The following is a 144,179-nucleotide window of genomic DNA, read 5'->3' as shown; positions in this document are numbered from 1 at the left end:
AAGAAGTGCAGGGAAGCTAAGACGAATTGGCTGCATGTAAAATTTGAAGAACTCGAAAAAAAAAAAAGAATTCTCGGAAGGACTGAATCTGCATACAGCAAAGTCAAAACAACATTTGCTGAAGTTAAAAGCAAGAGTGGTAGCGTTAAGAGTGCAATGGGAATTCGACAATTAGATGATGAGAGGGAGCAGACAGGTGGAAAGAGTACAATGAAGCCTTTTACGGAGGGAAAGATTTGTCTGATGTGATAGAAAAACAAACAGGAATCGATTTAGAAGAGAGCAGGATCCAATATTAGAATCATACTACAACAAAGCTTTGGAGTAAGGGATAGATAACATTCCACCAGAATTTCTTCAGTGATAGGGGGTAGTGGAAATAAAACGACTATTCAAGTTCGTGTGTAGAACCCATGAGCCTGGCGACATATCATCTGACTTTTTTGACTATCAGTTTCGCTTTAGGGAAGGTAAAGGCATAAGAGCGGCAATTCTGACGTTGTGGTTGATAATGGAAGCAAGACTAAAGAAAAATGAACACACGTTCAAATGATTTGTCGACCTGGAAAAAGCGTTCGATAATGTAAAATGGTGAGAAAAACAGGGGTAGGCTATAGGGAGAGACGGGTAATCTACAGCATGTACAAGAACCAAGAGGGCGTAATAAGAGTGGACAATCAAGGACGAGGTGGTCGGATTAAGAAGGGTGTAAGGCAGGGATGTAGTCTTTCGCCTCCTACTGTTCAACCTGTACATCTAAGAAGCAATGATGGAAATACAAGGAAGGTCGAGAAGTGCAATTCAAAGGCGAAAAGATATCGACATTGCTACTGTGAGTGAAGGTGAAGAAGAATTACATGTCCTGCTGAATGGAATGAACAGTATAGTGAGTACAGAATACGGATTGAGAGTAAATCGAAGGTAGACGAAAGTAATGAGAAATAGAAATGAGAACAATGAGGAACTGATCAACACTGATAATGACGAAGTAGATGAAGTTAAGGGATCCTGTTTCCTAGGCAGCAAGTAGGACATCAAAAGCAGACTAGCACTGGCAAAAAGGGCATTCCTGGCCACCAGAAGTCTACCAGTATCAAACAAAGGCCTTGATTTGAGGAAGAAATTTCTGAGGATGTACGTCTGGAGCACAGCGCTGTATGATAGTGAGACATGGACTGCAGGAAAACCGGAACAAGAGATGATCGAAGCATTTGAGAAGTGGTGCTGCAGAAGGGTGTCGAAAATTAGGTGGACTGATAAGGTAAGCAATGAGGGGGTTCTCGCAGAATCGGAGAGGAAAGGAATATGTAGAACCTTAAAACGTCGACATCTGTTGAAAACTCGATTTTCGAAAATCGCGCTAAAATCGGTAACTTGCCTACATTTTAAAAAACTGAGTGCTATTCAAAAGTGTCATTTAACATCGGTGAGCTTTGTTGCTTGGTAGAGCGACGAGTTAAAAAATAATGACAAAGTGTAGGAGTAAAAGCATAAATTAAACGTATGTTTCACAAAGTATTCTCAGATTGATACATGTAATGTTTTCTGTGTGCCCTGCAAACTCTAGTCACATTTGCAAATTACGTTAACACAGTACTGCAAAATTACTGATTCTTCGCTACATGAAACATTACGAGCTTTCCACAAATAACTTTCTGTAACAGAGAACCAGTGTTTCTGAAGATTTGCATTTCTAAAATCGGTAGCACTTGTTACAGTGAGTAACGGCAAGTTGTTCATTGCGCGAACTGTTTTGTAAACCGTCGACTTTTACATGCGACGTGTTCAGTATTAACTGTTCTCCTGGTCTTCTGACTGACTTTATCTCTCATGGCATTAACCGTGTTTTGACTTCTGGTTCCGTTCTCGCCTGATTGCAGTCCGATGATTGGTCCGTAGCTGCAGTCCAGAAACAACTGGCCGAGCGAACGCCGCTTCGATCGCGTAGACTGTATGGTCTGCAGAAACTTTTTTCTATTCTTAGTTAATCAAATTTTTATGTTGTTCACAAACCGAAACAGCATCTCCATCTTTTCACGCCAACTACGGCCATGTAAGGGTGGTCTTTTCTGAATGTAATTTTGACGAAAGAGCTATTCTGGAAGCTGTCTTTTGCGTTGTGGAGGTATTACCATAGCGACTTTCATCGCCTAGTAAATAATTCTTTACCTCTAACCGAGGAGCAAAATACCAATTTTCATAAATTTACCCTTAGAGCTTTTTTAATGTAACGATATATTTTCTTACAATCGTTCATCCCCTATTAGTCTCCCTTAGGGGCTGAATTTCCAGAAACTTTGAAACACTTATTTTTTTTTATTTTCTGACAGAAACCAGATTTCAGTTTTCACAGTTCTATCTTCAAAATTGCCTTAAAAGCGACATTTTTTAAAACATCCTTCATCCCCGTTTCACTCCCTTAGGGTTAAAATTTCGGGCAATCGCTTATTACACGACGGGTACAGTGTAAGATCCATACCTCCTAAAGATTTCAAGTTTGTACCCTTATCGGCTTGGGCTGCGCGATGGTGGGTCTCTCAGGACATTGCCTTTTAGACAGAGATTAATAATTATTAATGATACAGCAGTTTTGCTCCAAAATTGCGCTGCCGACCGTTCGTAAGTTATTTTCAGTCTAAAATTATAGTGGATTCAGTTTATTTACTCCATATTTCACTGACTATTTCTTATTTTTACCTTTAGTTCGAACGTTACCGTATAAAAGTAATCGCACAAGAACGAATCGGTTATAACTGCATCTGGACTTTTTCGTATTTTCATCAATCTTCGGAACATATGTCTTCCCCAAGTAACAGGTGTCCTTTAAAAACCGTAGCTAAACGAAGTGCATGTCCGTTATAACTTCCTTACTCAGGAAATTCATTAAACTGTCTGCTAAACAGCAAAAGCCACGCCTAAATACATATTCAGTCATTCCGCGAGTATTTTGAGTGACCTAACACAGTCCTACGGCCAGAGTAAAGAACCGAACGCGAAGCACGTGAGGCATGTGGAGCAGATGAGGTATCTTTGAAGCATTTGCAAGGAGAAGGTTGAGGAAGAAGCGGCAGAGAGAAAGGAAGGGCGGCAGCGCCGGTCAGCCGGCTCACCGCGTCAGGCGGGGCGCGCTCTCTCCCCCCCCCCCCCCCCCCCCTCCCGCCCTAATCCTTCCCCCACCACCACCGCAGCTTACGAACTGGATTTATTTCAGTCAGAGACGACACGACCAGAATTTTTATGGACATGGAAACACTTTCGGTAACCTCAATTTTGGGAAGAAAATTCGACGTTGGATGCATAGGATTTATTTCTTATTTTATCATTTGCTGTTATGCACAAACGGTTCCGGACCAGATACGCATATTCAGTGACAGAATATGCGTTATGGTTTTAGGTGTCTACGTTACTTGATGCTCTGTATTGTACAACGACTTCACTCGCCCCCCCCCCCCCCCCCCACACACACACACAAAATGCGACATTGCTATAGCGGCAATGAACGTAAGAAATTCGAAACCATGACTACGTGTAGCAGAGAAGAGACGAGGGGAAACCCACACAGCACGCGACAAAGCGTGTCCTACAGTGACTCGTGTTCACGGTCTGTGCAGCGGTGTCCGCAGTCCGTCGTTAGCGTCCCAGATTCGATTCCCGGCCGAGTCGCTAATTTGCTTCTCTAGGGTTCTGTGTGTTTGTGCCGCCCCCATCACTTCAGCTCATCTCCACAGCTGCGCAAATCGCCGAATCTGCGGGAAACAGGACGGCTTTCTGCTACCGGCAGAGCAACCTCGAACGCGATCTGCTGGCCAAAACGCCACGCCACCTCTTCAGTTCGTTTTCAGGGTTCCGCAGCTCAGTCAGTGAACAGGGAATCCTTGTAGGACCACTCTGTGTGTGTGTGCGTGTGTGTGTGTGTGCGCCCGACTGTTACAGCGCCCTTTCCTCAGGCATGGGTAGGCGGCAGAGGGGACTCCTATGGGAGTGCCGTGACAGTGACGAGAGAAAGGCACTAAGGAGGCGTGGAACAGGAAGGGGAAGGCTAACCGCCAATCGACAAACAACTTTTACCAAATCTATACCGGAACAAGAAAATCATGCAATTTGTATTGTCAAACTATGCCAACATCTAAACTACTTTATCATTTATAGCCTACTTGCAGAAGGAAATATTCTTCTACCTGAAAACGGTATGTGGCGTACACATTTTTTAAGCCCCAGTGTTTTCCGTATCAGCGAGAAACATATGAAGCATACAAAATGCACCGTTATGAATGCCCTCCTCATCTGCATAATCGTAATTCGTTATACTGCTCTTTTCCTACAACTTCTCATGTACCAGTAACATCTAAACATAAAACGTCACAATATTAATATCGTCATGTGGCATGTAGCAAAATTAAGTAACCACCTACAACTCCAAACCTCAGACGACTTTGCGGAATGTGGAGGAAGGTAAAGTCTTAGACATAAAAACTGACCGCCGGACGGCCGCCACAGAGACTAAGTCCGAGTCGGGAACTTAAGGTGCCCAATAAAACCGACCGCCCCTGACAACGCCAAGTCCGGCCATCTGCACAATCTGGCATCACTGTAAGATGCGAAAGTGTCAGGAGGAAGTGTTCTCTATTTCCGAGAGGTTGTTGTGTTGCGTGAGCCCATGGCATGGAGGTAATCGTTGTGCATTCGAAACTTACAGTCGCATGTTCGCTTCCAACTTCTTTTTTTCCGACATTTCGGCCCTAGTCTAAAGTTATCAGTGTGACTGAACATCGAAGATAATTCGCTTCACACTCTACCCACCAGTAAGAACAAATACTTCCAGAAACAATTCCGCAGGACATCTCGTGGCTGCGTCGCGATCACAACAGCTACTGGCTGGCCACCGGCCAGACGCCATCCGCCGCCTCAAATTGGGCGCCGCCCAGGTGAACGGGGCGCGACGCTGTCAGTGTATGTATCAACTGTCAAAAATCATGAACTACGGTTAACCGTCGTAAAATTGGGGCCCCCGTCGAAAAAATTGTAACGTCTGCAACACAGTGTTTACTTTTGGTATAACAGAGGGGTGAATGCAGAGGAGGCAGCTCGAAAGAATTGAACTGTGTGTGGAGCGAGTGCTTTTGGGAAAAATACGCCAGAAAAAGATATTCTTGTTTCAACAAAGATCGATCTCGCATAAATGATTTTGCACATTAAGTAAGTCTCGACTACCGATATAAGTGATGCATTACCATTTAACCATCATGCTACATTTGCATTCTACAGGCAAGGTTCAGAAATCTGGTGTAGGAGTTCTGCATGCTCTAATTCGAAACAACAAAAATAAGCGGAGTGACTATTATTGCAGTTTTGCGTGAACATCAGCTCGCTCATTGAGCATTCCTATGCAGTACTGTTAATGGCAACGAGTTATGATGCTTTTATCGTTAACTTCCTAAAAGGAAATGAAAGGCCGAGCCCTACCAAAACATTTAAATTCGAGGAAAGAGTACTGTGAACATAATATTTTCCATCTGATAGATTCAAAATTGTGTTTTGCACTACGAATTGTTCCACAAGGGTTTGTCCATCACAGCTGGATTTTGTTGCCAACAACTGAGACACCCTTCGGTCGCAGTGTATCTGCGTAATTTATTGGCGCATGTGTTGTTCAACAGACACTCTCACTGGAATCAATGACACTGTGTGTGTGTTTGTGTGTGTGTGTGTGTGTGTGTGTGTGTGTGTGTGTGTGTGTGTGTGTGTGTGTGTGTGTGTTTACGTGTTCACGGACAATCTAAATCAATACTATTAACATTAGAGTGACAAGCAACAATAAATATTGCCTCAAATATAATTGTAAAGTATTTTAATGTGATGGAAAGTTAGTTACAAACTGAATTTTTACCCAAACCATGTCCGGCATATTAAATGGTTCAAATGGCTCTGAGCACTATGGGACTTAACATCTTAGGTCATCAGTCCCCTAGAACTTAGAACTACTGAAACCTAACCTAAGGACTTCACAGACAACCGTGCCCGAGGTACTGCATATTACGTTAAGTAATACATGTATTAACTCCATAATATCGTCAGCAGAGACAGTGCGCTCTTGTTCTCGCTGCCCTAGAAAAGTGCAGCGGTTCGCAATGCCCAGTGCCGCCGCGATTTGTTTATGTTGGCTGAGCGTGGACACTGCAGCAGACGCTTCGCCATAAACAGAAAGAAATCACCTTGGCTCTGACTGCAGTGAGCGGACATCACTGCCTGCGTGTTCTCATAGTAACCAACGTGAGACCCTACTCACAGGTGGCATGCAGCAATTGCGACGGGTATCATGTCATTAGTCATCAGAATATTAACCAGTGATGAAATGTCCCCTCTGCTTGAATACCAAGAAAATAGAAACCTTCTCACAAAGTAATGTGACGTGATATCAAAATAAATCCAACACACAAAAATTAACTGCAGAGCTTTCTGCACGCAGTAGTAGCACGCAAGGAAATATTGTGTTTTGGAAGCGTTTTAGTATGAAGTGAGAAAATAAACACAAAAAACTAAAGTTTCTTAGTAGCATATATGTCATTTCCTCTTCTCATTTCATAGCTTTTGTTTTAGTATGAAGTGAAAAAAATAAACAATTTATAGTTCTGAAGCGTAGTACGACACCAGATTCCTATCGCAGGTCCTATAGGAAACGCAAAAAGCAGGGAGCTCCCCATCCTTTTGTCCAACTGTGTGTTTCCTTTCATGCGCTACTACAACTCGGAGATTCTTTTTTAAGAACTTGCGGGCGTCAAGTTCTTCAGCAGAATGAGCGTTATGTTGTTCTAATTAGGGTATGGAAAAAGAGCAGTGAAGATATTTGCACCTTTCTGTATTCAGCAATCCCTGCCAGCTGCCACGACACTTTACAGAATTCAAGCGGCTGGCAACACAATTGTGAGTGCATTTCAGACTTCATTTAGTCAGTCGTCAGGACACAGACGGAAACGTCAAATTAACGTCGCTTTTCGAGTCATATTCAATCCAAAATGAGGTTTTATTAAGGTACTTGAGTGTTCTAGCAATTACACTTTGATAATTCCCACATGAGTATTCTACAGCCAAAAGAACCCGTTAGAGTTAAACCATCGGGAACTTCATTAATATCAAACTGCAAGAACTCTAGACAATAGGTGGATTCTTCTCTTCGCTGGGTAACATCGTACTGTTATTTAAGATTCTCTCTGTCCTAGGCCTAATGCAAATGGAACTGCGCATTCACGAGGTGCTTTCTGCTATTCTTGACAAACATCAGCAACTTGTAGTCATTGCGAGTAACATCTGTGGGATGTTAATGGTACAGGTTGTGAGTGGGTGTGGTGGTGTCGTTGTCAAACTGCTTACAGTAACGTTGATGGTGGCGCACATAGTCTAGCGCTGACTATCTAAGTAGACATAGTGGGGTGGCGTCGTCGCTTCTCTTTATTTGGCATTAGCCTGAGTAATCTGATTTAACGAACATAGTACTCCATTCACGAGCTGCTAATGATACAGTACGACTATAGAGATCATCGTGCGGGTGTTACATTAATTCTGCATTGAATTGCTTGACAAATATTACCGTCAGCTATGCAGCTGAAATGACTCACTACACCTGGTTAAGTGATGAGCTCACTGCAATCCTGCTTCTACTGTTCGTAAATACTTGTATGCTGACCATTCGTTATTTGACTAAATATGCGCCACAATGTGATTCGCATGTATATGACATGGATTATCGCCATCACAAAGCAATGACTAAGGAATGGATGCTGTTGAAGTCCCATTACACTGATGGCAACACAAATGTTCGTAAAACACCTGTGTTGCCTCAAAAAACAATTGCATCTTAAATATGGAAGGACGGACGTCCACACTGTCACAGGCGTTGAAATGCAGCAATGGTGACAGATGAAAATTTGTGTGCGCTCGGTTTTCGAACCTGGATCTCCTGCTTACTAGGCAGACGCGTTGACCACCGCACCAGTGGGACACAGCGGACAAGGTGCCTCCAGGACCTATCCACACACGCTCCTCGCCATACGCAAATTCCCATCTTTCAAGCATAAACCCCGCCCGGTCATTGTTCCACTCCCTCGCACTGCGTGGGTTCGTAACACAACGTACGTCTAGCACTGAAAACTTTCGATGGTCCATCGAGACCTGAATAATTATGCAGGATGTTTCAGGAGGAATAGTAAGTATTGTAGGAGGTGGCAGTATAGACTAATTGAAAAAAAAATGACATTCTTGATACCTCACTGAAAGTGCTAATGCAACTGTAGCACAAGATTCAAATCCCGCTGGAAAAGTATATTTCAAGTCAGATGGCTTTGCTCCTCCTCTACTGAGAACGATCATAACGAAATAAAGTGTGGGAATCCTATGAACCCCTTGAGTTCATACTGCGGTGCTGTGGGAATGAAAAAAATAGTTTTTCACAATCATCAAACGACAGACGGAGTTCGCCAGATTCCACTAACTATGACTCAACTGTTAATTGTTGGATCACACGCGCTTTTCTGCCGCTCATTGTAACTATTTTTTGTATGTGACAGCTGGAATAATACAATCATCAGATTTTCGCCATATGCAATGTTCGAATTCATCTTAAGTCTTCCCGTTTCGATCAACGGCAGAATATCCGTCAGAAAAGCTGACAACATGAAGCCAGGTCATGCCCGTCTTCTGACGGGTGTGCCAACGACACTGATCTCAACAATATTCAAATGGCTCTGAGCAGTATGGTACTTAACTGCTAAGGTCTTAGAACTACTTAAACCTAACTAACCTAAGGACATCACATACATCCATGCCTGAGGCAGGATTCGAACCTGCGACCGTAGCAGTCGCGCGGTTCCAGATTGTAGCGCCTAGAACCGCTCGGTCACCGTGGCCAGCCTCAATAATATTATTGTATAGGAGAGATTACGTTACAAACTCAACCACTGGAGAAGCTCCAAAATTGTGAATCGCATATGGGGAATACGCTTTCAAGGTTTCGGTCCGATTAAACCAGAAATACACAAATAATTGTCGCAATTATTAATTTATGACGTTTCGTTTACACTCAGTGCATCGATGTATTACAAGTAATTACACTCTAGCCCCTAAACCTAGTTACAGAAAAGCGAATAAGACTCATTATCGTGTAATGAGGATATTCCCGCCCTTGCGATCCTCAGTTTTCAGACTAAGCTGTACTCACTTCCGAGGTACGCTCACAGAACACATCCTTCCTGGTAGTATAACTGAAACTTAGCCACAACGCAGAATATGTTTGGAAAAACTGTGACCGACGAGTTACTTCCTTGATGGCACAGAACTATCCTGCTAAATTCACTTGATATTATCGTGTCATTTCAACTGAATAATGTGTGTGATTTTCTCGTGAGATGTGATATAAGGATATCAGTTAATGCTTTTGAGTCCACGAAAGGCGTTCCACACGGGAAATACACTTACTCCAGTCTCTTACGTTGCGATTCATCTGTCATAGCGTCTACTGGGCCAATAAGTAAGACACAGATGCCGCACCTCTTCCCTAGCTCCGAGGTAACGTGCTTTCCTACCAAGTACGTGTCGTACAGTTGGTGCAGAGGACAGAGTTTTCACCTGCTGAGGGTTTCAATTAGATATCATTTATGCCGGCACGGTAACTCAGCGCCTTCGGTCAGAGGGCCGGTTGGCCTCTGTAATTAAAAAAAGTGAGTGGAGGGATCAACAAACGAACTTGAACGGATGTCATTCTGGCATCCGCAACGACCAACACCACATCAATCAAAAAAAAAAAAAAAAGTACATGCTGCTTTCGTTCGCCTTTCGAGACACTCTGAGAGGCATATTTTTAATTGTTTTGTAGCAGAGCTACAAGAAGGCAGATAAAAAACTCAATAAGGGAATCGTAAGACAACGCTTGAGCAAAATTCGTCTTGCTACTTTCAGTACCCCTTAGTGCCAGAGCTAAAAACCTAATGGTACTGCAAAATTCATAATGCGACTTTTGTTTTCTGCCGATATATTTTTTGTTGTTGTGAATGCATTATTTTATCTATGAACTGCCACATTTTCATAATATTTGAGTATGATACAGAACATGAACTAAATAGAGATCTTTTCGAAGTCAAAAGTCGATAATATCCTACTAATTCATGTTGAAATAAGCACAATCGTCTTACAGACACTTCATGCTTTATTAAGATAGACCACCTTCGTGATGTTTCTGTAGTGAGTTGAATTTAATTTATATTAGTAGAGTCAATATTGTTATTGCGTTTTCAATTAGTTTATTGAAGACAACAGTAATCAAAGAGAAATTAATTAGCAGCAAGATATTCTTTCATAATATCAAAACAATCTGTCAATGCTAAAGTGGTTTACAAATTCTACGGCTTCAGAAATCTACTGGTTCTATCAATGTTATTAAACCAGTGTAGTTTGAAGAGCATTTTCGTCTAGAAATGAATTGCCTTGACAGTTGAGCGGTCAAGGGCGGGAAAGGTAAAAGTTAACGAGTATATGATCAGAGGGACAAGTGCCTGAGAGATGACTTCCCTATCAATAGAAGTACATGGGAGCTGACTTCTCTATCAATCTCCTGGATAGTTTTTTTTCTCAAATCAGCAGAGGGCGTTATCATGCAGTAGCACACGCCATGTTGTCGTGCCGGTCGATTTTCTTACACTGCGACCGAAAGGCGTCTCAATTGTTGGCAACAAATTCCAGCTGTGATGGACACACCCTTGTGGAAGAATCCGTAGTGCAAAACACACTTTTGGATCTATCAGATGGAAAATATTATGTTCACACTGCTCTTTGCTCGACTTTTTAGGAAGTTAACGATAAAAGCGTCATAACTCGTCGCCAGTAACAGTACTGCCTAGGAATTCTCAATGAGCGAGCTGATGTTCACGCAAAACTGCAATAATAGTCACTCCGCTTACTATTGTTGTTTCGAATTAGAGCATGCAGTACTCCTACATCAGACTTCTGAACCTTGCCTGTAGAATGCAAATGTAGCATGATGGTTAAATGGTAATGCATCACTTATATCAGTAGTCGAGACTCACTTAATGTGCAAAATCATTCATGTCTGATCGATCTTTGTTGAAACATGCATATCTTGTTCTGGCGTATTTTTCCCAAAAGCACTCGCTCCACACACAGTTCAAATCTTTCGAGCTGCCTCCTCTGCATTCACCCCTCTACTATACCAAAAGTAAAGACTGTGTTGCAGACGTTACACGTTGTTGCACTTGCCACCCAATTTTACAACCCTTGCAGCCCGTTGTGGCCGAGCGGTTCTACGCGCTCCGGAACCACGCTGCTGCTACAGTCGTAGGTTCGAATCCTGCCTCGAGCATGCATGTGTGTCATGTTGTTAGGTTAGTTAGCTTTAATTAGTTCTAAGTCTAGGGGACAGACGACCTCAGATTTTAAGTCCCATAATGCTCAGAGCCATTTGAACCATTTTTTACAACGCTTAACTGTAGATCATGCTTTTCAAGTATGCAAAGTCCAGTGCTTAACTGCAAGGTACAACTAGAACTTCAAGTCAAAAAAATGACAGTTCATACATACACTGACAGCGTAGCGCCGCGTTCACCTTGGCAGCACCCAATTTCAGGCGGTGTGTGGCGTCTGGCCGGTGGCCGTAAGCCGCTGCAGCGCGAGGAAGCGCTCGCGCGTAAGCTGTTGTGATCGCGACGCCGCTACGAGCTGTCCTCCTACAGTCAGTTTTTATATCTGAGACTGTATTGACCAAAGCCATTGTACGCTGCAGTCACGTCAGCCTCGCTGCTGCTGCCAACCCCCTTCCCCCCGTCTCTCCACACCGGACTACCAGCAGCCAGTTTGACCCAGCGTCGTCTTGTGACGTCACGAGCTGACCCTGGACTGACGACACGCAGTTATCTGCACTGCGCGGACGCCCGCTTCCTGCCCACACAACAGCTGTTTCGCAGTGCCAACGCGTCTCCTCGAAGCTTTCACGCTTGCAGCGAAATGACCACGATGAGAAAGATCGAGAAACTACAACCAATAAAGAGGCATTACGGACGATCACCATACCCACGCGCCATTCGTGAGCGGAACAGGCGTAGACAGATAATATGAAGAGAACAGTATTTTAGTTGGTATTCGTGCCCACTGTGGTATTATCCGAAACGGACAGGATCCCTACTCCGTCGGTAATTATTGTAGTATCACATCGGTTGCATTCCAGGCGTGGATGCACCAGAAATACGAGGGAAATATATTCAGTCAACACGTACTCCCAAGTATCCTACCTGTTCCCCCAGGAACACTTTCTGTCATAATAACAGAAAGGAGGCGAGGTACTGGCAGAAGTACAGCTGTGAGGACGGGTTGTCAATCGTGCATCGGTAGCTTACATGGTAGAGCACGTGATCGCGAAAGGCGAAGGTCCCGAGTTCGGGTCTCGGTCCGACGCACGGTTTTAATCCGCCAGGAAGTTTCACTTTGTAGTAGTTTCACTTTTTAACATAAGATAACATCTGTTTCGTATGTAAGCATATCTGAGGGAACCCGTAACTTGCATTCATTCCTATTCTGCCACTAAATAGCAAACTGAATCGAATCTACCTACATGACCCGAATAAAAGCGTGAACTGCATGTTTTGATATCACTAGAACAGTGAAAAAACTCGTTTGTTGCGAGATTAAACTGAGCATATACTGACAGTTGAATAGACGCTCAGAACAAGCTAGTATCCCTCATTTTTACAAAAGCAGGCTTTTACACAGAGAAAGGTGAACAGTACTTGGCTAAGGTAGCGATACCGAAACTACTCTACACAATCCTTTGTAGGCGACAGATTGACAACAAGTTTGCGTTGAGCACAACAAGGTTGAATCGGTAAGTAAGATGGCGGACACATCAAGTATACCTTTTACAGTCAGTGCTCAAAAACCAGTGATCTCTATAGGACCTGGACGTAGAAGTCTGGTCTCTGAGTATGGAACTGTAGCGTGCTGCCGATTGATGTGCTTTGCATCGTTCGCCATGTTGTATTTTGGCAAAGATATTTCCACCGGTCCTGCTTGACAAAGAACTGCACACCGATTTTTTGTTTTTAACTTTATGTCAACATGTGATGTAATAGGCTGATGTGGGAGCGGACTCGGGCAGTATTTTCTTTCCATGTTCTAGTGAAATTTCCTAGCAGCCATGTTGTAGTTTGACAAGAAACGAAATATAAGCATCTATGGCTGGCACGACCAGGCAGCTGAAGTTCAACTTCCAGGTAGTACAGAGATCGCCGTCAGAGACACACCAAAAAGTGTGTCAGTGGGCTGTTTAGGTTTTTATGTTGGTAACGACACGTAGCGCTCTGTATGAAAATCACTGACTGTGCTGTGTGCAGTCTGAGGCTGGTCGGCATTGTTGCAATTTGCTATTTTAGTGTTGGGCAGTTGGCTGTGAACAGCGCGTAGTGTTGCGCAGTTGGAGGTGAGCCGCCAGCAGTGGTGGATGTGGGGAGAGAAATGGCGGAGTTTTGAGAGCGGATGATCTGGACGTATGTCCATCAGAGACAGTAAATTTGTAAGACTGGATGTCACGAACTGATATATATATATATATATATATATATATATATATATATATATATATATAATTAGTGTTTCGCCCTTAAAGAGCGCATTTGGACTAAACTACATGGCTAGTTCCTTTTGCTGCCTTCCTTGCTGCCCAAACTTCCCTCATTCGCTCGCTGTGTTTCTGTTTACGGTCCTCTGTCCATGCTTTTTGTCGGCTTTGTGTCTTCGGCTTCATCTTGATTGCCTTTTTGGTTGTCCATATTTCTTTCATCTTCTGGCTGTGATCTTGCTTGCGTTCTTCGGTCGATTTTATGCCTGTTCATGTCACATTGTATCTCATGTAGTTTACCTTTCTTAATGATGTTTCTGAATTTTATTCTGTCGTTTATTGTGTCTGCTGTTATGTTGAGTTGGTTCAGGTCGTTTTCTACCTCTGCCACCCATTTGTTATTTCTAGTGGTTACCCAGTCAAAGATCTGTTTGGTCAGCCTGTGTGATGGCATTCTGTATAGGTGTCCATAGAATTGTAGTCTGCGTTTTCTAATCTTTTCTGTGATTGTCTCCGTATGTTTGTACAGTTCCTCTGTACGTTTCTTGATCCATATTCCATTGTTGTTAGCTGCGCCAAATATTTTCCTAATTATTTTCCGTTCTACTTTTTCTAATTGTCTGATACGTGTATGCCCTAGGATTAGTGTGGTCTCTGTTGCATGTAGTGCCTCGGGGAGCACCACCGTGTCGTAATGGCGTAATTTGGCTTTTTGTGAGATAGACTTCTTGTAATAATTCCACACTACTTTGTATGCCTTGTCCAGTTTAGTCTTTCTTTCTTCGTTTGAGTCTCTGTTATGTCCACTCATTTTTAGTGTTTCACCGAGGTATTTGAAGTTTGCCGTTTTGTAAATCGTGCCATACTTTGTGTTCAGAGATGAGAGTTTCTTTGCGGTCATAAACTGTGTCTTTTCGTAAGAGATCTGTAGTCCAGTCTTGGAAGCGATATCGTGCAGTTTTTCTGTAGCGTCTTTTGTTTCCTTTATACCTTTCGTGACAATCGCCAAATCGTCTGCAAAAGCCAGGCATTTAATCTGTAGGTTTCCTGAGGTTTTCCCCTGTTGTGATGTTTCCCATTCTTTTATGACCTTACCTAACACCAGATTGAAAAGGAGAGGTGAGAGGCCATCGTCTTGTCGGACACCTGTGCGAATTTCAAAGGGCTCTGATAGTTCCCCACAGAACTTTACTTTGGAGGTCGTGTTGGTTAAAGTTTGCTCTATGATAGCCCGTGTTCTGTTGTCTACTTTGTATTCTGCTAGAATTTTGAAGAGAGTTTTCCGGTCGATAGAGTCGTACGCCTTTTTGAAGTCAACAAATGATCAGGTTCTGTTTGTGTTGTAAAATCATTTTCAGGTTCCCAATTTGTTCCGCACAAGACCGCCCTTTACGGAAGCCTGCTTGGTATTCCCCAATCAAGTGGTCGGTCTGGCATTCTAGTCTGTTCAGTAAAGCTTTAGAGAGGATCATGTATGTGCCCGGTAGTAGGGATATTCCTCTGTAGTTGTTCGGGTCAGTCTTGTCACCTTTTTTGTGTAGTGGGTGTATCAGGGCAGTTTTCCAGTCGTCAGGAATTTTCATGGTCTTCCAGATGTCTTCCAAGATCCTGTGGATGTCTTTGGTGAGTTCTGGGTCTTGTAACTTCCAGATTTCCGCGATGATGCCATCTTCTCCTGGTGCTCTACGATTCTTGAGTGACTTGATTATTTCTTTAACTTCTTCTAGAGTTGGAGGTTCACTATCTGCATTGTATGTGCTCGTTTCTGTCATCATTTGTTCCATAGGGGGGTCCGTGTTGAGCAGTTTTTCAAAGAACTTTGCCACAATGTCACTATTGTTTTTGGTATTGGTTTCTAGGGTTCCATCCGGTCTTCTGAAGCACAAGTTGGGTGGTTGATATCCAGTCATATTTTCTCTGAACGTTCTGTAGAAGTTTCTTGTCTTGTTCTTCATGAAGTCCGATTCGATCTCTGTCAGTCGCCGATTGTCATACTGTCGTTTTTCATTGCAAATGATTTTGCTTTATTGCTTCTGTGTTTTCAAGAAGTTCATCCAATTCTCTTGGGATTTATGGCTACTAAATTTTTTCCATGCACTGATTCGTTGGTCAATAGCTTGGTCACATGTGTGGTTCCACCAACGGTGTTTCCGTGTGCGTGGTGCTTGTGCTAGTTTCATGGCCTCTCGGATTCTTCGTGAAAGTTGTGTCCAGTCTGTCGTTTTCTCCATTTTAATTTTGTGTAATATTTGTGTCTGGTTTAAAGTAACGTATTCTGGATCTGGTCTAACAATTTTGTTCTTCTGGAGCTTTTTCTTGGGCAAAATACGAATCCTGATCTGTAGTAGGTGGTGGTCTGAGTCGAAGTAGCCTTTACGGGTGTCTACGTTCAAAATTTCTTTTTGTCAGTCTTTCTGGACTATTACGTCGTCGATTTGTAGTTCTTGCTTTCCGCTGGGGAATTTCCATGTGGTAAGTTTTCGTGTTGGTTTCTTGAATCTTGTTGACATAATGGTGAGGTCGTGGCTTTTGCAAAATTGTATCAGATGTTTTCCGTTTTTGTTGGTGTCCTTGTGTGGAGTATGTTTTCCTGTGATATGTCTGTATATCTTTTCTTTTCCGAGTTTAGCGTTGAAGTCTCCCAGTATTATTTTGACTCTACGTGCAGGAATTTTTCTGGTAGTTTCTTCCATTGTCGTCCAGAAGTCATCAATTTCGTGCGGGTTTTTCCTGTTGTAGTCATTAGTCGGTGCATGTACGTTGATTATTGTGTAGGATTTATTGGCTGATTTCACTGTGGTGGTGCTGATTCTTTCGTTTGGTGACGAAAAGTCGATTATGCTGTCCGTGATGGACCTGTGTACTGCAAATCCTGTGCCAAAAAGCCTTAGGTTTTTCAGTTGTCTCGATGGTTTTCCTTTGTATATTCTGAAATTCTCCGTGTTGAAATGGTCTTCGTCTGTGAATCGTGTTTCTTGCAGTGCACATATATTGATTTGAAATTTTTCGAGAGTGTCTGTCGGTTGTTTCATCTTTCCTGTCTTCATCAGTGTGTTCGCGTTGAGTGTGCCGATGTAGTGTTTGCGTTTCGTCTTGAGGGAGTTTGAGAAGCTCCGATTCTTCTCATGATGTCCGTGAGCCCCCGGAATCCGATGCTCACGACGATCCCAGTCTATTGACTGGGGCCAGGGGTAATGAGATTTTTCTCGTTGTACCATCATGATGTTTAGTAGTTGGATGTATGGCATGCTGCCGACTGCAACCTGACTTTCCAGATCAGGAGGTTGGTTGAGGCCGCCACTGACATGTGGAGCAGACGCCTTTTGTAGCCGCCCACTGTGGGAACAGTTAACTGTACATATAACATTTTGTTCTGTATGTAAGCTGCTATACTGTGCAACACAGTGAAGATTATCGGAAAGGCGATGCAGAAGTAGTTGCGCTGATGACGAGTTGCTCATTCGTATTTGAGGGATATTTGGAGTTTTAGGCATTGGGGATGTGCCACTGTGATTGCGCCAAGGGAGCGCTTTATACGTAATAGGACGCGGGCAGCGAAAATAAGGAACGTGGATTTATGCTGTGATGAAAGTGAGGAGCCTGGAAGCTGAGAGATACTTATTTGAAAGCAAGGTATAGCTTACGGAGGGAGATGAATTAAAAGGATACAGTTCTTGAGGGAAGTAAGACGATAGTGAAGACCAAAGCTATGATCGCGACCAGGGAGTGTGAAGTGGTAGTGTTACATAAATGCAATGAATTGTACGCTAAAGGTATTCCTGAGCCTTAAATGTGCAGCAGGTTCTGTGACGCAGTAGATTTTGTGTGTAGTTTCTTTTTTTTTTAACTTACATGTGTGCGAATTTCTATGTTGGCAGGTTACTATATGAATATGTACGTGATGTGTGTTGCGACCAAAGATGTCCTTATGGAGAACTGAGGGCTAATTATTCAGATTAGATTCGGAGAGGAATTGTGAGTGTGGGTGCAGACTGCCTACTACAAACAGGTAGTGGTAAAGCAGCGATGGGTAACAAGATGAGGATAGGTCAGGCTGGTGAAAGGGTTTTTCTTGTGTAAACGACTGACGCAAAATTACTTTTGCAACTGTAATGTTTCAGTGTGCCAAAGCCTAATGTAACGCCACTTCATTTCGATCTCCAGATGGTGTGCAATTATCACAGAATTGGTGGGAATTTTTTTTAAAGAAATGCAACTGCCTGCGACTTTCGTTCATATATAATCTTAGGCTCTGAGCACTATGGGACTTAACATCGGAGGTCATCAGTCCCCTAGAACATAGAACTACTTAAACCTAACTAACCTAAGTACATTACACACATCCATGCTCGAGGCAGAATTCGAATCTGCGAGCGTAGTGGTCCCACGGTTCCAGAATGAAGCGCCTAGAACCGCTCGGCCACAGCGGCCGGCTACAATCTTAGGAAGGACAGTGTAATGAAGGGCTAGTAAGTAACAAAACCTCAGATTCCTTATCTTCCTTATACAAAGAAAAATTCAGTCTTTTACTCGCATCGTTTTAGACTAAATCATTAATAGCTGTAATTTTATGGTGAATAGGCCAATTTCATTGGTCAGAGTTGTATTAGGACGTTTCCTTGATTTTTGCTGCCTATTTATTATCATCAGTGTAGACTAGGATTTTAGAGATCGTCCACAATTTTTTGAAAGACTGCTGGAGGACAACAACTAGCGTGAGGGTACTCTGTATAATAGATCTAATTAATTGTAAGAAGAGGCTGTGCCGAGTGGGAGGAAAGCGGCAAGAGGTATGTTTGTTAATGCCAAATACTTGCACTGATTCTCTCGTGCGCTGTGTCGAGAGACAACGCGGGCCAGCGGAGGCGACACTGGGGAGCCGATCAGCAGCCGCCCCACTGTGGAGGCGAGCGCTTCAAGGTGGTGGGCAGCCGGGACCTCGTGGAGGGCGGCACCCCCAGCAGAGCCAGCTGGGGGCAGAACTCCCCGCTGTCAGCGGCGCCACGCCCACTCAGCCACGCCGCCACCTGGACGTCACGACACGAGGGCCCGATGGCGGCGACTGCAGCACTGCACGACAACGCACGCTCACGCCGCACGGCATAACTCAGTCGCAGGAAGAAATTCAGCTGACGTCTATTCCGAGGGACTCAATGTGGCCGCGTGCTTTACAATGACAGACGACATTAGATGGATGCTTTCACCTTCATTGTCCGAGCATCTACCGTGATGACAGACTAATTCTGTTTGGAACATTACTCAGGACAACAAACATGGTACAGACACTCTTGTAAACATTTGTTTCTTATTAGGCGAGGATCATGGCGCCTGGTGCTAGAATTTTCATGTGGTGGAGGGCTTGTTGGGCTCTGTGTAGTATGATCCGTACCAAGATACTGGGGGTTCATTGGTGATGATCAACTCATTTATATATTGGATCCAACGCCAGCGACATTTGAGACTCCCGTAGTGAGGATAATCGGTCACGATTAATTCATTAGCGCACTTGACCCATGACAGCTAACTTACGACACCTAGTCATGCTGGACATCTGTGTATTTTGAAACATGACAATGATTTATTCCTTCGGCTCATGTTAAACTCAGCCATCGTGTAAAATGTTGTGGTGAAGAGATGTGCTAGGCTGTATGACCTCACTTATTTGAATGATGACCCATGACTGTATATAATGATTTTGACGTGCCCCTTGCACACTGGATCAGTAACTGTGTTACACTATCGCGACTGTGATTTTTGTACGAGCAGACCTTTTTGTAACAGACAATTGTGCTGCCGTGGACAGTAATATGCACCCTCTGAGTGCCTGTCAAACGATAGTTATTCTATACCCGAGGTAGTACTGCTGATGAAAGAGTAAATGACTTTGGAAACTTATCGTGAGCCACGACATCAAGAATGGTTGCGTGTGACTTGGTTGGAAGCAGGAATAAATGAATTAGTGGGGTATCTCTCTCGTGTGATACTATTGTGTGCCAGTTTTTGTAATAGAACGACCTTATTGAGGATGGTGTTCCCGAGAAAATTTTATTTGTTCTTTCATTGTTCTGTTTTTAGAGTGGTCACATTTATCCTGAAATGTCATGTGAACTGTCCTGTGTCTCCTCTAATATATCTTTTTCATATCTTGTTGATGTGTCTGTATTAGCTCTAATTATCTGTAGGGAGAGTGTAGACTGAAAATCTGAACCTAGCCCAGAGCATAACAAGTCGGTTGCACTTTCTGTGCACCAGTAAATGAGGTGTATTGGTGCGCGTTGTTATCCTGTGATTCTCAGCTTGTCCATTTTCTTATTCTAGGAAGAGACGGCCATTATCCTGTGGAGACTAAATGCCTCATTGCTTGCTAATTTCCTTTATAAATCTCATTACTTTTACATTTCTTGCTGGAGAGGGTTGATAGTTGAGATCAGTGCACTGAGTTACTCTATATTATTTCACTACATTTTGTGCCCTCTACCCTTAAGGATACAGGGTACTTTTCTGGCTCATTGTTATGTAAAAATCAACACCAATTTCCGGCACACTTTCTAAACAAATTAGAAGTATTTTGAATATTTCTGAAACAGCTTCTTAGGGCTATTAAAAAAATTAAAAGGAAATTATGCAATTTTTTTGCCAAATTGCTTCCTCATTTTGAGGTGCCATTTAATGCCATAATGTTATACATTTGAAGGAGACCAACTTTTTACCAGCTATGCATGACATGATGGCTGAGGTACTAGACCTATTTAATTTCACCTATTATGTATATTACTAGGATAAAAAAATATTACATCATAGATTTTAATCTTTTATAATTTTTTCCCTAGTAAAAATGTTATTTTTTCAATAATTTAGTTTATTCTGCAATAAAACTTAGGTCTCCTACATAAGTATGGACTATTGCAAGTTACAGAAAAAAATTAGAAGAATGCTTTATAAGTTGTAGGAAATATTTGTACCTAAATTCTGAAAAATATTACTTGCTAAAATGCGAATTGGAAGGGTCTACGGGTTTGCAAGCAGCCGTACGGTACGTAACACGCACTCGACAGCTGACCTATCTAGGAATGCTGACAATTTGCTCGGTCAGTAGACGTGCGTCCTGCTGCAGTGCGTCACAGCAGAGTAAGCCAATGGCCGTCGGCAGCGTGCGGTGCAACTAGCGCGGCCTCGCGGGTGAATACGTCTCTTTTCTTAGCTCACCATGGAGCCTTTCGATACGACCGTAATTATTGTTGTGAATATTTAGTATTGAAGCCATTGCACGAGTGCACAAGGAAACTAAACCTTTTATTCCACAGGTCACCACGAGAAACTCATTCATCTTATGTTCACTGTTAACTGTGGTATTTAGAGCTAATTAAGCATGTTCATTTTTATTCTAATGTCTGCTATGATAGCATACTCTACTACTGCTGTAGCAGTAGTACCACAGAGTACGAGTGTTTTGTTTGAACCACTATCAGACATGGTAGTTTCAACAAGTAATGCAAAACTTGTACTCAAGTACAGTATGAGTGAAATCCAGCAACAGTTCACTTCTGTAAAGAAGCAAATTGATCTAATTCGTTCTGTTAAGGGTAATGATACAACTTTGGAAATGGGTACATCTTGGTACAACTACTGGATCACAATCAAAATGCAGGTAGAGTCTGCATTTGCTAATTATGAACAAGAGACATGCTGGTTTTTAAATCTTTTGCCACATAAAACTTTAATTGGGTGTGAACATACCTGGTTTGAATTTGGAGGGAGTATCCTTCGTACTGTATTAGGTACTTTTAACTAGTTGAGATCTACTGGAAGACAAAGGCAAAATATTAGCCCTCGAACGACAGTCCAGTACAGATTCAACTAACCTCTCTAATGAAATTATCGTATTAAATAATATGCAAAGAACCATTACTAACCTCACAGTTTTAATTGAAAAGATTGTAAACCAATTTATCTCACATTTCCACATAATTCGTAATGAAATAAACGCAAATATCCAAGAACTATTCCAATGATTAAATACTGTAAATGCACACTTAGATTTAAACATTATTTTGTTAAGGATTACTGATAGTTTATCAAATTCTAGAACTGATGCCCTTAACTTAAGAACAGCCTTAGAAAGCAGTTCAAATGATTGTTTGAGTAGTGTACTGCTACATCCAGAGCAATTTTCACAGTTCCTACTATCAACTGAGCGAAGGCTAGATGCAGCGTATACTATGCCTTACCCTGTTAATTTGTACAATTTATACGCTTACTGTAAGTTAATCAATACACACTCTTTAATGACTGAAGGTGAATTAACTGTTATTGTTTCTATACCCATTTCTAGATCAAAGCGTAATTTATAAATGTATAAGATTTATACTTACCCTGTGAAATGGAGACAGGCAGGTAGTTATGTAAAGTACGTACTAAATGATTATCTACTGATCAGCAAGGATCGAAAATATTTTGTGTCCCTAAATGAAAACGATTTGCATACGTGTAAATGTAGTCACAAGTTAATTTTACTGTGAATCGGTAGTATTCTTAGATAGTAGGGTGTTCAGCTGTGAGAAAGAAGTGTTTATGAATCATCCCCCAAGAGATGATTGCTCTAGAATTTTAATGCATCTTTATCATCCATTTCTTATACGATGCTGAAGGTATAATTTTCTCATTTAACTCTACCCTTGATGTCACATTTACATGTAAAAATTATGATACACCTGAGTCAGGCAGCAGTAGCCGACCGAGACAGACGCAGCAACAGGGATGTAACCGCTTTTGTGTCATTTACGAGTTCCTTACCATGAGCGAATTTATTGCATCATCTGTGTGCTTTAATAGTTCTGATTCTTGAGTTTCTGTGTGTAAATTTAATCTCTAATAGCCACAGTTGACACGTTTTCATTTGCGTTGGAAAGTAAACCAATTTTGTGACACATTACAAGTTCCTAATCAAGTGCTTCGGTAGTTAGGTTTTCGAATATCTGCGTATTACTAGACACAGTTCACGGATTTCCATCACGGTCTAGAGTAGAGTTGCGCAGCATGTGCCAATAGTCCGTTTATCTGCATAGTTTAGGTTTCCTTGGTCTTTAGTATGAACAGGGAATGCGATTGTTGTGGGCAGATGCGAGCCGAGTTGGTGACACTTCGTCTCAGCTTCACGCTGTGATGACTTCGGTTACACAGCTTGAGGCTGCAGTGGATGGGCACCGATTGGTCCTCACCAGTGGCCAACCCAGTTACTGCTCGCACTGAGGCTGACTCTTCACCTGTGGTCGAGTGGGAGGTCGCCCCGGGGCGAAGCAGGCGGCGAAAGACTTCCCAGGCTGCCGCACCTAAGACCCCCCCCCCCCCCCCCAGTTTGTCTGACAAACAGGTTCCAGGTGCTGTCTATGGCTGACACTGTCGCTGAGCCAGATGCTGTCGCTTGTCCTGTTCCAGAGGAAACGGCTCACCCTGCAAGATACGGGCAATCGCAAAGGGTGGGATTATTGGTAGTTGGGAGCTCCAACGTTAGGTGCGTTATGGGGCCCCTTAGGACTTGGCTGACAAGAAGGGTAAGAAAACCAATGTGCACTCCGTGTGCATACCGGGTGGCGTCATTCCAGATGTGGAAAGGGTCCTCGTGGACGCCATGAAGAGCACAGGGTGTAGCCAACTGCAGGTGGTTGCTCATGTCGGTACCAATGATGTGTGTCACTATGGATCAGAAGAGATTCTTTCTGGGTGCAAGCGGCTAACAGAAGTGGTAAAAGCTGTCACTACTGCTTGCAAGAGGAAAGCAGAGCTGACCATTTGCAGCATAGTCGACAGGACCGATTGCGGACCTCTGGTACAGAACCAAATGGATGGTCTGAATCAGAGGCTCAGACGATTCTGCGACCGTGCTAGCTGCAGATTCCTCGACTTGCGCCAAAGGGTGGTTGGGTTTCGGGTTCTGCTGAATAGGTCAGGTGTCAACTATACGCAAGAGGCGGCTACACGGGTAGCAGGGGCTGTGGACTGGGCGGCTTTTTGGTTAGAGGGTCTCGCGAAAACAGAAGTAGGGCTTCAGCCAAAATGGGTGCAGGCTCAACACAGGAAGAACATAGGTACAGGAATCATTGGTATAACAGTTGTATATTGTCGTAGCTGTGTTGGGAAAGTACCAGAGCTCCAAGCGCTAACAGAAAGCACTGATTCTCAAAGCGTTATAGGCACTGAAAGTTGGCTAAAGCCGAATATAAGCTCAGCCGAAATTTTTGCGAAGAACCTAACAGTGTTCCGAAAGGACAGGCTAAACAATGTTGGCGGTGGCGAGTTTGTTGCTGTCAGAAGTAGTTTAACTTGTCTCGAACTTGAAGTAGATACTTCCTGTGAGTTAGTATGGGCAGGGGCCATTGTTGGCAATCGGAATAAAACAATAATTGGATCCTTTTACCGACCTCCCAGTTCAGATGATACAGTTGCTGAAAGGTTCAAAGAAAGCTTCAGTTTGATTTCAAACACGTACCCGACTCATACGATAACAGGTGGTGGTGACTAATTTACCCTCCATACATTGGCGAAAAAAAAAGTTTAATTCCTGAGGTAAGCATAAAATATCATCCGAAATTGTGCTAAATGCATTCTCTGAAAATTATTTCGAGTAGTTAGTTCATGAGCCCACGCGAATAGTAAATGGTTGTGAAAACGCACTTGACACCTTGCGAGGTGCCGGGGCTAGCAGTATATTTAACACTCAATTCTTCTAGAATCTACATATGTACATGATGCTCTAAGCCCCCCCTATTCTAACTCCAACTTTTGCTGTTGCACAAGGATAAAAAAAAATACGCGAACTGACTCTAATCAACCCTGCCAGTGGAGTAGAAGAGAGTTTGGCACCTGCAATAATATAATTTGATAAATAAGTTAATTAAGCGAAGGTTTCATTAACATAGTGAGGAATGATGTGGTTGCTCTACCTATTAACAGAATGAAAGTTCTGTCCAAAATAACAATATGATTTATTAAGACTAAACACAAAATAATAAACAACAACACATGAAACATTAACATCAAATTGGCTCTAATTGGATACTTAAACAAACGCTGTGAAAGTGAAGTTGTCCCTAAACTAGATTGTGAGTATTATGACGAAGTGATATGTGCAGCCAATTCCTAAAAACTCAATTCTTAGAGAAAACACATAGCCAACCCAACATTAATTGCTGCTACCCAAGACAGAACAAAGTTAGAAAAAGACGAACAGGCGCGCTCTGCTGAGCTCTGATTGTCACCTAGGAAAATCCCTATCTGCCGGTGCTGCGGACATACATTACCAAACCGACTTCTTGACTCCCAGGACACGATCTGCCGTACCGGAGCCGTTGGCTGGTTGCTTCGACGTCCTCGACCGAAAGGCGAGAGCCAACTACTCACCAGAGCACCCGTATAAAACCGAACACAGAACATTCCCACCCCCACGACAGTGGCCGTGGTTAAACGTTCCAATCAGCAACTCGAAAACCGGCGGAAAATTCCACTCCATTGCCGGAACGCTACCATTCCACCAATGGAGATTCTTGGCGCCAATTTCTGCACCGATCTTGCTACGTCACAGAGCTATGCCCTGAGCAAGCCAATCACAGTTACAATTTTGCAGAAAGCGCGGGAATTTTCTCGCCACAGCTGCCTGGGTACACAAGTCATTCCCACGCCTCGCTGGTAGCCCGCCAGAAAGTGTTTTCGCTAAGTTTCTGCGAAGTAACGGAACCTCTAGCCCAGCCGCTACTTCTGGCCCTGTGGGTGTGCCTCTTGACAATGTCGGCGTCTGGAAAGCATTCACTCGACCCCCTCACACCTGTCGGCTTATCCTTTCAAAGTCAGACCGAGCCCGCCTGTCACCGGACCACCCGGGTGACGAGAGACGCTGCGTGGGAAGTCCGCGTGTGAAGGAATAGCAACTTTCCACCGCATGCAATTAGAGAGGAGAATCGTAAGATAGAAATATGAGAGGGGGCTCATGCCACCTCTCATAGCCCCTACGCCATTATAGATTGTAATTGGTGAGCGGTTGGCTCACTTAGGAGCAAGGTAGTGAGTCAATTGCCCAAGAACAATCTCGCAAACTGGCTGCACATACCGCACTCTATAAAGAAAATCACTGCAACTGAAAAATGCAGCTCATAGAGGGAGGATTGTTTATGATGGAGCCAACATCACCTTCTTAATATGGAACACTAACACTCACATCACACATCTATACCCAGGGAGCCCCTTCCAAACACCGATTCACACAGACATTCACTCTCTAAATATGGCCCGGACATGTGAGCCAAATATGGAGCAATTTATTCTTTACAATCAGAGTTGGAGTGCTCCGCAATTAAATGCCCAAGATGTTACAACAATTTTAATCATTAAACTAACCTGAACTCACTCACACATGATATTATTTAAGTTAACAATCTCTTTGTGAGCTTTCAGAATCTAATTACAACCTCCGATTCATTCTGTCTCCCTGCAGCAAGAATAACCTTTACAAAATGTTCCCAGAACTGATGGTCCATTCACAATGACAGTGGTGGTATCTGCTTCAGTTTATGGGGACTTCAGGCACACTGTTTGCATACACACAACCATAAATACAAGATACAAAAAAAACATGGTGTGGAGAACAATACAGTAATTTGTAATAAGAATCACAGTGTGAAACAAACACATACAAGGTATCACATACATTACAAAAAACAACACTTGAGAAAGAAATTTAAGAAAAAAAACAAGGTTCATGGGACATTAAGTTGTGCGTGCACATTGCACACTGTTCACGAATGTGCTGAGAATGAGGCACTAAATCACATTGTTAGAAATGTTCGAAGCACTTCACAAATTCATTAGTTTCTCTGAGGTATGTTGAGTCATATGCATTGATGCACGTGGTTCCATGTCTTGAGCATTGGAGGGGGACTTTTGGGATGGGGCCACAGTACTGACATCACATAGGGCTAAACGTCGGGTGTTGTTGCTACGTTGTTGCAACAGCAATAGGGAGTGCTGGAGCGTCTGCAGTACGCTGTTGAGATTGTAGTCAGACCCACGCATATGATCACGGCAGTACGGTAGGAAGACACAGTGATAGGCCCTCCTCACGTCGATTAATTGTCTCTGAGGTCTACTTGTTGGGATACATCACTAGTCTAGGTCTCTTCTCTCGCTGGACAGTACTTTACGTTTCCCCATATTGCAGTTCGACGAGGGATGATGGCACGTGGAGTGACTCCACAAGTGTGTGAGGTCATCCATACAGGATCGAACTAGAAGCGACGATTGCCAAAACTGCTCTCTAATAGAGAGGAGAAGTTAGAAATGAGACCATACATTTGTTAGTGTGGCACGATACTGCTTTGTGTATGCAAATCGGCCAATGCTAGTGAGTTGTAAGAACCCAAACAGGTGAGTATATAGCGTCCCTTTCTGTCCTGAGGCACATGAGACGCCGGTTATGACACCATATGTGATCTTCTTCGTGTACTCACGACAACGTGGTCTGCCGCAGGGAATCCCTCCAAACGGCTGCCGCGTCCAGAGAGCTAGTTGGCTGTCGCGTGTGGGTCGCGTGTCAGTATCAACGACCAGCCTCACTTTCACTTGTGGCCCGGCGAGGGCTGTCTGCCGCCAAATCCCTCAGGTATAGAGCCCGGTGACTGTCAGCTTGTAGGACCGGATGCTCTCGCGCCCTTCACGTCAGGTGGCGCGCTGACGCTCTCTTCTGCAGGTAGCCGATGACCTCTTGTTTTTGCTCCGGCTGGCCTCTGCATTGCCACGATCCCCGTCATCTGCACAATTCTTACAAAAATCTTATGCCTCACTTTTCCCCATGACCTTCTATGTTATAATAAATTTACATAACGATACATTGTAGGTTATAAACAAAAAGGGTATACACAAAACATCTTTTCCTCACTATTTGAAGAGCAAATTCATAAATAGTATCTTCAGAACTCAACTTTGGAACCACGCCGTGTTCTATTGACAACATGGCCGAAATGCTGCTTCGGAAATAATTCTTGACGAGCTCTGAACGTGGAAAGTTTGTTTCAGCGGAGGCGACAGTTCCTGGCACGGCTGGCAAAATACTGTGGGCGATGTAAATCCCGTTCAACGGGTTTGCAGCGTCATTCGAGTATTTCAGTATTAACGTAGGAGTTTTCACGTCATAGGGCGCCATTTCTCTGAGCACATTAATTTCTGTCAAGAGAGCTGAAGCAACAATGTCTTTCGAACATTCACAATTTATGTTTACACTTAGCTCTTTCTCAAGGTTTGTAGACAGCATTTTCAATTCTTCGCCCTGTATGTATTTTAAACTGTCTAGAGAAAACAAAAAGTCGAGTACTCCGGAATACTTAGCCATTTGGCGAAACCTCTCTTCCAAACTTTTTAACACTGTGTCAACGACAGGTTAGAGAAAGTCGATTATATATCTCTCCTCTGAAGGTTGAGCTCTGCAAACCAAATCGTCACCTTCATAATCAAATTGCTTCGCCTTCTTGCCAGTTCTCCTTTCTCCAAATTTTGGTCAAGTCTGCGAAGTTTTAGTTATCTCTTTCGCTGTTAACTGCACATTAAGGAAAACTCCTTCGCGGAAATTCCCAATAAACGCAATTAGACTTTCGAGAGATTTAGTTGCTACTTTCACGTCAACGTCTGCTGCTTGAACTGCCTTAATTGTTGCGCTAATGGCAAAGAGAAGACCGTACTATACGACAACGCCTACAATAAACTCGAAGCTTTTCAAATCGTCCACAGCAAGCGAGTGAGCTCCGCTCTTTGTTTTCGATTCAACAGCGGCGTCGCTCACCTCAGGAAGGGCGTCTCTGACTTCTCTCGTCTGGCACTTTAACAGCTTTGACACTCTACACCCTACTTTGACATCGACTATCTGAAAGATTCTTCACTGTTAAAGTTGGCGCCCTGCGCAATAAGATTTCCCATCTCTGAGTGGATGCACTGAAAATAATGTATATTCTTTAAATTACACCAGAAAATGTGACTGCTTTTGCAGTAGATTTCGCCGGATCTGATAACACAAGACTGTGGCTGTCACATGGCGTATAAAATGCTCTTGGTTTGCACCTTAATATTCTGGCTTGAACACCACTTCGATAACCTTTTATAATCGATAACGTTGGCTGCTGCAATCATGAATAGAGTCCTAGTTTATCTAGTTCCGACAAAACGGTTCCAGTCAAACTTTCTCCTGTTGTTGAAGTGACGTTCAGGAAGTCGAGGAAGTGTTCTTCTACAGTCGCTGCGTCTTCTGATAAACTTACAGACCTAACAGTCAGTGTCATTTGTTCCTTGTGGCATGTATCAGGAGTACAATCAAGCATGTCAGAAAAATATTTACTTTCGATTACAGATTTAACAATACTGTTTATTACTTTGTTGGCAAGCAAATTTATGAGTTCATTTTGAACGTTTTTTTCCAAGAAAATGGTCATGACTTACTTGAGCCTTTACCCACCTCTAATGCTCCTGCAAACCCTGCTGTCATTTCGATGAAACCAAGAAAACTACCATTATTTCCTTGATAGAGCTTGTCGCTGCCTCCCTTTAAGGCAATATTGCTTTGAACTAGGTACCTGATGGTGAGTATAATTCATATTAGAACCTGACGCTAATGTTCTTTCTCTTTTTCCAGTAGTTCAAGGTCAGTATGATCAACACCACTTTGTTGTTTCAAATTACCTCGCATTCTATCCACTTTCTTGTACTGTTTATGTTGTTAAATTATTGTTCATGCTCTTGAATCCGATTTCCTAAATGAACCCAGCCACAGAGTCCTTCGCCTGATAGCTTGTCTGAAGGAGATCGAATATGTTTACAATAAAAACAAAGAACTTAGTCGGTAGGTTTCGAATACATAAGCCATTTACGATCATTGTTTTTCTCAATTTGGTAAACTTCTTATATTAAAAATGAGTTGAAAATTTTCTTTCATTCTCGTTTAAAGGATACTCAAAACTTACAATGTTATTAGGGCCTTTATGTAAAATTTCATTTATCATTGAGGATGTTAACCTATTAGGCCAAGTGCCTGGGTCCAAACTCGTGGCTGCTTCACAACTGCTAGCAGTAGGCCTACCCGAATGTGGGACAGCGGGAGGTCCGTGTTCCAGTGCTTGTGTTCACTTGCATCTGAAGCACCACACGATGAGAGGCTGCTGTTAACGACATGGCCTTTTAAGCACGCTTAAGTCTCACTGTCTGACGTTGTTGGTCGGAGAAATTTTTTGGAAGGCTTCTTGTGAGTTCAAAAACTGTTCAGTTGTAGCTTTTTCTTGATCTTTTGAATACATGAACCATATTTTTTTTAAATCTGTCCCTTTCAGGAAAGGTTTCCCTTTTGGCTCTTTGAACTCCACAGGACCGGGAAAAACACTGTATCTTGACACACAGTGCACACACAACACGTGAAGTGGCGAAGTAGTGCAGGCATATGTTTAAACTGACGACAATAAAAAGATCATTCTGTGGGAAACAACCTGCTGACGGCTGGAGTGGAATTGTTATCCACAGCAGTGACTAGAAATGGTGCGGAGAGGCAGCGAGCAGCAATGAATCGAATCGACGCATGGGCAGCGGCCGTGTGTTGACAACAGATACTGCTGCGGCGCTTCCGTCTCACAGCCGCTGGTTCCCTCGACTCCGGTGCGGGCATAATTTTCTGAGAGGTACTCAAGTGGCCACAGCAGTGTCACAGTGAGCGTAGAATTGGATTACATAGCTCTAAAAGTACTTTCACAAACATGTTACTTTATTTTTTTCAGCTTGTCCGCAATAACAAAATTAGGACGACAGTCTTCGTATTACATTCGCATGTTCTGCGCGGGGCCTCTGGAAGCGCTGCCCCCTGTGAGCCCCCGTAGCAGACTGCAGTTGGTACCTGCCGGCCTCGCAGCCGTTGGCAGCACTGACTGCGTGCCACAGCCCTGCCGCTTCAGGCGTCTGTCGCATTTGTAGAGAGTCGTGTCCAGTGAGACGTTCTGCGTTGGGATTTCGTGCTGCTGTTTCTGCGCCGAGAATTTCTTCTGCTACAGCCACACCCGTAATAAGGTAAGGACGACTGTTTTCATGCGTTCCCACAGTATTGAATTATTTTCTTTGTTTTCTTTTGGTTTGTTTTTGCCGAGTCACGGTAGCTGTAAGGTTTCATTTACGTTCACTATGGAGACTATCACTTATAAAGCAAACCGCGTTCGGTTATTACGGTTTCAAAATACTAAAGAATTTCGTATTACAAATCTTATTTTAAAGTCCTACCGACGTTCCTATTAATTCTGCTGTTCTACGGACTTTAGGCATGAGTGAAAAGCATAGGCTCGGACGAGATTTGTACTCGTATTCGCGCCATTTTGTTGAATTTTTTTTCCCGAGATACAGGTTCGTATTTGTACACATGTGATCCATAAAAGAATTATTGTGCGTGTTAGGAATAACAGAACAGAATGACGGAACACTGCTTCTGCAAGTAGATAAGATGCTATGGCAACTTCGACTATTGAGGAACTAAACAATTACTTTACGTCAGGATAGTGCGTAGACCTAGGGACAGTCTGACCCTATTGCTAATGGTTTGAAATCAAACCAAGCTAGACGCATTTTGACAGTTCGATAGTGGAGCATTGAATCCGGTATTTCCCGAAGCAGTCAGCTCCACGAAAACTGCCGAATTTAGTACAACTGATCTGTTAGCTTCTTTCTCCCAGTCCTGCATTAGCAATCGCCAGCACGTTAAGTCACGCAAATGTGTTTTAATACAGAACACTGTTCCATTGAATTTCGGTATCTTCACTTTTCTAGAGTAATGTTTTTGGTGACAAGGTAGTCTGTTGGGTAGTCAGTAAGACTATATGTGTTAGTGCAGAAATTAATGAATTATTACGTTGACCTAAAATTGATCCTCTTGCTAGAAATGTTGTCGAAATTCCCGGCGTTACGGGCTTAGTCTTCACTTCTGTTAATAATCGTGCATCTCCAGGCAGTGACTGTTCCGTACACTTACCAAAAAAGTAGTCGGTTTTCTGCTAAGGGGGTATCTGGATGCGTGAAGCAGTGCCCCACGTAAAGGACCAGTACTGAAACACTTCGGCAGTAATACCAGCCATCCTCAGAATCTTTTCTGACAAGTGTTTGTCAGTGCTCAGAACGACATCAAAATACAGAGTATCAGTTACAAATCTCACTGCAGAACTCAACTATTATATATATTCTTGATGGAACAGTCCATAGCTGTACGTTAGGTTCATAGCGTGCACGCTGGACACTACGAACAGGCAGTTCACCTGTGGACTGTTCCATCAAAAAATAAGCTGGGAGAAACTGAAGATTCACATACATGTTCCTGTCAAACCAAACGGGTGCTCCTGAGTAATACTTTATTAGGACAAATAAAGAATTATTCAACTGTTGCGGCTTTAAGAAGAACGCATTGTTACATCTGTAGTTGCCTACAGTATAAAGTGTGTTGCTGTTGCGTAGAGGAAGGAATACACAGTTTATATAACAGCAAGCGGATCTCTTGTCATTAATACGTTGGGAGTAATTTCATCGTCTTTTGTGTAAGGAAATGAAAAATAGCAATGCAGGTGGTTGTAGACAAACTTCCACAAAGAAGGGCTGATAAGATAGCCACCTCCCTGAAATATGGGTTGTGTTGATAAATTGGTCCTCATCCATAGATACATACATACATTGATCCTTGTTGCACAGAGCATAAATACATTTCGTAATGATGTGGAATGTTTCACTTGAACATAAGTTTTCTTTACACAAAATAGTAAATGTTTTTATAGTTAATACTTAATGTCTAAAGATTCATATGTTCAGTAAGGTCAAGGGAACTGTCCGATTCCAGATGATATTGTGTGTGGTTTTGTATGGGGGTGGGCGTCTAAATTTGTTTATATTTAGTTTGCCCCCCACCCAAAACACCCCATTTCCCGCGCTTGTCCCGTTAGTGTCATTACGCTTCTTATGCAAAGTGTGTGTGTGTGTGTGTTTTTCGATGTATTTTCGTCCTCACAATGTGTACATAGCGACTTTATATGCGCCATATTGGAATCGTGGTTTATGGTCGTTTCCGCCGTATTTGTGGCGTCATGGGTCAAAGCAGACGGGCGGGATTGGACGCTTCCGTATTTCCATAATTTTCTTTTCTTTTAAATGTTGGTTAGATATCTGCCGGATTTTTAATGCTATTTGGCAAATGACCAAATATTTTTGTGGCAACATAGTTGACAGCTTTTTGTGACAAAGTGAGATTTAATCCAGAGTAGTGAAGATAATGGTTTCTTCTAGTGTTGTAGCTATGCACTTTGCTGTTATTTTTGAACTGGGGTGGGTCATTAATGACAAATTTCATAAATGAAGATATGTACATCGAAGGTACTGTGAATATCTCAAGTTCATTAAATAAATGTCCACAAGGTGTTCTTCGGTGGGCTTCAGCTGTTAGCCTGATCACACCCTTCTGTGCCATGAATACTTTTCCTCTTAGTGACGAATTGCCCCCAAATACGATACCATGTGTAAGCAGTGAATGAAAATAGGCATAGTAGGCTAATTTAATGATGTTCATCACAAATATTTTGCAATAACCGCAGTAGCCTAAATAGCTCAACCTAACTATTTCAGCAGATCATCGATGTTTCTTCAAACTCAATTTCTCATCAGTGTACACATCCAGAAATTTTGAATACCCTGCCTTAGCAACAGACTTGCGTTCATTCATATTTATCAGTGTTATGCCATTTACTGCACAGAATTATATTCACTGTTTTTTCTCAAAATTTAATAAGTGTCCACTTGCAGAGAACCACTTAGTAATTTTGTGAAAGACATTATTTACAATTTGCTTGAGTGTGATTACTGTACTTGTATCATTAGCAAAAAGAAATAGCTTTGCATCTTCATGAATATAGGGTGGCGAGACATTAATGTATATTAAGACCAATAAGGAAACCGACGGAAATCTGTGGGAAACCGTTCTTGATACCTCATCAGTTAAAGGACTCTGCTGGTTTTCGCAGACTATTTGTACTGTTAATTTCAGCCTTCTGCTTTCTTCCAGTTAAATATGAGTTAAACCATTTGTTCACTGTCCCACTCAATCCACAATACTGAAGCTTGTCTAGAAGAAATTAATGATTCACACCATCAAAAGCCTTTGAGAGGTCACAAAATATTCCAATGGATGAAGTTCGGTTATTCAGTGCATTTAATATTTGATCAGTGAAAGCACATATATAGCATTTTCTGTTGAAAAGTCTTTCTGAAAACCAAATTGACATTTAATTAGTACGCCATTTTTACAGATAAGAGATTCTGCCCCTGAATGCATGACTTTTTCAAGAATTTTGGATAAAGATATCAGAAATAAGACTGGGTGGTAGTTGTTAGCATCAGACCTATCCCCTTTTTTATGCCGTTGTTGAACAACAGGGTATTTCAGTTTATCTGGAAAAATTCATATGTGGCTGAGAATCCTACTTATTTGTTGGGAACAAGCTTTCAGTACTCCGCAGCACAGCAAGAGGTGTAGGTTGGTGTGGAATAAGAAGATACGGTTGAGAGACGGATAAGAGAATAAACGTGAATGCGAAATAAAGGGTGGGGCTACGGGGTTCGTATGTAGCATGTACTTCATCATAAGAGCAAACCAGATGTAAACAAACGCAAGCGCACTGGCTGGTCAGCAGCCGTAGCTCTCTCAAACTGGTGGTGCTCCGTTCTCGGAAGTAGGTCCATCTTAAGTGTTCGGCAGCTTATTACTATGTCAGTGTGGAAGAACCTTTCAGACATTCTGACGTATTAACAGCCATCAACGTCTATCTTAATCGTACTTTACCTACGTAACTTTTATCTTAAAAATCGTGTACAGTCACAGTCTCTGTAACCAGTACTTGTGCTCTGATTGTCTCGCTGTTCATACGTACCGCGAAAATGGACGACACTGCTTCCTGCTTCGTAGTGAAACACGCGCGTGGAACACCGCTAATGGCGAGAAACAAGTAGTTAATGTTCTTCACAAGATTACAGGGAAAAATCAGCTTTTGACTTTTTTTCGAGTAGGACTATGTATCAGAAATAAGGGAAGTGTTAACTGTATGCGTGGCGTGATAGACAGGGTCGTAGACTGACCATCGTGTGTGCCGGCGGGCGGTGGTTCTACGCTCCACGTGGTGCGAAATTTTCTTTGTTCGGTTTGAATACCTAAAGCATTTAAATATGAAACTCATCACATGTACATATACATCTATATGGTTACTCTGCAATTCACACTTAAGTGCCTGGCAGAGGGTTTATCGAACCATTTTCATACTACTTCTCTACCATTCCACTCTCGAATGGCGCGTGCGAAAAAGGAACACTATACCTTTCCGTTCGAGCTCTGCTTTTTCTTATTTTAATATCATGATCATTTCTTCCTACGTAGTTGGGTGTCGACAAAATATTTACACATTCGGGAGAGAAAGTTGGAGATTGAAATTTCGTAAATAGATCTCTCCTCAATCAAGACTGCCTTTGATTCAGTGGCTCTCAGCCCAACTCGCGTATCATATCAGTTACACTCTCAGCCCTGTTTCGCGATAACGCGAAATGGGCTGCCCTTCCTTGAACTTTTTCGATGTCCTCCGTCAATCCTACCTGGTAAGGATCCCATACCGCGCAGCAATATTCCAGCAGAGGATGGACAAGTGTGATGTAGGCTGTCTCCTTAGTGTTCTGCCAACAAAGCGCAGTCTTTGTTTCGCCTTCCCCACAATATTATCTATGTGGTCATTCCAATTTAAGTTGCTTGTAATTTTAATTCCTATGTATTTAGTCGAATTGACAGCCCTAAGATTTGTGCGATTTATCGTATACCCAAAATTACTCGGATTTCTTTTAGTACCCATGTGGATGACCTCGCACTTTTCTTTGCTTAGTGCCAATTGCCACTTTTCTTACCATACAGAAATTCTTTCTAGGTCATTTTGTAGTTGGAACTGATCGTCTGATGACTTTACTAGACTGTAAATTACAGCGTCATCTGCAAACAATCTAAGGGGGCTGCTCAGATATCTCCTAGATAAAGTATGTAAATCAGGAACAGCAGAGGCCCTATGACACTACCTTGCGGATCGCCTGATATCACTTCTGTTCTACTCGATGATTTACCGTCTATCGCCACGAACTGTGACCTCTCTCGGAGAGGAAATGACGAATCCAATCACACAACTGAGACGATACTCCATATGCACGCAATTTGATTAATACTCGCTTGTGAGGAACGGTATCAAAAGCCTTCTGGAAATCTAGGAATATGGAATCGATATGAGATCCCTTGTCGACAGCACTCATTACTTCATGGGAATGAAGAAACATATTTTCTGAATCCGTGTTGGTTATGTATCAAAAAGTCATTTTCTTAAAGGTGATTTATAATGTTAAAGTACAGTATGTGCTCCAGAATCCTCCTGCAAATTGAGGTAAGTGATATGGGTCTGTAATTAAATGGATTACTCCTATTTCCTTTCCTGAGTATTGGTGTGACCTGTGCAACTTTCCAGTCTTCAGGAACAGACCTTTCGTCAAGTGAGCAGTTGTATGTGATTGCCAAGAAAGGCGGTATTGTATCTGCATACTCTGAAAGGAACGTGATTGGTATACCATCTGGACCGGAAGAATTGCCTTTCTTAAGTGATTAGAGTTGTGTCGCAACACCTAAGCTACCTACTTTTATGTCACGCATGGTAACAGCTGCTGTGGTTTTTCAGTGGCGCCACCATCGGTAACTTCTCCATCGCTATCGCGCAGTGACGGTGTTGACTGTTTTTTGCCACTGGTGTACTTTACATATGACCAGAATCTCTTTGGGTTTTCTACCATATTTTGAGACAATGTTTCATTGTGGAAACTATTAAAAGCATCCCGCATAGACGTCCGCACTAAATTTCGAGCTTCCGTGAAACTTAGCCAGTCTTGGAGATTTTGCTTTCGTCTGAATTTGGCATGCTTTTTTCGTTGCTTCTGCAACAGTGTTCTGATGTGCTTTGTGTACCATGATGGATCAGTCCCGTCTCTTATTAACTTAGACGGTATGAATCTGTTGCTGTCGATACTGTATCTTTGAATTTGAGCCATATCTGATCTACACTTACATAATTAGCTTGGGAGGAATGGAGGCACTCTTAGGAAGGCATCAAGCGAATTTTTATCTGCTGTTTTAAATAGATATATTTTGCATATATTTTTAGTGGTTTTGGTTGATATGGTTTTGAGCCATATATGGCAATTAACTTGTGCATCACCAATTTTAAGAAAAATGCACATCTTGTAGTTTACAATTACATATCACACGAAAATTTCTGGTTTTCATTCCAAGTATACATTCTTAATTAGAGAGATATTATGAAAGATTGCAGAAGATGGTTGAAGATAAAACATTACGCGATTAAATTTTATGGAGAAAAATTAAAAAGTACTCTGTTCGAATATGCCAATTGTTTTGTAGGACAGATGTGGTCTCACATGAGCCAGAGTGATAAATGTCTCAGAAAGATGGAAGGCAATTTTGATGGCGTCGAGCACGCTGTACAAATGAAACATTTTTAGAGTTATGGTCGTAACACTGCAGTCTGAACGCCACAGAATTGATATGGAGCCAAGTTAAGGGATGTGTCGCGAGAAATAACAAGACATTACGCTGTCAAACGTACTGCAACTAATGCGCGAAGCTTTGTGACACGTCGCTGCCTAACGATGGCGAACTGCAGAACAGCACGTCACGAAAGAGTAGGAGGAGGAAATGTGGACACTTTTCTGGCTTGGGGTTCTGTCTCTGATAGACTCGTTATCAACCTAGCTGTACTGAAGTGTGTTCAGCGGTGTCCGATGTGGAAGGAGTTCAGAGATGACCAGACAACTGACTCCGATACCTTCAGTGGCTTACGTATTTTACTACATTGCGCTACTAAACTGCGCTTTTACGCCACACGCAGCTCATGTGGAAAAATTACCCTCGTTAGTCACGAATTTTCATCACTCCTGCTTTTAATTAAAATACTATGTTCGCTAATAACGATGGCATGTTATATTTTCCGTCCGGTCACCTAAGGAGAAAATCACCCGAGTTTTACAATATATTATTTCCTTCTGTTTAAAAATTCACATCCAAAGCTGTATTGTCCTCTGCTCGTCTCTGTTTACGTCTGAACCGCCACTGCTCACACCAGTGCACGTTAGCTGGACCACTTGCCCGGCCAGCGCTGTCAGAGCTAAACGCGCCGGTAAAGCTGTTGTCCCGTATTACAGCACAAGTCGACAGGCACAGCATAAAACGAACCCTCATCATCGTACTTGATTGCACTTGTGACCGCTTGGCTTCCGCTCCACCTGAAACTAAATCCAAAGAGGTTCCAGCAAACGCGGAAGAGTACATAGTGTAATGTTTACATGAAGTTTAATGTGATGAACGGAGTATATTCCGATGTCCAGACTTGCAATACATTCAACGCACTTCGCCGTATATATCATGCCTTCCAAATTAAAATCTTAAAACTGCTAGGGCACAACCACGTACCGTAAAACAAGACTCCCCACCGAGTGACCCAGCGACGCCACACACTGTCTTTGACCTGTGCCATAGTTTCACGGGCTCTCTCTCTACTCTCAGTACAGAGGCAGAACACAACACTGACCTTTGTTTCCCTCCCACATTGTTGCTTGGAAGGCGGGGTGTGCTGACACTTCTCTGCAGCTGAGACTGAAAGGGCAGTTTGTGATTTGGTGAAGTGTATGAATGTGCTGTGATGGAAACAAACTAAATAGTCCTTGTTACTACACGTATTTTACGCATACTGCGTTTTGGTTAGTGGTTTATCCGGCACCTTCGTCGTCGGTCAAAGATGGGCAGCGGTAGCAACAGATGAGGTATTTTCTTATTCCTAGTGTGGACACATCTCGTACAGTACTGGTCCGTATTTCCTTTCACGAAATTCGTGCAGCAAGATTAGTCATGTGGTGTTAAATGTGCATTCAGTCTGCGTCGGAAAACAATATCTTTACTATTCACTCTTTAGGTGTTTCTGATCACGTGATCTTCTGATGCAAACCTGTAAAGTGTTATACGGAACTCAGAATTCAAATGATGGTTCACTCGTCAGTATGCAAATGAAGACAGTAATAAATTTCTCATCGGGATGGAAATTTCATTTTTAGCTACGTAATGCATACGAAGTTGTACGGAGAATTTTCCCGTCATTTAGAAGTCAGTAACTTTTCTCATGACTTCAGTTGTGTCGTTTTGTGTTTGGTGGGAAACAGCAGTCGTAGTAGACGCCAGGTTATATTCAGTTTCCGCGAAGCGTAAGTGGTGCATTTCGGAGTCATTATTTATTAAGTTGCACACCACGAAACTCTGTGATACATTTTAGGGTACATAGGTATTGGAAAAGTGAAACGCCCTTCGCAAGTGTGCAGTCCAGGCATGCAGTACGAGCATTGGACAGCGTCTCCAGTACTTGGAGCTGGAACAACGGTTCTGCTCGATTGGTCGGCTGTGTTCCTGTGAAGACAAAAAAAGGAAATGGCGGAAGACCAGACTTCATGTGGGCCGTCAAGAATGGTTAAAAAAAGAAACTTACCACACTGTTACCCCGTGAGTTGACATTTGCACGTGACCGTTATAATTATTTATGCATCAAAAAATGTAATCATTTGCCATGGCTCCTACTGGATATGAGGTCCTAAATTCCGTATTATGAAACAGCACCGTTTCAAGGCAACTGTACATAGATTTTTTAAAACACGACACTTCCTTTCTGATGTGTTACAATCAGACGTCATACAAGGACGTATCGGCTGCTAAAGCCTTCATTACATTCAGTTTACGGTGCGGGGGCTGATCTTCCAGCGGTTGTAAGCATTGAGTTACAGAGCAGAGGGTGGCTACGGAGGTGACTCGCGTCCTACCATCTCACCTTCACGTTTGCAAAGGTTCTGAGACTTCTTTATTAAGTTAATTGCAGTTAGTTCTTAAATATTCGATATTCTGTACATATAGTAGTTCCCTTTCTCTGCCGGCCGTAGTGGCCGTGCGGTTCTAGGCGCTTCAGTCTGGAACCGCGTGACCGCTGTGGTCGCAGGTTCGAATCCTGCCTCGGGCATGGGTGTCTGTGATGTCCTTAGGTTAGTTAGGTTTAAGTAGTTCTAAGTTCTAGGGAACTGATGACCTCAGAAGTTAAGTCCCGTAGTGCTCAGAGCCATTTGAATCATTCCCCTCTCTCTCCGGACGTGTGCGTATCATGTCTGCGTTGTCATTGTCAATGATTTACAAATCTACATATTAAGTGTGAAACTCGCAAATCCGAACAAATATTCACACGTTGATCATCTGGCAAAGCTAATTACCATTTAAAATAAAAAGCATAGAACTGACTGACACATTTGCAACAGAATAAAAAGGTGGCGTAGTCTCAGCTATACAAAAAATTTAGCCATATGTGAAGTGTACAAAATACAATTTACCGGCTAGTTTTTCTAGGCCACTTCTTTCTCAGACAAAAATCTCCCATTAAAGTAACTCTTCAACCACTTACATTACGCTTTTCTTGATTTTATTACATCAAATGCTACAGATAGTGACGTGTTTCGAGAGGTGCTAGCTATATTGTTTCGAAACGGCTTTACTTACTGGACACAAGGCAAGTGAGCTGATGGTTTACCTCACTTGTTAGAATGGCTGCCCCCCTTTTTTTTCTGACTGCGGACCAACTCCACACATCAGTTTTCAGATGATTTAAAAATTTTATTTTCTTGAAAAACTTGAATGAGCAGAATATTGGAATCTGTGCAGGCTGGCTTAAGATTCTTTTTGCTTGTAAATCCGTTATTGGTCTCACTGTTGGTGTTGATGTAGGCGTATTAGCAAAAGCAGTTGGCACAACTTTTTCAGTAAGTTTCGGAGCTAATTCTTGCCAACATTATAATGTCTCCCTTATCCACAGCCCGGTCGACATGAATGCAAAACTTATGGCGTCAAAATAACGTCACGTTTGCAGAAACTCCTGTGAACTGTAGGTTGCCCTTAACACAGCTGCAAGATCACACTCTACGGAAGACGAAATACACTACTGGCCATTAAAATTGCTACACCAAGAAGAAATGCAGATGATAAACGGTTATTCATTGGACAAATGTATTATACTAGAACTGCTATGTGCTTATATTTTCACGCAATTTGGGTGCATAGATTCTGAGAAATCAGTACCCAGAACGACCACCTTTGGCCGTAATAACGGCCTTGATACGCCTGGGCATTGCATCAAATAGAGCTTGGATGGCGTGTACAGGTACAGCTGCCCGTGCAGCTTCAATACGATACCACAGTTCATCAAGAGTAGTGACTGGCGTATTGTGACGAGCCAGTTCCTCGGCCACCATTGACCAGACGTTTTCAATTGGTGAGAGATCTAGAGAATGTGCTGGCCAGGGCAGCAGTCGAACATTTTCTGTATGGGCCCGTACAGGACCTGCAACATGCGGTCGTGCAGTATCATGCTGAAATGTAGGGTTTCACAGGGATCGAATGAAGGGTAGAGCCACGGGTCATAACACATCTGAAATGTAACGTCCACTGTTCAAAGTGCCGTCAATGCGAACACGGGGTGACAGACGTGTAACCGATCACACCCCATACCATCTCGCCGGATGATACGACAGTACGGCGATGACGAATACATGCTTTCAATGTGCGTTCACCGCTATGTCGCCAAACACGGATTTGTAAACACAACCTGGATTCATCCGAAAAAAATGTTTTGCCATTTGTGCATCCAGGTTCGTCGTTGAGTACACCATCGCAGGCGCTCCTGTCTGTGATGCAGCATCAAGGGTAACCGCAGCCATTGCCTTCGAGCTGATAGTCCATGTTGCTGCAAACGTCGTCGAACTGTTCGTGCAGATGGTTGTTGTCTTGCAAACGTCCCCATCTGTTGACACAGGGATCGAGACGTGGCTGCACGATCCGTTGCAGCTATGCAGATAAGATGCTTGTCATCTCGACTGCTAGTGACACGAGGCCGTTGGGATCCAGCATGGCGTTCCGTGTTAGCCTCCTGAACCCATCGATTCCATTTTCTGCTAACAGTCATTGGATCTCGACCAACGTGAGCAGCAATGTCGCGATACGATAAACCGCAATCGCGACAGGCTACAATCCGACCTTTATCAAAGTCGGAAACGTGATGGTACGCATTTCTCCTCCTTAAACGAGGCATCATAATGTTTCACCAGGCAACGCCGGTCAGCTACTGTTTGTGTATGAGAAATCGGTTGGAAACTTTCCTCATGTCAGCACGTTGTAGGTGTCGCCACCGGCGCCAACCTCGTGTGAATGCTCTGAAAAGCTAATTGTTTGCATATCTCAGCATCTTCTTCCTGTCGGCTAAATTTCGCATCTGTAGCACGTCATCTTCGTGGTGTAGCAATTTTAATGGCCAGTAGTGTATTAATAATAATAGTAACCTCAGAGTTTTTCAGATGATCCAGTTATCTGTGATGTATTGTGTGCAAGAAGCTGCATAAATATTCAGTCAGATCTTGATCAGAATTCAAAGCGGTGGAAAAACGGCAACTTGATTTAAATGTTCATAAATGTAAGACTGTGCCTCCACAAAACGAAAAAAATGGTATTCTATGACTATAATATCAACGAGTCACTGTTGGAATCGGCCAACACATAAAAACTACCTGGTATGAAATGGAATGACGACATACGCTTAGTTGTGGGTATAGCTGGTGACTGACTTCCGTTCACTGGAAGAATACTGGCGGAGATCAGTCAGCCTACAAAGGACTTTGCTCACAAACCACTCGTACCACCGGTTCTAGAATGTTGCTAAAGTATGTGGGACCCGCACCAAATAAGACTAACAAGGGATACTGAACGTATGCAGAGAAGGGCAGCACGAATTGTCATGGATTTGTTTGAGCCGTGGGAGTGTAACCGAAGTACGCAAGGAACTGAACTTCCAGACTCTTCAAAGACACACCCAAACTATCCCGAGGAAGTCTATTAACAGAGTTCCAAGAAGCGCCTTTAGATGGTAATGCTAGGAATATACTTACAACCCTCTACGTACCGCTCAGATAGGGATAGTGAGGATAAGATTACAATAAGTACTAAGCGTTCAGAGGCATTCAGTCATTCTTCCCGCGCTCCATACGTGAATGTAACAGGAACAAACCCTGACAACTGGTACTGTGGGACGCACTCTCTGCCACGGTCGTTTGTAGAGCATGTAGATGTATATGTAGATGCAAATGTAGATGCTGTTTAGCATCGTATTATCACAGCGTCTTCCGTAGTTTCGGGCAATTCTCGTTTTCATTTTCTTTTCTTTTTTCATCGCAGTGCATCTTAGTTTTCGTTACATCACAGACGCAGGGTTTCTGCTGCAGATTTCTTCTGCACTTTCTCGAGCCGGCCTATTCATCCACAGTTGTTCCTACTTGTACTTCGGTCGATTCCAAGTTGAGCTCCGATTTTCTCTTTCAAAGTTACCTAATGCTGTTTCTAATTTCAGCTCGCAAGTACTGTGGATTCCTATAAAATTTTAATGATTCCAGTTTAAGTGGATTGGCTGTAGCTATTTGTTATGATTTGCCTAAGGCTTCTGTGCATGTACTGTATTTGCAACATCGAGCGTTTCCTTAACTGTACTTTCCAGTTCCAGAACTCCTGCTGTTTATTCGCTCCCAAGTGTCTCGATAATGTCCGTACTTGGCTTACATACAGGATGGCGCACGAAATGTGTTACCATTTTGTTTTTGAATATAAACTTTGTCAATACAATCTGAAAGGAACATACACTACAATGACGAGCCGTCCATGGAGATTTGTTCTAACTGAGCACATGCTCAATATGTCCGCCATTGGGGAGCCAATTTTGTCCGTCATTGAAGCGACCTGGAAGCCTGAGTGAAATGATCTCCACGTCGAAATGCTCATGTAAAAACTCACAGTCCAGACCTCAATCCATGTGACTTTCTTCTTTGGGGGTACCTAAAGGAAAAAATTTCCCCGAAACGTCCACTTGATTTAATGGAGCTCAGAAAACTTATTTTTCAAGCTTGCACTGAAATTGCGGAAGACATGTGCCGTAGGTAATCACTGACTTCAGTATTCGTTTGAAGGAAGGTCGGAAACGAAATGGTGGACGTATTGAATATGCGCTGAGTTAGAACAAATCTCCATGGGCGGCTCTTCATTGTAGTATATGTTCCTGTCAGATTGTATTGACAGTAAAGTTCATATTCAAAAACAGAATGGTAACACATTTCGTGCGCCACCCTGTATGTTGCCAGTGAACATGGGCATTCGTTTTAGTAGATTAAAGAATTCCCTATGATCACCATCAGTCACATTCCCCATGCTCCTGTTCTAGCCACCTGGCAACCAGCCTTTCCCGCTCACTCTTTTCTGTTCTCCTTCTATCCCACTTAACCTGTTTCCTGCCTCTCCAAGTGCCGCGAGGTTTGAGGCGCCGTGTCACGGATTGCGCGGCCCCTCCCGCCGGAGGTTCGAATCCTCCCACGGGCATGTGTGTGTGTTGTTCTTAGCATAAGTTAGTTTACATTAGTTTAAGTAGTGTGTAAGTCTAGAGACCGATGGCCTTAGCTTCTTCAAATTGCGCAGTGTCGCCCTTGATTTTAAGTTCTGAACGTTTCTTCCATATCATCATCAATTTCTGAGCTCAGTGATTCTACTGTAGTCGTTAGGGTGCCATATTCGGCAACTAAATCTCAGTTCAGCTCCTCCTTTGACGCCAGCAAGTCTGCAGTCTGCCTTTAACTCTTCGCTGTGTGCTTATTTTTATCAGCGTGGCCAAATTGGCCAATCATGTTCTGCTCAGAGCTACATGCTCTGCTGCCCTCTGTTCACTTATCGTTGCTTCAGCCTCGCCCGCACTCACACTTAGTAAATTGTGCACTCGACCCGAAACACTGCTAGCTGTGAGTGGAACAGGCTGTGCACATCCTAAATCTAAACATCTCCGCTGCACCACTGAAGTCTGGCTCACTTATTTGCCTCGCATCGGAGGAACCTGCTGTTTCATTTTGCACATTTTCGTCGCTAAAAGTGGGGAGAATATGTCCCTACACTTCTCTGTACCTTCGAAGTCTCTTTTCTAGGCATTTCGTCTACTCACCACCTTTTTTTCTTTTCTCCTCGTACTGCTTTTGGAGCGACTACACGTAATTATTTTTGAATAACGCAAATGAAAATCTTATACTGAAAAAACAATATCTGAAACAGATTCACTTAAATAACAAGCTAAATTTTTACTAAGTTCATCACACTGGCTAAACAGGAGCATTCGTCACACGCAACCTAATAGAATGAAAATGAGCTTCACACGCAATTCCCAGCGCAAAATTATCGTCACACGAGCATTAATTACATTTAAAAAACTCCACAATGAAAAGGATTACGACGAAAAGCTCCCGGAGTACCATAGACACACTTCACACAAAATTCAAAACAAACAAAGACGACACTTTCATAAAGCAAGCAACAACGCTGATCAACCACAATGAAGTATTTGTGTGAGATCTGTAGAAAATAAAATTTACGTGTTAGTGCACCCTAACAATGTCACAGCATCAACGTAAGATCCCTGGGGTGACCGAAATCCTGTGCAAAAGGGTCTCGCCATTATGAAGGCTACCTGTTCTCCGCAAAATTTAGATTTAATGGCAAAGTCGGTGTTCCGAATGAAACCTGTTCCTGACTTCAAATACCAACAACCACCAGGCAAACAGAGGTTATTTTCGTTTTCGTTTCATTGAGCACGCACCAGACACACAAACTTAGATTGTGGCTGAAATTCGTTCAAGTACTGGAAAAATAGCCGAGAAAACCACCACCTGTCAGGCTGTTGTATGAGCTAAGGAATGAAATATCCTCGTACTGGATACACAAGACAACATATTACAATTTTATTGATTGATTGCTATTAAGGGAAGATAAGAACTGAATGATTTGAGGGAGCTTGACTAGGAAGCAGAGTGGCTCTATGAGGTGGTATGTAAAGAGCCACTCGACGTTTATGTCTGAATTAAAACACACGAAAATATTAAATGGTGCTTAAACTTCGACATATGGTACGTGTCTCTCGAATGCGGAACCCAATCTGCCAAATATGGGGTAGGATTTACTTGATGCAGACACTGACCATCCATACATTATATAGTTTTGAAGAATGCTTGCTTGTTCTGCTTTTAAGTACACTGGGACAGAGAGCAACTACTTTCGGCAGTCAACTTCTGAGGACAAAGGCCCATTGCAAGAATTCACTATAAATCCAATAATTAGACAGTACAATTACTGAATAAGAGCACCTCTACTCTGTACTTGACAAAGAATTTTATGTTCGTTTTTGGCCTCTAATATGAGACACACAACTCGTGTGGGGAATGAAGTGGTTCTAGCACTACACATTCCACCCTCCAAAGGGACTTCACAGTTGAAAATATTCTTTCCACAACAATATTTGTGTATAGTACAGCAGGAGCAAAATTCACAAGCGTGTCTATATTTTTACATGAAGTACCTGTACTTTTAAGTGTGTGGAATATATCACACAGTCTCTTAACTGTTTCCAAATTAGCTTTTTCCAATTCCTCAAATTTCTGGGATACAATGTTCACGCATCGTATCTCGTCTGAAATGTTGCACATTAGTCTACTGCCTTAAGAATTATCAGAAAATTTAAAAGTTCAGCCCAAGAAACAGTATTTTTTTTTTTTTGTGTTATCCAATGAGATGATTTCAGAGGTTGAGGTGGAGAACTCTACTTTTCCGAACAAGTCACAAAAGTGTCTTAGAATTGGTAAAAGGCTCGTATTTTGACTGAGTGAAAGTACCTTCTTTTCCAAGTTAATTAAAATGGTATTATTTCTTGAAGCAAGCTGAAACTGTGGTTATTTCCAACTTTTGGATTGAATTTAAAAAAACATTTTCAATGGGCATTGTGTGAAATGAAGCAAAAGAAGTGACTGTCGGTTCTCGAAAATTTGTTTCAGCAACGTGGGACATGTATTCTGAGATAGAAAACAAGATTTCAAAGGTTCATACATGTCAATAACTTTTGTAACTCCTGGTAACAATGACAACCATCTAGTTTTAATACTACCAAGAACTTTCCCGTGTCCAGTATCAACGAAATCACAGAAAGATTTCAGTTGGTCCACACGTTGAGGGTAAATGTGTGTCGTGCTCAGTGTAACTTGAAGTTAAAGTAGTACGTGAGCCCAGGCACCGATGACCTCAGCATTGATATCCCTGTAACGTTCTTTAACGACAACTTGTCACACTCGTCCGTCATTTTTGGAGTAGGAAATGATCGATACGAATCGCGAAGCTCGCGCGTAAGTCACTGGCACTCAGCACGATGACGGAAGATGTTGTGTTCACACCTCTCCTCATCCCGTGACCAAAATGCAGCGTCTTTGTTCCATCTTTGCGTTCACCAAAAGCGGTACTGGGAAATCGGTTTACGAAATCCGGTTTTTGGGGCGCCAGGCGAAGGGGGTGTGTGTTGCCAGCTGTATAGCGCGGTTCGAGATAACTGACTGCGGCGTGGGTGGGACGCAGGCGGTCCGGCAGTGCCGACACAGACGTAGACGCCCTGCTGCAGCCGTTCCCTCGCCTGCCGCGCGAGCTGGCAACGCCGCCCCGTGACGTCAGCGCTGGGTGGGGCAGCGGGCTGTCTGTGCGGTCCAGTTGTGACGCAGCAGCCTGGAGGAAAGCAGCGTGCGACGTTGTCCTGGGGGCCCAGACATAGTTTGTGTATCTTGTGTCTCCACGGGAATACCTCAGAAAGGTAAGGCAGGAATTTATGGGAGCGGCGGATGTTCTGCACGCTTTTGTGTGGTTTTTATCGCGTAACTCACTTACTGCTCTTGTCTAATACTTTGTCTTAATTTGAAAAATTACGACCGCTACGAACAAAGGGGGTGGCTAACAGTGTGTTAAATTACCGTTTTGAGTGTTCAGTACTTTATAGGTCGTTACTTGTGGTATTGCTCCAGTCTATGAAAACTTGAGCGAGAATAACGTGGAACGAATGGAAAATAACGCCACATTCAGTCGGCTAGTGTTTCGGTGTGCCAGTGTAGATTTTCACGGAATTCACGTACAACAGGCATTTAAAATGAAAGCCTCGCGTTCTTGATTATGTTCGTAGGACGCAAGTTTACGAAAACCATCAAACGCAGAACTTTGCAGTAAGCGAGTTTTAGTGCGACAAGGCGTGTAGCGCCTTGCAGGCGTGGCAGAAATTTATTTTTTAATGTTTCGCGTAATGTGGCCGAATTCAGACATGTAAAATGTTGTCAAGATGTACTCATTCAGAGGTATAATCGCAAATTGCAGTTGTCACACAGTAAGAGAAGTACCGAAGTTGGAAACATTGCGCGTCGCGAGGTAACGTGACTAAGGGCGCTGAAATACGCGGACGTTAGTCAGGCAGTATTTCAGAATGAGGGCAGTTATCGACTTCCAAGAAACTGCACGCAAGACTACGAGAACTGGAGAGATTTTTCCGCTACCCCCCTACTCCGGCCACGTTGTCGCTGTTCATGGAGTCAACTTAGACATCAGACGTATCGTTGTAGTTTGTCAGTACCTAGCTATTCGCGACGCAGTTTGCAGACAGTATCCCCACACCCTGTAGGGTATCTGCAAAAATTACATCGTCGTACGGCCCACACTACAGTAGACATGACGTGTCAAAAATTTAGACGCGCGATAAAAGGGCTTTTCTTTAAAAAGGAGCGCAAATTAGCCAGATTGTATTCACCCAGTATTTCAGAATGAGCACTTGCTTTCGAACACACATTCAGAACAATTTCAAACCGTTTGTAAACTTTATCTCGCTTACATGCTTAACGTCACATGTTACACACGTAAACTCGTCTGCAAAGTAATCAGACGTAGGAAGCTGTTTCGTGCGTGGGCGTTGCGGATCCTGAAATCCATTCGCGAATCACAACTCGTGGCGTGACGCCGACACGCTTGTGGCGATGAGACGCAGCACTCGCGTTCATTTCCGTATTTTCACAATTTTCTGGAATTAAGGTTATGGTCAACGAGCAATCTGTAGCTTTCCCCAACACCCTCATTACAAATAGGCGACCATCTGCGTAGTAGTTGGCGAATTCTTGAGAATTTATCGTAATGTTTGTGCTTCACGAAATAAACATTTCGTATTTTTTATCGCTCTGTCACGTCTCCTCGTTTGTGATTTGCTGATGAAATTTTTTAGCACTCTACAACGCTGCATCGCTTTGTTGGGCTGTTCTCGTGTTACTATTTGTCTGATGAGAGAGCCCGGTGTGTCGACAAAGCAACGCGTCAGCCATCTGTGAGGCGCGCCGTGTTGTGTGCGGCCTGCGCTTCAGTCGTGTATTATGTGAGGGAGGAATGAATGTCGGTGATTCTGACGCCGTCACTTACCAGCTTCTTTATTTGAAGTTCAAATTACACGATTAAAGTGCAGTGTAAATTTGTTCTTAGTTTCCGTCAGAGGGCTGAATCACGTCAAAATTATTTGTGGGGGCATTTGCTAATTATGTTTGACAGAAACCTACAGTAAACATTATTTCGTTTAGCCAGATACTCTTACAGAAGCCTTACCCGTTATTGATGGTAAGTCCCAGTTTCGGAATCGTGGGTGGCCACTGAATTCGCATTTACAGACACTTCGGCATGACAAAGTACTGAACACGACCCGTCTTGAAGAGTTCAAAAATGCCACGTGTCAGTTAGACTGCACATCGTCATAAAACGCAAATTTGAATACCAAAACCATAAAATTGACAATTTTATCTTCGGAAACAGGTAGATCAACACGACGACTGTTCAGTGTGCTCCCCTCATCCACTGCCAGCAAAGAACGCGTGACGTCACGGAAAAGTGACTGTCGTCACACGTGAGGGACTTCCTGGCACTTGCCCGCGAAAGGCAAAGGTCCCGAGTTCGAGTCTCGGTCGCGCACACAGTTTTAATCTGCCAGGAAGTTTCATATCAGCGCACACTCCGCTGCAGAGTGAAAATCTCATTCTGGAAACATCCCCCAGGCTGTGGCTAAGCCATGTCTCCGCAATATCCTTTCTTTCAGGAGTGCTAGTTCTGCAAGTTTCGCAGGAGAGCTTCTGTAAAGTTTGGAAGGTAGGAGACGAGGTACTGGCAGAAGTAAAGCTGTGAGTACCGGCCGTGAGTAGTGCTTCGGTAGCTCAGTTGGTAGAGCACTTGCCCGCGAAAGGCAAAGGTCCCGAGTTCGAGTCTCGGTCGGGCACACAGTTTTAATCTGCCAGGAAGTTCCATACGGAAGGTAGTTTGAAGTCACTGCCAACTATAACTGTATGAGTAGCGTACCTATTTGTGATGACTCAAGTTTTCTTTCAACTGTTCAGCAACTGTTTCGTCTGATACCGGGGGTCGGCAAAAGGAGCCAGTTATTAATTTATTTAGGTTGTCGAATATAACCTCTGCCCACACTTAGTCACAGGAACTATCTGCTTCAATGTAACTTGTGAGTTGGAACAGGCATTACATTATTTTTCCCTACGTGGTGCTTCTTGTTTCTGTTGCAGTGCAGATCATTATAATTTCGGCTTTTCCCTCCAAAACCTAGGATGTTTTCTCTGTGACTCTGTAAATACCAGAGCTAAACAATGTAGAACAGCGTACGTTACAAGCATAGCATTCTGTATTACTACAGTTCGTTATTTCTAACATTTTTAAAAATGTACGTAGACTTTAGATGACATGTCAATTATAGTTCTTATCTCTATTTAGTAGCGTATTTTCAGTCATGTTTTGAACATTGTCCCGCTACACTTGATTAACTAATGTTTCGCCGCAAGAGATAAGTAGGCACATTGCAGTGACCAAAAAGAAATGATTAGCGTACATTCGCACTCTCTTTTACATCTTTCCGTTCTTGTTGTTCCCATACCAATAGACTGTTTCCATCTCAATAAGTAAGCGTGAAAGGAAGCTACCGTACAGAGGGATCTGCATTTATACTTGGCACAACTAATCACATACTGACTTAGTCGTCGGTATTCCTTTCGTTTCCCAAATGTTATAAATGTTTCGATTTCGGAGAAGCAGCTCTGTATTTCCCCGAGATGTCGATGGAGGTCCCTTACGTACTGGTTGCATCGAGTAAGACGTGAAGACGGCGGTTCGAAAGCGGACAGAGGTAGTACGAGGAAGGGCGTCCCTTACCTGAGGGATCGCTAGTCAAGCTACCTGGCGAAGGGGCAAGTGTGGCAAATGTCCGGCGTGGCAAATGTCCGTCATTCGCTGTACCACTGGCTGCTTGTAGTCTCAAGTTGAGCCACTCGCAGAGGTCCATCGTGGGCTGTGACTGCTGTATGGCGGCGAAACTTGGTATGCTAATGCGCCCTTGCGGAACCGATTTACACCGCAAAGAAATGTTCGCATATCTAATGCATTGGGAACGGAATGTGGACAGCAAGGGACAAACAAGTGAGAAAGGCAGAATGTCGATATTATTAACCGCCACTTGCAGAACTTGTTCAGTATGATCACCGGAGACTTCCGCGAGGTGACAGATTCGGACCTGGTATTGGAATTGATTTCCTCCGGCGCCAACTGGTTTCGCGTTAACGCTTTAGCATGTCTACAGTATTTCGCTGCCTTACCATACTCAGACCACAGTGGACTTGGGTCAGTAGCTGCATTTTACTTACAAGCACCCGGTACTTGAATGTCTCAGACGGAGAAAAAAAAGGTTCGTGAAAATTTCGCTGTCGCCTTGGTGCCCATGTGGTCATAAACCATTTAGTAGTTAATCAGTTTAAAAATCTGCAGTTTTCTCAGACTTCCGTCGTGTGTTTCACTTTTCTCAAAGCATCAAGGCTCTGCAAGTACCCGTATTTCCAGTACAGGCGGCTGCCTGAACTGGAGCAGCTCGCAGCTGCTGATAGCGGCCGTCGACATTGACCCGTGGCGTAATGGTGTGCTGCGTGACGTCACACGGATACAACAGAACGCGTGGCTGCTATATTATTTGTAAAGTGTGTTGTGGAGAAGTGATCCGTTGCTTAGCCAGAGTTCTGGTACAGGTTGTCAGGTTACAGTATGGTTGTCACTCAGCGGAGCCAAAGAAATGAAATGTTACAGTAACAATTTTTGTGTGGCACGTATTTCACGCATGTTAGCTTTCGAAGAGTGTTCTATGTCCGTTTTGGTGATGCACAGTTGGAATCGGCAGGTTCAGTGCTGGGCACCGCTTGTCCCTAGTGTGGAGGCAGGTTTACACCTGTGCAACTTTGCGTGTGCGAGAGACGCACGCAGCCTGTGCAGTCTGTGCAGCCGGCCAGCCGCGCACGCCCCCGACACGTGAGCACGGCAGCCAGCGGCAGACCCCACTCTCCGGACGAGTACAGACCGCGCTCTCCCGTGCACGGTGTTTTTTGTCTGTTTTTTGTACTGCGTCTCACTGTTAACGTTCCTGTGTTTCGCGCCCTTTCAAATTTTCGCAAGCTCATTGGCCGAGTGGTCTAAAAAGAAACAAAATGGCTCTGAAGATCATCGTGCATACATACCTGTGTGCCCTTACAATTAATCACTCCTGCGCCTAATACTTGATTCACAGAATCTGGTACTTTTTGAACGCGCTTGGTTACACTTCACGTGCTGACTTTAATCCCAGTACATACACTGTGTACCTTACTGTTGGGAATCTTTCCGTAAGCAATGAAAGATAATGTACGTAAATGATGAGTATATGCCTACTTCTACTGAACCCATATTACTCCTCTGTGGTACACAAGTTAATTATGTACGTACATGTAACCGATGCAGTTCCGCGTGTTACTGACGTATACAAAGACGCAGTATCGTTAATACGTCGAGTGTAAGTGTTTGAGTTCTAAAATTGGATGTAGAAGTTCGTTATGTGGAGAGCCAAGTACGGAAAACCACTGCACCAATGGCTTTATTCTTCTTCCAAAATAATGCTGAGAACTTTATACACAAGTGCTTTCTAACGCGTAAATACCTAGTGTATGGTGAGCTGTCAGTGTTGCTGTTCATTAACTTGTAATTCACGCCCTACCTACCCTTAGTTCACTTACAGTGTCACTGAAGCGTCGTTCCTTTCCGTACGTAAAACTGCGATTACAAGTTACGAAATGCCACAGTAGGTGAAGTAACGTCCTCTATAAAGCACTGCAGGACCTTTGCTTGTCTCTGAGTTACACAGCTGATACAATGAATTTTCGTTACCACTCACGAATAATTCCGTCTCTCGTTTATTTACGATTAAAATGCTTAATACTTGGGCAAATCTGCTGATAGCAAATATCGTTCTCCTTACTGTTCATCAAAATATGTCCCCGAGCTTCATGTCTTCTTTCTTTTGTCGTGTAAATTTTGCCAACTCCAAGGAAACAAGACGACTGGCAAATCAGGGATTTCAGTCCCCTTATCTGTCAGTTTCAAACAGCTGTTTCTCTTTCTTTTTCTCTTACAGCAATTAGTATTCCATATTTCTTTATACTTACCGCGTGTACAAATTATTTCCTCTTTTTTACTTATTTACATAAAAATATGCGAATAATCGTTACCACCTAGATGGACGTAAAACATGAAAATTATATCTATGGACGGTTAGTCTCTAAATTGGCTAAAAGAGAATTACTACCATCTTTGTAGCCTCTTTTTTATGTAGATGCTTTAAAAATATATTCATTACATGATGAACGGTGCAGTTTCTTATAAACTCACGCAAAGATTAACGTGACTTTTCTCGACCGAAATATTTCAGACAGGACTAAAGAAAACGATGGCGTCAACTCTTGACAGTTTTTGTGTAGTGATCCACAGTGCGGACCTTACTGTAGTTAGTTTCTTACTGTAGTTAGTTTCTCACTGTGCTTAGTTTGAAGCGTCAGAAATTAAACTTGGTATATGAACCTAAAGTAAGTACAGCTTGCGGGGATGACGTCATACAGCGATATTCTGCGCGGTTATACTGTAAGAATTCGTACCTGTAACGACATTTCGAGGGATTTTTTTCCTTGCTCTTGGTTCAATACAAAGCCACTAAATGTGGCACCAGTGCTCCGGTAGTATAAAACCGAATACGGCGACCGGTCAGTCTCTTCTGCATCAACGAATCAGAGCGCAGACAACAGCCACTTACTGGGAACTGTTGAAAGTGACCAGCGCAAATATATAAGGGTTACTGCAAAAAACAGCCGCCACAGAATAAGTTCCGGCCAGCGTACTCGGCGCAGCACAAGGGAACAGACGGGGAAAATTTAGGTTCCTCTTCCGCCCACGAATGGCGCGTGGGTAGCGTGATCCTCGGTAAGGCGTCTTTATTGGCCGCAGTTTCTCGATTTTTCTCGTCGACGTCATTTCGCTGCAAGCCTGGAAGCTTCGAGGAGACGCGCTGGCACGGCGGAACAGCGGTTTGTGGGCAGGAAGCGGGCGTCCGCCCAGTGCAGACAACTGCGGGTCGCCAGTCCAGGGTCAGCGGGTGACGTCACGCGGCGAGGCTGGTGGAAACCGGCTGCTGCGAGCACGCGGTTGGGTGGCGGGGGTGGTGGGGGAGGTGGGCGACGGCGGCAGCAGCAACACTGACGTCACGGCGCAGCGAAGAGCGGCTTCGGTGAACAAAGTACCCACCACCACATTCCGCAGAGTCGTCTCAGGTTTGGATCTGTAGGTGGTTACTTAGTTTTACTGCATGCCCCATCACGATATTAATTTTGTGGTGCTTTAGGTTTAGATTTGATTGATACACGAGAAGTGTGTTGGAAAGGAGCACTATAACGTATTACGGTTATGTACATGAGGGTATACAGTTACATTCATGACGGTGCATTTTGTGCGCTTCATATCGTTTGAAAGCGATGTTTCACGCTGAGCCGGGAAACATTGGTGCGTAAAAAATGTGTACGCCTAAAAAATGTGACGCCACAGGAAGTTTTCAGGCAGAAGAACGTTTCCTTCAACTTGGCCGGTCTGCTCGTCGGTGGAGATGACCCGAAGTTACGGGGGCGGCGCAAACACCGAGAGAAGGTAATTAGCGACTCGGCCGGGAATCGAACCTGGGACGCTAACCACGGACTGCGGACACTGCTGCACCGACCGTGAACACGAGTCGGTCTGGGATACGCTGTGTGGCTGTGTGGGGCTCACCACCTCTCTTCCCTGTTACAAGTAGCCAGTGTTTAGAAATTCTTCCGTTCATTACCGCCTTGACAACGTCGCGTTTTGTCTCTACGGAGCTGGGGGGGGGGGGGGGCGCCAAGGGGGGGATGTGAAGATATTGTACAAAACAAAAATGTACTCGCATTTTGACCTAGAACATAGGAATTTCTTCTCAGATGGGTCTCTGATGAGAGCCGTGCTGTCCGTTCAACGGAAACAAAGATTGTTTTTTGCGGCATGGTATATCCGCTGACAAACTTGGGGGTCACGTTATTCCGTTTACACTTGTTAATAAATGAAATGGCCATTCTAGTACTCGAAATTATGTAGGAAAATATTACAAATCGCCTACTTTCAAAAAGAAATTCATAGCTCATATCCTCAACAACAGAATTGTGGTTGTGGAATTGCATACAAAGAAAGATTAATTAAACGAGAAAGCTTATTTGTTGTATCTTGAAATATTGACGCACTATTCGAAGTCTTCCAATTATCAAATAGATGATTTTTGGGCACAGGCCACTGATGTCATTGCCAAACAGAAAGAAGAAATCGCTGCAAGGCATGCGAAAAAACTGTCAAATTTGTCCAAGGGTGTTATCAGAGGTAACCAACAAGGATGTTCCAATAATACAGGTTTCACACACACGTTCTGTGAACGTGTTATTAATAAAACTTCTATGATGTTTTCAACAGCTAAGACGCAGTTACTGTCCAAAGCGCAGAAATTCAATATCGCACCTGCGATTAAAGAACCACACGTGGTAGACAATTTCATAGTAGGCCTTAAATTAGGTTTGGAGTGTACCAAAACGCCAAAGAAAGTTCAAACGCGGTTTGGCTAATAATCCTGTAAAATCTTAGAAAATGATCTGTCGCTCAATCAAAGCATTACGTTATAGACCGGTGAAAAGTATTAATCGTAAACTGGAGAATAATGGCGCTCTAATTACGAAAGCCGATAACGGGAACTCGTTAATTATAGCTTCCAAAGCGGAATACGTAGAAAAAACAGGCATTTTCGATCAAAATGGCATTACTCCCATCGAATCAGATCCTACTCAAGCGTTACAGAAAGAGAAAAAGAACAGGTTTGCAGAACACTAATAAATTAATAGGAGTGTTTCTAAAGAAATGACTCTTGAATATGAACCCGAAGCCTCCCAGACTAACGAGACAATTCAACGTTCACAAAAACTTCCATGCGATACGTCCGATCGTGGACAGTACAAATAGTACGTACCACAAGCTGGCTATCTGTTTACATTACAAAATTAGCGACAACTTCGCTTTCCGGAAAAATTACTTTCAGAAACTCTGTCGAATGGCAAATGAACTGAATAACGTAATCTGCCATGCCACATCGAGCTGGCCCCCTTTGAGGTTTCCAGCCTCCGCACCAACGTACCTGTAGATCGGACTTACACTTCCATAAGAAATTGTCAGATATTGAAATTGATGTGCTCATGAATCTCCTGCGCATTGTTTTGAAATACAATTACTTTTCTTTTAAAGACAAAATACACTCACAACCGTACTGGTTAGCACTGGGTAGCCCTCTAGCAGGGATTCTTTCCGATATATTCATGGATACGATAGAATCTCAATTTTTTGTTAATAATATAGAGATGGCGGAGAAAATAAAGTTGTATGCCGAGATACGTGGTTGATATTCTCTTGGTGATTGACTAATCCCAAGAAGACCTAGATCAGATACTTGTACTGTTTAACGATCTCCACGAGAAAATTATTTTTAGTCTTGAAAACGAGTCACCCAGTAGGACGTTGAACTACTTATATCTTACGTTATCTATAGTAGATGATCACATTGAATACATCATCTGCAGGAAGCATAGGTTGAAAACTGGCATATCTGCCGATTCTGCACACCCGCTGGCGCATAAAATGGCACTTTTTCATTCTAGTATACATAGAGCGATATCCATTCGCCCATCCGCAGAAGCCTTGGAACACGAACTGGCAACCCTGGAAACAACAGCCCGAAATAATGGTTACGAGCTTGAAATGAAGAGACGGCTCTGACAGGAAAGTAAATAGTAATAAAAGTAAAAGTTCCACGTTAGGTTATCGTGCTGGAAGTCAGTCCCTTCATAGGTAAAGTTTCATATTAAATAGGGCGTCTTCTAAAGAACCAGGGGTTCAAGACAATTTTGCCTACTAATAGTAGGCTGCAGAAGAACCTGATTCACACTTTGAAAAAGCCTATATTGTCATTATCCGGAGTTTACAAGGTTGCATGTGGCAATTGTCCGAAATTTTACATCGGCCAAACAGGAAGAGCCTTACTAAAGAGATACAAGGAGCCTATCCCTACTTAAGTTGCAGATGACAAGCGTGGGTCGACATTCGCTTGAACACGTGGTGCAAACGGCTCACGCACCCAACCCTCCGAATAATACTAAGCTCTTGCATTGCGAAGTTCACGTACTACATGACAAAAAATAACCTTCTTAACGACCAGCTGCAGCTGCGAAGCAAAAACTTTTTTGAAGGTGTTCAACCGTTATTCCATCCGCCATAATCGTAGGGAGTAATCAACATGTTTTAGCACTCCCGTTTTGCCGAATAGCTGGGATTATCCGGTATTTCAAACCCGTAGTTATCACCATGCGGTCAAGTTCGATGTTTAGCTCAAATATGCTAGGTTGGCTTAAAATAGTAAACGCATTGGTCCCTTCACTTTTGACGTCCAACAAATTATTACAAATGTTCAGACAGTCGCTTTGTCTGTGCTCCTTACTGGACAACGTGTACGTCAATTTCGTTAGCCGCACCTGGTTGTTCATAAAATTTTAAGTTCGGGAGTACACGTTGGTACGAGTGTCAACACAGTGTCGCGCATGCGCTCTCGAGGCTGTGGACAGTACCAGTACAACGTCCGTTGCTGCCGTACTGCGGTCGCGGAGTGGGGCCGTGGCTGTTTCCCGGGTAAGTTATTACAATGTGGCGACGTATTTCTCTATTATAGTTTTTAGTTTCTGACGTTGACCAGTATGGACAAATCGTTGTTCCTTTTATTCTGAAGATAGTTGGGTTGTCCCAGCTGAAACCTAGGTAAATCTAGGTAAACATTGCAACTGAGGCTGTTGTTAATTTCAAATTAATATTTATACAGCTGCTGACAGGGCCGCGAAATGTTGAAAATGTTATAATCTCATCTCCTCTTCATTACTGCTCATACATAAGCAGCTTATTTTCTGGAGTTGGGCTTTAAGAGCGTCGTTGGTGGCTGCTCCACACGCCGTGCAGGGCGGCGTGAGGCGCACACAGATTGTCGCTACAGCTGAAAGCAGCGTCGTGCCGTATTCGCGGTGCGCACTAAATGCTGCCGACACAGACTGCCGCATATCGGCGGCCATATTTGCCTGTACGAGATGCAGCCCGTCTTGTTCTCTAGAGTGCGTTAGCTTTATTCACAAAAACGTGATACCTGGTTTTGGTAGATACATGCAGACATCAGTTTGAAGAGGTACGGGCACAGACAAATTTCGAAATTGCCGATACCGGCTGTGTTTTACACATAAGGACGACGTCGTTTTGAGATCTCGTGATAACAGAAGACAGGAATGTGCTGCAGGAAACTCTCGTGCCGACGTCACTCGCTATTGCAGTTCGCTGATGAGCTCGGAATAGAAATGAAAGAAAACTACAGGTTCCCTTAGAAACGTCCTTCCGTGCAAGAAATACAACTGCGTCTTTGCAAAACAAAACGAAAGCTAATCCTACCGCTGATAAAGAAGAGAGCATACTTTTAAACTGGGCCAAGCCATAGATCCAGTCTCATGTGTACGCTGTGACAACAGTATTGTGGGAAATCGTAACCGATTAGTCTCCGTCAATGTACGATAATTCCAATTGTATATTCCCGTGTACCCAACGAGATTCTAAATCGAAATACAGTGATACGTAGTTCTGAAATAAATTCAACTCCATGTTTGCAATGTATGTGTTAATTCCATCTCCGGATCACACTTCAGTGCCCTTGAGAGATGCAGACACACTCTTCTCACGATTACAGCTGTGGTAAACATTACCAAATGGTTTCGCATTCTACGAACCCGGATTGACGTGAGCTGTGGAAGTTTGTGCGGCATTCGGGTTAGAGTTCAGATCCGGCCCAAATTTTCGTGTTTCGCAAACAGCGGCGGTCAGTCCGGAATCGCGAAATTCTAATACAGCACCCAATAAATGTAAAACTGTTTCCCATCCACACGAACCTACCGTTATATATAGGCATATGTTTGTCAAGCCCTAACAACTTGTATATCGGAAAAAAATCAGAATAAATGGCGATTTCGTAAGTTTTTCATTACTGTGTCAGATGTTACGCTTGCACATGTTCTGTATAAAGGAGATAACCTAAAGTGAATCGTTGCCACTGCCGGGTTGCTTATAGTATTGTAAAACTTGCTGACACTTTAGTTTTGTAAAGCACGATGGATGAAGCTTGCGTGTCTAGACATGTTGAAATTTCTGCCGTAAGGCGTGGGCGGATACCTTAGCTGGCAAGAGTGAAGCTTCCACGTTAGCATCCTCATGTGGGGCGTAAACGTCTGGACAGCCTGAATACGCGGGTGTGGTTGACGCTTTGCTGATAGGCGCAGAAGCAAATACTCCGGCTGCGAGGCTGAAACACTGAGGAGACACACAGCCACTGAGAGAGAGAGAGAGCGAGCGAGAGCGAGCGAGCGAGCGAGCGAGCGAGCGAGCGGTCTGCCACCGGGGAGCGGCCGCCCGCCGCGGCCAACCCCGGCTCCACAGAGGCTGGGACTTCCCCGGGCAGCTGGCGCAATGCGGCCACACCCGCGGAAAAAAAGTACCTGTTGCTGTGGGGGAGAGGAGTGTGGGGCAGCAAGGTTGACGCGGCGACGGAGCGCAGAATGGCCTTCGTGCCCCGAGTACCCTCCGCCACACACCGTAAAGTGGCCGGAAGTAGCTGTTCTTTTTATTTTTGGATCGCTCTCCAGCTCAGGACTCATTTTGTACTGCTAGATGAAGAATGTCGTGTCAGAATCAAAGTTTATCGACGAAGCGTGTTCGTCATAAACGATAGTGAAATTCAAATATAGCTGTGTCATTGCTTAAAAGAGCTATTTTTGTTTCAATTAAATCTTGCGGTCGCTTTAGTAGCTTGCTAACTGTTGACTTTGCTTTAGTGACTTCACATTTTTTCAGTAATTACAAAAATGGTTCAAATGGCTCTGAGCACTATGGGACTTAACTTCTGAGGTCATCAGTCCCCTAGAACTTAGAACTACTTAAACCTAACTAACTTAAGGACATCACACACATCCATGCCCGGGGCAGGATTCGAACTTGCGACCGTAGCGGTCGCGCGGTTCCAGACTGTAGCGCCTAGAGCCCCTCGGCCACTCCGGCCGGCTTCAGTAATTAGTTTTTACGTAATTACAGTAATTACGTAACCCAAAACCTGAAAGACGGTAGACATTGTGCTGCACATTACTTTCTATCCATCTGGTCATTTTACACTTTGCCCATAATTCCTTCACGTCCATCATATCGAAAATAAATGACGCACCTTCATTGTCTTAAGATACTAACACCTGCTTAGCTACTCTTTGCATCGTAAATATTCTCCTAGACTTGGTGAAGGATGTGTTGGCTTCAGTAACCATCGCCCCTACGTTGAAATCGTCATCATTAATCCCTGTGTCTATAGTCTAATCAGTTGCCATTCTGTGTGGGTTCTCGAATTAGCGGTTCGAGACAGTTGTCGGAAAATGCGCAGTGGCGTTCTCTCCTGTCTGATTCCAGTTGCTTTTCTATCACATGGTCGCACCTTTCGATATCCGCCATTCTGATATTCTTCCGATGGTTAAAGCGGAACTAGGACTAACACCGTCAGTAAAACAGTTTTCTGAGAAGACGTTGGGGCCTCTCTGTGTAATAGCCGTTTTTATACCATTGTGCTAAAATGTAATAACTCAGATTCCAAACAAAGTAGGTGCTGACAGGTGTGAATATTACCAAAATAGTATCAGTTTAATAAGTCATGGTGGCAAAATGCTGATACGTAATATCTGCAGAAGCTTGGAAAAACTGGAAGTCGTTGACCTCGGAAAAGATGAGTTTGTGCTGCAGACAATTGTAGGGACGTGACAGTAGTGACCCTATGACTCCTCGTAGAAGATAAAATTAAGCAAGGACAAACCTGTTTTTATAACGTTTTTAGACTTAAGAACACTTGGCAATGGTGACTGGAATATTCTTCGAGATTGTGAAGGCAGCAGGAGTAAAGAACAGGGAACGAATGGTTCTACGCCACTTGACCAGAACCCAGACAGCAGTTACAAGACTTGGAAGGGAAGGACATGAAAGGGACGCAGTGTTTGAGAAGCCACTGAGACAAGATTATAGCTTATCCCCGATGTTATTCGGTCTTTGCACTGGACACTCAGTAAAAGAAACCAAAGAAAAATGTGGCGAAGGAATTAAAGTTCGTGGAGCAAAATGAATGTTTTGAGGACAAAACGGAATGGACAGTGTCGTGGAAGGAAGATATCATCAAGCGATGCAGTGTAGCCGAATTAAATTAGGCAATGCTGTGGAAATTAATTAGGAAACGACACTAAAAGTAGAAGGGTTTTGCTATTGATTCATAACTGATGAGGAACAAGGTAGAGAGGACATAAAATGCAACCTGGTGTGGCCAAGAAAAGTATCTCTGAAGAAGAGAGAGGTTTCAAATTCCAATATAAATTCAAGTTTTTGCAGGTCTTTTCTTGAAGGTATTTGTCTGGCACGCAGCTTTGTGTGGAAGTGAAATGTGCACGATAGCGCGTTAGACAGTAAGGGAATAGTAGGTTTCGGATTGCAGTGCTGCAGAGGAATGCTGAAGAGTTGATGGGTAGATGACGTAGCTAGTAAAATACTGCAGAAAATTTGCGAGAAAAGAATTCGAGGCACAACCTGACTAGAAGAATGCATCGGCTGATACGGCACAGAGGGATCGCCAATTTGGTAATGGAGGGAGGTATACAAGGGGGGGGGGGGCAGCTGGGCAGATCGTTTCGACCTATTTGTTGACTTAAAACGGTCGACAGAATTCGACTTGTAAATTCGTTGAATGCTGCACATAAGGCTCACCGTACGCTAATTTAATTCTGCTGTGGGGCTTTGGCCGCGTGTAGTTTTGCAGTTGAGTTGTGTTGCTTTCTAACGCTGATGTGGAACCGCGGCCGGTCTTCGCCCTCCCCCACTACTCTGAACGTCACACACACGCACACGCGCGCACACGCGCACGCGCGCACACGCACACGCGCGCACACGCGCACGCGCGCACGCGCGCACACGCGCACACGCGCACGCGCGCACACGCGCACACGCGCACACGCGCACACGCGCACACGCGCACACGCGCACACGCGCACACGCGCACACGCGCACACGCGCACACGCGCACACGCGCACACGCGCACACGCGCACACGCGCACACGCGCACACGCGCACACGCGCACACGCGCACACGCGCGCACGCGCGCACGCGCGCACGCGCGCACGCGCGCACGCGCGCACGCGCGCACGCGCGCACGCGCGCACGCGCGCACGCGCGCACGCGCGCACGCGCGCACGCGCGCACGCGCGCACGCGCGCACGCGCACACGCGCACACGCGCGCACACGCACACGCACACGCACACGCACACGCACACGCACACGCACACGCACACGCACACGCACACGCACCTGAAGCGTGTCGCACAGGACTCCAGAACTTTCTTCACTGGTGTTCAACACAGCCACCTGTGGTGATATTTTCATGCTGACCCCTCAGATAATCTGCCTTTCTTTGTATGCGCATTTACAGCCGTACTCAGTGACGCTGTAAGGTACAGTTACCAGTTTGATGGCTCGCTTCAGAAATTGTTGTGGAACATAAGTGCAGTGGTACTTCAAAGGTGATTAATCCGTCACTTATTCAGTATTCTATTTTGGCAAAGTAAATGTTGAGTATCAAGGCACGTCCCTTGGACCTCATACAACCGCTCTCTCGACGAAAGATCCGTAGCTAAAGGCTGGAAAGTCGCACAGGTCACACCAGTATTCAAGAAAGGAAATGGAAGTAATGCCATGAACTACAGACCCATATCACTGGAATTGATTTGCAGTAGAATTTTGGAAATTACACCTTGTTCGACCATGAGTTACCTCAAGGAAAAGATATATTGACACACACATATAACACGGATTGAGAAAAATTTTCTTGTAAAGCACAACTAGCTCTTTATTCACAAGAAGCAACGAGCACTGTTGATAGAGGATCTCAAATTGATCCCATATTTATAAATTTCGAGAAGGCTCTTGACGGTGGCCAAGCGATTGGTAATCAAACTGTGCACCCAGGGAGCACCTTCTCGGTTGTGCGACTGGATTCGTGGTTTCCTCTCAGAAAGGTGGCAGTTCGTAGTAATTGAAGGAAAGTCGTGGAGTAAAACAGAAGGTGCATCTTTCGTGCTCCGAGCAAGTGTTCAAGGCGCTCTGTTGTTACTGATCTACGTAAATGCTTTAGGAGACAATGCGAGTAACCATTTTAGATTGTATACAAATGATGCTGTCATTTACCTTCTGGTAAGGTCAGCAGAACATTGAAACCAAATGCAGAATGATTTGGAGACGATAACTTGTTGGTGAAAAGTGGCAACTGCTCCTAGGTAAGGAGAAGTGTGAGGCGAAATAGAGAACCGACTGTAATTACCATTACGAACAACTTAAATTGGGAAGAACACACAGAAAATGTTGTGGGGAAGCCGAACCGAAAACTGTGTTTTATTCGCAGAACAGTTAGGTGCAACAGGTCTACTAAAGGGACTGCCTGCGCTACGCTTCTCCCCTGCCTCGCTGGGAGTGTTTGCTGTGCGGTGATGGATGCTGACCAGGTGCGACTGACTGAGGACATCGAGAGCGTCCAAAGAAGGGCAGCTCGTTTGGTTTTATTGCCGAATGTGGGAGAAAGTGTGACGGATATGATACGCGAGTTGGGCTGGCAATAAGTAAAAGGCCATTTCGTTGCGGTGTCATCTCTTCACGAAATTTCAGTCACGAGGTTTGTCTCGCGAATGCGAGAATATTCTGCCGATCCTCACCTGCACGGAGAGAAATGATAAGGGTAGCGAGACAAGTTGTCGTGGGTCGTTTTGAAGTGTCCGCCGTTCTCGCGCGCTGTTGGGAAGTGGAACGGGAAAGAGAGTTAGTCGGAGGGTAATTCGATGAACCCTCTGCCAGGCTCTTACGAGCGAATTGCGTGATACTCATGTAGATGGAGACAATGTGGTGTGGCTTAAACTAGATGAATACTTCAGCTGGATAACTTAGTTTTATATTGGATAATGAAATACACGTAAGTTTTTGCTACGAAACATCTTTCTTGGTGCCACAGCGCACACAAACTGATTCCGCCATAAGACGAGAAGCTCATATATACGCCACAGTAGGTGATGCAACGTGCTTTTAAGCGCAGTTGGACCTCTATTATATCGCAGAGTTGTACCGATAATATAATTTTTCGTTACCACTCACGAATGATACCGGCTCTCGTTTATTTACGCTTAAAATTCTGAATACGTATGCAAATCTAATGATAGCAAATATTGTTGTACTTACAGTTTATCAAAAAATGGCTTCGATCTTCACGTCGTCTTTCTTTTGTCGTGTAAATTTTGCGAACTGCAAGCCGACGAGTTAACTGGCAAGTCAGCCGCATAATTTGTCTCCTTATTTAAGTTTCAAAAAGCTATTTCTCTTTATCTTTTCCTATTTTGAAAATTTGTATTGAATATTTCTTTCCATCTACCGCCTGTACAAGTGATTTCCTCTTTTTACTTCTTTGCGTAAAAATATCCAAATGATCATTACCGCCTAGCTAGACGTGAATCATGCAAATTGTGTCTGTGGACGGTTACTCTCTAATGAGGCCAAAAGAGAATTACTATCATCTTTTTTCTGTGTGGCTCAAGATTAATAATGGAGGAATCCTATTTACTTAAATGAGAATGAGTCAGCTTACTTATTAATCACATCCTTATTTGGTGTTTATTACGGTCACAGCAGTTTATCGTCGCCTATTAACGAGTATCAGGAAAGCTGAATACTCGGACCAACAGCGATGGTGAATAATCACGAAAAGTGCGAGGAGAAACCCGGCGCAGTGCAGTCAGGACTCAGCAGCCGACACGGCGGTCACGTACTGTCCCAAAACGTGTGCAGGCGTCACCCAGAAGCTCTCGAAAGAAGAATGTGTGTGGCAGTGTCTGTTCTCACAGTATGAGAGATGCAATAGCCAGCCTTTACGTGACGAATGGCGCTGTTTTCATAAGTACATGCAAAACTTTACGATCGTATCCCGTCTACAAGTAATTCCTGTATTGTCCGGAAAAGAGGTGGACGGTGCAAAGCACAGTTTGCAGTTAAACTGCAAAGCAGGGCTTCCGGTTTTAAAACAGGCGCTTACGATCTCAGTCGTGTCGTTACTGAACAGGGCTGAGCGGAGGTAGGCGCAAGCAGAGGACGGAGTTGTTTATTCGGAACGCGGCGTTCTGTCGCGGGAAGCGTTGCGTGTGCTCGCTACGTGGAACAAAATAAGACTACACGAAGCGCGAAGGTCACGGCTTGCAGTGTTCGTTGCTGGTGGTAGGGTCAGGGTGAGGGGGGTCACGTGACGTCAGAGCGGCTGCCCCGCCCCGCCACTCGCTCTCCTACGACAGGGCGCGTTGGGGGGGGGGGGGGGGGGGAGCAGCAGGCGGGAGGGAGCCTCCCTCTGTCCTGGAGACGGGAGGCTGGACTGGACTGGACTGGACTGGAGTGGGACAAAGGAGCACGTTTTCGTAAGGCGCTTCCCCAAAATCGAAAAGTTTGCAGTGAAAAATAGGGCTCGCTATGATTTTATGTTTGGTGCGTATGAAATGTTCCTCGGTATGAAATTTAGATGGAAGTGAAACATGTGCGATAACTAGTTTGGACAAGAGAATAGAAGCTTTCGAAATGTGGTGTTACAGAAAAATGCTGAAGATAGATGGGTAGATCATATAACTGGTGAGATATTGAATAGGATTGGGGAGAAGTTTGTGGCCCAACTTGACTAGAAGAAGGGATCGGTTGGTGGGACATGTTCTGAGGCATCCAGGGATCACAAATTTAGTATTGGAGGGCAGTGTGGAGGGTAAAAATCGTAGAGGGAGACCAAGAGATGAATACACTAAGCAGATTCAGAAGGATGTAGGTTGCAGTGGATACTGGAAGATGAAGAAGCTTGCACAGGATAGAGTAGCATGGAGAGCTGCATCAAACCAGTCTTAGGACTGAAGACAACAACAACAACAACAACAATGAAATTTAGTTAACAATTTGAATCTTTGTTTAGACTTGTTAGGCGGTCTCGATCTCGAGAAAATGGATCCTGCGTAGCGCGTTCGTTCCCTATCTCTCGCCTGCAGGAATGAAATATTTAGAACGTGCCTCATATCTCATAAACCGCTACAGACATGGAAACGAAGTATTGGCGAATGATCGCACACAAGGAGATTACTTTACCTTTACCGTTTCGTAAACACATCGAACTTTATCTGTGGCGATTCATCTGAAGTTGTGCTTTCTATTTTAGTTAATAGATTCCAACGACTGTAAATCTATGAGTTATCGCAGCTAGCAAAACAAGACATTCCTAGTATGAAAATAAACAGGAAATTTCTTCTCTTATGCTAAAGTGCGTGTCATTTACGATGACGGCCGAGTTTAGGTTCGTTCTGCGCTTCTGACGTCACAAAACAAGTCAGCCAATGAACAGAGAACGACGCTGCCAGAATTAGACTGCAGTGCAGAGCACGGACGAGTGTCTTCAGTTTTAGAAACGTTCAGTCATTAATAAAGTAATTGAACAGAAGCAATGTCTTGATAGCAGACTTTCTATAAAATAAAGTTTCGAAAAAGCGTTCTTTATACCAATTGCTCCATATTCTATTAATTAATTACACCAAACAAGCAATAAGCCTCCTAATTCAGGCAATAGCAAGGAAATTCTCACGAACCGCTTTTTCACAATAAAGAACAGCAGTAATTATTTCCTATTGTTCAAAATGGTTCAAATGGCTCTGAGCACTATGGGTCTTAACTTCTGAGGTCATCAGTCCCCTAGAACTTAGAACTACTTAAACCTAACTAACCTAGGGACATCACACACATCCATGCCTGAGGCAAGATTCGAACCTGCGACCGTAGCGGTCACGCGGTTCCAGGCTGTAGTACCTATAACTGCTCGGCCACCACGGCCGGCTATTTCCTATTGTACTTCCACGAAACGTGAATAATTCATAGTCATACCAACAGTGTTTGACGGTGTTTTGCGTGATACTTTAAAGTCCTCCAGGAATTATGTTGAATGACGAGCTGCGTTAGTGTAATGGTGAAGGTGCTTGGCTGCTAAGGAAAAGGTTCTGAGTTCAAACATTGTGCGGTGTTTAATATTTCCTTTATTTAAAAACAATATCGAAGTGTCTTCATGAATTTCATTCGTTTGAATGTAATTATTTGAAATTTCTAGTGGCAACTAAAATCGACTATACGGAAAGTATACGCTGTGGACTTTTACCTCTGCAAACACGTCAAAATTTCGTGCAATGGTTTACTACACTTAATCTGCGCAATAACTGCGTTGAACATCGAAACAAAATCGTCAGTTATGGGGGGAAGTTATCAGTGAAGATGATGTGTCAAAATCAAATTTTTGGGCCAGATAGATTATGTGAAATAGAATAAGTGTGTCAAAGCAGTGCGAACACCATGTGTCTGCACAGGCGAGCAGTGCAGTGATGACAAAATCGCGCACAGCGCGGAATGCGGGGAGCACGTCTCTGTAGCAGCGAAAGGGTTAATGCGGCTGTGGCGGCTTTACTTCATAAACTGCGCGCTCCCCCCTAAACGTAAGTTTGCGAACTATACTATACTATGGCGCTGCTTCTCTTGGCGCGTGCAACTGGCAACGCAGCAATCTCCCGCGTCTGGGCGGGCATGCGCGAGCCGCCGAGATAAAAGAATTGAACTATACCACAAGTAGACACAATGAGGTTCTTCGTAAGCTATCGAGTTCTCTGGTCGCCAAATACTTGTTTAATGAGACACTTTCAGAATTCTTTCACAGTAGCTGTTCCAAAAATGAATGTTAAAATTATAGTGTGTTTTGGCAAGAAGTACAATTAAACCGGTCAACAAGACGAATGTGACCGTTACTCACAAAATAGTGATGCTTCTTCGAATTAGGAAAGGTTAGCAATTGACACAAAAATAAACCGCCAATGCTGTTGGAATTGATTGAATCCCATAACCCATCGTATTTTTAACACTGAGCGACTGGAATGGAAACTTTACAAACTATTTTATTCCTTTTCTTCATCTGACGAGTATTAAAACTAATGACGAGCGTAGCCGTCGGGCAATACGAGACGCACATGCTATATACTGGTTACTGACTTAACGGCTTGCAAACTGACAATGCGATTCGCGAATAAAACGGTTGTTGCTGAGAAAAGTAAACAGTTGATAAGGTGACAACACATTGCTCAGTGAGCTGAGAATAATGCGCGCGACAGGAATATGGCAGCTGGCCGTTTGTGCTTTGTGAGAGGAAGAGATCACGTCGTTCGAAAGACATCGCCATGTAATTCGATCTGCCTTCATTGGCAATACAGTTCAACAAGTTAAATACATCAAATCACCACAGACTTTCACGATACTCGTACTTTCGAAATAATACCGACCACTACTTCATTTGTGTAGACTGTTGTATAATTACTTTATTAATGCTGTGTGTGTGTGTGTGTGTGTGTGTGTGTGTGTGAGAGAGAGAGATAGCAGAAGCATAAATGGTCATGAGTAAGCTATCGTTAAAAGAAATATGTCGTATGTCATAGTCCCGCTTTCCTGTTTGACGATGACAATTACCTTTTATTTGTTTTTCCTAGTTCTTACGCTTGGAATTGTCGTAATGCATGCGATCTAATGCGTAGGATTTGGGTCTAAGAATGTAGTCGCTGTCATGTTGACGCCAGGTACACTCAGCTGTGTAATGTCCCTGAGCTGTGGAAGTCATTTCTAAAGCTGAAGACAGCGTCGTGTTTTATTTCGAGGCTCGTCTAAATGCGCTAGGACCTGCAGCCACAGAACATCGCGTATCCAGTGACATACGCACTTTTCTATTAAGTAAGTAAGCTTTACTTTGCAGTTGTTGCCGGTAGTAATACCTTGAATTCAGTATAAAGAGCGGCAAAGTAGAGACTACTATTACAATTAAATAGCCGCCCAGAACAAGGTTGTAACAGACAAAACTAATTTCCTTTTTCAGGAAGAAGGAAACATTCTGTTGCACACAGGTTTATACCGCGAATGACAAAGTTACAATGAAACAAGTGTACTGACCTCGTTATTTGACTAACAAGCACTTGTAAGGGTCACATGTAGATTAAAAAACAAGTACTTGAAAAATAATCTTGCTCTACATACCTCATCTGGTGATTTTGCGACTATTAACACCCCTTCTTTGATACCTCTGTACACTACTGGCCATTAAAATTGCTACACCACGAAGATGACGTGCTACAGACGCGAAATTTAACAGACAGGAAGAAGATGCTGTAATATGCAAATTATAAGCTTTCCAGAGCATTCACACAAGGTTGGTGCCGATGGCGACACCTACAACGTGCTGACATGAGGGAAGTTTCCAACCGATTTCTCATACACAAACAGCAGTTGACCGGCGTTGCCTGGTGAAACGTTGTTGTGATGCCTCGTGTAAGGAGGAGAAATGCGTACCATCACGTTTCCGACTTTGATAAAGGTCGGATTGTAGCCTGTCACGATTGCGGTTTATCGTATCGCGACATTGCTGCTCGCGTTCGTCGAGATCCAATGACTTTTATCAGAATATGGAATCGGTGGGTTCAGGAGGGTAATACGGAACGCCGTGCTGGGTCTCAACGGCCTCGTATCACTAGCAGTCGAGATGACAGGCATCTTGTCCGCATGGCTGTAACGGATCGTGCAGCCACGTCTCGATCCCTGAGGCAACAGATGGGGACGTTTGCAAGACAACAACCATCTGCACGAACAGTTGGACGACGTTTGCAGCAGCACGGATTATCAGCTCGGAGACCGTGGCTGCGGTTACCCTTGACGCTGCATCCGCAGACAGGAGCGCCTGCGATGGTGTACTCAACGACGAACCTGGGTGCACGAATGGCAAAACGTCATTTTTCGGATGAATCCAGGTTCTGTTTCGGCATAACGATGGTCGCATCCATGTTTGGCGACATCGCGGTGAACGCACATTGGAAGCGTGTATTGGTCATCGCCGTACTGTCGTATCACCCGGCGCGATGGTATGGGGTGGCATTTGTTACACGTCTCTGTCACCTCTTGTTCGCATTGACGGCACTTTGAACAGTGGACGTCACGTTTCAGATATGTTACGACCCGTGGCTCTTCCCTTCATTCGATCCATGTGAAACCCTACATTTCAGCAAGATACTGCACGACCCCATGTTCCAGGTCCTGTACAGGCCTTTCTGCATCCAGAAAATGTTCACTGCTGCCCTGGCCAGCACATTCTCCAGATCTGTCACCGATTTAAAATGTCTGGTCAATGGTGTCCGAGCAACTGGCCTGTTACAGTACGCCAGTCACTACTCTTGATGAACTGTGGTATCGTGTTGAAGCTGCATGGGCAGCTGTACCTGTACACTCCATCCAGGCTCTGTTTGACTCAATGCCCAAGCGTATCAAGGCCCTTATAACGGCCACAGGCGGTTGTTCTGGGTACTGATTCCTCAGGATCTATGTACTCAAATTGCGTGAAAACATAATCACATGTCAGTTCTAGTATAATATATTTGTCCAATGAATACCCGTTTATCATCTGCGTTTCTTCTTTGTGTAGCAATTTTAATGGCCAGTAGTGTATTGTTTTCCAGCAGCCGTGAGTCGTTTACGCTTCACGTAACGCCACCGACTCACACGTTGTTTACACTGTTTGCCTCTGTTCGTGTGTTCCTGACAGTCATCTCTGTACTTCCTCCATGTTGAACTTTAGCTGTCAGGTCGTGACAGCCGTAGGTGCTCGTATTTCGTTTCTTGCCAAACTGCAACATGGCTGCTAGGAAATGTCACTAGAACACGAAAAGAAAATACTTCCGGAGTTCGCTCCCACATCAGGCTATTATATCACATGTTGACATCAAGTTCAAAACAAGAAATGGGTCTGCAATTCTTTATCACGTACGGACCGATGGAAATACGTTTGCCGAACTACAACATGGCGGACGATGCAAAGCACATAATTCCGCAGATGCGCTACAGTTCTATACTCAGAGACCAGACTTCTTCAATCATGTCGTGTAGAGGTGACCGGTTTTTGAGCACTGGCTGTAAGAAGTGTACTGGTTGTGTCCGCCATCTTACGTACGGATATACCATCGTTCTGCCCAACGCAAACTTGGCAATCTGACGCCAACACAAGAATTAGTAGACAGTTCCGGTATCCCTACCTTGCGCCAATTACTGTTAACAACCTTTTTCCATGTAAAACCCAACTTCTGTAAAAATGAGGGTTGCAAACTTGTTCTGGGCGACTATTCTATGTGCTCAGTTTAATCTCAGAACGAACGAGTTTTCTCGTTGTTTTGGTGATACCTGAAGGCAGCGACATGCAGTTTTGACCTTTATACAGGTCATGATGTAGGTAGGATAGATTCAGCTTGCTATTAAGTGGCAGAGCAGAAACGAGACAGAATGATGGCTTCCCTCAGAAATGCTTTTTTACGAAACAGATGTTATTGTATGTTAAGAAGTCGAACTATGACAGTGTTGACGATGAAATAGGTAACACAGTTTGGAGTACGTGCTGACTGAGTAAAATACCCTCGTATTTCTGGTCCTGCCCCAGAATGCAGCCGATGTAATACTGCAATAATTACCAACGGAGGGGGGACCTTGTCGGTTTCGGATAGTATCACAGCGGGCATTAGTGCCAACTAAAATACTGATCTCGACAAGATTTCTCTTGATATTGTCTTTTCACTCCTGTTACGCTAGCGAATGGCGCGTGGGTAGGGTGATCCTCGGTAAGGCGTCTGTATTGGCCGCAGTTTCTCGATTTTTCTCGTCGTCGTCATTTCGCTGCAAGCCTGGAAGCTTCGAGGAGACGCGCTGGCGCTGCGGAACAGCGGTTTGTGGGCAGGAAGAGGGCGTCCGCGCAGTGCAGACAACTGCGGGTCGCCAGTCCAGGGTCAGCGAGGCCAACGAGAAAGACAGGCCCCGGTGCGTGAACGTGACGTCACACTCGGCGTCTTGATTTGCTAGTGGAAGCAACGTGTGTGAAAGAGCATTGCTATTTGCCTCGTTGTTTTTCGTACTACAAAAGTGGTGTTTAACTAAGTGCATCGACAGAATACGTGTGTATATGTGCATGTGTGATGGTGATGCATCCTCAATTTGTTATGTTTGCGGTGTTGTGTGCGAAACATTGATAATTGTAAGCAAGGTATGTTAACCTCAAATGCATCTTCGTTTACTACTTTAGAAGATTCTAACCGTCTGTGTGTGTTTATCCTGACGTGATTTTGAGATCTTACACCTGACTGTAACTTCGAGGTAACGTATTGAAATACGGTTTCATTTTATTTCTAGATCTGGAACTCTTGAAATGCCACGTCGATGTAGTGTGTTCGGCTGTCGGTCGAATTATGATTCTGAAACAGAGAGAACGACTACATTTTCTTTGCCATCTGACGAGAGTCGACGTGCACTGCGGCTTCGAAATATCCCAACAGACTTAACCAAACTAAAACGGCCAAATATTTGTGTAAAACACTTCGATGACTCATGTGTAATTCGAGTGGACGTAATTATGGACAAAGGACAACTGAAAGAATTTCCCAGAATAATCCCAAAACTCACCGAAAATGCTGTGCCAACTATTTTTCCCAACACTCCCTCATACTGTTCTAAGTCAACTACAAAAGTGAGACGTCTTGCTGATGTGGAAGACGATAATCTTAGAAAAGCTATTCAAGACAGTATTGAGTCAAACAACTTACACCTCCAACAAAATTCACTTTCGTGTCTCAATGATATTTCTGTATTTCTAGAAGGCCAGAAAATTTGCAGCAACAAGTGGTCTGTGATTAGAGATGATGAAAAATTGCATATCTGTCTTTTGGGATTAGACAGGGGAATACCTTGTGTTACTGCATTCATCACTGTTAATAGTGATTTGAGCTTTAGAGTAAATGTTAGTGAAGGAATTCATTTTGCAATTAATGCATCCATCAATGATGTGAAGAAATTAACTTCCATAAACGTTTTAGAAAATGTAATGTCAATGGTTGAGAAAGGGGAAGTTTTGCCTAGTGTTACAGATAAAATAAACTGTGCTGTCAATTGCTTGCAGACTATCCCAAATTATGATGAAAATGCACAACTGAAATTTATTGTAGAACAACTCCATGTATCACAAATCTCAAAAAACAACAGACACTATGGCAACAACACCATGATAGTGGCATGCTGCTTATATGTACATTCTGTCAGTGCATACAATGCCTTGAGGAAAAGTGATTTAATGTTTTTACCCCACCCACGAACCCTGCAGAAAATAATTTGTAATTACCAGCTAGTCACTTCATCAGTTCAAACGAGTCCTTATTTAGAAAACAGGGTGAAATATTTAGAAAAACATGAGTTATTAGTGTCTCTGTTGTTAGATGAGATTTATGTGCAACCACAACTTTCATTTAAATCTGGCTCAATACATGGGAGTAGCTTTTTTCATCCTGAGACGTGTGCCAAAACAGCACAGGTTTTTATGGTCTCTTCCCTTTTGTCTAAATATGTTGATGTTGTAGCAATTATACCAGTAGCTAATATGACAAGTGAAGAGCTGAAATCTTTGATCAGTAATGTTCTGTGCATGGTGGAAAGAGTGGGCTTCAAAGTTGTTAGTCTGATAGCAGATAACAACAGTGTAAACAGGAAGGCATATGAACTGTTTACCCCCAGTAGAATTCTCCAACCCAGTATTGAACACCCTCTAGATCCTTCCAGGAAACTTTTTTTTATGTTTGACACTGTACACATTCTGAAATGTATCAGGAACAATTGGCAGACAAAGAGAAGTGTTAATAAAGTGTTACAGTTTCCTGACATGACTGATCATTCAGTAATATTGACAGCACAGTACAAGCATTTGGAGCTGGTATATGAGAAAGAAAGAAACTCTTTAGTCAAATATGGCCACACACTATCAGCTAGAGTACTGTATCCATCGTCTATTCAAAAACAAAATGTTAAATTAGCTTTGAAAATTTTCAATGATAATAACATAGTAGCTTTGAAACATGCAACAAAGGATATGCCTAATGTTACTGAGCACATAAATCAGACAGTGACTTTCCTTCAGGTGATTGTGAACTGGTGGAAGATTGTGAATGTTAGAAGTGTATTTGAAGGACAAAGATTCAATGATCCTTACAGAGAAGCCATCAGGAAGACAACAGACAATCAGGTGACATTTCTAAATAATCTGTGTCATTGGCTAAAAGTTTGGAGAGTATCTGTACCAATAAGTGATGCTTTAACATCACAGACATTCCAGTCTTTAATATTAACAACTGAATCTTTTCTGCAGATAATTCCATACTTATTTGAGAAATATGACATTGACTACATATTGCTAGGAAAATTTCAAAGTGATGATTTAGAGGGCCGCTTTGGGTGCTACCGACAGTTGAGTGGAGCAAATTACTACATTAGTTACATCCAAGTTTTAGAAAATGAAAGAAAATTAAGATTCAAAAATGATGTACTATTTGCAGCTCAAAATGATAATGTGCACTTGAAACACATAATTCCTGCCCAACAACAGCTAGACCGTAATATTGACATGAGCATTTTTTCTGATATTATGGACATCACATTCGGTATGGATGATGTTCCACCTAACATGTTACCTATTTTGACATACATAGGAGGTTATGCAGCTAGGAAAGCCCTTCAGAAATCTAAGTGTGACAAATGTACTGAATGGTTGCAGCTGAACAAAGAAGTTGAGGTAGATTCTTCTTACAACTTTGTGAAGGAACTGGACAGGGGTAAACTGACTTTGCCTACAGAGACAGTAGTGATCACAGTTGGAATAGTGTGGCATACAGTCTCTCTACTTGTGAATGACTTTCTTCAGCAATTTATGTCGTGTGGTAAACAGCTTTCCATTTCTCAGAGGATATGCATGTCAAAAGTTGTGAAAGCAGTGGATAATGCTGAATGTATGTGTGTGCTTCACAACACATTGTTAAGCAAACTGGAATATGTATCTCTCTGTGCCAACAGGATACTCATTAACAATTTTGAGAAAATGCATAATGATAAGGCAAGTAAGTCCAAAATAGATTCAAGGAAAGTGAAGAAGCTTAGGACTGACACATAAGTTTGAAGCCCTCTACACAGATACCATTTCTTTTTTTGTACTTCCTCATGTTATCAAGTTTTACAGATATCTCACTGTTCTTATTGTACAATTTTATTTCATTATGTAACACACTATTTTTGATTTTTACTTTGTTTTTCCTGTGGAAGTGTAAATAGTGACCAGATGTGGTTCCATGTTTGTGAAAGCAACTGTTGGTTGGGTACTGGTCAATATTTTTCTCTATGTATCTCACTGTTTGAAAATCGTATTCACATGGAACTGTCAGGATACCCACGTTTTTAAACAGCACTCTCCAGTGAGCTCTCTAGTTACTGTTTAATATAATATGTATAACCCTTTGTTTTAGTTGCAAGTGTTTCTATATTCTGCCCATTTACCTCCCAGAAGGTTCAGTTTTGTGATGAAAATTTCCATATCACTGCTAGGAGAACGACGTATATATAATATGTTTAGGCTTTGGAACATATTTGTGTCCCATATGTTTATGGCTGATATTTCTATATGTTTTTCTCCACTTAATGAAATAATATCATTTTGGACTTCATACATAATGCCTTCCTTAACATACATGCATGGCCCACCATACCGCATAAAGGTTATGCTATACTGAAATGCTAGATTATAAGAGTTTAAACCATTAAGACTTATGTAAGGTGTGCTACATCAATCTTCTGTGATGCAAACGAGTGAGTTGTCTATAGTCTGCAGTTCCACTTGTAGTTGCTGGACTTTATTTCTCATGGACAGAATATTTTGGTGGAGGATTAAGAAACCTTACCTTGAAGGTTTCTCTCTCTTTTTGTCCTTGACTAAAAATCCTTTGGATGAAGAGCAGGCATGATTTTCTGTTTCCACACAGTACTACAGAATGTTGCTTGTACTGACTTCTCATCCCTCAAAAGTGCTGTTGATGTTGTTACTGCTGCTAATGGTGATTCTGCAGCTTCTGATGTTGGTGAGGATGATGTTTTCAGTAACTTACAGATAATGCCATGGAAACACCATGGATTGTCAGGAATTTGTTTATTTCCTCTGTGAAGTATGTTTATTTTTTTTCTTTTGTCATACTTGCATCTCCACCCTCCCATTCAGTTTATTTCACATAGTAGGAAATAGAATGTAACAGATTCAATTCCTCCTGTTAGATTTCTTGTGTCTATTCATGCTTTCCTGATAATGAAAAGTGCAACAGGGCACACTAGTAGCCCACTTGATTGCTTGAGTTTTCATTTCTTTATTTTTGTCCAGTCTGCAAACATTACACATATAATCTACAATTACATAATGCTTATACATATGTTGTTTCTGTGGCTGGTTTGTTTACATTAAAATTACATTGAACACAGATGTGGAGCAGAAAATAAATCTTGGTACAAATGCTTCAGTGTCTCCACACTTGGCATCTATACCTCAGATTTGCATATATATATATATATATATATATATATATATATATATATATATATATATATACAGCATGAGAAAGCAAATTCAACTGCAAATATTGTTTGATAAAGTAGTGATACTGCAAATATGGTTGTAAAGCATTTTCAGAGAACTTTGTGTCTAATTTCTTTTATATAGTCAGGCATTTAGTCTGATTGAAGCATATGTTTTTGTTTTTCTTGGTGTCACATCCATGGCAGCAACAGATTTTGTGATTATTTGGCTAATTCTATCATATTTTCTACAATGCCTGTAAAGAATTTATTAGAAGTGTAAACTGCCTCTAAATTTTTGAGAATAGTACCATTAAATGAATAATAAATTGACCTAAGGCAGTATCGTATTGCCATGAAATGTATAGCACCAATAGGTTGAAACATCTTGTTTCATTAAAACCTTCAAAGGGGCATATAGAGTCACTTCTATTGGAAACTTGAAAGCTCACAGTAAGATGTAAAATTATATTTACAAATTTATCACACTACTGTAGTGAGTTTAAAAGATGCCACAAATTTACCTCCCTAATGTTTATGAACTAATCTATTATCTTACCTCAATTAATATCAACTGTTATGAGTAATGAAAATGTGTGTTTTTAAATGCATTACAAATTTGTTAAAATAAATTATGTATGTGAAATGCTTGTTCCTGTTCATTATTGTCTGATACCTGGTTCTTGCTATACTACACTTCAGTTAGGAATGAAGTGAAAAGTGAAAAAAATCTACTGATGTTTATTCTTGGTATATTCAAGTCTCTCTCTCTCTCTCTCTCTCTCTCTCTCTCTCTCTCTCTCTCTCTGTGTGTGTGTGTGTGTGTGTGTGTGTGTGTGTGTGTGTGTGTGTGTGTGTTTGTTTGTTTTGGAGGGGGGGGGTATTAGGACAGAGAGACCTTGGTATAAATTCGTGTTGTACAGAAAGCATAAAGCTAAAGAAATTTGAATGTTTATCAAGTAGTGCTTGTTGCTGATTTGTGGAAAGTTACATGTAGTATACTGTTTGATGATAGTTTATCTCAGGTGTTGCAGATGTAAGCCAACAAACACATGTGGGTATATTCAAAAAAGTTTTAGATACTACTGTCCTGGATACAGGGCCCCTTATAAATTGAAATTGTCCTTTCAATTTGGAAATTCATTTACTTTTATTTGGTTCCTTCTCCATCAGCTCCTTCTATTTGTATATGTGGGTGCTGCTTGACAGTTAGGGGGCCAGTAGAGAATTAAACTGGTAATCCAAGATGGTAAATGTTCAATTTTATATTGGAACTACTTAGAATATACAGTGCAGTGAGCATAAAATGGAAAAAAATACACAACTTAGATTATGCATTTTGTAGTGTCATCTTCAGACACAAAGCAATATATATATTTACAGAAAGTACTTTTTTGACTTCGTAGCCTTGTGAATGTGTTTTAAAAATTACTACACAGTCAGTACTCCAAGTAGAAATTTTTCCATTGTGGAGAATTCTGAAATGATGTAGCAGTTCTTCCAAAAAACTAATAGCCCTTATTCCATAAACATAATATCTGCATCAACACTGGCTTCCTCAAGAGACAGGTAAGTGACAAATTCTTGTCAAACTACAGGTGAGATTTTTGTTTTTAGATTAGATTAGATTAACTTTCATTCCAATTGATCCGTAGTGAGGAGGCCCTCCAGGATGTGGAACATGTCAGAAAAACAACAATACATGACATATATTTACAACTAAAACAAATAAGCTAATGTACCATTCCACAGGTCCCAAGTGGAATGATCGTCATTTTTTAATGAACACTAAGAGTCATTTTACAAATACTAATGCACTGAATTTAAAATAAAAAAGTTTTTTATTAATTTACAAGGTAATAGAACTACTGTAATACTTATTTACAATGAACACATTACTGCACTGAAATGGTGCATAAATATATTACAAGTTACTTTATTTTGCACACCCTGTTTCGAGGAAACCTCTTCCTCATTATCAGGTGCCTTTTTCTAATTGCAATGAATAAAATATGCAAGAAAAATACAGGTGAGAATTTGCTTCTGACAATTCGGGTTTGTTCATATCCAAGAACGTAATAATTCCTATCTTAGAGTATTTGATAGAAGCAATTTTATTATGCCTCTTAGAAACAATGTGGCATTTGTGCAAAACAGGAAATAAGGTACATCTATTACATTCAGGTGATCGCCCTACAAGTGTTGTCAAAACTGTGGCGTAATGCACAACGTCGTCGAAATCATTCTGTAGAGATGAGCATCTTTTGTAATTAAATTTTCACTCATCAAAAATGAAACACCTTGGAGAAAATTCGGCGAAATATAAGAGGAAAAATATCGGCTGCTCACATTTTCTTTCGTGTGAGGAAAAAAACACCTACTGAAAGCAAAGGCGGCCTACCTATATTTCTCTGCGCCTTGCGTGAATGTAATCTAGAACGAAAATGCCTACGACACGTCTATCTTTTAACTTGTTTCGATCATTATGATTTGAATATTTCGCTATCTGTTAGAAATGTTCATACACTTACAAATAATGTTATGAATGGAATTCTATGTGAGAGGCTGTCGAAAATTAGTTGTCTGTAACTGCATTTTAGATAAAAATCTGTACACATTCTTTCCTTTCCTTCATGCAATTATTGTGAAGTGTAATTACTTTACCGGTTACTGGAGACAAAAATGTCTAAAACCACATACATCTAGACGTAAACTGTGCTTGGTTAGTAAGCAAACAAATTGAATAAACTCGTAATTGGGATGCATATGTTTTATTTGTCATGCCAGACCTGCTGTTTTTCAGCTATTAAATACGTGTGCCTACATCAGTGTTCTTGATTGCTAGGTTTCTAAGTATATCTCGCATCGAAGTTTACCAGTATTCAGAAATCTAGTATATATGTACCCAGCACAACTTTAATTCGTATAAAACTTTCGTGGACGCATTTGAGAAAGAGGTGCTATCTATTCTGAAGTGACAAGATGTTAGGACGCTGCCGGTCACGTGACATCCTCTGTGTGACGTACGCGGCGCGGCCTGTCTTTCTCGTTGGCCTCGAGGGTCAGCGGGTGACGTCACGCGGCGAGGCTGGTGGAAACCGGCTGCTGCGAGCACAAGGTTGAGCGGGCGGGGGGGGGGGGGGGGGGGGGGGGGGGCGACGGCGGAGCCAGCAGCAACACTAACGTCACGGCGCAGCGAAGAACGGCTTCGCTGAACAAAGTACTCACCACCACATTCCGCAAAGTCGTCTCAGGTTTGGATCTGTAGGTGGTTACTTAGTTTTACTGCATGCCCCATCACGATATTAATTTTGTGGTGCTTTAGGTTTAGATTTGGTTCATACTAGAGAACTGTGTGGAAAGAGCACTATAACGTATTACGGTTATGCACATGAGGGTATACAGTTACATTCATGACAGTGCATTTCGTGTGCTTCATATCGTTTGGAAGCGATGTTTCACGCTGAGTCGGAAAAGACTGGCGCGTAAAAAATGTGTACGCCACATGAAGTTTTCAGGCAGAAGAACGTTTCCTTCAGCTTGTATAAATCATACAGAAGTGTACATGTTGGCATAATTTCGCAACAGTAATTGTATAAATTTTTCGTTCCGGTATAGATACAGTGAAAGTTCTCTGTGGACTGCGCGGACACACACACACACACACACCACACACACACACACACACACACACTTATTAGAGTGGTCCTACAAGGCTTTAGTTTTTACCGACTGAGCTTGCGGAACCATGGAAACAGACTGAGGTGGCGGTGTTGGCCGGGAAATTTGCACCCGAGGTTGTTCGGCCTGTAGGAGAAAGCCGTCCCGTTTCCTTCAACTTGGCCGATCTGCTCGGCGGTGGAGATGACCCGAAGTTACGGGGGCGGCGCAAACACCCAGACCCCGAGAGAAGGAAACTAGCGACTCTGTCGGGAATCGAACCTGGGACGCTAACCACAGACTGCAGACACTGCAGCACCGACCGTGAACATGAGTCGCTGTAGGATGTGCAGTGTGGGACGCTCCTCGCCTCTTCCCTGCTAGACGGGGTCGGGTCAGATAAGGTGAGGAACTCGAAGTCTTCAGGGGGTGCGGACCTTACACTGTACGCGTCGTCTAGGAAGGTATTGCCCCAAATTTCAACCCGGAAGGGGGTGAAAAGGGAATGAAGAATGTTCTGAAAACTGGAATCTGCTTTCTCAGTCAGAAAATAATTAAAAAATACGTATTTCTGTTTTGCTGAAAATGCAGCCCCGAAGGGAGTCAGATTGTTGTTGTTGTTGTGGTCTTCAGTCCTGAGACTGGTTTCATGCAGCTCTCGATGCTACCCTATCCTGTGCAAGCTTCATCTCCCAGTACTTACTGCAACCCACATGCTTGTGAATATGCTTAGTGTATTCATCTCTTGGTCTCCCTCTACCATTTTTACCCTCCACACTGCCCTCCAATGCTAAATTTGTGATCCCTTGATGCCTCAAAACATGCCCTACCAATCGATCCCTTCTTCTAGTCAAGTTGTGCCACAAACGTCTCTTCTCCCCAATCCTATTCAGCACCTCCTCATTAGTTATGCGATATACCCATCTAATCTTCAGCATTCTTCTGTAGCACCACATTTCGAAAGCTTCTATTCTCTTCTTGTCCAAACTAGTTATCGTCCATGTTTCACTTCCATACATGGCTACACTCCAAACAAATACTTTCAGAAACGACTTCCTGACACTTAAGTCTATACTCGATGTCAACAAAGTCCTCTTCTTGAGAAACGCTTTCCTTGCCATTGCCAGTCTACATTTTATATCCTTTCTACTTCGACCATCATCGGTTATTTTACTCCCTAAATAGCAAAACTCCTTTACTACTTTAAGTGTCTCATTTCCTAATCTAATACCCTCAACATCACCCGACTTAATTCGACTACATTCCATTATCCTCGTTTTGCTTCTGTTGATGTTCATCTTATATCTTCCTTTCAAGACACCATCCATTCCGTTCAACTACTCTTCCAAGTCCTTTGCTGTCTCTGACAGAATTACAATGTCATCGGCGAACCTCAAAGTTTTTATTTCTTCTCCATGGATTTTAATACCTACTCCGAACTTTTCTTTTGTTTCCTTTACTGCTTGGTCAACATACAGATTGAATAGCATCAGGGAGAGGCTACAACCCTGTCTCACTCCCTTCCCAACTACTGCTTCCCTTTCATGACCCTCGACTCTTTATAACTGCCATCTGATTTCTGTACAAATTGTAAATAGCCTTTCGCTCCCCGTATTTTACTCATGCCACCTCAGAATTTGAAAGAGTATTCCACTCAATATTGTCAAAAGCATTTCTCTAAATCTACAAATGCTAGAAACGTAGGTTTGCCTGTCCTTAATCTTTCTTCTAAGATAAGTCGAAAGATCAGTATTGCCTCACGTGTTCCAGTATTTCTACGGAATCCAAACTGATCTTCCCCGAGGTCGGCTTCTACCAGTTTTTCCATTCGTCTGTAAAGAATTCGCGTTAGTATTTTGCAGCTGTGACTTATTAAACTGATAGTTCGGTAATTTTCACATCTGTCAACACCTGCTTTCTTTGGGATTGGAATTATTATATTCTTCTTGAAGTCTGACGGAATTTCGCCTGTTTCATACATCTTGCTCACCAGATGGTAGAGTTTTGTCAGGAATGGCTCTCCCAAGGCTGTCAGTAGTTCTAATGGAATGTTGTCTACTCCCAGGGTCTTGTTTTACAGTGCTCTGTCAAACTCTTCACGCAGTATCATATCCCCCATTTCAGCTTCATCTGCATCCTCTTCCATTTCCATAATATTTTCCTCCAGAACATCGCCCCTGTATAAACCCTCTATATACTCCTTCCACCTTTCTGCTTTCCCTTCTTTGCTTAGAACTGGTTTTCCATCTGAGCTCTTGATATTCATACAAGTGGCTCTTTTCTCCAAAGCTCTCTTTAATTTTCCTGTAGGCAGTATCTATCTTACCCTAGTGAGATAAGCCTCTACATCCTTAAATTTGTCCTCTAGGCATCCCTGCTTAACCATTTTGCGCTTCCTGTAGATCTCATTTTTGAGACGTTTGTATTCCTTTTTGCCTGCTTCATTTACTGCATTTTTATATTTTCTCCTTTCATCAATCAAATTCAGTATCTCTTCTGTTACCCACGGATTTCTACTAGACCTCGTCTTTTTACCTACTTGATCCTCTGCTGCCTTCACTACTTCATCCCTCAGAGCTACCCATTCTTCTTCTACTGTATTTATTTCCCACATTCTTGTCAATTGTTCCCTTATGCTCTCCCTGAAACTCTGTACAACCTCTGGTTCTTTCAGTTTATCCAGGTCCCATCTCCTTAAATTCCCACCTTTTTGCAGTTTCTTCAGTTTTAATCTACAGTTCATAACCAATAGATAGTGGTCGGAGTCCACATGTGCCCCTGGAAATGTCTTACAATTTGAAGCCTGGTTCCTAAATCTCTGTCTTACCATTATATAATCTTTCTGAAACCTTTTAGTATCTCCAGGGTTCTTCCATCTATACAGCGTTCTTTCATGATTCCTGAACCAAGTGTTAGCTATGTTTAAGCTATGCTCTCTGCAAAATTCTACCAGACGGATTCCTCTTTCGTTTGTTACCCCCAATCCATATTCACCTATGTTTCCTTCTCTCCCTTTTCCTACACTCGAATTCCAGTCATCCATGACTATTAGATTTTCGTCTCCCTTCACTAGCTGAATAATTTCTTTTATCTCGTCATACATTTCATCAATTTCTTCATCATCTGCAGAGCTAGTTGGCATATAAACTTGTACTACTGTAGTAGGCATGGGCTTTGTGTCTATCTTGGCCACAATAATGCCTTCACTATGCTGTTTGTAGTAGCTAACCCGCACTCCTATTTTTTTATTCATTATTAAACCTAGTCCTGCATTACCCCTATTTGATTTTGTATTTATAACCCAGTATTCACCTGACCAAAAGTCTTGTTCCTCCTGCCACCAAACTTCACGGATTCCCACTATATCTATCTTTAACCTACCCATTTCCTTTTTTAAATTTTCTAACCTACCTGCCCGATTAAGGGATCTGACATTTCACGCTCCGATCCGTAGAACGCCAGTTTTCTTTCTCCTGATAACGCCGTCCTCTCGAGTCGTTCCCTCCCGGAGATCCGAATGGGGGACTATTGTACCTCCGAAATATTTTACCCAAGAGGACGCCATCATTTACCCACACAGTATAGCTGCATGCCCTCGGGACAAATTACAGCTGTTGTTTCCCTTGCTTTCAGCCGTTCACAGTACCACAACAGCATGGCCGTTTTGGTTAGCGTCAGAAGGCCAGATCAGTCAATCATCCAGACTGTTGCCCCTGCGGCTACCAAAGGCTGCTGCCCCTGTTCAGGAACCACATGTTTGTTGTCTGGCCTCTCAACAGATACCCCTCCATTGTGGTTGCACCTATGGTACGGCTATCTGTATCGCTGAGGCACGCAAGCCTCCCCACCAACGGCAAGGTCAATGGTTCATGGGGGAGGGAGGGGGGAGAACTCGGGACAGACTAGATATAGCTAGGTGTTTGAGATACAAGTTATATGTGTCAAATGGGGCCACGCATTGCTACTAATGGCCGTAACTGTGAACGTCATTTGGTGGTTAAAGTGATTTTTTAAAATGAAATCCTAATATTGGAGTAAAGATTAGAAACATTTAACGTGGAAAAGGATAAATTATTGGTCATGGCAAGGTTCAGTGCAGGTCGAACAAGCAAATACGTCTTCAGATGTAGCATGGATTAACTCTGAATATAGGAGGGATACAGCAGAACACAATGTTAGATACAAACCAGAAGAGGTGTCCTGAGGGAAGACAGGCGAGGGACTCGCTCAGCGACTTGCACACCAGTGATCTCAGGTTTATTTATACGTGTTCTGTCTCCCAAGCGTCCAAATCACATTTATACTTGATGATTCATTTATTATTTCCAATAAACACATTAACTGAAACATAAAGGCCAAATCTCTTCTCGATTTTCAATATCCAACGTCACTAATTGGAATTTCCATGAAACAAAACACAACTTGAGAATGATCTATAATTATCTTTAATACCTCCATTATAGGCAATGATACATGATTCTTTATGCGCCTTCCAGTTTGTATCTAACATTGAATTTTGCTGCATCTTTCGTATTGTGAATTAATCCATACTAGAACGAAAAACATGATTATTTTATCTTCATTGAACCTAGCCACGACCTTAAATTATGTGCCATTTCATTCCTCAGACCCTGCAAAACACTTAAATAACCAAAACACGATGAAATAATTATTTTCCAAACTACTTTTTATTTAGCCAGAAATCTGTGGTAATGAAACGAAAGAAAATTCCAGACAATTAGATCTTATGGACCTGTACTTCTGGTTGTAGTTTCAATTGATGCTATAGATGAATCCATCAGTTGTCCCTTAGGTAAAAATTTATATCTCCGAAAGTACTGAAGTTATTCACTTGAAATCAGCTGTTCCAGCGTGAGAACCAAAATTCTGCTCTCCTCCCAGCTCCGTGGTAAGCTACGCTTTCGATGTAAGATGACAATTCGTAATAATTAGCTACATTGCAAACCCAGAGAGTGGTTGAAAAAGTGTTCATATAGCTGACATGCCCAGTTTCATCTGGTTGTTTCATTCAACTGACAGAGTGAATAAACAGTTGATCAGCCACTCACGTCTTGCTGCATCAGTGACCTGCCCGTCATCCGTGTACTGCTTGCCGTGGAGTGCATCCTTCGTTGGACCAAACAGACGGAAGTCGGAAGGTGCGAGATGCGGGTTGTTCAGCTGTGAGTGATCCACCGGTCACCCTGAATGAGAGCACGTTCCCACATCGCAGGAGTCTCAGCCGTCTGCAGCTGACCGACACGTGGAGGTCGGCCAGATGTGCACAACCTTGCTGCGACGATGGCGCTGCTAGGCCAGGCGTGGATCACCAGTAAGCTCTTCTGACGCTGACAGACACCTCGCACTACGACTCACGGTGCTTCTCTTCACTGCCAAATCTCCTCAGACATTCTGCAAGCGGATATGAAGATCTCCGATGCTCTGGTTTTCATCCGAAAGAAACTCGGTGACCGCTCTCAGCTTGGGTCGCACCTCCTTTACAGACGCCATTTTGGAGGCTACTTATGGTGCTGTCAGCTGATGGAATTCTATGAAGCTGTAGGGGCTGAAGCAGAAATGTTCCACGATGTCTCACAAAATTTCGCATTTTTCCAACTGAAATTGGCCGAGAAAAAAGTGTAGCGTTGCAGATCGAACGCCCCCGTAATTTTATAAGTAGCTCAGTTGGACGATGATTGTGCTTATGTATTTTAATCTGGGTCCTTTATCTTGATGTGGCTAGATTCTTCACAATGCCTGTCTTCTTCTCAGCATCTGGTAGCAAGAAATGCGTGTGTTTGAGAATAGCTCCTCCTTAGATTTCTCCCTGAGGTCACTGGAAATCTAATATCGTTCTCGGCCGAAAACACTAACATCTTACTGCTATCTGAGCAGCACAGTGAAGTCGCTACCACGGCCAGGACAGACACACAGCCAAACCAGTTACAGAAGTACTGGCTTGCACGTCAACTAGTTCCGAAAATGACGAAGAGATTAAGGAAATGCTTTTTGAGAGAGGAGAAATTGCTCAGATCTTTAAGCGAGATGAAAACTTGTGATGCGGCACTCGAAATTGATAGTCGGAATACGAAGTGGAAGGAAAGTTGGAGGAAAATGAATTGAATTAAGGGAATGAAAGGGGAAGCTGCCTGGCAGAATTTTGCACAGAGCACAATTTAACCACTGCTAACAGTTGGTTTGAATCATGAAAGATAATTGTGTACACGTTAGGAGTCAGAATGCACCTCACTATTTGAGACATACTATACAGTCCTAATAATTACTATTATTTGGCAAATAAAAATGTGCTCGGATCGAACCTTGTTCTCTCATAACGACTCTGGAAGTTGCTAATGTCCATTCCCATCAGCTGGAAAATTATTTCCTGAACCAGAGATTACGAGTTGCAATTTTCATTTTAATCAACGTGGAAAGAAGTCCCCTCTTAAGAAAAACTAAGAAAGACATTGTTACCTAGCAATCTATCCGGACTACGATATATTGTCTTAGAAATATTGGACCATGGTTGGCTGTCTATTCAGAAAATACTGTCTGAAAAACTAGTTTCGTCGATTATTTGACTATTTCTAGACCAGTTGGTTGATAAAGACCAGATGCCATCAGACATGTGGAATTACAGTGGAAGGCCCCATCACATCAAAAACGCCTCTCAGGGGTGGAAGAAATTGATAATATATCAAAAGCTCAGCCAAATGTTTAGTCATTAATAAACCAAGAGGACGTAGTTCTTTCGCTGATTAATTTCTAATTCGGGTGGAAAAAGAATAAAGAAGTCTGCAATTCATACTGATGAGGCGACTGTAAAGATTCCAAATTGATGGCACCGTGAAATCGTTTCTGACTTGTGTGACCCACACACGGAAATTACACTGTAGAAGAAAACATGACCACCATTGGAAATTATAAAAATATTGAAAAGTAGTTTAATGCACGTCGTACTCATTGGAAAGCTTGTAAACAACTTTAATGATGGACGAAATGAGACCACTTCCTCACGGTTTTCCTGGGAAACGACACACCGACAAGTAAATACCTGTTGCAATTTGTGGAACATTCGGTAATGAAGACCGGTAGGGCTACCTTAAAGGTCATGCCTCTCCTAGGGCACCATCACGGCACTCCTATTGAGAGAGACTCTATGAAGAAAAACCTGTGTGGGTGGACAGCAAACAGAGAACCGGTGCAGAAGACACAAATGACAAGCAGCCACATCCACTCATTCGCCCTTGGTCTGCAGACCTGCTGCAGACCACTGCACGGTGTGTGGTCGAACCACTGTCCTCCCGAATGTGAGTCCAGAGTGTCTCACCGCCGCGCCCTGCATATCTACATCTACATCTGTACTCCGCAAGCCACCTGACGGTGTGTGGCGGAGGGTACCTTGGGTACCGCTATCGGTTCTCCCTTCTATTCCAGTCTCGTATTGTTCGTGGAAAGAAGGATTGTCTGTATGCTTCTGTGTGGGCTCTAATCTCTCTGATTTTATCCTCACGGTCTCTTCGCGAGATATAGGTAGGAGGGAGCAATATACTGCTCGACTCTTCGGTGAAGGTATGTTCTCGAAACTTTAACAAAAGCCCGTACCGAGCTACTGAGCGTCTCTCCTGCAGAGTCTTCCACTGGAGTTTATCTATCATCTCCATAACGCTTTTGCGATTACTAAATGATCCTGTAACGAAGCGCGCCGCTCTCCGTTGGATCTTCTCTATCTCTTCTATCAACCCTATCTGGTACGGATCCCACACTGCTGAGCAGTATTCAAGCAGTGGGCGGACAAGCGTACTGTAACCTTTGTTTTCGGATTGCATTTCCTTAGGATTGTTCCAATGAATGGCATCTGCTTTGCCGACGATCAACTATATGATCATTCCATTTTAAATCACTCCTAATGCGTACTCCCAGATAATTTTAACTGCTTCCAGTTGCTGACCTGCTATTTTGTAGCTAAATGATAAGGGATCTATCTTTCTATGTATTCGCAGCACATTACACTTGTCTACATTGAGATTCAATTGCCATTCCCTGCACCATGCGTCAATTCGCTGCAGATCCTCCTGCATTTCAGTACAATTTTCCATTGTTACAACCTCTCGATACACCACAGCATCATCATCTGCAAAAAGCCTCAGTGAACTTCCGATGTCATCCACCAGGTCATTTATGTACATAGTGAATAGCAACGGTCCTATGACACTCCCCTGGCTTACCTGAAATCACTCTTACTTCGGAAGACTTCTCTCCATTGAGAATGACATGCTGCGTTCTATTATCTAGGAACTCCTCAATCCAATCACACAATTGGTCTGATAGTCCATATGCTCTTACTTTGTTCATTAAACGACTGTGGGGAACTGTATCGAACGCCTTGCGGAAGTCAAGAAACACGGCATCTACCTGTGAACCCGTGTCTATGGCCCTCTGAGTCTCGTGGACGAATAGCACGAGCTGCGTTTCACACGACCGTCTTTTTCGAAACCCGTGCTGATTCCTACAGAGTAGATTTCAAGATTCCAGAAAAGTCATTATACTCGAACAGAATACATGTTTCAAAATTCTACAACTGATCGGCGTTAGAGATACAGGTCTATAGTTGTGCACATCTGTTAGACGTCCCTTCTTGGAAAACGGGGATGACCTGTGCCCTTTTCCAATCCTTTGGAACGCTACGCTCTTGTAGAGACCTACGGGACAGAGCTGCAAGAAGGGGGGGCAAGTTCCTTCGCGTACTCTGTGTAAAATCGAACTGGTATCCCATCATGTCCAGCAGCCTTTCCTCTTTTGAGCGATTTTGTTTCTCTATCCCTCTGACGTCTATTTCAATATCTACCATTTTGTCATCTGTACGACAATCTAGAGAAGGAACTACAGTGCAGTCTTCCTCTGTGAAACAGCTTTGGAAAAAGTCAGTATTTCGGCCTTTAGTCTGTCATCCTCTGTTTCAGTACCATTTAGGTCGCAGAGTGGACATTGTTTTGATCCGCCTACCGCTTTGACATAGGACCAAAATTTCTTAGGATTTTCTGCCAAGCCAGTACATAGAACTTTACTTTGGAATTGATTGAACGCCTCTCGCATAGCCCTCCTCACACTACATTTCGCTTCGCGTAATTTTTGTTTGTCCGCAAGGGTCTTTGGCTATGTTTATGTTTGCTGTGAAGTTCCCTTTGCTTCCGCAATTTTCTAACTCGGTTGTTGTACCACGGTGGCTCTTTCCCATCTCTAACGATCTTGCTTGGCACATACTCATCTAACGCATATTGTACGATGGTTTTGAACTTTGTCCTCTGATCCTCAACACTATCTGTACGTGAGACAAAACTTTTGTGTTGAGCCGTCAGGTACTATGTAATCTGCTTTTTGTCACTTTTGCTAAACAGAAAAATCTTCCTACCTTTTTTAATATTTCTATTTACGGCTGAAATCATCGATGCCGTAACCGCTTTATGATGGCCGATTCCCTGTTCTGCGTTAACTGTTTCAAATAGTTCGGGTCTGTTTGTCACCAGGTGGTCCAATATGTTATCGCCACGAGTCAGTTCTCTGTTAACTGCTCAAGGTAGTTTTCAGATAAAGCACTTACAAAAATTTCACTGAATTCTTTGTCCCTGCCACCCGTTATCTATGTTTGTCTCCCAGTCTATATACGGCAAATTAAAATCTCCACCCAGAACTATAACATTGTGGGGAAATCTACTCGAAATATTTTCCAAATTATCCTTCAGGTGCTCAGCCACAACAGCTGCTGAGCCAGGGGGCCTATAGAGACATCCAATTACTATGTCTGAGCCTACTTTAACCGTGGCCGGCCGCGGTGGTCTAGCGGTTCTAGGCGCGCAGTCCGGAACCGCGCGACTGCTACGGTCGCAGGTTCGAATCCTGCCTCGGGCATGGATGTGTGTGATGTCCTTAAGTTAGTTAGGTTTAAGTAGTTCTAAGTTCTAGGGGACTGATGACCACAGACGTTAAGTCCCATAGTGCTCAGAGCCATTTGAACCATTTTTTTAACCGTGAGCTACACCCAAATCATTTCACATTCCGGATCTCCGTCAATTTCCTTCGATACTATAGCACTTCTTATCACTATAAACACGCCTCCCCCCTTGACTGTCCAGCCTGTCTCTGCGGTATACATTCCAATCAAAGTTTAGGATTTAATTACTGTTTACGTCTAGTTTCAGCCAACTTTGTCCCTAGTACTATATGGGCGTTATGACCGTTTATTAATGAGAACAGTTCTGGGACCTCTCTATAGACGCTCTTGCAGTTTACTATTAGCACATTAATATTGTTATTCCCTGTTGCATTTTGCCTACTCCTACCTTGCCGCGTCTCAGGAGGCATCCTGTCAGGCCTAGGGAGGGAATTCTCTAACCTAAAAAACTCCCATGTGCACTCCACACATAGTCCGCTACCCTTGTAGCCGCTTCACGTGTAGTGCACGCCTGACCTATTCAGGGGGCCCTACGTTTCTCCACCCGATAGCGGAGGTCGAGAAATTTGCACCCCAAATCTCCGCAGAATCGTCTGAGCCTCTGGTTTAAGCCTTCCACTCGGCTCCAAACCAGAGGACCGCGATCGGTTCTGGGAACGATACTACAAATAGTTAGCTCTGATTCTACCCCGCGAGCGAGGCTTTCTGCCTTCACCAATTCCGCCAACCGCCTGTACGAACTGACGATGACCTCTGAACCCAGACGGCAGGAGTCATTGGTGCCGACATGAGCAACAATTTGCAATCGGGTGCACCCAATGCTCTCTATCGCCGCAGGCAGGGCCTCCTCCACATCTCGGATGAGACCCCCCGGCAAGCAGAGTGAACACTGGCCTTCTTCCCCGACCTTTCTGCTATCCTAAGGGGCTCCATCACCCGCCTATCGTTGGAGCTCCCAATAACTAATAAACCCCTCCCCCCGTGTGCCTGCTCGGACCTTGCTGAAGGAGCAGCCACATGTCCACTCACAGGCAGATCGGGCGTTGCCACGCAACCAGCCTCCACATTGACCCTCCGCCTCGTGCGCCGCGAACGACGCTGAAACCGCCGCTCCCCTTGGGGAGAGGGTGGCCCAACCGCGCCCTGTACCCGCGAAGATGTCTCGACAGCAGGGACAGTGGGTGACGCATGTGTAACACCTGGGGTGTACCTTGCGACGCACCAGACTCCCCACTGCCGCTACACTCAGAGGCAGCAGCCTGAAGACGGCTGACCACGGCCATCAACACGTTCAGCTGTTCGCGGACAGTGGCCAGCTCCTCCTGCAGGCCACTACTTGCATTTCACACACGTTTCTCTGCCAGTTACATGGCGCAGACACGTACGAAGATTGTGTCTCCAAAATATGCTGAAGGTGATCGGGACCATGGCTCTCTGTCTTCTAATAATTCAGACGCGATCCCGCTCAGTATCTTGGCAAGTTTGTGATTACCTAGAAAACCGTTTGAGTGAAAGAATCTGCGAAAGCTCAGTCTAAACTACAGTCGCATTGCGAGTGTCACAATAAAGTAGAAAACTACACCACTGATCTCGGGATACATTAAAGATTTATAAGACAATGACGTCTGTTTCTTAGACGAGGAACATGTCGATGCTCGAAGACTGTATGGAAATGTGAACGGCTTTACAGCTTTTACCACTTAGTTTATTGACATGCAACACCACTTGGGTGTAGGAAAATACGGTAACAACGCCTTTAAACAACAGTAAAAAGTCGTTCATTATGCGATTACAACGCCAGTGTCCAAATTTTTGAGCCTATAACATTGAGTGCATACTTTGTATGGGGAGGCGAAAAAACCACAAAGCGACATAAAACGGAAACAAATGTACAACTAACGAGGGATGGGAAAGGAAGACTTGGGTTGGTCGGGTGGCTTCCAGAAGCCTGCAGTGTACGTGTTGGCCTGCGACGCTGCGCTGACCTCCGGCGCTACGCTCTGTACAGCACTGCCTCGGCGTCTCCATCCACGTCGGGCGGGCGCGACAGAAGCCTTCGGACGAATTCTTTGGCGCTCTGCTAGCACCGTAACGGTCCGGCAGACGTCTTACGCTGGTGGAATGGAGATTCTGATTCGGCACGTTTCGAAAAAAGTGGACGCCGTTCTCGCAAAACCCACTTGTCTGAATTTCGGAAGCCAGTTTACACTGTAGGGTGTGGAACTATTTCACTGACTCCGTCGTTTGCCCCTCATACGACCAGGAGAGTCAAGAGTGATGTCGGAGCTGTGATAGAGCTTACTTTGGTTTAGCCATGACGTATGTGTCATCTAATAAGTACCCGAACGTTCTGTGGGGCAAAGATGCTCTACAAACACGTCCACGCCAAAAGGAGATGCAAATTTATATTTGTGCGAAAGTTCCACAACACACGTTCTGGAAATGGAGGCAACGAGTTTCATTCCTAAACTGCTCAACCTGGAAATACCTGGGTACACCATAGCTCGCAACAATCGGATAAAATGGCGACATGATTTATGATTGTATTATGCAGCATTCTTTACCACGGAGGTGGGCGCTGCATCTTTTTCTGAAGAAAGAAGACGCAGGTATCAATCTGTTCAAAGGAGAGTTAAACATACCAATGAATTTAGACTAGTGGTTCAAAACCGCTCAAATGGCTCTGACCTCTATGGGACTTAACATCGGAGGTCATCAGTCCAATAGAACCTAGAACTACTTAAACCTAACTAACCTAAGGACATCACACACACCCATGCCCGAGGCAGGATTTGAACCTGTGACCGTAGCAGGCGCGTGGTTCCGGATTGAAGCGCCTAGAACCACTCGGCCATGGTGGCCGGTCAAGTTTAATCGTGCCTACCCTGAGACATTCACCGAGGAAACTGATTTCTGCATTAGATGTACATTGCTTCTGATCAGGTGTCACGGATCTGAGGAACTTGAGATAAGGAGGAAGAAAATTTTTCCTAGTTAGAGGTGCCACCAACTTGGATTTAAATATAAGTCGTGTAACTTTATGGCTGAAACACGTTTGTTGCTTTGTTAATTTTTTTGCTATGACATAAATAAACCATCTTTTGACTGAGAACGATAACATTTTTAGAAGGTGAAAGCAGTCTATCGTAGCACCGCAGTGGTAGTTACAAACCTTAGGTGATCGCAAAGCAGTACGGGCCCTTGTCATTTGAAGGAAACTGGTGACGTTGCAATTGATTTAGGGTGGACAACACTTTCACAGCTGCTGTTTCATACAGGTATGCATGCGCCTCGTACAAGTGTTGAGGGTGCAGTGTGAGGGCTGCTCAGTGGCACTGTGTTTCAGGACCACCCACCATGTCGGCAGTTACGGAGGTTCAGAACAACACAACCGAGGCCCTGGCCGCCCTGGTAGACGGGGGTGAAGACGCCCTGGTGACGCTGGTGGCGGGCGAGACGAGGGTGGCGGCTCACAGGGCCGTGTTGGCAGCCGCGAGCCCCGTGTTCGCAGCGATGTTCGCGCACGACATGCTGGAGGCCAGCTGCGGCCAGGTGAGCATCGACGACGTGGAGGGCCCGGTGCTGAGGCTCCTGGTCGCCTACACGTATACCCTGCAGGCCCCCCAGCTGCCCGACACGGCCGCCCAGCTGCTCTCGGCGGCCGACAAATACGGCTTGTCGGCCCTGAAGGCTGCCTGCGAGCGGCAGCTGATCTCGCAGTTGGCCGTCGAGACCGCAGCGGCGACGGCCGTCACGGCAGTGAGGCACTCGTGCCCGGACGCCACCAGGGCTGCCGTCGCCTTCATAAAGGACCACCTGCAGGTGATGGCCACGCGGGGCTGGGCGGACGCTGTGCTCGAGTACCCGCAAGAAGTCATTGAAGTCAGCAGTATGCTCGGTGAGCCACCGGCAGAAGCCTGGTAAGCAAATTCCCTTTTTGGCAGTGCTAGTGTGAATTTGACGTCGTCCTTGCTTTGTTCGTCATGGGTTTCTTTGCTGCCTACATTGCATAGCACCTTAACGTCATCTACTTAATGATCGTCAGTCACGATGCTAAGTCTCTCACTGTTTCCACTTCTACTGCTTCTTATCAATTTCGCCTTTCTCTGATTTACTCTGATTCCATATTCTGTACTCATTAGACTGTTCATTCCATTCAGCAAACCCTGTAATTCTTCTTCACTGTCACTGAGAGAATCGGTCATCAGCAAATCTTATATCATTTCACCCTGAATTTTAATTCCACTCTTCAATCTTTCCATTATTTCCGTCATCGCTTCTTCGATGTATAGACTGAACAGTAGGGGCGAAGGATTACATCCCTGTCAGACACCCTTTTTAATCCGAGTACTTCATTCTTGGTCTTTCACTCTTATATTACCTTCTTGCCTCTTGTACATATTGCAAATTACTTGACTTCTCCTATAGCGTACATGTATTTTTGTCTGAATTTCTAACATCTTGAACCACTTGATATTGCCGAACGCTTTCTCCAGGACCACAAATCCTATGAACGTCACGGAACTTCAATTTTCTTTTCATTCTCCTGTGTATTATCCTTGTCAGAAACGTGGATGCTTGAGCTGTTAAGCTGATTGTGCGATAATTCTCACGCTTCTCTGCTCTTGCAGTCTCCCAAATCGTGATGATTATATTTCTTTCAAAGTCAGATTGTATGTTGCCAGACTCATACATTCTACACACCAGTGAGAATAGACCTTTTGCCACCTCTCCCAATGATTTTAGAACTTCTGATTGAATGTTGTCTATACCTTTTGCCTTCTTTGATCTTAAATTTTCCAAAGCGCTTTTAAATTCTGATTCTAATCACCAATATTTTCCATACCGACTCCTGCTTGTTCTTCTGTCACGCCATTGGACAAGTTGTTCCAATCAGGGACGCCTTCAGTGTACTCTTTCCAACTATCTGATCTCGCCTCTGTATTTAACACTGGAATTCCCATTGTGCTCTTAATATTACCACGCTTGCTTCTAATTCTGTGGAAGATTGCTTTGACTTTTCTATGTGCTGCGTCAGTCGTCCCAAGAATCATTTCTTCTTTGATTTCTTCACATTTTTCGTGCCATTTTGCCTTAGCCTCTCTGCACTTCCTATTCATTTCATTCCTAAGTGACATATTTCTCTATTACTGAATTTTCCTGAATATTTTTGAACTTATATCTTCGATTGATCAGCGGAAGGATTTCTTATGTTTTCCATGGTTTCTTCGCAGTTGGCTTCTTTGTACCTACGTTTTTCTTTCCAACTTCTGTTACTGTCGTTGTTAAAGATATCCATTCCTCTTCAACTGAACTACCTATTGAGCTGCTTATTATTGCAGTATCTGTAGCCTCAGAGAACATAAATCTCATCTCTTCTTTCCTTAGTACTACTGTATTCCACCTCTCTGTACATCGATTGCTCCTGACGAGTCTCGTAAAATTGAGCCTACTCTTCATCACTGCTAAATTGTTATGACTCTATATCTACTCCTGGGTATGCTTTACAGTCCAGTATCTGATTTCAAAATGTTTGCCTGACAATAATATGGTGTGACTTTAAACCTCCCATATTTCGGTCCTTTTCCAAGTATACCTCCTCGTCTAGTTATTTTTGAACAGACTATACCAGCTATTACTATGATAAATTTACTGTAGAACTTAACTAGCCTTTCTTCTCTCCTATTCCTATCATCAAGTACATATTCTCGTGTAACCCTTTCTTCTACTCCTTCCCCTACGATGGCGTTTCAGTCACTCAATGACTATTACATAGTACTGAATTACCTGTTCAATATCCTCACTTTTTCTCTCTCTCCACCTTCAACTTGCGTCATCATGTATACCTGAACTATGCATGTTGTTGGTTTGCTTTTGATTCTCATGAGAACATATCTATACTCACTTTCTGCCCTGCCTTTCTATTGATACTGAATCCTACTGCTGTTGCTACTACCCTATTCTCATGTGACCAGAAATCCGTTTCTTATTTTCTGGCTCCCAACCACATTCGAACTCCTAACTTTCCAGCTCCAGAATCATAGAACGTTATCCTTTCGTTGGTTACTCAACCTTTGATCATTGCCAATTCTTCCTCATTTAGGAGCAGTTTCAGACCTCAAGGGAAAGAGAGTGCCCTGAACCTCTGTCGGCCCCTCCGCCCTCTTTGGAAAGGCTGTTGGCTGAAAGAAGGCGACACCTGATGCTGGAAGTCTTCAGACACCAATGCTGATGATTCGTATTCAAAATTCAAGTGATGGTGAGGTTCAAACCTGGGACTGAAGACTTTCCTGATTACTAAAAAAGACGCTACCCCTGGGTGACTGGCCCCAAAGAGCAGGGTGTGACTCCCTGAGATATCCAGTCAAGCAGGAGCTATGAGCACTGGGGCTACTCATGCACACTGGGGGCAAACAAGAAGAGAATACTCCAGCCAGCACAGTAACATTGTCACACTCAAGGCTGTGCCTTACAATCACATTTCCTTCTCGTCTCTGTTCAGCTATCGCCCTGAATATTTTCCGTGCATTCCCTTTAACAAAGCAGACAGGAAATCTCTGCCCCCTGTCTTTTTTGAAGTTCCTTGTGGCGTTACCAGAGGTCGTCCAGGGAATCCTATCAGGTTTCCTGCTACGGGCATACAGCAGATTATATTCGCTGTTCATCTACAGGTGTACGACATATCTCCCACAATGTCAGTATTGATGTGACGTTTTCATCCAGCTATCATTTGTTGCCTCTCTCTCTCGGATACATATGCTCCAGACAAGTCTATTTTGTTTCTTTTTAAATTTAAAAAAAAATCCATATTCAGTAGACTACAGGTTACTTCGCAAGTTGTAAACGTTGTCCATCAGATAAAATTGCATACACTGTGTAATCCATTTTTTTCTTTTAATGGTGGCCTCTACTGCAAACTGCTCAACACAAAAATTGTTGTTTATGTAACACATCACCAGTGCTGTCTTTTCAAGGAATCGAATTGTGGAGACATTACATGCGTATATACAGTTCTATTTGCTTTACTGAAATCCAAATTTTGAATATACTCTCGATAACTTTTATAGCATAGCTCTTGTAATTCTTGTCCATCTTCTTCATTCCCTCGGGCTTCACATCAGAGTGCCTGCATATCCATGACCATATAGTTTAAACAGTAAGTTGATACCCCAACTTATCAGTTTGTTTCTCTATCGCTGGATCTCTCTCTCTCTCTCTCTCTCTCTCTCTCTCTCTCTCTCTCTCTCTTCCTCCTGTGATATAATTCAGCATCCATATATCAGTTTTCAAATCACCTCACAACCAAAAGTAGCAGCCAGATGACTTTAACTGCTTCTAAATTGTGTCTGATAGTTGTTCTGTCAGGGCAGCAGAATTGTTGGCCCTGATGTTTGGGATTTGGTTTGTGCTTCATTGTGAACAATTTGTTGTTTTGCATCTCAAGCTATGCCATTGGGGTATATAGCAGAAGTAGTGCAGAAAAAGATCAGTTAATTGGTGGTACAGTCACCTTAAGTGACAGGATGGTGTTGTTGGCACTGAGTGTTCTGTTGCCCCGGTGGACAGTCCCTCAGCTGTATCGCCTGCAGTGAGCCCCTGTGTGAACACGCCCACCCACACAGTGTTTCTCTGTGCAGCTCGCCGACCGCCACAGGGGGCGGGTCCACCCCCAACTCTGACAGTCAACCCCACAGCGGCCACAGCCGGTCTCCTGCTGCAGCTGCGCCTCCCACGTCTGCCCGACACACCCCTCCACCTGATGACGCAGCCGTCTCTCGCTTCCGGTGAGTTGTTGCCACACGTCCCCAAGTCTTACCCTCAGAGTACTGCTTATTTTGGCATTAACCAGCCGATATAGTAAATAAAATAAAATACAGATTCCTTCAGTTTTTGGATAGAGGTTACAGTTGCCATTAAACATCACTTATTTCTCACTTTTTTGGCTATGATATTTTGAAGATTGAGCACATGTGCAGAAGATTTCTCGCTCTCTGTATTTGCCGTGAGAATTAAGTTCAGTTCAGAGTCGCTCAACTTTAGCTACGTAGGAAGTGTCACATACAAATCATACCCATTTCCAAAGATTCTTTATATATTGATGTGTTGAATCTAGATTTTGTTTTTAGTGATGATTGTGTCTCTTACAAATTGATTCTGAATTAAATGGGTATGCAAACGGGATGTTTCATACAATTCCACTCAACAAAACTTACGTGAATGGTTGTAGATATAAGTTATTGAAGACACTCAGGAAGAAATGACGAAAGAAAGGTAAACAGAAATAAAAGTAATAATTACAAAGTTATTATTTAGTACCGGTATGAGCATGCAGCTTGTTTTGGGTATGTCTTAAAATGTAATTCGAGTATTCCTTAAATGGTTCCCTAGTGAGTTACATCTGTAGTGACTATTGGAAATCCGTGCCGCACTGGAACAGGAACCCAGATTTGCTGCTTATTGCAGGCAGTCTCCGTGACCAGTCGGCTGCCTGAGCACACCTCCACTTCTGACTCAGTGTCTCATCGACACTTGCACTAGAGTTTATCCCGAGGGACTTGTGGGAAGAGTAGCAAAAGGGAAATCGAATCGGTGGATGTTACCCTACTGTAGAGGATGTACATGAGAACCTCTGGTGGGAGTGTTTGCAAACCATGGGTAAAAAACATCATCCACAACGGTAATTCCATCTACGCCAACAAACGCACTCAGCTGGTCTAATGGTTGAGGTATCTGCTCTCGAGAAGTGAGAAATGCAGTGGGTGTGGCTGAGTGGAGATGCGTACAGCACTGTATGGCTCGTCACTCGTAAACAATTTCCTGCAACTGATGATGGAGGTCACCAGGTGTGATGAGTAGTGGTTTTCATTCACCGAGGAGACGTTTTGCATAATTCCATGGTATAGTTAACTTTTATTTTTAGAAATGAGCAACCGACGTGGGCAAAGATAGTTGATCCTAATGAAAATATATATATATATATATATATATATATATATATATATATATATATATATATATATAGTTTCCACAATGATGGTGGTGCCACTACAGCGGAGTTACTAAATAGAGTTTTCCTTAATTCCTTCACGAAAAAAGGCAAAGTAACTATTCAAGAATGCGAAACCAGAACAGCTGTTAGCGTGAGTGACATAAAAGTATATATTTTAGGTGTTGTGAAGCAACTCAAATCACTTAAGAAAGGCAACTCTTCTGGTCCAGATGGAATACGAATCAGGTTCCTTTCAGAGTATGCAGACACAATAGTGCCTTTCTTAGCAATCATATACAACCGTTCACTTGGCGAATGGTCTGTTCCTAAAGACTGGAAAGTACCAAAGGTCACACCAATACTCAAGAAAGGAAATAGGAGTAACCTATTGAATTACAGACGCATACTACTGACCTCAATTTGCAGTAGGATTTTGGAGAATATACTGTACTCGAACATCATGACTCACCTTGAAGAAAATGACTTATCGATACATAACCAACACGGATTCAGAAAATATCGTTCTTGTGCAACACAGCTAGCTATTTATGCCCATGAAGTAAGGAGTGCTGTCGACAAGGGATCTAAGATCGATTCCATATTCTTAGATTTCCAGAAGGGTTTGATACCATTTCTAACAAGAGACTATTACATGGTGTATACGACCCGGAAGATCCGGGAAAGACCTAGGAATTTTTTCATCTGCAGGAAAACCAGGAAAAACGGGAATTTTCTAGAATCCCGGGAGTTTTCCATTGATTTAGTTTTCAGTTAATTTTTTGTCATTTTGACTGGTAATAACCGATACTCTAACAAAGGACATTACTGTATACCGCTACTGCAGAATAATACTGCAGCAACAAAATATGAACGAGGGAATGAAATATAAATTCCAAAGGAAATGCTTCATATATAAACAAAAAACACACAGCGCTCATACAAGTGTCTGCCAACAGCAAAATGTGTGAAAGGCTGTAGGAAGACAATGCAGTGCTTAGTAACAACAAAGTACCTCCGATGAGCGTTAAGTCTCAACTGTTCACATCAGATTCATTTAAGCAGTTACGAGCGGAACCACGCGCATGCGCAGTTGAGTCGTGTCTGAGTAGTACCTTCTCCCGCTTCTGGAAACAGGAATGTCGCTGTTGGTTCTGTACGCAGCAAACCGGAGTATCTGAACCAGGCGCCAATTTCTGTGGCGAGGGGGGGAAATTCGTATTGTTGAGGAAATATCATAGATCCAGGGTTGATGCGCAGATCAGGTTGACTTGTAGTGGGGAGGGGGGGTGATCTGTGTTCACATTTAGTGACTTTGCTGTTTCCTCTTTGTTCACTGCTGTCATGTCAAATGAAAGAGAGTGGTTTCTGTGGCTGGGAGATATCAAGTGAATTAAAATACATTCACACAATTACGGAAGATTAAAATATGTCATTAGTTCCAGATTTTAATACAATTTCCACCTCTCTGACAGTCAAGCATTAATTATCTTGCAGAACAATGAAGTTACTTTTGTCGCTTTGCTGAAGTAATTCGGCTTTTATTGATCTTTTCCGCTGAGGCAGCCAGTTTGTTTGAAACAAAGTGCTCAATTCCACACTATTGGCTAGTTTCAACTGTTCGCTGCATTTCAAGGGCACGTTTTCATCTTCTACAGGGTGTATACGACCCGGGACAACCGAGAGATCTGGGAAAAACCCGGGAACTGTTTCATCCGGGAGAAAACCAGGAAAAACCCGGGAATTTTTTAGAATTCTGGGAATTTTTCATTGTTTTAGTTTTCAGTTAAATTTCTGTAATTTTGACTGGCAAGAACCGTTAGAACAAATGATATTACTGTATCCCGCAACTGCAGAATAATACTGCAACAATGAAACTTAACTAGAGACAAAACCAAAATAACTTAAAATGCAAAGGAAATGCGCCATATACGACGACGACACAGAGTCCTCATGCAAGCGTCTGCCAACAGCAAAACGTGTCAAAGGCTTTGGGAAGGCTGTGCAATACTTCATAACAACAAATTCCCTCTGATGACCGTGAAGTCACAACTGTTTACACTACATTCGTGTTAGCAGTTACGAGCGAGCTCATGCGCATGCGCAGTTGAGTCGCGTTTGAGAAGCATATTCTCCCGCTTCTGGCTACAGGAATGTGGCTCTCCGCTGTGCAAGCAGTCGCAGCAAGCAGCTAGATGGTACCGGGAAAAGGGGGCGCCAAATTCATATTCTCAAGGAAAAAAACTTGTTTCACAAAGCGCCTAGCATCCAGCGCACGTTGATCTATCAATCATTTATATGATTTTGAAACGCATCCTTGTTGGTTTCTGAACACATTTTAAGTTCATTTCTGAATGAATCGTAAGTTGATTTTTGAATGCGTGCGTAGTGTACGTGATGTCTGTCAGGAGAATCCTAATCGCATCTAGAAAATAAACTTTCTGCAGACAAAAGGGGATGGGGCCGTACGAGCTGAGCGGAGTAAAGCCGAACGGATAAATGCCAGTCGCTGTCTGATTATGTGGTTGATTGGGTTTTCGGATGATCGGCTTTCTTATAATTCATAGGGAAATCCATAGATTCAGTCTACGAGAATGGAAATAAACGACTGGAGGAATAACAAGTGGGTAAGATTACGTATTATCTTCTCGTTGTATCCAAGAAAATGAAATTTTGACAGAAACTTTCTGCCCAGATTGCTACACTAGTAAGGACCAGTTGTACAGCCCCTGGCTAGCAGCTGCTTAAGTTCTGATTCGGAAGTAACGCAGAAAACGTTTTGTACGAATTTGTAACAACGCCTAATGGCAGAACAATCGTGGGGTAACTAAACCGGTGATTCTGGCAGTGTTACTGAAGTTAATCGGCGAACAAATTTTGACAGTAGCAGGAATGTCCACAGAATTGGTGATGACAAGATTGTTAGAACGAGGAAGCAGAATAAACGGGGACATCACACAAATTATGGAAGGACGAGACTATTCCTAATTTATATAAGAATTTCGTAATACTACTTTCCGATCTCATGCTTGAGAAACTGGTGCGTATGAATGAAATGTGAAACTATTTCCTAACATAAAGCTTTTTGCATGTTGTAGGCCTAATAGGCATTTGATATATGTACTTAGTGAATTATATTCTATCGTGTATTAAAAATGACTATCTGTGCCAATACAGTCTCGCTAATTTGGTGTGTAAGTGTGTGTGTGTGTGTGTGTGTGTGTGTGTGTGTGTGTGTGTGTGTTATAAAATTTGCTACAATATTAGAAAGGCCTGTTTTGTTTTATTTAGCATACATCGACAAAATAGACGTAATCAGATCCAGAAACCACACCAGTCTTGGGTATTATTTGTATTAACAGCTTTTTCAGTATTAGGTAACGAAATTTCGAATTTTCATGCAGCAAAAAGTTTGACCAACTTTGGTGAGGTAATAGATTCTTGTGCAGAAAGCAAAAGCACGCCATTTAAAGCTGTAGCAAGATTAGAGAGAAAAAATGCTAGGAGGTAAGTATTGAAATGTGTACTTTCTTGCTTGTCTCTTGTCTATATTGGTTTTATGCATCCTATATTTCACTTTTGTCACGCAAAACAGGAAGTTATTAGCTATTAGGCAATAAAGAGTCCAAATTTTCTGTAGAGTTCTTGTTCTCCCAATTACAAATATTCCCATCCGCTATTAATGGCGAGTTTTTTAAAAAATAAAGAGGGGCAGGCTGTCAAACTGGCTGACTGGGAGCAGGAGAGGCACCACAGGACATTTCTATTTCCACAGTCCTGAATATAGTTTGATGTCATCGCTTACAAAATATACCCGTTTCAATTCCACAGAGTGAAATACAGTGACGTGCGATAGGAGAACGCTGTACGAAGAGGCGTGGCACTGCGCTTCGGCACACTTCACACCATATAACATGTCGTATATTTTCTCGAACACGTATGTTTTTGTTCCAAATTTTTCAGAATGATGTGTTTTACAAGATGCCCTAGGGTACGTTCGAAAATTCGATTTTTTTGGTGTTGACCGGTTCGCAAATATCGTAGATGCGAGGCTGATGCGCAGAGAAGTCTGAACTACAGTGGGCAGTCACCACGTGGCCCGTGTTGACGTTCAGTGGTTTTCCTGTTTCTCCTTCGTTTACTCTCGCGTCACATGAAAGCAAAACGGGTATCTTTGGCCGGGAGGTATCAAGTGCATTAAAATATATTCACATAATTACCGAAGGCTGATATACATTATTAGTTTCAGATTTTAATTTGTTTCCACGTTTCTGACAGTCAAGCATCAATCGCCTTGCAGAACAATGAAGTTATTTTTGTCTCTTTGCTAAATAAATTTGGCTTTCATTAACCTTTTCCGCAGAGGCATCCAATGTATTTGAAACGAAATGTTTAATTTCACAGTACTGGCTAGTTTCAACTGTTCGCTGCATTTCAAGTGCAAGTTTTCATCTTCTAGCACGAACGGCATTATGCCATACTAATGAACCAAACGTGAGATACTGCAGTACTGGTACTCCCAGAAAATTTACATCTGAATCTGGACATACGAATGTGCGCTTTAAGTAGCAGTTTAAATGTGCACATTTTAGTATGGTTCACGAAATTCTGATCTCTTGGAGTACCCTGGGACGTCTTACTGCTTTTACAACGTAATGTAAGATCTTTCAATGTTTTACACGTACGTACATACGGGCTTCCTACGTCATGTTAGCTGCGCAAGCTCGGGGCGCCTCTTACCTGGCGCTCTCCGGCAGCTGCTGGAACGAACCTGTTTCCAGCAGGTCGTGGAAAAATATTGCGAATGTTGGTTTGAAAAGCATTAATTTCAAAGTAAATATCTTTTAACGTAAGTTGGACTATGCGCGAGGATGTACCATGAAATTCTTAAATCAGAGTGTTTGACTCCATCTAAAAATCAACTCTTTGATGACAAGCCATGTAGAAGAATTTCGAACCCTGGAGATCAGACATTTATGTCATTATTAAAAATTTTACTGCCACATTTGTGTGATGGGTCTTAAAGTGTAACACGCGCAAAAAATCAACATTATCTCGAAAGATTAGCTTCTCTTGCAGCTTATTAACCTTAGTGACCAATATTATATGTGGAAGCTTTGCTTTTCTTGTAGCAACACTATGTATATTAATGTAAGCCATTAACTCGTGTGTTACCGCTGCTTAACAGGGATGTTGCTATTGGCTGACTACATTCTACGCCCATGTCCAAAACCATAACCATTCAAAGGATTGATAAGTTTTGCACTTCCGAGGGAAAATATACTGTCACTTAAGACGGAAAAAGTGTTTTCACGCGGGAGAAAGTGTATTTTTAAGCGGGAAATCCGGGGAAAATCCGGGAATTTTTTTCCTTGTCCATGTATACATCCAGTATTAATCAAATTTGATACGTATGAAGTATCGTCTCTGTTGTGTGACTGGATTCTTGATTTCCTCGCAGAGATGTCACAGTTCATTCTGATAGACGGCAAATCATCGAGTAGAATAGAAGTCGTATACGGCGTTCCGCAAGGTAGTGTCGTAGGCCCTCTGCTGTTCCTTATTTACATAAATGATCTAGGTGATAATCTGAGCTGCCCCCTTAGATTGTTTGCAGATGACGCTGTAATTTACCGTCTAGTAAAATCATCAGACGATCAATTCCAATTACAAAATGATCTAGAGAGAATTTCTGTATGATGCGGGAAGTGTCAGTTTGCACCAAACAAAGAAAAGTGCGAGGTCATCGACATGGGTACTAAGAGGAATCCGCTAAATTTTGGGTATACAATAAATCGCACAAATTTAAGGGCTGTCAATTCGACTAAATACCTAGGAATTACAATTACGAGCAACTTAAATTGGAAAGATCACACAGATAATATTGTGGGGAAGGCGAAACAAAGACTGCGCTTTGTTGGCAGAAACTTAGAAGGTGCGACAAACCTACCAAAGAGAGCCTACATTACACTTGTACGTCCTCTGCTGGAATATTGCTGCACGGTGTGGGATCCTTACCAGGTACGATTGGCGGAGGACAGCTAAAAAGTGCAAAGAAGGGCAGTTCGTTTCGCGTTATCGCGCAATATGGGTGAGAGTGTCACTGATATGATGCGCGAGTTGGTGTGGCAGTCGCTGTAACAAAGGCTGTCCTCTTTGCGGCGAGATCTGTTTACGAAATTTCAGTTGCCAGCTTTCTCTTCCGATGGAAAATATTTTGTTGACATCCACCTATGTAGGGCGAAATGATCAACATAATAAAATAAGAGAAATCAAGAGCTCCAATGGAAAGATTGAGGTGTTCCTTTTTCCTACGCGGCATTTGAGAGTGGAATGGTAGAGAAATGGTATGAAACAGGTTCATCGAACCCTCTGCCAGGCACTTCAGTGTGAATTGCAGAGTAAACACGTAGATGTAGATGTTGATTCCCTCCTGTATAGAGATTGAAGTACTTTCTGCTTTGATTGACCAAGATAATCAGCTGCAGATTTGATCGACTTTGGAATCCAGTGAACATTTAAAACCCTGCTGCACCTCAGGCAGGCAACAGAAGCACACCCATTTCCACTCGCAGTCATGGAAGACACAGAGAATTAGTGTTGAAATTATATCAGGGGCAGGCAACAAACAGAAATTTTTCAATTTTCGTGCATACAAATCATGCGGGTAATAACGCGTAATTTAGCGCAGGAAGTACATACCTACAAGTAAAAAAATTTTAAAAACGCTACATATAAGATGACACACACCTACATGTGCTACATGCACACTGAAAACATCGACAGTGTCGAATTGTATACTTAGTGTCCAGGATAATAGTATTAATAATGCAGCACATGCTGATATCAAAATCCGTATGCTCCGTAGAGAATGTGAAACAAAGCAGAAAAATATAGAACGCCAAGATGACATGCAAGACTTGGAAAGGTAAGAAGTGGGGAAATGTTTGGGATGCAAACACGCCGGCCGCGGTGGCCGTGCGGTTCTAGGCGCTACAGTCTGGAGCCGAGCGACTGCTACGGTCGCAGGTTCGAATCCTGCCTCGGGCATGGATGTGTGTGATGTCCTTAGGTTAGTTAGGTATACTTAGTTGGAAGTTCTAGGCGACTGATGACCTCAGAAGTTAAGTCCCATAGTGCTCAGAGCCATTTTGTGATGCAGCGTCAAGGGTAACAGCAGCCATGTTTCCGAGCTGATAGTCCTTGCTGCTGGAAACGTCGTCGAACTGTTCGTGCAGATGGTCGTTCTCTTGCAAACGTCCCCATCTGTTGACGCAGGGATCGAGACGTGGCTGCACGATCCCTTACAGCCATGCGGATAAGATGGCTGTCACCTCGACTGCTAGTGATAAGAGGCCGTTGGGATCCAGCACGGCGTTCCGTATTACCCTCCTGAACCCACCGATTCCATATTCTGCTAACAGTCAATGGATCTCGACCAACGCGAGCAGCAATGTCGCGATACGATAAACCGCAATCGCGATAGGCTGCAATCCGACCTTTATCAAAGTTGAAAACGTGATGGTACGCATTTCTCCTCCTTAGACGAGGCATCACAACAACGTTTCACCAGGCAACGCCAGTCTACTGCTGTTTGTGTATGAGAAATCGGTTGGAAACTTTCCTCATGTCAGCACGTTGTAGGTGTCTCCACCGGCGCCAACCTTGTGTCAATGCTCTGAAAAGCTAATCATTTGCATGTCACAGCATCTTCTTCCTGTCGGTTAAATGTCGCGTCTGTAGCACTTCATCTTCGTGGTTTAGCAATTTTAATGGCCAGTGGTGTATTATTCAGACAACATTCTGCATCACTAGAAATACGTCTCCTCGGCACGGCAACTAAAGACAGTCTCTCTAATTTAGATTTTTTTCACAGTTTTCGGAAAATATTGAAGTTGCTTTTTTGAATTTGTACTGAGGCACAATTTTACTTTCACTGTGTAAAGGAGTGTTGTCGCTTTTTGAACTTTCATCAGGTCCAGTGTTTAATTTTGATTATGTGAGGCAAGTATATGTGACACCCATTGCCCCGGGGGGAGGGGCGGTTTGAATGGAATATCAAATGCGAGGAAACAGGACACCAGTTGCGTTACACAATTTTTATCGAAACTAGTGTGCTCTTTCTTCACATCGACATTCTTCAAAAACAGACGTTGAAAATGAACAAAAATGTAAACGACAAAACTGGTCGCTGCAGTGGACTGAGGGAACTGCTGGCGTAATCGGCGCCCAGCGCTACCAACAGAAACAGCAAACTTTCAGATTCACGACCCAGTTCTGGCGCTACAGCTGCAGGGTCGCTGGCATTTGCTGAAACGAAAAAGCAGGGAAGTCGACGTGAAGTGTTGCGGACAAATCCGATACGTGACGAAACCGAACGATGGACCCACGAGACACCTTTCAGTGTGCCACTTACATCCAGTTACGGCAGCTTGCACGGTGGTTGTCGGGAGGCGTGGACATCCGTCGTTTTCCTTTCAGTTCTTGCTCTGAGGGGGATAGCTTGTTGATGTACAGAGTATCCAATAATAAATCAATACTCCAACGAACAGCTCTAAAACGGGGAGTGTACTTACAACGTGCAACCCATGTTTTTATAGGCAGGCACGTTGATGATTTTGCGCTGATATATCAATCCTTTTCTCGATACATGGGGAGCAGATAACGGTATTTTATTTTGTGTCGATACATCGGATACTGTACATTTTAAAAATATCAAGTCATAGGCAAACTCTATCATTCCGCAATCGACGTCTGTTAAAACCTGTCGTGCGGCCATCAAGACGTCGGAAACCCTTTCCCAGGAGCCACCTCAGTAGAGGTGACAGCGGCGCCAACGCGCTGCCCTTTTGTACCTTGCGTACGCGATACTGCTGCCATCTGTATGTGTAGATATCGCTATCCCATGACCTTCTGTCAGCTCAGCCTGTCTCTGCCTGGAAGCACCCGGGTGGTTCTACAGCGCAAAAGAGCTGCTGTCAATTACAAATCAGAGACTACTCGAAATTGTACGTAGACGGAATAGATTTTAAATAAGCTAAACATTTATTCAAAATAACTGATGCCTTGTCATCCACAGACTAAATACTTTCCTTAGTGAAGAGTGTTTTTACATTTTAATTAACAATATAGTCAAATTGCACACCATCGACTGCTAGGCACATTTGGAATGGCTGTTTGAGAGAGGGAGATGAACTGGACAAGCTACATTGGATGATACGTCGTTGTGTGGTCTGGCGCGCATCATCTGACATACCTGGGGTTCATGACAGACTCTATCTTTTAGTGCTCCCCGTAGAAAGAAATCCATTTGAGTCAGATGAGTATTTGTACTAAAATTTGCTATGAGAACGGATTAAAATGCATCGTGGTTTTAGAAATATTATATACTGCTTTTGGTGAGTATACTACGAGTGAAATAGGTGTTTACGACTGGTATAAACATTTAGAAGAAGATGAGGATGACGAGAAGTTCATAATAGAAGACGAACTGAGTCAAACCAAACGATGCGTAAATTAACACTCAATCGTCTCGGTGACATATGGCCGAGACCAGTGAAATGTGAATGTTATGTGTCTGACGGTAATCTTCGGTTTTAACAGTACAGTGCACCACGACTCCTTGTCCCAAGATGAAACGGCCAGTAGGCAGATCTTCTCACCAGCTGAACCCCGATGGCTTGAAGCAACACGGAAAGGTGTCCGGCTTTGTGGCGGAACAGTTGATTGTTTCTGCACTGCGATAACGCACCTGCTCACAGTTCGTTGCGTGCTTGTGCATGTTTGGCTAGAAACAATACTGTAGTGATGTCCTTGGCCCCACGTTCGCTCCATGTGTGACATTTGTTCCCAAAAATAAAGACAAACCTTAAAGAGCTGTCTCTTACATAAGAGATGAGATTCAAACTGCACGTCTGAGAGAACTAAACGCTACTGTAAGGATTGTTCCAGAATCGTTTTAAGCATTGGAAGAACCACTGGAATAAATGTATAATATGTAATGGGAAATATCTTGGTGAAGACAACATTGATGTAGACTAATAAATAAACCAAGTATTGGTTTCAACATTCACCGCTGTTGCTTGGACTGTCATATTGTCCATTTTGGTGCCAGTGTCACGACCCTGTCACCGTCTTCTAAGAGGAATGTCGTTGGTTCACCACCCAAGTTTCGTCGACAAAAAAGAGTTCTGTTAATTTCCTGACTTGTATCAAGTATTTGCATCGCCAGTCAGTAATCACTTCTCTCTAGAGCGATGTTTCCTTTACTTAGAGGTCTGTTGCAAGTAAATCGCATTTCATGCAGTGTCTTACGCTAAACAGCTTTTTTCCAAGGAAAATATTTTTTTTGTTTTTACGGCAACAACTAATTTGTGTAATGTCAGCACTAGTTTTTAGCCATACAAAAGTCCCTATGGTTGATAAAATTACCTATTTTTAGAAACTGCTTGCAATGATGGATTTATACTCCAAATTTCGTAGTGCACTTTCTTGGCGGCTCTGGCAAACCGCGTGGTTTATTTTCGGTCGCCTTTCTGATGCGTCCAATAGCGGCAAGGCTGACTTGTGTGTAAACTACAATCCTTTCTTTTTGAGACGGGCAACATTAGCCCCCAGTTCTCTCTGTGCCGACTCTTTAATACAATCCGTGATTGCAACAGAGGTGACTGAGCCATTTTTACCCCAAAGATCGCAATTCTTTGCATTGTGCAGATTTTCCTGTGATGTGGTGCGCTTATCCATCACCTCTGAATAACATATTCGTACATGTCCACAGAGCATTTCACACGGTGGATTACTGTCGACTGTTGAAGAAGATAGAAACGTGTGGAATAGGTTCCCATGCATGTGAGTGGGCCTCAGCTCTTAAGTGACAGAACCCAGTATGTTGTCCTCAGTGGCGAGTGTTCGCCAGAGGCAGGAGTGCTCCAGAAAAGGGTGGTGGGGCCGCTGTTACTGTCTGTATACATAAATGGTCCGGTGGACAGGTATCTGCAGCTGTTTGCTGATTGTCCCCTGGTGTACAGTAAGATGTCGTCGTGAGTGAGTGTTGGAGGACACAAGGCGAGTTGGACAAAATTTCTAGTTGGTGTGACGAATGGCAGCCATCTGTAAATGTAGAGAAACGTAAGTTGATGCAGGTGAGTAGGAAAAACAGACACGTAGTGTTGAGGTGTTCCGCTAGACACAGAGGCGTCGCTTAAATGTCTGAGCGAGAGTTCGCAAAGTGATACGAAATGGAACGAGGTTGAGAGGACTGCGGTAGGGAAGGCGGGAGGTCGACTTTAGTTTGTTGGGAGAATTTTAGGAATGTGTGGTTGGCCTGTAGATGAGGCTGCATGTAGGCCGCTGGTGCGACCTGTTCTCGAGTACTGCTAGAGTGTTTGGTATCGGCAACAGGTATAATTAAAGGAAGACAGCTATAGGACTGAGAGCTGAGCTGCTAGATTTGCTACCGGTAGTTTCGAGTGACGCAGAGGTATTGTGCAGAAGCTTCAGGAACTCGAATCGGAATCACTGGAGGGGAGGCGAAATTCTTTTCGAGGAATTGTTGAGAAAATTTAGAGAACTGTTTTTTGACGCTGACTGCAGAACAATTCTAGTTGTGGCAATGTACACTTGAGACAAGGCGTGTGAAGATAGGGTGAGAGGCGTTGTCGCTCGTACAGAGGCATACAGGCAGTCGTTTCTCCCTCGCTCTACTTGGGAGCGGAACGGAAAAAGCAGATGACTGCAGTCAGTTGAGAACTTTTTATATGTACCAGTTACTACTATTGTTTCATATGGTTGCTGCTCCACCTACATTGATTATTTTGCACTGAATGCAGCAGTTTTATTAGGTCTGTAGTTTCTAGTTGGTATTTCACTTGTCTTTGGAGCTTCTTACTGGCTCTCTCGCTTGGGATTAGCCTTCAACTGTGGGGAGAGGTTCCCGCGACATTGGTTAAAGTTCAGCAATGCCAGATCTATACAAGTATTTTGGTATTTGTAAGTGAACATGCGATAATGAATCAACACTCTGTTTGTATTTCTTACAGGCACCTGATTTCTTTCTGGCATGATCCAATTTATGCATTGCATTAGATACAGGAAATACAGTACTTTTTTGAGACTGGTCTAAAGTTACGGTTTAAGTGTTTGTACTACTACTGAAAGAGAAATTTTACTCGGAAGCAGCGTAGTTGGTATACACTGTAAGTTTACTTAGACCTTTTTAAGTATAAATGTAAAGTTTTACGCCTTCTGTAGTGGTGTGTAACTTATTTTGTGTCCAGAATTTTCAGAAAATGCAAAAAGTTGCACAAAGTTAACATGACTGAGTATAGTAGTTGTGCAGGATGCCGCCTGCCACAGACCATATGGTGGCTTGCAAAGTGTGTAAGCAGATGGAAGTGAATGTTCCAGTGGATGTATCTCTTGTTGCATGCATGATTATATGAGCACATGTGACGGTTATTATGCAGCGGGTAGTGTGTGTGTGTGTGTGTGTGTGTGTGTGTGTGTGTGTGTGTGTGTGTGTGTGTGTGTGTGTGTCGGGGAGAGTCGACCTGGTGCCCTTGTTGTATTTGAAATATGTCGACCGACTTATTGTGTACGAAGCAGTGACTTTTATATTTTATGTCGGTATGTCAGGAAATTTCCATGTTACTGGTCTGAATCACTTAGCTGTCTGGTGGGGAAGTAGTATTTCAGTACTTACAGATGAGTGTAGTTTCTAGTGTTTTGTTCCTAAGTGACAGAAGGAATTGGTATCCAGAGAAGGTGTTTTAGGGGTGTGTTTGAATGTAGATGAAGGATTGGGTAGCAGCTGCATGCCGAGGTGAAAGGAGGCGGATCTGTGGATTGAATTATGAGGAAAACCAAATGAATTTGTTAGGAGATGGAGTGCACCTATTTTTAATGGGAGATGGCTGAAGTTTTTGATAATGGGCTAGTGCTGTGGATCTGTCTGTAATACGCTGGTTAACCCGTATCGCAGAAGCGAGATTTCTAGATTTGTGACTTGTCGCTCGGAAGAAGTGTATTCCGAATTGTTGGCAGTTTTGCGGCTGTGACAGTTTCTTTCATTTGGTGTGTGTGTCTCGATAGTAGAGAGTAAGTGTGTCGATGTTTTGTGCAGGAGCCTTTCTGAGGAGGAGCGAGGCAGGAGGCTGAGAGAGGCGGCTGACGAGGGGGCGGTGGAGGAGGTGCGGGCGTTGCTCGCGGCTGGGGCGGACGTGGGGGCGAGGGGCGAGGGCGGGTTGACCGCCCTGCACTGCGCTGCAGGGAGAGGCCACGCGGCTGTGGTGCGGCTGCTGCTCTCTGCGGCGTCCGACCCCAACGCCAGGTCTCAGTGGGGGCTGACGCCGCTGCACGAGACGGCAAGCTTTGGCCACGCAGAAGCGGCGGCTGCGTTGCTGCAGGCCGGAGCCGACAGGGGGGTGACAGATGAAGATGGGGACACCCCCCTGGACATCGCCAGGCGGTACAATTATCAGGAGATCGTCAGGATGCTAACACAGAGTTAATACGCGCCACTAGAGGAAATGGCATCCTGCACTTCATTCTACATGATATTAAAATAAAAAATTGAAAAAAAAAAGATCGCTTTCTCTATTCATTTCTACCTTTTGCAGTCCACACAATTACTCCAGTAACACAACTACTGCAACAACAGGAGATATCTGTAAACCAACGTGACAAACCTTACTTTTCACAATTCACTCTGTAAAACATTTCACAACCAATTTCTGCAAAAGCTCAGCAACAATTGCAAAATACTCCATCATTTATAAACTCCACTTCTCTCTCCCTCTCTGTCTTGTGTTTCTCGTCCCACATACAGTATTCAAACAGCTTACAAGAGTACAGCCGACCTCTCTCACAACCGCCTGTATTTCGAAACGTAAACACCCAATTTCTTCCAAGACACAAATGCGAGAATACCAGTTGTTGTGCATTAATGTTAGTTCTTTGCACCAGTCTCCTACATTACCTAATAACTGCAAACCATTTGCTAGCAGTGTCTATGTTGCTACCTCACATCACTGCGAACTGCACCATTCTCATATTACTGGCATATAAGTTGTTCAGTTAGAATGTATCTTCACTTGCGACCTCACACTGAATTCTGTGCGTGCACTGCACAAGTACTTTTCCTGTTTAATTGCAATGTCACATTTGTAGCAGTGCTCACACCACATCATGCTCACACCATCTGCAGCCTTCCTGCCAGCTCACCTTCAAATAAAGAGAATTGAACAACCACCTAAAATCATTAGACTCCTAAACACCTCCCTTGCTGCTCTTACAGAACAAACTACCATCTCTCAGGGAATTATACTCGGTATCCTCATGCGTGCATGTGTGACCAAAGCGGCAGACTGCATTCTGAACAAGAGCTTCTGTGGCCCTCATGTGGCGGCGTTACACACGGAAGCTCCTCAACATTCTCTGTGAGGAAGCAGCGGCGCCAGGAGACAGTACTGACTTGGTGAGTGACCTCCACGGCATTGATGAATACTTCAGGCTCTGCCAGTTGATCCTCAACATAAATAAATGTAATACACTGTGCATACACAGGAAAAGAAATCCACTACTGTACAATTACACTGCTGACCACAAATTGCTGGAAACAGTAAGTCACCTACCGTAAAATATCTAGCAGTAACTATCCAGAGCGACGCTACGTGCAATGACCAAAAATACCAATTGGTAACAAATTGCAGTACATCTTTTCTCAGCGATTCCACAATCATATGTTTTGGGCTCCTAAATCCAAATTTCGTGCTTCCTGCCCTGTAGTATGTGGGCTTCACAACGAAAGCCTCAAAATTTTCCGACTTTTCTCAGATTTTCATTTATTTCACAAAGACTACGTGTTTCTCACAGTTGACAACCCAACACAAAATTAAATTGGACAAACTCTTCTACAACATGCAGCAATCAGCAGTGATTTTCTGACGGCGAGTGGTGACCGCGCTAGAGCGTCCTAAGAAAAACGGTGACTCCCCAAAATTCGGATCGCGCCTAACGCCATTCACCTGTTGCACTCTGCTATTACGGCACTTTGGAACGGTGTGGCACGCGTCAGCAGACGGAAAACAGCCCCAGAACTCCACCTGTGTTCTTCGCATCGTGAAACACAATAGCACTCACGGCAGACATCCGCTGTCGAAACGGACGTCATATATTTTAAAACGTGTTCGCATTTATTTAAACTAGTGCTTGTAAGTGTGTGGCTGGTATCTGAGAAATGGCTAAAATTTATTTTGATATCGAAATACGTAAATCTGTCCAGTGCGACAGAAAAGTGTAAAAATTAAATTTTGTACGGAAGTATGCGAAGCACACGCTACACGATGCGAAATCCAGGCTAGCCGGTACATCAAAGAATTCGCCTTCGCCTGCGAGAGAGGAGATAGTTTTCAATGTAATTTATACATACCACTTGTGTGCAAAACAGATAACTCAATTTAAAATATTGGTCCTGAATACTGTAAATCCTTATCTTCAGACTTATAAACAATAACTGCACCAGATCTGCTGTCGTGTCTATTGTGCAAATGAAGATAAAATGTAACGCATCCCGCATTGTGTCAAAACTGCTCCAAAATTCACAAGATAACGTTCTGAAATAATTTACCGATTTGGAAAGTCTGAAATGATAATTTCACAGATACATTCTGGTGTGTGGCGGAGGGTAGTTTGAGTACCACAGCTGTTCCGGCCTTTTCCTGTTGCAGTCGCGATGCTAGAAATATCTTTGGACTACTCGTCTATTAAGAGCTCTGAATGGAAAGTAAGAAACCCGGAGAACATCTGGCGTGCATTTCCTCGCCATGTTACAGTTTTAGGTGGAACCTTTAACCTGCCACCTCTGCAGTGGGCGACATAGGTGGCTGAGACTGAAGGCAGGGCCAGGGAATCGTGAGAAACTGATCCAAGTGCTTCACTCAAAAACTACCTCGGGCCATTAATCTGAGAAACGGGTCGTGAAGACAGCATCTTAGACTTGCAAGTGACAAATAGACCCGAACTTTTCGAATCTGTTTGGATAGAACGGGGAATCAGCTATGCCAAGACCGTTACAGTGTTACCGAATACGACCGTAACCGTAAATAGAAAATAAGTTGGGAATATTATTGTGCTTAGCAAGAGCGACGAGAAACAGGCTTCAGCTTTCCTTTCCTCTGCAGCACTAACAGCGCGGGTATCAGTGGAAGCAGCTGAAGAGCATTGTGAAATACGCTTCAGACAGGTGTGTACCGACCAAATGCGTTTCAAGCCCAGTTTCACAGCGATGAGTTTACAGCACTTGTTTTCGTTTAAGTGCGCGTCTGCGCACGCCAGATCACGAGACAACAAAGAAATTTCCGAGATCCGAATTTCATCGATAAAAATGATGCCAAAGAAACAGTTATTTCCGGAAAGAGCAACATAATTGTAACATGTTGCATTACTCTCTACGTAACGAAAGCCTGTGTAAACATTCGGTCTTGTCTGTAAGGCAGAAACGCTTACGACACTGTTATTCACGTGCAAACAGCAACAGGTGGCGTCAGACAGCCCGCGCAAACGGCCGGCGCAGTCGCCGAGGGGAAACTCGCAGGTGGGGGAGCGACGCAGAATGCGGGCAGCGAATCCGGCAGAGGGCCGCGCATGCGCAGAAGCAGCGGCGGGGCGGGAGCAGGCGGTAGGGGCGGTCCGACCACGGCGGCGGAGAAAAGACCGGCCACACGACAGGGGGGCCGAAACTAAATCAGGACGATCACTTCCGACATAAAATCTGTAATACTGTTTAGCGATTACTGCTCCAGTTGTACTCAACAGTTCCAAAGTCGGTGATGATCGCAGACACCGGTGTCCGGCTGCCATTTAGTGTCCCGGTATTACAAAGATATTTTCACCCGCTCTCGCAGCAATTTCGCAGTTATGTCAGAGCACGCTACATCTATCTAATGGCAGCCCACGATGTACTAACAATAAACATTACTTCGATAACAACCTCTGTTACAATTAGTGCGCTAGATGATTTAATACAAGATGTCACGTTTGATGTATTATTTTTGCAGCAAGTCTCAACGGCAGCTGTAGGGACATCAACTGGCTCTCAAGCTGTCATTACTATCGATGCAGAAATCAACAGCGCAACGGCAGTTCTTTTAAGGGATGGGTTTACACCTGCAAACGTCCAACTTTATCCCAGCAGACGTGAAATTGCATGTTCTGTCGCTGAGACATTCCGCTTAAATATTTACGCGCCATCCGGGACTGACGTTACACATGCACGGTCGGACTATTTTTTAATCAGGATGTCCCATGTCTTTTGGTAAATGTGTGTATGCGAAGCACACGCTACACGATGCGAATTAGAGGCTAGTCAGTACGTCAAACAATTCGCCTGCGAGAGAGCAGGCCGATTTCAATCTAATTTGTATATGTCATTTGTCTGCAAAACAAATTACTCTGATTAAAATGTTGGCTCTGAATATTGTTAAGCTTTGTGTTTAGACTTCATTTACCTGTTTGAAACATCTAAAATGATATATTTTCACAGATACATTGTGACAGTCGCTGTACCTTGCGGTGGACATGAACATTGATGGTAATTAAATTTGTTGGCCTAGCTGTGTGAACGGAACGCTCCTCTGTTCTGGAACCAGTTACTATTAAGAGAGTGACGGAACTGTCAAAAACGCACGGTACAGGTCCAGCGCGACAGCCGTCTGGAGGCAGAAAGGGTGCCAGCATCACAGAACCAGCAGAGGGATTCGATACGCCCGCGCATGCGCAGAAGTACGCCTTCTGCTTCTCGCTCGGGTGGCCACCGGCCAAGTGGAGAGTTTCGTAATGCAGATTTTGCGCCTTTTGCGGTGAGTAACTCTTCACGAACACAGTAACTAAAAGATGTAGAAAAAGAGGCGGGAGGACGCATTGTGACAGGCGTTGCGAATGTGGTCACCTCTCTAAACCTCTGCACTCCCTCCGCATCAAACAAGAGAGCTCCAAGGGTAAGATTTTTCAGTGATCGAGTCCCGTATTTTCTGAGACAGCAAAAGGCGACTTCGTCAGCGCAGCACATTTTAATTGTATTTTAAGGGAGACAGACTCAGAAGGCGCGACTCCCTTCTGTGGCGCCCTGCAAAATCTGACTGCAGGTCTGGACACGGAATCCGTCTGCACGCACGCGTCGCCAGTGTCGGCTTCGAGGCCTGACAGACTCCACACCACAGCGGGGAGGATTACTACGCAGCCCCTGTCAGCTTTTCCGACCGTGACACTGTGAGTGAGAAAGTAAAAGGTCTACCTCGTCCCAAAGTAATTGGCAGAGGATAATGGAAATTAAATTGTAACCTCCTCCACATAACATCGGTGAATATACATTTCATTGCTCGGTACAAATTGTGGGTTAACTGGAAACGTTTTTCCGTAAAGCAATCTCGTAAAACCCGGTGTTCGGAAATTAGCTACAAATTTCGCCTACAGGATTGAAGTAAAGCGTGAATTTCATTTTGAATTATTTGAAAGTTGTAAGAATAATTAGTAATTGCCACTACATCACTCAAAAAAATAATTCGTTCACGTGACATATCAGACTGTAAATAATACAAAACATGTTGGCAAGTCCTACATCTGACTTACTTATCTACAGAATTTTCATTTGGGGAATAGTAAACAGTTATGTATAAAATGCTACACAGGCAACCATGTCCTGCAGATAAACTCATGTGTGTTAACTGGAGAAACACTGGCCACGGTGGCTGGAAAGGAACAAGTAGGGGGGGACCCTTCGACTGCAGGCGACAGACTAACTGGGCGACATTTTGGAAAACAATTTCCTCCAACTGACAGCAAAGCGAGGCCGTGGAGATGGTGTAAAGTGTCTGGTAGCAAAGCTAAAAAAGAAACTGGAGTGTGGGAAAGGAAAGAAACAACATACTGTTGTCCAGTGTGTGATGTTGCGCTGTGCATGCCAGAATGCTTTGAACCATTTCACACGAAAGCCAATTACGTATACAAATTATTTATAAAAAATTGTAATTTAATTTAGTTGTGTATTAAGATATTTTTTAGTAAATGCCTTTCAGTTTGTTTGTTTGCAGACTTCAAAGTGTTGATTTGTTGTTCCGGTGAGAGGCAACGGGGCCAGCGTGTGTGGCGGTGGTGTTGTGACGTCACCACAGTGTGAGAGCAAGAGGCGCCTGCCGTGGTCTTCAGTTAACGATGGACTATCGCAAAGAAACAGCAGAGACACTCACCAAGGTCTTGGTGATACGACATTAAATAACAACCTTTTTCTTTTCCGTTACTATCACGAAATTTTAACACTGTTAATGTAGTAAAAATTGTGGTATCGATAGCTACGCTGCCACGGCGTAGGTGCAAGTTCCCAAGGTGGCGGCACGCCGGACAGCGGCCTCTAGCCGGCGGCGCTGTGCTGCTCTGCTCTGCGAGCTCCGTTTGATCAGGGGCAGACGGCCGACAGTGCAGATGAGTAATCAAAGACAAGGTTGGCAGCTTTGAAGCACCAACAGACGGTCCAAACAACACACTGAATGGGACAGATTTTCCAGCACACCTACTGATTCAACTTTGCTCTCGCCACATTTAGTTTTGAAGAATAAAAATCCGCCGGACAAAATAAAAGAACTTGTTTCTTTCCCCAAGTCACAGCGTCTACGTCATCGTGAACTGATTGACATTGCAATGGCTAATACAAAAGAGGCAGCTGAGAAGAGGAAATGCTACAAAAGAAGGTAAATCACACTCGAATATCTCAAGTTCGACAAACAGTTTTAGTTCGAGCACATCCATTATCTGGTAAAGCAAGGAACAGGTGTCAGAAATTTGTATTACTTTATAACGGACAATTTCGGACTCGACGAATCCCACTTCCAAACGCAGGACATCTTGAAACACTCACAACGAAAGCTTCGAGAGGTCTTCATCACATCACCAATATAAAACCGTTCACTAAATAATTGGTTGACTTCCTACTCCTTAATGATGACACCACCATACCGACATATAACAATTACGTTCTGACGACACGTATTTCATTTCCGTATGACATCAACCGTTTGTACACAGTAGTCAAGCTGTTTCTATGGGTTTTCTTTCATTCGCACGTAAATGACGAAAATAATATTGTTCCTGATACAGTACTATAACTACAAGCCATTTCGTACGTCTATTTTCACTGCCTTATGACTTTTGTGTAACAGATACAATGATTGTTACAGAGCATATACCACGTCATGTTCTAACATAACTCACCCAGATCTTTAGAATACATCATTTTACAAGCAAAGGTTACGTAAAAGAAGACAGCAATGAGTTTTTCGAAGAAGAAAAGGCATCACAGAAGATAAAAGCAACATGAGAAACAATAACATCGAATTTTGCTCGTCGTAATGCATTTTCTCTTACAGGCTAACGTACAGAAGTATGCAGTAACGGATTCCAGATAGTACTGAGAAAACAGGTACAGTACATTTATTTGCACAGGCATAACACGTACTCCAAACAATCGGAGGAGATATTTAATTTCAGCATCTTCCACTGAGATACTGTAACACGGCGGTACAATCAGGGTTTCTTCACTGACTGTAAGGATTTTGCTGTAGGTGTCGTATGTGAAGTGAAGACTTAAGGATTAACTATAGGTGAAGTATGTGTAGCAATGATTTATGGATTTTTATAATGAGGATATGGTGAGATAATAGGAAGTGAGGATAGCAAACTTGTTATGATTATTATGCAGACGTTTATGATTTATGATATGAAGTGTGGCATACTGATCTTAGGGATTGTCAGGGATTACGTGATGATTTTACCCTTGTTGTGTGCTTTGTTGATTGTGTTTTGGTGTGTATCTCTGATAAGTAATATTTATAATGGCTTCTGATAAGGTGTTGCCAAACGACAACACAAGGCTATGAAGTTACAGGAATATAAAACTTTCTTTCAAAAATATGAATTTTTTTGTTTGTGATCAACAACGTGAAGGATTGGAGACTGTTATTGCCGTGTACTTGCTTTGATGAATTTGTCAGTTTGCTTATGCTAATGAGTCTTTTCTCATTCACAGGAAAATACCGTTTCTCATAACTTTTCGGCTGTAGTTAACCGATTTCATCGGAAAGACAATTATTTTCATTCTGTACATTCACTTTACTTGTTCATAGTTACTAACTACTCGTCTTGTTAATACTTAAATTTTGCATTTGGGGTAATTATAAGTAACTGGCACGTGCGTAGGTTAAGGTTTTGTGAACACATTTTTATTTTATTTTCTTTGGTGACTAACACACAACAGATACATGTAACAATTCCTATTTTTCTCTACAGCAATAAAATGTTATTCACACTCGCTCCCTGTCCTTCCCTTTAGCCTGTATTCTTATGCGCATTTAGTGGAGTATATAAAAACATACTCTGCAGAAATCACTATTGTACTCTTGCATAACAACACCAGTGGTCGACTCGTGCTCGTGTAAAAAGTAAGAAGACTGATAACAGTGTTTGCCTGTTGATATTTCCCAATGCACTGTACATGTAATGCATTACTTCATTTTAATGTTTCTTTTCTTTCACTGCGTAAAACAGATTTCGATTATGATTATTCTGTTTGAGATGTCACTACCGGCATATCTGTAATTTCGATTTTGGTAAGAAATGTTTGTTATTTTTTGTCATTTAATCTGAGAATTCACCATATTTAGATAAATCTGTATGCTTTATTTTCTTTCACTGTATTGTAACAGAATATAAGTACTTTGTGAAAACAGCACATTTATGGACTTGAGTAGAGTTATTCTGTGCACTGTGAGAAAGTTCGAAATATTATAAATATTTTCTTTACCACGACATGCCAAGTCAATTATCGTGATTTTAGATGACTTCATAGACATTTTACTAAAGTGACATGGAGGTGCCTTTTGTGAGCGGTGTGGCTCTGAGTTGTCACTGGATTTATTATAGACACGTACTGCGCCCACTAAGTGTGCTCTCAGTCGCCTCCCAAACAATCGCGATACGACGCTCTCACATGATGGGATATTACAGCGTCATAAGTGCTGGAAGACACTCCAACATGTGTCACTTCGTTTACTGTGCACACTCGTGTCAACAGCTTCGTGTATGAAAACCACGAAAAGTTATTGCTTCGATACATATTTGCTACGACTAAAAGACAATGTAATCACAATCAGTTACACGAGATTTTGTGCAAAATAACTACAAAGAAAAATGCCATGAATGTCATTTTTCCCACGATCAATGACTTTGCCACTAGCGCACACTAATGTAGTGAACAATTTTTTTTAACCTGTGCACACTTATTTCAAACGGAACGTGACGTATTGTAAGTGAACCTGAACACCAATATAAACAACATTTGTAACTTTGTTTGGAGTGTACCTGAGCACGAAATGTACAAAGATTTTTGCAAATTAATTTATAAGCGACTTAGCACCACTACATTTTATCACTTGTTTACAGTGACTATGTGCACGTCACATGTATATTTTGTATATTCCATAATCTTTTTTATGTTTCTTTACAAAATACAATACTACTTCGTGGCTTACTATTATTTTCGTATAATATGACACAGGCGAATGTTTCAGTACAATCTTTGCCATATGTAAAAATCTTCCTGCAAAATTCTGGCCGGAGAGGCTGTGGAATAGTGAAAGAGATCTACTGGGAGTTTGTTATTGGCATTTCAGGAATTTATACGTACTACGTAAGTCTCAGACGCTAAACGACTATCTCGGATCTCTTACTATTCGCGCACAGCCTGTGCTCAGAGCAGCCGAGTCGCTGGGAGATGTGTTTGCCCTGCCGTGGCTGCCTGGCGGCGAGGAGCGGGGGAGTTGTGACGTCAGAGGAGTAGCGAGGCGGGCGCCGAGCAGGGGACTCGTGGCAGAGCAGCCGTGGAGGTGGCTACGTCTGTGTTCAGGGAAAAACATTTGTGTTTGAGTGTTGTGAAACAGAGGAGAAAGAATCCATCAGTGTTTAGAATGAAAAGACACGTAATGAGATTAGAAAAGAGTATGAAGAGATTTCTTATTTAGTGACACCGCAGTCGCACGTAATTAGATTCACTGTTGAATGAGACACCCATATAAGAGAACTTTAGATTTTTCATCAAAGATGGTGTAATTTTCTCTGTGAGGTGTTTTTCATGTTTATTAATTATTTGTGTAACGTTCGTGAGAGTAAGAGTTTGGTACCGGTGTCGTCCTTCGTGAATGTTAATAAATGTTGTAACATGAACTGCATACAAGTAATAATTTATCACATAATTTTGAAAAAAGGTGGTTAAAGGGATATTTCACCTATGGGCATTGTCCACAACTTCGATCCAAGTGATTTTCATTTAAGAAGTGCCTCACACAGTGATGTGTATAACACAGCTTACTTGCTGTCTGGAGCATTGCACTGGGCTCTCAGCGACTGCAGTCAGAAATTTGCGACTGACGAGTACAGAGCAGCAAGCACCGCGTTTCCAAGCAATTACATTACGAGGTGAGGTATTTTCATATCAGGAGCCGTTCGCTACGGAGACTGACCATTTCACGAACAACATTATTTACAGACCATTAACGCACGAGGACCACTTTCTTTCATAAAAGAGATTAATAATAACGTTCACATTTTTTTAGAACGTTTATACAACAGGGGCAGAATCATGTCGAGTTCTGGCAAAGAGTTATATTACGTTTCTTTCGCAGTAGAATAGATCACCCGAAGCTAAACAACACCATACTAGCATGAAATCTCAAATCAAATGAAAGGAATCATTTTAACACTACATTTCATATAGCAATCTGCAAATAGTATTTGACGTAGCACAATGTAATATTAAAAATGTTATCCGGATGTAATTACTTAACAAGCGAAGGAAGGAACTACTTTTTTTCTACATTTGAAAGCCAGATATCGAGTAGGGCATCTTATAAATAAAATAATAAGACAAACGCTGTCGATTGCATAGTAAGTAAATATTGGCAATCAGAAGAAGCTCGTTAACCTGCTCATAAAGAACAGAACAACCCTATTACTGCGTTTCATATAGGAATCTGTTGATTGAATTCATGCAATTTTGTAAATGTTAACCAGACGTAATTACTTACCAAACGAATCAGGGAAGTAAGCATTTCCCTACGCCTCAAAGCTATCTGAGTAGGGCATGTTCACTTTCCAAATAAAACCTACTCGATGGCATACTTCTCTTCCAGAAACACTATTGGGAAAATCAAAATATCCACGGGTGTGCTGCCGGTCTATAGTGTCCAACGGGCACAATATTTCGGCGATCATGCATGTCGCCATCATCAGGTGAACTGACGGACTGAGCTCCTGTGAACGTGCCGGTACGGAGATCCGTACGCTATGGCTGCTCAGAGGGAACTGGTTTCGGTCGCGGCGGTGGCCGATTTAAATACCCTCCGCCCGCGGCGCGCTCCCTCCGCCGTCCGCCGTCCTCCAAATAAAACTCGTGCACTGGTGGGGAGCGCCAAAGATGGCCTCGGTCTGAGGAAGGCTGGCGTGTATCAGATTCCGTGTCAATGTGGCAAGTCGTATATTGGTCAGACGATGCGTACCGTCGAGGATCGATGCCGTGAACACCAGAGGCACACTCGACTGGTGTATCCGAGCAAGTCGGCGGTCGCTGAACATTGTTTGTCGGAAAATCACGCTATGGAGTATGAACGCACGAGGATTCTGGTACAGACGTTGAGATACTGGGCAGCGTTGTTAGAGAGGTCATCGAAATTCGCACCAATGACGACCTCATAAACCGTGACTGTGGCTATAATCTTAGCAAGGCTTGGGAACCAGCGATTGGGTTAATGAAGAGTAAGTCGAGCAAACGTATAGTTGTGACGACTACGGCGGACAGAGCCATCACACCGACGTCATCTCAGACGCCGTCGCAATCTGTTCCACCGCGCGACCGTGGCGCGGGGCGCGGACGGCGGAGGGAGCGCGCCGCGGGCGGAGGGCATTTAAATCGGCCGCCGCCGCGACCGAAGCCAGTTCCCTCTGAGCAGCCATAGCGTACGGATCTCCGTACCGGCACGTTCACAGGAGCTCAGTCCGTCAGTTCACCTGATGATGGCGACATGTATGATCGCCGAAATATTGTGCCCGTTGGACACTATAGACCAGCAGCACACCCGTGGATATTTTGATTATCAAATACACCGGGAGAAACCCAAGAATCACACTATTGGGAAAATTTAGAAAACAGGCAATTGATGCTGATAGCCGAACGATTCTACTGCCACCAACATACGTTGTGTGTAAGATCCACGAAGAGAAGATACGAGAAGTTAGGGCTCATACAGACGCATATGGAGAGTCGTTTTTGCCCCGCTCTGTTTGCGAGTGGAACAGAAAGGGAAACAAGTAGTGGTACAAAGTACCCTCGGCCACGCACCGTACTGTGGCTTGCGGATTCTCTGCGTACATGTAGATGTAGATGTACTACATTTCATATAGGAATCTATAGATTGCACGTGAGCTAGCAGAATGTAATATTAATAATGTTCACCAAATGTAATTACTTTTCAAACGAATGGAAGAAGTGCTGGTTTCCCCACAATTGAAAGCCAGCTTTCGACTAGGACGTCATCCGTTTGCAAATAAAATGCAGTCGACGGCAGAGTTAATGGTGGCAGACAGGTGGTACTCGTTATGCTGCTGATGAAGAACAGGAGAATAAGCGTATTACTACATGACGTGTATGAATCTGTAATGAGTGTGTGAGATAATGGCATTTAATTTCTAAAAAATTAGTCATGTAATTACTTACCAAGTAATAGAATGTGGTATTCCGTCATCGACATTTCAAAGGCAACGTTGGTGTAGTTTATCTTTTCTTTGCAGAATGGCAGTAGCGAGGTCTCTAGAGTTTGGTACCCGTTGTGGATGTCCTGCAATGTAAGTCGGTGGGGAAGCACACGGCATGGGTTATCGACCATCTGAGTGCAGACCTAAGTGAACGAGACACGATGAGTGTGGAATTACTTGTAGAAGCACAGGCTGCTCCTGCAGGGGGACCGGAGGTGGAAATTAAATTTTGACTTTTGGTTTGTAAATAGAAATTCGCAAGAAAATGTTTAACATAAAGTGAGAGGAAGTGCTGATGACGTTCGGTCGTATTACCATACATCGAATCACTCCCGTCTCCATTAAGAATTCAATTTTCCCTGAAAGTATTCCGGCGTTTGCTCTGAACAACGTACATCCGCTGAATATGGGCAAAAGTAGCACAGCGCACTTCCATAAAAGCGCGGAGTTGTTTTAAAAGTTTCACGGTTTTAATGTCACTGCCGTTGAACTGCACCTGCAGTACAAATGATGGAGGAGAAAATGCATCTCTGGCTCCAAATTAGGTGATTTGTAGATTGCTACTCTGTTCAACTAGCGCAAGAATCTTTTCTCTACCATTATAAAAGCACTAAATATTTTGAGTACTATTCCATGGCAACGGTGACTATGGAACGATCCTTCAATACCCTACGAACAGCAAAGACTTGGCTTAGAACCGAATCGCTACAGGGAAGGGAGACTAGTTGCGTTGAGCGAACACCAAACCTACGTGAAAGAATACGGCGAGGTGTTAAAAAAGAAAGTATCAAAAAAATCTGAGTCCGACCCAAGAATTTAAATTATTGTCTTGTTATGCGAGTGCATGTTTAAAGCGTTTATTAAAAGCAGTTTGTCAGCAGTTTTCTGTTTTATTTATCAAGAAATGGTGCTTGTTTTGCCTATTCCTTATTCTTTGAGAATAGTATGACCTGAACCTAGTTTGTCGCTGACGACAGTTTTGATTTGTCGCGAGTAGTTCTTTCCCAGGGAAATTTTGAGAAAAATTATCTGACAACCATGTCATACACCATGAAATATGCCATAAAGACATACAAGCTCCAATGGCGTAATCCTGAGCCCTTGTTAGAAATGCCGAAACTGCCTTTGTCCCCCACCACTCACTCCAAAAATTAGGGGATGGTAAAAGGTTGGCAATAGGAAGGAGCATCCCGCGACCCTAAACCACTGACAGATTAACGTACTGACGCCGAGGTAAGGAAAAAAGAAAAAGAGCAGACAGTTTAAATCTCAACACCATTTTACTTGATATGTTACAGTGCCCAGTCGGTAACATCCCAAAACAACTGCAATGCATACTCTTGCGAGTATTAACCGACATACTAAATTTTTCTAATCACTGCAGATAATTTTCGATAGCAGGTGTTCCAGACGTAGTGACGTTCGAATTACTGATTAAAATTGCTGTATAAATCGCTGGTGTGTTTTGTGACCAATTTCTAGCGACATTGCTAGCGATATATCGCTCACGTGTGTGCTGCTAGATGAACTCGTCGTCGGCGAACCTGTCACATCGTGGGATACACAACTGTGCAAATGATGCTCACTGCTATAAGTTACGCATCACCGAAATGAAACACTGCATTAAACAATGACGCGCATAGCTTTTGGATGATATTTCCACCTTCTGACTGTATAAAACTTCCTTATTCTATATTAATATCATGATTTTGGTCTTAAGTCAACAATGGTAGGTAAAATTAGACATTGTCAAGTGATGTCATCGTCAAGATCTATTGTAATGGATGCCCCAGCGTGCAGAAAGTGCAGAATCGTAAAAATCTATGGCAGACTGGTAGCAAATAAGTTTTCCAGTCATTAAACAATCGAGCCACACAATGAACACCAGGGCAGCAGTTACACGTGTAGTGCGTTTGATCTGAAAATATACTACGGAAAATAATTGTTGACATGGCCAAATATGAATAGCATAGGTTGTAAGTCCATGATGGACAATCCATGTTCACAGGAATATCATAGGTACTTAAAATCATCTTTTAATAGTGACCACAAGGTGTAAATAGCATGTTCATAGCACAAAAATATGACAGCATGTCGAAAGAAATAGCCACATCATATACCGGTTTAAATGATAAAAATGTCCATGTGTCATATATAACCATGGTACAGACAATGGCGAAAGTTTGCCATTACAATATTTGTAAGCAATATGTTGCAGACCACTATAGGTGTCAGGTCTATGGCCTGAATGGCAAAGCTGACGGCGAAATGAACCAACATATCAGCAGCTCGAATTAGCGCAGTCTCTACTGATTCTATTCTAGGGAGGCGAGAGGCCAAGATCATGCGACAGTACTGCACTGGTGTTAAGGATACGAATTACACTGGCACGAGGACGATAAAGACGCCTCATTTAATGATACACAAACAGAAAGAAACAATGAACAAATTCTAGTGTACGATTTCACCGTCGGCCTTAATCACAGAGTGAGCATTCAGATGCACAGAAGTGATTTTCTGTTGTCGACACATTTTACCACCGCGGGCACGTGATCTCGGGGCGGCGTAGGTTTGCCAGTAAAACGCCCCATAAATTTTGAATGCCGCCATATCGTCATTACAGATAGATTCCCCTCATATGTGCTGTGTATTTGTGACAGGCGTTTTGTAGACACCATAACAATTGGCATTTGATACATAGAATAAATTGTTCTCTTAGCTTTGATGAGCAAAATTAGCGGGCACCACGGCATGGCACCGTCACGTCATTCCGCTTAGTCCACGTCAGAGTACAGTACTGCAGCTGAGGAACTAAGGTGATTAATGGGTAAAGCAAACCTCATAACTTGCGTTCTTGATCAGTTTTGTTTGTTGAAGCACTGAGATGTGACACAGCATTTCAAAACATCGACATTTCTGTGGTTTGGGGAAGCGGACATTTGTTCCGTTATCGTAAAACCTAAATAGTTTTTCGCCTTCAGATATCTCACGTTGCTTGTGTAACTATATCCAATGCAATAAACATCCAAGTTGTCATGGTACATTCACAATTTGCCACGAAAACAAAACACAATAACGAAATATAGATTAAGAAGTTACAAAAGCACACAATCCACTACTATACAACGAGTGAGCGCGGCAAAATAGGTTAACTTACGATATTAGCAGACGATGATACCATCGATACTTCCTTCCCGAGAAACCTTGAGCTGCCGTGACGTGACGTGACGGTCTGTTGACGACTTGTCTGAATGCCGCCATTAGAAGCGCATTGTGGAATGTTTGGATTTGACGTGACGCCCAAGGAGAACTGGTCTTAAAAAGAGTCATCCCGAGATCATTTGACAATTTCAGCTTAATGTTGACAACGTGCGCAGCACGCAATTCTCACTCCAGAAATTTTTGTACTCTATGGCTTTGACCGACGTCATATCTGAGTCACAGATGCTACTTAGAGGCGACGTCTGAAGGCAGTGGGGTTTATTTCTAAACCAAAGATTGTATCACAGAAAAGAAGGATAATACACATACGTACAATAAAATTGCATTGCAGCTCACGCGGTTAATTACATAGCCACAAGTTATACCGCAAAAGAAATTGGGGTAACGAAAATGAAAGTAAGAACATAAAAAAATACAGGCATTAAGTGAATAATTACCACAGTTTATGCGAGCAAGTGAAAGAACCATAAACGTCCTTAAAAGTCCATTACAATATCACTCGTAGTAAACTCGTAATCTACATCTACGTCTACATGGATACTTTACAAATCACACTTACGTACTTGGCAAAGGCTTCATCAATCCACCTTCACAATAATCCTCTATCATTCCAATGTCAAAAAGCGCGAGAAAAAACGAACACTTATATCTTTCCGAGCGAGTTCTGATTTCCTTATTTTATTGTGATGTTCGTTTCTCCCTGTGGAGGTCGGCGTCGACAAAATATTTTCGCATTCGGAGGAGAAAGTTGGTGATCGAAATTTCGTGAGAAGTTTCTGCTGCAACGAAAACCACCTTTGTTTTAATGATGTCCGCCCCAAACTCTGTATCACGTCAGTGACACTCTCTCCCCTATTTCTCGATAATACAAAATGTGTTGCTCTTCTTTGAACATTCCAGATGTAATCCTTTAATTCTATGTGTTTGGGATCCCACACCACGCAGAAATACTCGAAAACAGGACGGACAAGCGTAGTGTAGGCAGTCTCCCTAGCAGATCTGTTGCATCTTCAGCCAATAAAACGTTGTCTTTCGTTCGCCTTCCCCACAACATTTCCTATGTGTTCTTTCCATTTCATGTTGTTCGTAATTGTGATTACTAGGTATTTAGTTCAATTTGCTGCCTTGACTGATCTAACCAACGTTTAACAGATTCCTTATAGCACTCATGTGGATGAACTCATACTTTTCATTATTTAGGTTCAACTGCCAACTTTTGCACCATACAGGTATCTTTTCTAAATCGTTTTGCAATTTGTTTTGATATTCTGATTACTTTACTAGATGGTAAATGACAACATCATCTGCAGACGACCTCAGACGGTTCCTGCATTCTCTCTGAAATCGTTTATATAAATAAGGAACAGCACTACCTTGGGAAACGCTGGAAATGATTTCCGTTTCACTCGATGATTTTCCTGAATTACTACAAACTGTGAACAGTGTGACAGGAATCTTTGTAAAAGCTCTGCATTTACTGACAAACAGTCCATTGCTAAGAAACACAACTTCTCTCTCTGTCGAGCTTGTGTTTGTCATGGAATATGAAGTATTCATACTACTTACAAGAATGCAGCCGACATCTTTCACAATCTCGTGTATTTAAAAACTAAAAGCCCAATCTCTTTGAAGGCCAAACGCCGGAATATCGGTGGTTGTCTAGCACATAACCCAACTCCATTAGCGTTTGTTGTTTGAACCAGTCCCCTACATTGCCTGATTACTGGAAACTATTTTCTGGCAGCATGTGTGGTCCTATCTTAGATTAGTGTAAACTGCACCATACTCAAATTACTGCCATATCAGCTGTGCCAGGGCTAGCAGCGTATTTAGCATTAAATTCAGCTAGAATTTGCATATCGAAATGCTGTAAGACCCCCTTTCCTAACTCCGACTTTTTCTGTTGCACATGGATTAAAAAAAGAAACGCAAACTGATTGTTATCGACCCTGCAAGTGAAGTAGAGAAGAATTTGGCACCTGCAATAATTTAATTTGATAAAAATTAATTTGACAGTGGAAAGATTAATTAATGTCATGACAGATGAAAGGGTTGCTCTACCTAACTACAGAATGAAAGTTCTGTTTAAGATAGCAATTGGATTTATTCTGACTAAATTCAAAATGAAAAACATATGAAACATTTACAATACGTCAATTTGATAGACAGATAATTGCTGTGAAGTTCTCCATAAACTAGCTTGTGACATTTATGATCAAGTGGTATGCGGAGCCAATAACATGCAACTCAAATCTTAAGAAAAACACCCAGTAAGCAGAACGTTAATTGCACTACAACAGTAGTGAGAACTCAGGCAATGAAAACCCAAGACAGAACCAGGATAGAAAGAACGGAAACAGGCGCGCTCCGCTCAGCTCTGATTATCACGTAGCAAAATTCCCTAATCTGCTGGTGCTGCAGAAATACATCACCGGGCTGTCTTCTTTACTGCAAGAACACGATCTGGCGTACCGGAGGCGATGGCTGGTTGCTTCGACGTCCCGTCATGGTGGTGATAATGTCGCGAGTATAGCCCGATACTAATTAGCTTGGCCTGGTTGTTCCAGGCTAAAGACTTCCTAGCAGTTTAAATGCGTCTCTCAGGGAGACAAAGAAGGCTCGCCACACAATCACTGACGGCACAGCGATTGATTTTAACAAGCAAAGTCACACAGTAACTCCGATACAGTCAACTTTAGCCAAAACTGCTCAAGACCGACCACATAGGCCACTAACGCACAATGCTCAATTGCCAACTGTACTCGGAAAGTTATGTTGAAGTCGAAACTTCAGTAACTTCGTCAAACAGGTACAATTAAATGAAAGTATATTAGACACCCAACGGGGGAGTCAGGTTGTCCAGAGCAGCGAGAGCTCAGCCTTGTAACCTAGTCAGACCAAAAGGCGAGGCTCTACCCCACCAAGAGCACCAGTACAAACCGAGCACAGAACATTACCGCCCCCATCACAGTGGCCGTGGATAAACGTGCCAATCAACAACTCGAAAACCGGTGTAAAATTCCACTCTATTGCCGAAGCACTGCTATTCCACCAATGGAGAATCTTGGCGCCAATTTCTGCGACGATTTTGCTACGTTACGGAGCTATCCCCTGATCAACCCAATCGCAGATATGATTTAGCAGAAAACGCGGGAATTTGCCAGCCAAGACTGCCTGGGTACACGAGTCATTCCCGCGCCTCGCTCGTAACCCTTCAGTAGGTTTCTGCGATGTAACGGAATCTCTGGCCCCAGCCACTCCTTCAGGCCCCTGTGGGCTTGTCGCCGCCGCTCTTAGGACAATGTCGGCGTCTGGACAGCATCCACTCTGACTGCCTTATAATGCGGATTGCTGACTGCGCGACCTCAGAGCCAAAGATACTGCTTCTGGTCTGAGGTTGTAGTGTGGGAGTAAGGGAGCACTTGGCGCACAGTAGTGTATGAGGGAAGGAGGATGGAGTAGGCAGTGTTTGTGGTGTGTGTGCTCTGTGAAGCCACCAAGTGTAAGATTAACGTAGGAATTATGAGAACATGTAAGCACAAGTCTTTTCGGAAGCAAGATAAAGCCGTTAAATATTTATGATGCGTTTGTGTAGATGAGTTGGCTGATAGTTTGTAATTGTTGAGTAGCCCCACGATGTGGTTAAACTGATTTGATGAAAGGGCTAGTTAGATATTTCTCCTTTCTAATGGTTCGAAGATTTGTTAGCACAGGTATATGTAATTAGATGATTTGTATTTATGCCTTTTTAGTGATGTTAGATGATATTTGCTGTATAAATCTCGTCGTTTGTGACTCAATTGGTAAATATGGTGTATTTTTCCGAGAAGTGTAATTTCACGCGTCAGATGTTTTGAAAAGCGAAAGTTAACTTGCAATATAATTTCAAAAAAAAAATCTGTGTTAGTAATTCACGACAGTCAGTACCAGCAGCCTCCAAGTCATATGTTTTTCAAAGACGTTGGATTTTTCGTGAATGTTTTATCAGCCGAAAGAATTTCACGTACATTTCAAAGTATTGCGGCCGGCATAGCATACAACTGAGCCTGTAGCTAGCACATTTTTATTTTTTTGCATAAGAGACAACAACGTATCGCATTCCACCGCTGCTGTTTTGGAAGTAAGGCAATTTTATTTGTTTGTTACGTGCACAGGCGCTCAGTTAAGTATCACACAGATTTTAAAACAACGTTACAAATCCCTGATGCAGCGTACAATGTACTAACACACAAAGCAAGAGTTTTCCTCAGCTCAGGCATTCGCTGGAGCAAGCGAGAGGACCATCTCCAAAAACGAATAACAAAAAAGGATCGTTTAGTGGTGGAAAGGCGACAGGGCCAGATGAGACACCTGTAGCATTCTACAAAGACTGTGCGCAAGAACTCGCTCTCCTCCTAGCAGCAGTTTATCGTACGTCGCACCGGAGAGCGCCTGGCGATTGGGAGAAAGCGCGGGTCTTTCCCGTTTTTAAGAAGGGCGGTAGGACAGATGCACACAATCATGGACCTATATCGTTGACGTCAGCTATAGCAGAATTATAGAACACGTTTAATGCTCACGAATTACGACGCTTTTGGAGAACGACAATCTCCTATAAGACACGAATTTGCAAACAGAGATCCTGCGAAACTCAGATCGCTCTGTTCCTCCATGACATCCACAGCGCCGCTCAGGTTGACGCCGTTTTGCTTGACTTCTGGAAGGCATTTCACTCCGTCCAGCAATGCGCGTTCACTGAAAAAAAAAAAAACAGCTTATCAAACATCGGATCATGTGTGTGTGTGTGGCTTAAAGACTTCCTTACAGACAGAAGTCAACACGTCGCTCTTAACAGAAGAAATTCGAGAGACGTGAAGCTCATTTCCGGAGTACTCGAAGGGAGTGTGAGGCGATAGTTAATGTTGCAGCGTATGTAAGTGATCTAGTAGAAAGCGCCAGAAGATGTTGAAGACTGTCTGCAGGTGACACGTCTGTCTCCGAGGAAGCAGCGGCGCCAGAGGACGGTATCGGTTTGCAGAATGACCTGCTGATTATGAAACTAAATAAATGTAATGTGTTGCTCATACATTGGAAAAGAAATACTCTACTTAGAACTGCACCATTTATGACAAATTGCTGGAAACAGTATCCACCGTAAAATGTCCGGGGATAAGTATGCAGAGCGACCTTAAATTGAAAGATCACACAAAATAGACAGTAGGAAAAGCAAACGCCAGACTGAGATTTATAGGACGCATCTTCCGGAAATGTGAGTCATCCATAAAGGTTGTGGCATATAACGCACTTGTTCGACAGAACCTTGAGTACTGCTCGTCAGTCTGGGATGCTTCCTGGGTAGGGCCGGCAGAGGAGACAGGGAACACCCGACCAAGACACGCCGCAGCGTTTGGTCCCCGCAGCACAGTCGTGGCAGACGATACAAGAGAGGCAGGCGTCATGCGTCGCAGAGAGGTTTACTATTCCAGTTTCCAGGGAGCACTTCCGGAAGAGTCGGGCGACGTGTTGCAGAGGTATTTACGTCTTCACGTATGCGCCAGAGACACTTTGAAGTAAAGGTGCGGTATCCCATCGAGTGGTCTCAAAGAATCTCCTGCTCCCTTTTCGCCGTATTTATAATAGTATGACTGTTACGTGTTGTCGTTGACCGTCATGCACGATGCAACGAAATGGCTGGTTAAAGTATTGTTTGTACTATTTTTAAGTATATGGAATTTAATGTTTGTTATACAAAATTCTGCGGAACTGTATCAATATTTTGCTGAATGCAATGTACGTTATATCAGTTCCTTTTGCGACTGTAATAAAAGTCTTGTTACGAGAAAGCGAATTTCGCTTTATTTTAAACCATCTCCAGTAGTGTTTGCGTGAATTATGAACAGTTCTCATGCTTTAACTCAGTACTATAAAAGGCATTAATTATTATCGATATTCATGGTTTTTCTCTGTTTCTTACCCCATTCTTCCCGCTCTTCTACAGGTGTGTGGCTGAATTTTGCACACTACGCTTTGTGCAACGCTAAGCATTGCATTGGGAAGAACCGTTTCCGTCTCGCCATTTCGTTTAGTTTCTTTTGTTACTGTGGGATGCATTCGTTTTGGTTTAGTTTTGGTGGTGGTGGCAGCTCCGACTGTCGGCCTCGCCAAAGAGGGCGGGGGAGGGGGCAGAGGTCCAGGGCGCCCTCTCGCCCTCGGGTTCAGAAACTGCTGCAAAAAGGCCGAAGAACCGGCAGTGGTCAACGGCATGAGGATGCAGGAGGCAGTGGGAGCCGCTTGTGTTGGCACTTAGTAGGCGATGAAACACTTTGTCACTGCAAACATTTGTAAGGAGAAGTACGTATTTGTTGGAAAAACATTACTACGATTGTATAAAACAAGCATTACAGTCACTGAAAATGACACAAGCTTGATTATGAAAGAGAACCTTATTTATACGATATATACTAAGATGTCCGAAAGAACAGATACCATCTTAGTATATACATAGTTAAGGCTCACCGGCCACTGGACCATCTTCTCCTTCTGTGCGGATGCACAAACAGTGCCCGAACTCTTACGAGAATCGGCAACGCGCCACGAGTAATGAGTATAAAGGGCGGGGGCACTACGAATGTAGTGCGGGACAATACGTTGAGAATGTGGGTTTGGCGGGAGCCGTGCCACAGATAAATCCCTGCAGCCGCGCTATCCTCTGTGTCCTCGGTGGCTTAGCCGGCACGGTAGCTCAGCGTGTTCGGTCAGAGAGGCGCTAGCCAACTGAAATTTAAAAAATGAGTAAAGGAAACAACGATCAACTTGAACGGATGTCCAGACCAAACGCAACGAACGATACCGAACAAAAATGAAAAAAAAAGATGGATAGAGCGTCTGTCATGTAAGCAAGAGATCCCGGGTTCGAGTCCCGGTCGGGGCACACATCTTCATCTGTCCCCGTTGACGTATGTCAACGCCTGTAAGCAGCTAAGGGTGTTCATTTCATTGTCATAAAGGGAATCTTGGCGATACTTTTTTGTTACTCTTTTTCGAGATGGCCTTCTCGCTTGTTCGAGCGAATGTCTGGACTGAGCAAAACTCTTGAATTGTGTGTTAATATAATGTACACTGCATCAGAGCCATGGTACAGTCGAAACCGTTTATAACGACGTAGAAGGGACCGACGATTTACGACAGTTACAGCCGATTGTAGCACAAACCGGGCAGCTGAGTTACAGTACACTTACAGTATTTGTAGAGAGGGACTGAAGAGGAATTTGTCTTATGTTTGTGCAGTACGTACAGCAATAAAATGCCATCACAATGCAAAAACCTTCAATAACTGAAGCAAGAATTAGCAACAATGTAAACTGTTCACTCATGTCGAATATGGTCTTGGATATTGAATGAGATAAAGTGTTGAGCACCTCTAAAACTTGCAGTGAGTGCTGTGTGGTACACCTCGGCTTCAGTTACTACATTATAAAATTTAGTGAACAGTACCAAAACGAAAAGACAGTATTCTGTACATAAATTACAGGAAGGTGTAAACTTTCGCCTACGTTGAATGTGATGCAATGTACCTAACACACTGGGAACGTTTAACACTGGTAACCACGAAACATCAGTAGCGGATACACCGGCCGCATAGACACCCCGTCCCCACCCCATCCCCAAAGAACGAAGTTGGAGCTCGGCAGTTACTCGCACTGCCGCGCAGCACGTCCCCGCTGCAGAAGGCGCACGGCTATGGCTGCCGCCTCCTGGCTGACCTCCTCCATCTTCGCCTTCAGCGGCCCTTCTGACACACTGCAGCCACCTCACCTACCAGCAGCTACACAACTGCACTTTTTCTAGCCATTGTACGTCTGCAAACCTATGGAGTGCAAATACGTTCCACCCCTTACCGCTATTCCTATTCCGCACAGCACGTGTCAGCCACGTGAGCATTATGTAACTATCGCGTGTGTTAATTGGCTCGGAGAAGAACGTTTCGACGGTATTTTTTGACGATATCTACTCACGTTTTCCGGAAGATTTTCTCACACAATCGGCTTCTTCTCAGCAGTGTAGAGTAACATGAGCTGGAGGCAGCAGAGACAGTGAATGTGCCGGGTGCGAAACAGGGGCCGTGCGGATGCGTTAAAATGCTGGAACTGTCCAGCGACTGGCAGTGCGACTCACACGTGGCAATGGTCGTGCATTTCCAAACTGGAGGGATTCGCGAAGCTGTGCTGTGGCTGGATTTTAAAAATGTAACGCTGCGTCAAATTTCGATTCACTCTCATTTCTTTATCGTTCTCCTTTACTTCATACAACCGCCATTACTCGCGGGAGAAATAAAACTGCCAACATTCCGCGATGCAAACAGCAGCGACAAAGCTCTGTCGGTTGCAGGAGACGGAAAGTTCACGAAGAAATAAATTCAACGTATACATTACTACTATCTGCATTTGCGACTTACATCTAAATGTGTTCATAATCGGTACACTTTAGTTATGCGGATCTGACGCTGGTTTCACGATTTTGTGTGTCGCGTGCTTCCGTTCTAGTGACGTGGCGGAATATAGGCGGTCGATCGGGCTGCGAGTCGTTCAGTGACATATGTGCAGCGTACGTAAAAACTGAATAATTAAAAAAAAACAATTTGATCAAAAGTGCAGGGCGGAAAGACAGTATGAAGATAGGAGTTTGAGTACCCCAACTAAGGGTCGCAAATCAGTATTTTCGGCGCTCCAGGAACACAATTAAAATCTGACATGGGAACGTCTTTTCTCAAAATGAAAGTTAAGTCACAGAAAATGTACGCCTGAACACAGTCCTTGGACTAGCCAGTCTTCAGGATGAGAACAAGAAAAAATTAAAAGATCACATACACTTTTGTCATACTTAGCCGACGTACCAGATAGTACTTCTCTAGAAATGAAGACAATCATATATCCATGTTTAATGTTTGAAGGTGTCTTAATAAGATTAAAGTAAATGAAAAATGAGCCAAAAAATTAGTCACCACTTAATTAACGTAAGTATGTCGTAGCAAATGACATAATGATAATCGAATTCTCAAGAGTCATAGAAAGTGCTGGAAACGGCAAAATGACGGAATGCGTTGGTAGCAATGTACAACTTTAAAATTAAGTAGACGGTAAGTACGTGAAAGAAAATGCGATACGTTTAACCAAGGTGTTACTACGTAAGATGTAAAATACGTTTCTTGATTACAAAAAGTCCTCTACCGAAGTAGTAAATGTATAAATGTCGTGACAAAAGCGTCTGTCACATTATTATGGGGCGACATATGAGCCGCTACAGCATCGGCATTAATGAAACGAGAGACAGTGCACCATTGATCAGTTCCCAATGCACTGACAATGAAACACAACTTTTAATGGCGTCGGTCGCATTGCTCCTATCATCGTGAGTAGAGACGAAATAATTTTATGGCGTCTGTGATGTGGAAGTGATGACTCAGAGAGCGACGAATAGTGTGATATCGACTGCTCTCTGTACCTCGATGTATACCTGCGACACAGTAACCTACGGATCCCAGTTGCCCTCATTTGTTCTATTTACCTACAGTTTTGACTGAAATGTGGTGAATTTTGCCTGAAGTCCTCCATATGGGTATCTGACACCTGCTGCAAGTTTCCATTGTTGGTACTGAGCAGTCGAGATGAACGGAACTACAGAGGCGAGGACAACACGGAACACAACATTCAGATGAGGAAAATTTCGGAAACCGTTTTTTTCTAATCATGTGGTTATATGTTAAACATTAATCGGCTTTGCTAGGGTCAACAAACGTCGATGTCCCGAGCTTCATAAATTTTACACGCATGGTCTCTGCAATGCAGCTGTCCTTGACGAAGAGAACTCATCAGTCTTTGTGTAAGATAAGAGGAGACATTAACAAACAGTGGAGAGTACGGATTCCTGACAGACGCCACTGAAATCATGATGTGGTGGAGAGAAGATTGGAAGTAGAAGAATGTTCAAAGTCTCGTGCACGGCCATTGAAGCGCTCATAGCAGATTTGTTAAGCGATCAGGATTACGATTGTTGTGGAAAGAAGTGGAAGATGGGCACTGCTGCAAACACATCTCACCAAAAAATATCAGGCGTTTAGACATTGCGACAAAACTTCTCAGAGAGTGAACACACAGTCACACCGCTGTGCACAGAGTCAGGGGGTGTCTTGTCTCCGGCCACTGTTTGCCGTGGCCCTTGGCCCTAAGCGAGAGGCTGGCTGTGGGTATAAGCACATTTCCAGGATCGATATAGCAGAGTCTGCCTGATAAGACAGAACTTCTATTGGCAGATCGGCTTGCAAATACTGCCCTACGTACGACGTAGTAGCAGTCCTTCTGTTTGACGTTCACAGAAACGGACTGAGTACCAGATACGCTTCCCTACGTAAGTATGTTACTGGGAAATCGGAGATTCGAATACTAGAGAACAATTTTATCATCGCAAATGTACCACAGATGTGTTTGTCCCATATTGGGCAATGACGTCAGGAGAGTATGTAGATATACAAATCTCGCCAATGTGTGGTACAGCTTTGCGATGTCGACTGTTGAAACACGAAGCGTAGCACGTCTAATAAGAGGAAATATAAATGACAGCTTTGGTTTTCGTGGTCATCAAAAAAATTGCGGGGTCGTTTTGATATATAGCAAGGATGTGAAACCGACTACGGTAGAATTTCGAGATGTACGACGCTACAGGAATAATATCAGCATGTGGCCAACAGAGATCACGTGATCCGTTAGTCGAGGCGAACACAAAGCCATGAGGAGTATATGTTTTGCGTTTGTAGCCAGGTGAGTTAAACACGATCGGACAGGTATCTACCATTTACACGCTTCAAAGCTTGTTAATATCTATACTAAAAGAAAGAGTCGTATTGAATGGGGAAAAATATAATCTGTCCAGAAAAGCGTGATCTTTTTAGTGTACTTAATGTAATATTCTCGTGAGAAGCTAAAAGGCTCTGCTCACTTGATTCCAGGGCTAGCATATGTGACAGTGCAGAACTGTTCGTAATGAATGAGACGCGAGTCTGGATGTTAGGACGTCACCATAGGGTATCAGCAAGAGACGCCTGCCGTTGCCTTTAGTTAATGAAGTACTATCCAAAAATAAATAAATAAATAAAATAAAAATAAACTGCACAGATACTCACTAAACTCTTGATAGTACGAGAGAAAATAATAAAAACTTTTTCTTTTCGCGTCAGAATGGAAAATGCCATAATAAGGACAACGTATCAAGCAGTCAGCTCCTAGAAAACGAGTAAGGCCAGAATAATTATATGTAGGCGACGGAGTTGGAAACGATTACATACAAACGGCTGAGATGTTTTTAGAGTGTACCGAAGCTAGCGCCAGACGAAAAGTAAGCCCTCGAAATTCCTTAACTTCCTACAACGACGGAGGTGCTCGGGTGCTGAATGTATTGTCTTAGGGTGGCCAATAATAGGCCAAGCTCTGTCGGTTCCAGAACACTTGCAAACTATAATAACCAGTTTTCTAGGCTAGCAAATTCGTCTCAGATGCTGGTTTGACGGCGGTGAGTTTTCTGCACTGCTAATGGTGCATTTGCTTGCCGAGGGCCAAAAAAACACATGGGGAAACAGTGAAGATATTACGAAACCTGAATATGTTTAGGACAATGTGAGAAAACAGTAATAAATGTAAATATTCGCTGCAGTGTTTTAGGCAAAATTAATTACGTTATTTATATTCAGGTAGAACCAAGCGACATCAGTTCCGTGAAAAGACAGGCCGCAGAGATGACAATGTGCGGCGGCGACTTCTACCGCCACGCCGGCTGTTGTCTTGGCGTCGAGAAGCTACAAAGGATCTCCGAGACCTGATGACGTTTCAAGCATGGTGGAAGCAGCGTCGCAGACATCGTCACCTTGTTTACCGTTTTAGTGAGTTTGATGGGGGAGGGAACCAAACAGCCAGGTCGTCGGATTAGGGAAGGACAGGGAAGGAAGTCGGCAGTGCCCTTTCAAAGAAACCATCTCGGCATTGACCTGAAGCGATGCAGGGAAATACGGAAAACCTAAATGAGGATGGCCGCATGCGGGTTTTAACCGTGGTCCTCCAGAGTGCGAGTCCAGTGTGCTAACCGGTGCATCACCTCGTTCTGTCTACCGTTTTAAGCACATTCATTTTATCGAGGAATGAGTGCGGAGCTCTTGAGATTGCGGGCAGCACGTCATGTGTAACGGTGCCGGATGACAAAACATCGCTCCAACAACACTGCTCACGTTTGCTTTTTTTCACATACGTCACTGAATGACTTGTAGAAGAGACGTCCGCCTATGTTACTCCACGCCACTCGAACGCCAGCACGGGTTCCACAAAATCATAAAAGCAGCGTCGGATTCACAAGGACACGGTACTGACAGTGAACGGATGTAATCGCGATCGCAGACCGTAGAAATATAGAAGGTTGAGTTTATTTTTCCGTTAATTCTCCGTCTCCTGCGGCCCACAGAGCTTTGTCGCTGCTTCAGCGACTGATTGTTGCTGCTGGCGCTCCACAATATTGGCAGTTCATAACATTCTCGCGAATGATGGCGGTTTCATGGAGAAAATGAAAACGGGAAAAAAATTATAACAAATGCACAATCACCAGTGAAACTTTACGTTTATCCAAGTTGTAAGCGAGTAAACTTTTAAACTGTAAATTACCTCGGTGGGGCATGGCTAACTGTATGTAGTCTATATAAACCAGCATTTAGAGTTAGGTCTTCTACACACAAACCCGATAAGGTATAGTTCTGTCCAATCGAAATTACGCGTCGTATTCTTCAATGAAAAATGCTACTGACTTCTACTAATGACTTGTGGTGTCATACTTGTATAACACCTCCACCTTTCGACAGCAAACGATTGTGTACTACTTTACACACCCTGTCCGCACATAAAAGCACTTCAATATTTCGCAGTAGTAATGGGCGAACTATAAAGATTTATCGCTTCTTAATTATCATGTCGGCATTCTCATACGTAATGTGAGCTTCGAGCACCGGTTTGTTAACATGCAGTGGTAACGTTTTATTGCTGTGAAATAGCCGTTAAAACTCGATTGCAGACGTGGAAAGCGAATCGCAAAAGTCGTCGTTCGTTCCAACAGAAACTACCTACCGTATTGATCACTAGAAAATGATACTGATATAAGCGACAATAATCTTATAATCGTTCTCTTTCCAAAGCTAAATGGTTTGTAGACTCATCATCGTAAATAATTCAGAGATTTTCGTTTCTTGAACAATACATAAACGAACAATTCCAAAGACGTGACTGTATGAAATGCCGCGAAAACAGTACTGTCCTGAAAATTCCGTTACGACCTGGAATTGAGTTTCTCGCGCCGAGATTCTTGTTACAAACGCTTTCAGCGTTTTTGCAGCGTTATATTTGAATGAGAAATCAAGATTCGGACGAATCTCTCCATCGCCTCTTTCTGGACCAGTACGAAATCCAGCATCAGTGACCATGTTTCGGGAATTGATGTGATAGCGTTTACATGACGGACCAGAAGCAGTAGTGGCAGTTAAACAACTTTTATATTTTGTATGACACAATCAAAGGGAATATTAACGTACCGTTAAATTTTTAAAGCGATAACACGGAGAAACAAAGATTTTATTTTTACAGTTAACATCTGTACAAAATGATACCAGAATTTCCGTGTCAATATTATATACAAGGTCGTTGAACGTTGTGTAGCGGAATGGCGACCGTAGATATAATCTTTTTCGCGCTGTTTATTCCTTTTCAACGTCTTATTCTGTATATCAAAGCGGAACACCGCAAATCACACACTGCCATCTGTCGGCCATCGACTACACTGCGTCCTCTATAACTCCTTTCGCAGTTAACGTCTTCTGCGCCAGGGGGCGCCATAAGAACGTGTCTTTCGATACCGCTGGTTCGGGAGCGAATGACGCACTTTCATGAACTAAAAGCAGAGCATCCGTACATCGACATCTGTTGTTGTGCAAAACGAGGGAAGGCTGTAGCCTATTTGTATTAAAGAAGGTAAAATGAAATAACTATGAACGGACAAGACCCCCACGTCAGGGAAACAGGCGGCTGCGATTTCAAATCGGCCTCCACACAGCACCAGAGAGTATCGTAATAATGCAGTCAGGCGGCGTAGAATAAATTTCAGATTTTTTTCATTCTCCATCGAAGCGTTGGCCAGCCATTTCAAATAAGTAGTATCATAGTAAAGCTTGAAATAAGTCGATATTTTGTATTTATTTTGAAAAGAATGGAAATAAATACTTCCTTTTTTTCGTCAGAGCCCGACACTACCCGGAACATTTTTTTTAATTTTATTACTGAGGTGGAAACATTGATTTCAATGTCAGGTTCGAGTCTATACCCTACGAAGTGTCCTTATCAAGTACGTTGCATTATTTTTTATTTAGTTCTTCAGTGGAAAGGCACCATTTGTGGCATCGAGTAACAAGAGGCAGCAGCAGTTAGATGCGACGCTGGAAGAAACGTAGTCTGGGCGGAGAAAGAGCCAAATTAACAACCGGCGGCAGTCTTCAGAGAAAGCGGTCGCGAATCACGTGTTGCGAGCGACCGACTGTCGGCAGATCTTGAAACGGGAAATCTGGACAACATTGACTGCAGCGGGAGGCAAAGACCGGACAAGTTCTGTTACGTGGGAAAGGTATCCAGAAATCTGTGGACGGAGATAAGACACTGTATGGACAGATTAAAATTGCGTAACTTATTAGTGAGTGGGACACGGTAGTGGGGACGCAACTTACAACTGGCAGCATACGCGAAATTATGCCGTGCTTGGAGTTTCGGACGTTAGTTCGCTGCCTTGAGTAGGGAGACACTCAAACGATGTTTGTCTTAATCAGATAAACGGACTGACGGCTGTCTTTTTCGCCGGATATCGCGTTTTACATGTAAATTATAAAGATATGTTTTGCACGTAACACTACTAAAGTTGTACCCGGTAAAAGCTGGACAAATTTGAAAGGTACACGTAATTTACTCGACGCTTACTAACAAACAAGTACCCGACAAAAATTGAATGTAAAATTGTTAATAATCATTCCGCTCGTAAAAAAGTATTATACAGAGCGTTTAAATTGATTATATTGATACCTACAAGATACACTAGTGTTCAAATGTGAGAAAATACCGAAATGCTCGATAAAGAGAAATAAATGATTAGATACAGCGAAACACGTCACGCGTGGTCCAGGGAGGCAGGGGTGCCATGTGACGTCACACGTCAGTGTGGGCTGCTGTGGCCGCCATTAAGACTTGACGAACGTCTTAGCTGTCACTACAGCTCTATGATGACAGAGATCTGTAGCTAAGTCTTACTATTTTGTGCCCGTTGTTCTTTGTTGCCGCCAAAATTGCAGCATTCATTCACACTATGCAGTACGTAATTCGGTTCGCCCTTTTACTAAATATTCAGTTTATAAAGTTCAATATGAATTACATGCACAGGTAATTGTAAAATCATTCCTGTGTAGCAAAAGGAATTACTGCGGCTGGAGGAATTATTTCCTGGATGATTGCATGGCAGACGCAAGACTGCTGTCTCGTGTGAGCATTTTGCTCATTCCTTACCTCAGAAAAATACGACAGTGGTAGTAGAAATAGTCAACTTCGTCATGAATTACTGGCTCGGTTATGTGTAGTTC

At 43.1% G+C, this 144,179-nt stretch overlaps 1 protein-coding gene across 1 annotated transcript; it reads left to right on the top strand.

Annotated features, from left to right (window-relative positions):
* Positions 1-47,418: 47,418 nt before the first annotated feature.
* Positions 47,419-112,985, top strand: LOC124554183 (ankyrin-3-like). The gene is made up of 4 exons (XM_047128253.1): positions 47,419-47,508; positions 93,794-94,367; positions 98,085-98,231; positions 112,554-112,985. The coding sequence occupies exons 2-4, from the start codon at positions 93,805-93,807 to the stop codon at positions 112,939-112,941; spliced, it is 1,098 nt and encodes a 365-aa protein (XP_046984209.1). The 5' UTR covers positions 47,419-47,508; positions 93,794-93,804; the 3' UTR covers positions 112,942-112,985.
* Positions 112,986-144,179: the final 31,194 nt, after the last annotated feature.

The sequence above is a fragment of the Schistocerca americana genome, chromosome 11 (genome assembly GCF_021461395.2).
Source record: "Schistocerca americana isolate TAMUIC-IGC-003095 chromosome 11, iqSchAmer2.1, whole genome shotgun sequence".
NCBI classification, from domain to species: domain Eukaryota; kingdom Metazoa; phylum Arthropoda; class Insecta; order Orthoptera; family Acrididae; genus Schistocerca; species Schistocerca americana.
This window is presented reverse-complemented; position numbering and strand designations above follow the sequence as displayed.

Excerpts from the sequence above, each read along its gene's own strand:
- LOC124554183 (XM_047128253.1), top strand. The coding sequence starts at position 93,805 with ATGTCGGCAGTTACGGAGGTTCAGAACAACACAACCGAGGCCCTGGCC. Across the intron at positions 94,368-98,084 it reads GAGCCACCGGCAGAAGCCTG|CTCGCCGACCGCCACAGGGG; the intron begins GTAAGCAAATTC and ends TTCTCTGTGCAG. Across the intron at positions 98,232-112,553 it reads GCAGCCGTCTCTCGCTTCCG|GAGCCTTTCTGAGGAGGAGC; the intron begins GTGAGTTGTTGC and ends TGTTTTGTGCAG.